The sequence below is a fragment of the Urocitellus parryii genome, chromosome 1 (genome assembly GCF_045843805.1).
Source record: "Urocitellus parryii isolate mUroPar1 chromosome 1, mUroPar1.hap1, whole genome shotgun sequence".
Classification (NCBI taxonomy): Eukaryota; Metazoa; Chordata; class Mammalia; order Rodentia; family Sciuridae; genus Urocitellus; species Urocitellus parryii.
Window position 1 is genome coordinate 133,070,542 of NC_135531.1, and position 125,293 is coordinate 133,195,834.

The 125,293-nt window shown below is 42.3% G+C and overlaps 5 protein-coding genes, 5 non-coding genes and 5 pseudogenes across 10 annotated transcripts; 11 read left to right on the forward strand and 4 right to left on the reverse strand.

Moving 5' to 3' along the window:
* Window positions 1-8,033: 8,033 nt before the first annotated feature.
* On the reverse strand, window positions 8,034-9,057 carry LOC113176227 (arrestin domain-containing protein 4 pseudogene; annotated as a pseudogene).
* Window positions 9,058-13,513: 4,456 nt separating this feature from the next.
* On the forward strand, window positions 13,514-19,695 carry LOC113176237 (interferon-gamma-inducible GTPase 10-like). The gene is made up of 2 exons (XM_026380683.1): window positions 13,514-13,639; window positions 18,157-19,695. The coding sequence occupies exon 2, from the start codon at window positions 18,178-18,180 to the stop codon at window positions 19,477-19,479; it is 1,302 nt and encodes a 433-aa protein (XP_026236468.1). The 5' UTR covers window positions 13,514-13,639; window positions 18,157-18,177; the 3' UTR covers window positions 19,480-19,695.
* Window positions 19,696-23,605: 3,910 nt separating this feature from the next.
* Window positions 23,606-23,677, reverse strand: Trnaa-cgc (transfer RNA alanine (anticodon CGC)). The gene has a single exon. It is a non-coding gene; the product is annotated as a tRNA-Ala (tRNA).
* An 882-nt stretch (window positions 23,678-24,559) lies between these two features.
* On the forward strand, window positions 24,560-25,533 carry LOC113176228 (jmjC domain-containing protein 8-like; annotated as a pseudogene).
* Window positions 25,534-29,260, reverse strand: LOC113176229 (E3 ubiquitin-protein ligase CHIP-like). Its single transcript, XM_077799028.1, has 5 exons — window positions 29,223-29,260; window positions 26,356-26,443; window positions 26,180-26,236; window positions 25,978-26,094; window positions 25,534-25,898 (listed from the first exon to the last, which is right to left on the reverse strand). The coding sequence occupies exons 1-5, from the start codon at window positions 29,258-29,260 to the stop codon at window positions 25,773-25,775; spliced, it is 426 nt and encodes a 141-aa protein (XP_077655154.1). The 3' UTR covers window positions 25,534-25,772.
* Window positions 29,261-29,282: 22 nt separating this feature from the next.
* On the forward strand, window positions 29,283-52,792 carry LOC144254977 (T-cell-specific guanine nucleotide triphosphate-binding protein 2-like; annotated as a pseudogene).
* A 58-nt stretch (window positions 52,793-52,850) lies between these two features.
* LOC113176230 (H-2 class I histocompatibility antigen, Q10 alpha chain-like) lies at window positions 52,851-73,895 on the forward strand. Its single transcript, XM_026380663.2, has 7 exons — window positions 52,851-53,087; window positions 56,364-56,471; window positions 68,992-69,252; window positions 69,430-69,705; window positions 71,518-71,790; window positions 71,895-72,011; window positions 72,475-73,895. The coding sequence occupies exons 1-7, from the start codon at window positions 52,937-52,939 to the stop codon at window positions 72,537-72,539; spliced, it is 1,251 nt and encodes a 416-aa protein (XP_026236448.2). The 5' UTR covers window positions 52,851-52,936; the 3' UTR covers window positions 72,540-73,895.
* An 11,526-nt stretch (window positions 73,896-85,421) lies between these two features.
* LOC144255005 (E3 ubiquitin-protein ligase TRIM52-like) lies at window positions 85,422-85,901 on the forward strand (annotated as a pseudogene).
* Window positions 85,902-87,102: 1,201 nt separating this feature from the next.
* Window positions 87,103-88,465, forward strand: LOC144255023 (guanine nucleotide-binding protein G(I)/G(S)/G(O) subunit gamma-10 pseudogene; annotated as a pseudogene).
* A 13,390-nt stretch (window positions 88,466-101,855) lies between these two features.
* On the forward strand, window positions 101,856-106,844 carry Rack1 (receptor for activated C kinase 1). Its single transcript, XM_026380675.2, has 8 exons — window positions 101,856-102,066; window positions 103,085-103,256; window positions 103,788-103,935; window positions 104,157-104,252; window positions 104,873-104,983; window positions 105,539-105,679; window positions 106,032-106,142; window positions 106,671-106,844. Exons 1-8 carry the CDS (start codon window positions 101,958-101,960, stop codon window positions 106,734-106,736), a joined length of 954 nt encoding a protein of 317 aa, XP_026236460.1. The 5' UTR covers window positions 101,856-101,957; the 3' UTR covers window positions 106,737-106,844.
* LOC113176241 (small nucleolar RNA SNORD95) lies at window positions 102,349-102,417 on the forward strand. Its single transcript, XR_003300048.1, has one exon. It is a non-coding gene; the product is annotated as a small nucleolar RNA SNORD95 (small nucleolar RNA).
* LOC113176240 (small nucleolar RNA SNORD96 family) lies at window positions 103,545-103,623 on the forward strand. Its single transcript, XR_003300047.1, has one exon. It is a non-coding gene; the product is annotated as a small nucleolar RNA SNORD96 family (small nucleolar RNA).
* Window positions 106,845-107,911: 1,067 nt separating the features above from the next.
* On the reverse strand, window positions 107,912-119,906 carry LOC113176232 (E3 ubiquitin-protein ligase TRIM41). Its single transcript, XM_077801506.1, is given in 9 exon segments — window positions 107,912-108,366; window positions 108,749-108,762; window positions 108,764-108,810; window positions 109,396-109,571; window positions 110,031-110,158; window positions 110,357-110,379; window positions 110,900-111,130; window positions 113,250-113,345; window positions 118,806-119,906. Coding segments are annotated over 9 exon segments (1,602 nt in total). The 5' UTR covers window positions 119,613-119,906; the 3' UTR covers window positions 107,912-108,286.
* A 1,818-nt stretch (window positions 119,907-121,724) lies between these two features.
* Window positions 121,725-121,797, forward strand: Trnav-cac (transfer RNA valine (anticodon CAC)). The gene has a single exon. It is a non-coding gene; the product is annotated as a tRNA-Val (tRNA).
* Window positions 121,798-122,382: 585 nt separating this feature from the next.
* Window positions 122,383-122,455, forward strand: Trnak-cuu (transfer RNA lysine (anticodon CUU)). The gene has a single exon. It is a non-coding gene; the product is annotated as a tRNA-Lys (tRNA).
* Window positions 122,456-125,293: the final 2,838 nt, after the last annotated feature.

Consider the following 125,293-nt stretch of genomic DNA (forward strand, 5'->3'; position numbering starts at 1 on the left):
GGCAGAGATGGACCAGCAGCAGGACAATGATACAGCTTGGTAAATGAAATGCAGCCCACATTGAAGACTCTTATGTCCATCCCTCAACCAGCTGTTCTTGTGTATGGATCAAGAGCATAATCTTTATGGGACAGCCTTATTGGCCCCTGACTAGATCTCACAGAACCCAGACTTCCCTTTTCCCACCCTACCTAAACCAGGTCTACTGCAGTTTTCTTCTTTCATTTGAGTGTTCACTGCACTGAGAAAAAAATAGGGAAAGAGGACAAAAAGACAGTGTGGCCTCAGGAGAAAGGAGAGGAAATTAGCCAAACATTAAACCTCTCCCAATAAATCCTTTCCCAAAAAACAATGGGCCCTAAAGGAAGGAGGCAAATACTGAAATGCTGGACCCTGGACTTTTACCCTTTCCCATTGCTGATCAGGCCTGGAAGGAGAAAAGCAGAGAGTAAAGCTTTGGGAAAAGATGAATCCCAGAGAAGAAAGGCAATGAACGGGATCTGAGCTCCTATCTCTCCCGGAACAATCAGAGTTTCAAACTTTTTACAATTGCCTTCCTGAGTTAAAATTTTAACCTGCACAACTAGTTCCCTGACTGTCCCAACGGTATGTCCAAAGCCTCCGATGATTAATTCACCTTCATTGTAAAGTATAAAAAAAAAATCCAGGGCCATTTCCATACCCAGAAAATGAGCCCTCCCGTGCCCGATTCATTGACTTCACTGCAAAATAAAAGAAAGCTTGCTGATCCGTTTGAGGTCTGCTCCTGTCTCGGTTATTTGTATTTTCATTATGGTGCCTAAACTCTGTTGGTTACTTTTGCTTACACATTCTTTCTCAACAGACTTCCCTAGAACTCGCGAGCAGGTGAGGGAGCGTGGTCCCCCACGACCTCCTATTCCCAGAGTTCCCCGAAGCCCAGGGGAGGCTGAGGACTGGCTGAGGACGCTGAGGTGACTTCACTCAGCTTCTGAGTCAGGGTAGGGGTCAAGATGGCGAGCAAGCCCCCACGGCTCAGAGCTGCACTCCCAACCCCGCCTTCGCCTCTAGATCCGTCAGGCAGTCCTGAAGCAGAACGTACCTACCAGTTCGTCTTCCTCCAGAGTCTCCACCTCTCCCTCACCTGCTCCGGGGCCACCTCTAATCCGCTGCTGCCCATTGTGACTTGTAGCCATCACCGAGCACTGTGTTCTCGTCACCAAAAAGTTGCCCCGCAGGAAGGACACCATCCCTCCCCCTAGACACAGAGACACCGCTCAGCAGAGGGGCTGACTCCCCCCCACCACACACGGGATTTAAAAAAAAAAAAAAAAAAAAAGCGCGAGGGTGGGCAGAACGAGGAGTCAAAATTTAGAAACCAATTTATTTTAGTTAATGCCTCTCTGTAGCTGGGCGGGCTGAGAACGCATGCGCGATCTCGGTCTCCAAGAAGACCGCCAGCCCTGGTGGTGGGGGCTGGAGCCAGGAAGTGCGCGCCAGTGGTCGCTGAGCCTTGTTTAAGAGCTGTAGAGCCCGCCGATTGCGTGAGGCAACCTCTCCAGACACTGCTCCTGTCCTCTGCTACTTTCCTTCTGATCGCGGGATTTTGTCTACGCACATTTACTGTCGGCTCTATGGGACAGCAACCTCAGGGGAGTCCTAGCACAAATCTTTCATAGAGAAAAGTAAACGTGATAGGCAAGCATGAAAAGAAGTCCAAAGGGACTTGGCTTTGTTTCCCCACCTGGATGTGACAGATATAAACGTGGACTTGCCTCCTGCTCAATCTCAGACTACATCTGTTGAAAAGCCCAAACTCTCTGCAACTCTTCTGATTGGTGAGGGTTTTTCCCACTCCAATTTCACCTCACCTTGTGTCAGGACAGCCTCACCAAGGGAAAGGCTGATTCCCAGGCTGGATGGGCTGCAGCAGTGATGATGCCACACTACGGAAATCCACGGGCAAAGGCCTAAAAGCACTTTCAGTGATAATAGAAAACCCAGGGAGCTTGGTCAAATCACTGCCTTGCTCAGCCTGAAATTCCTCTTTTAGCTTTAAGATGTCAGCCTGCAGGAGCCTGCAGTCTGTGGAGTTGGGTGTGCTTCCTGCCTTTCCTTCCATTTCAGACTAGGGGGACTGTGAGGCATCACCAATGGATCAGCCCATTTTGAGTACAGATGTTTAGGCCTTGAAGACAAAGTGTACAATCTTGAAAATAGAGAAAAGATATTAAAAGACCACAAACAAAATATTTAAGAAATCTGGGATAACATTAAAAGGCCAAATTAAAGATTCATTGGAATAGATGAAGGCTCTGAAATAGAAACAAAAGGGAAACACAATCTTTATTTTATTTTTTATTTACTTTATATTCTGATTTGTTATATATGACAACAGAATGTATTGCAATTTATATTACATATATGGAACACAATTTTCATATCTCTGGTTGTATAAAAGTGTATTCACACCATTCATGTCTTCATACATGTACTTTAGATAAAGATGTTCATCACATTCCACCATCATTTCTAACCCCATACTCCCTCCCCTCCCACCCCTTTGCCCTATCTAGAGTTCGTCTATTCCTCCCATGCTCCCCCTATCTACCCCACTATGAAACAGCTTGATGCTGGTATACACAATCTTTTCAATGAAATAATATCAGGAAATTTTCCACACCTTAAGAATGAAATGGAAATTCAATATAAGAGACATAGGGGTACTCCAAATATACAAAAATCACAGAAGATCTACTCCAAGATACTATTATGAAAATGCCTAACATAAAATAAGTATAGAATTTGAAAAGATGCTAGAGAAGAATGGCCACAGTTAGAGGGAAACTAATCCAGATCTCAGCTGATTTCTCAAGTCAGCCCCTCAAAGCAAGGATACTCAGCAAAATTAAGCTTCAGAATTGAAGATGAAATAAAAGCCTTCTATGAAAAACAAAAACTAAAATAAATCATAAGTAGAAAGCCATACTACACAAAACATACTTAGTAAAATATTTCATAAAGAAGAAATAAAAAAATAAAAACCAGCAGATGAGGCCAGACACAATGGGGAATGCTTGTAATCCCAGTGGCTCAGGAGGCTGAGGCAGGAGGATATTGATTTCAAAGCCAGCCTCAGCAAAAGCAAGGCACTAAGCAACTCAGTGAGACCCTGTCTCTTAATAAAATACAAAATAGGACTGGGGATGTGACTAAATGGTTGAGTACCCCTGAGTTCAATCCCCAATTCTAAAAAGAAAAAAGGAAAAAAAAAACAGAAGATGGAAGAACTAGACTAGAATAATAGTTAATCAAAGAAAAATCAAACCCAATTTGAACACATTTCCTAAAAATGACAGGAAATAAAAATTACCTCTCAATGATAATATTAAATGTAAATGGTCTAAACTCTTCAATCAAAGGCATAGGTTGGCAGATTGGATTAAAAAACAAGACCCAACAATATGCTTTTTTCAAGAGACTGACCTCATAGACAAAGACATTCACAGACTGAAGGTCAAAGGATGGGAAAATATATATATGGGTCTTGTAAAAGAGCAAGGATTTCTTTTATTCATTAATATCAAGAATATACAAAGAACTCAAAAAAACTTAACACCAAATAAATTAATGACCCCATCAATAACTGGGCAAATAAACTAAATAGTCACCTCTCAAAATAAGAAATACAAATGGTCAACAAATATATGAAAAAAAGTTCAACATCTCTAGTAACTAGAGAAATGCAAATTAAAAGTATATTGAGATTTCATCCCACTCTAGTCATAAAGGCAACAATCAAGAATACAACTGTTTTTTCAAGATAACAGTATAGAGAAGGTTGCTTTCCTGACTGCTCCATGGTGTGAAGTCAAGAAGGTAGATAGGCAGTGGCTCAATAAGGTGGGTAAAAACAAAAGGGACTTGACTGGAAAATAATACTGGACATTCAAAGCAAACCAGGGATTCAGAATTTCAGATACAATAAAATAAAAAAGATCCCCAGTGCCACCATGACGTCTGCCACCAACGGTGGCATCTACTGGAGTGGTTTATCCCTGAGCAAAGTGGAGGGATAAGGGAATTAAAGGAACCCAGATTTTTAGGATACCTGAAGCATGACTGGGTACAGAGAGATCAGAGACTAAAGACACTGCCCAACTCACCCTGAAATTCATGTGGCAGGATATCCTTGTATGGGAAAAAAAAAAAAAAAAAGCTGCATCTCTCCCAGCTGCTTGTGGAGGACAAAGGAAGGAACAATTTTTGCACCTGTATCAAGGAGGCAAGAAGGCTGGGGGAGCCAACTCCTGGCAAACCCGAGTTTGGCCTAAATTATAGGCCTGACAAATGCACTTGCACAACATACAATGTGCCTAAGTGACCAAAAGAAAATCAAACATGGAAAGGGGTTTACACGGGGGAATACAGATTATGGAAACCCACCTGGCTCCTCCTCTTTCCCTCCAATCCATCCATTGAGGACCAGCTGGGAGAGAGGTACCTGGTCAGGAATTCAAAAGACATGAGAGGAAGTGATTGAGTTTGGAAACTGAACCTGAGAGGAAACACCTTGTCAACAAGTGATGGAGGGGATTAAGAATTGGCTGCTCTACCACATGAGTGGAACCCAAAGGTGACCCCTGGGGGACAGACAGTGCAGACTGGCAACTGCTGGGCCCTGGAGGTGCACTGATTTAAAATCTTCAGACTAATCACCATTCAATGAAGAACCTGGAGCCTAGCTAAACCTAACACCACCTTATGATATGTCAAGAGCTTTCTAATGTTGTGAACAACCAATAAAAAAACAAAAAAAAAAAAAAAGAAACTAAAGTGAAAAGACAATTGCAAAAAATAAAAAATAAAAAAATAAACACCATCTTAGGAAATCTGCCTACAGGATTTTCTCTCACATGCCAGCAATCCTACCCAGAGTGAGGAACAGGCATCACACTTTAGCCCACTCCACCTAAAACTGCTGAGAAGGAAAGCTAAGAATATTTTGAACACAAATGGGGGAATTTTTATTTTTAATCAATATTTCTTTTAATTTTTTTTCTTTTTTCTATTTAATTGTGAACTTAATGGTTCATGGACACTTAATACACATTCATATTTGTTTTTTTCTAATTTCAAGCAATCTTGAAGGTGGTTATTTTTCATAGATCAGTATTTTGAGGATGTTTGATTAGTATATTTTGATTTTGTTTTATATTCTTTTATTTTTACTTTTTAAAAATTTTATTTTATATATTTTTTCTCACTTTTCTGTTTCCCTTGATTCTCTTTCTCTTTTCTTCTCCTAAAAGCTAATGTTTATTGTTCTCTTTCACTCCTTAATTTTTTTCTTTTATTTTCTCTCCTCCTCCTTCATAATTTCACATCCTACATCACGTCTGTTCTCTTCCTGTATACCATTCGAAATTGTAAACCCTTTTGTAAACTTACTGTTTTTACTATGAGCAATAACTGATTACACCATTTCTGTCTATAGTGACAGTTAATACTGTTAATATTGTAGTTGCCGTAGCAAAACCATTTGGTTTAATTCTGTAGATTATTTGCACTGGTTGCTGTTATTATTTGCCTCTCCTTAAACTGTGAGGTCCTGGAAATTTTCAGGGCTACTTTAAGTCCTCAGGGTAGAAACTACTGCCTCAAATTCATATTGTTAGATGGATAGACATAGAAACAACATGAAAAAGCAAGAAAACAATTTGCCCCAAACAAACCAAAATACTTCAATAACAGAATCCATCAACATCACAGTGGAAGAAATGTCAGAGAAGGAATTTAGAATGTTCATAGTTAAACTTACCTGTGAGGTAAAGAATGATATAAATAATGACATCAGAGAAAAAATATATGAAGTGAAAAATCACTTCAATAAAGAGATAGAGATTCTGAAAAAAAAATTCAAGCAGAAATCCTCAAAATGAATGAATAAATAAATCAAATTGAAAACTCAATGGAAAGCATCACCAGCAGACTAGATCACTTGGAAGACAGAGCTTGAGACTGTTAGACCAGGACGCAAGAAAAGACCACTGACTCCAATTAAAATCAAATTAAAGCAAGCTTATTATTTCGACCGGCCGGGCTGCCTTTCCCTCCCAAAACGGCGGGAACAAGACAGCCCCGAGGCTTCTTTGTGGCCCAGTTTTATAGCCCAAAAAGTTACAAAAAGGGGGGGTTACAGATAACAACACTCTGAGGAGCATAACACAAGTTTACATTTTTGCTGGCCCCGGCATCAGAATTTATGGAGATCTTAGAGACTCAGAGAGGGTCATTGTCCGGCCAGGGAAGGCCAGAATTTATGAGGCGTCACTAAGGTTTAGGAAAGGGTTGTTATCTGGTCAGGGAAAACTGGACCTGGGTGAGTTCAGGGCACGGGCAGGCATTCCAAGTAGGTTCAGAATTTGCAGTAATTCGGGGGCTGGGGATGTGGCTCAAGCGGTAGCGCGCTCGCCTGGCATGCGTGCGGCCCGGGTTCGATCCTCAGCACCACATACCAACAAAGATGTTGTGTCCGCCGAGAACTAAAAAATAAATATTAAAAATTCTCTCTCTCTCTCTCTCTCCTCTCTCACTCTCTCTTTAAAAAAAAAAAAAAAAAAAGAATTTGCAGTAATTCATAGTAAAGCCGAAATTATCTTTTCATGGTTTTATGGGGAGATGCCCAATTTTAAGAAAGGTTGGGTCTATCAGAGACAATGAAGACAAAATATGTAATCTTGAAAATAAATTTGGCCATGGAGAAAAGATGTTATAAGACCATGAACAGAAATTTCAAAAAATATGGGATAACATGAAAAGACTTGGTATTTAATATTCAATTATTGGTATTCTATAAAATAATGATATCAAAAAATTTCCAAACCTAAAGAATGAAATGGAAAATCAAGTAGATGAGGCTTACAATATCCAAAATTACAATAAACTCATGCCAAGACACATTTGTATGAAAATACCTAACATATAGTATAAGGATAGAATATTAAAGGGAGCCAGAGAAAAATAAAAGGTCACCTTTAGAGGGAAGCCAATCCAGATCTAAGCTGATTTCTCAATTCAGAGCCTCAAAGCTAAGAGGTCCTGGAATAATATATAACAGGCTCTGAAAGAAAATAGATGCCAACCAAGATTTCTATACCCAGCAAAATTAAGCTTCAGAGTTAATGATGAAATTAAAACCTTCCATGATAAACAAAAGTTAAAAGAATTCACAAGTAGAAAACCTAAGCTACAAAACACTCAATTTTTTTCATGAAGAAGAAATGAAAAATAAAATTGAAAATCAGCCAAGGAAGAAACTACACTGGAATAATAGCCAATCAAAGGAGAAACTAATTCAAATTAAAAACCAGAAATAAATAAAAATGACAAGGAATAAAAATCATTTATGATTAATAACTATTTTAGTCAGCTTTTTGCTGCTGTGACTAAAGGACCCCACCAGTACAATTGTAAAGGATGAAAGGTTTATTTGAGGGGTTCATAGTATCAAAGGTCTTAGTCCATAAAAGGCCAGCTCCATTCCTCAGCACTCAGGGTTCAAGGTAAGGCTGAACATCATGGTGGGAAAGTGTGGCAGAGGGAAGCAGCTCACATCAGTGAGAAATATGGAAAGAAATCAGGAAGATGCTAAAACCTGAGGGCCTCACTTTGTATTTAGAGTAGGTCATTTTCCCATTCACACATACACTTCTACGCTGCTTGGCTCTCCGCAACTCTTCCCAGTGAATCCATGGTTGCCTTAAGTTCAGGACACCTTTCTTACATTCTACATTGACAAGCCTTCTTAAAGGCATGCTCACACAGAGTTCCCACCAATTCCAGACTCCCTCTGCTCAGGTCAGCACAAGTACTCCTTCACTTACTCTGCCATCACCAGGACTTCCATTACATTCTCCAACTTTTTTCATCTTCACCCCATTTTTCAAAGGAGACATATGACCATCATATAAACTCGCGCAATCATCCTATTGCCCCACTGGAATATTCTCATATTCTTATGTCTTAAGTTAGTCTTCTTTTCCTCACCCTCATTAAGGCAGGGGAAAGAAGCAATATTCTAATTTGATGATGAACACAGTAATTTCTGAAGTATAGAGAATGAAGGAAATAGGCTCAGTGTCTTCTACATCAGGAGGCCATGGACCAACCTTTGAATAAAGTGACTGAAGCTAGAATTCTTATATGCAGGCAAACATAGGATAGCATGCTTCTCCCTCACAGTCAGGTGGCTGGAGGGTAAGGAGGAACCTATCTAAAGAATACTTCCTTTTATACCACATTTACATAATTTGGTGGTGCTGCAGGCTGTTCTGGCAGGATCAGTGTCAACCAGCTCATATTCATGATAAACTGGCTGCCAACGCTGGAGTTTATACTGCTAAAACCATTATAGGGAATGTGCCAATAACTGATTGATGCTCAAGCATCAATTTTTTAGCACCAGGAATGTGAATGTATACAGCTAAGGATAATGCAGAAATCCAGGATGGATGGAGTAACAGGTGGGATTTTGAGAATTTTCTCATTCAAAGTGTCAGTACTCCCAGATGCTATGTGGTTTCCTCACGCACTGGCAATCAAGTGACAGATAGTCTTTGTTTTCCTACTAGCCAAATACATTTGGGTTTGGAAAAACAGGTGCTTTGGCAATCAGAGGAGAAGAACAATTCTCTATTTCTTCATAGATTGGAATAGCTTCTCCATTACAGTATCCCTTTTTTTCAATTTCAGCATCAGCAAGACTGAACGAAAAGTGAAAAAAAAAAAAAAAAAAAAACAAACCAACAGCCAACCATTTTCTCAACCCAGGAGTCAATAATGCTGGTGCGTTGACATCCACATGACTAACAACCTTGAGTTCTCGTTTTACACCTGACCTGGTTTCTTGGGTCATTCCAAAACTGCCTTCACACAGTACTGAATGCTTCCCTTTTTCCCAGTAAATGAGGTTACCAAAGATTCAGATGGAAGTTGAAAGCAAAACGGAAATTCATGTTTTCAAGGCTGCAATAAAATAATGGTTTTACTAGCAGGAGGTTCGCACAGGCAATCCATACCGCAGCTGTAGTCGCACAGCCAACCGAGATGTGGGCGCTTACACTGGGGCCCCTGACCGCGGTGGCACGACCTTGGGCAGCCTCCAGCGCAAGTGCCTGGCCGTGGTCTCGGTGCTGGAGTAGCAGCCCTTGAGCTATCTTCTAACACTAGACCAGGCTTTTCACCGGCCTTAGAAACCCAAGGCCACCATAGTCCCCACCTCTCCTCCCCTCCGGCCAGCGACAGCTGAAGTCCAGAGAGGCTGCTGTGAAGGGCGCCTGCCACACGCCAAGGGCCCCTGGAGGCCGCTGTGCGGTGCCCCACGAAGCACCAATCCACCTGGGGACCTGCCTCTTTAACAAACTTAACTTGGACTTTTTTTTTTTCCTTTGTTGCGGGGAGTACAGGAGATTGAACCCAGGAGTGCTTAAACACTGAGATACATCCCCAACCCTCTTTATATTTTATTTTGAGACAGGGTCTCTCTAAATTGCTGGGGCTAGCCTCAAACTTAGGATCCTGCTGATTCAGCCTCCCCAAGAGCCTGGAATTACAGACATATTCCACCACACCGTTGTCACTGAAATCTATACAGTAACTTCGCTTTGGGGAAAGATCTCATATCACCTCCTGGCAAACCTCCATGACACTAGCTAGGAACCATCTTGAAAAGGGTTCTATTGTCTGAATTTAAACTGCTCTTGGGGTCAGAAACCTCTACATATTTGGGACCCCAAACAGATACCACAGCACTGACTTGGAATTGAGTAGTAGCTGCCTCACAAATTCATCCATATCCAGCAGAGTGATTCCAACCCAAGCTCACCGGATACTTTGCACTGTAGGAGACAGATGTTATGACACAGAAAGGAATGGAAGGCACTGTCCTTGATAAACAGGAGATGAGGGAAATTGTCCTCTGAGATAGGGGCATGGTCAGCCACCTGTGGATTCCTGCCAGTGCCAGGACTGAAGGTAGGTGACCATACAGTTACCATCATATCTCCCCACTCTGCCATGCTCAGGTGCAAGTTACCAATAGGTCTGGGAGGCAATACTGTGGTTTCTGTTGCTGTCCTGTGTACAGGAGCCTTGAGAAACTCTGGTGCTCCTGATATCATTCTGCCCTGGCAGTGTACAGCTGGAGGAGTTAAGAATAATTTTGTCTGACTGTAGCCATGTTCTCACTCCTACAGCTGAAGGCGCCAAGGAGACAGATATCACCCCACTTATGTATGTTTGACCAAAGGGGACTATGTCTGAGGTTCAGCTCACAGGCAGGCATTGCTAACCAAGTAGCAAAAAGGAGTTCCATGATTCCCCACCTCTGCACTTTCTCTAACCACACACTGATGTCAGTACTGGGTATAGGGACCACAGACTTGGTGCTGAAATTCTCATCATCACCTCTCCCCATGCAGCTTCTGGGCCAACAACAGTTATTTATGCCCTTCTATATTGCTGGCACCACCCATGTCAGAGTCCCACATTAGTAGCATCAATAGGGCCTGAGGAATACCCCACCACCAAGTAGAGGATACCATACCTACTTCAGGAGAAGCCACAGAGTGAGCACCCAGAATTTAAAAGAATGATTATAATAGCTCAGTGAGATCCAAGGGGATACAAGGAAATAGTTAAATGAAATTAGATAGACTAGAGGATACGAAGGAGAAATTTAGCAAAGATATAAAAATCTTGAAAAAGAGAAATCTTGGAAATGAAGAGCTCAATAAGTCAAATAAGAACTGCAGTTGAAAGCCTCCATAAAATAATAGATAAAGCAGAAAAATCTCTGAATTTAAGACAATTTTTAGTGAATTACAACATTTTGAAAACTGTTCCAGTGAAACAAAAAAGAAAAAGAAAAGAAAAAAAAAGAATGAAGAAAGCATTCAAGATATCTTGATCACCATTAAAAAATGAACAAATCTATATTTCTTAGAATATCTGAAGATGAGAAGAAAAGAGTTAAGGTCATAGAAAATCTATTTAATGATAAAATAGTAGAAAACTTTCCTAATTCTGGAAAATATACAGACATCCATGTAAAGGAGGCTTATCTGACCTCAAATAGACATGACAAGAAAATATATTTATAATTTTATATTATATAGCCAAACTGCCAAAACACAAAACAAAGAAAGAATTTTAAAATCTGTGAGAAAAAAAAGCACCATGCACATTTAAGGGTCCCCAATTTGGATCCTTTCAAAATTATGAGACTTGTTTTGTACACCAGCATATTATCTATTGGGATAAAAGTTTCTCCTGTAATTAAAAATAAATTGTACTCTGTAGTTTCTTAATATTTTTATATATGCCAATTTGGTCAAATTAGTTTATCTGCCTTCAAGTCTTTTACAACCTTACTGAATTTTTGTGTACTTATATAACCAATTAATGACAGAGGAATGCATTTGAGGATTTGTGTAATTTTTCCTTATACTTATGACACTTTTGCTTCAAGTATTTTGAAATTCTATTATTGTTGCATGTCTATGCTCAACTGATATTTTAATTATGACCAAATGAAAGGATAACAGTTTCTCAACTGCTCCTTTTATTATAATCAAATGTCCCTCTTTGTTGTTGGTGGTGCTAATGCTGCTGCTGCTGCTGCTACTGCTGCTGCTGCCACCACTGCTGATACTGCTGCTAAGATAGAACAGCAGGCCTGTACATGCTAAGTGCATACTCTGTCACTGAACTACATCCCTAACCTTTATTTTTTTTTTAAGAGAGAGAGAGAGAGAGAGAGAGAGAGAGAGAGAGAGAGAGAGAATTTTTTCGGCGGACACATCCCCAGCCCCATCCCTAACCTTTAAATGCCCCTCTTTATTCCAAGTAATATTCTATTCTGAAACATATTTTTCAAGACTATGATTAAGCATTGGCTCATATGTATTTTCCATCATTTTATTTTTAAACTTATCCATATTTGTACAAGATGCATGGAAATAAGCAGCGTACTACGTTCTTGAATTCCCAAGCATTTTGACAATTTCTTTCTACTTTTAATTGGCATAGTCACTTTATTGACATTTAATGCAAGTACTTATATCTGGAATTTGTATTTACCTTCTCCTTGTTTGTTTTTCCATTTGCTTTTTATTCCTTTATCCTTGTCTCCTGTCATTTTAAAAATTAAATAAGTATAATTTTACTCCATTTTTGCTTTCTATTGGTTTATTAACTCATATTCTAGCTTTTAATTTCTACTTTTTTTGGGGGGGATAACCAGGGATTGAACTCTGAGCCACATCCCTAGCCCTATTTTGTATTTTATTAAACAGGATCTCACTGAGTTGCTTAGCATCTTGCTTTTGCTGAGGCTGGCTTTGAACTTGCAATCCTCCTGACTCCACATCTCAAGCCACTGGGTGTGCTACAGGTGTGTGCTACCACCGCTGGCTCTAATTTCTATTTTAAAGTTTGAAATATGCACATATCACTTAAATTATCATAGTCTGTATTCAAACAATATAAAACTTTTTTGTATGTCCCTACATGTTTCAAGATGAAGACTGGTCACTAGAAAAATCAACCAAATCATTAGAGGGTTATATTTAGGGAGTGACAATCGCCAGGGAGGTAAAGGAATCAGCTTTGTGATTGTGATCAATCAAATTGTCAATGATTTAATCAATCAACCAATGCAGCCTCTGGAGCTTTCCAGGCAATGTGTTCACAAGGTGCTGTGCTCTGATTCCCTGGGGAAAGGATGGAAGCTCTGTGCTTCCTTCCATACTTTGCCCTATGTGTGCCCTTTATAATATAACTGGAACTGTAAGTATAACACTTTTCTGATTTCTGAGTTATTCTAGTGAATTATTGAACCTGAGCTCCTTGGTTAGTTTTTTCTTTCTATGTAGAATCCCAAGGAACCCACAATAAATTAACAAAGATCCTCTGGTCACTGAAAATTCCTAGGGATTTTAAAACTCTGCACTAGGGACCAAGGACATAGGGCAGACCTATTATTTACTACATAGAGGCTGGTTGTGGAGTTCATAGGCAGGACATAAGTAACATTTGCCCAGGACTCTGGCTTATGTTTTGTAAGTCCAGATTTGGATGATCTCTGAAGCCAGGGGTTGGTTGGAGTGATCCCTCCTCAGTCACTGTGAAGACCCAGTGCCTGGGTTATCCTGTGCCTTTCCCTCAGCTATCATTCCAAAAGCATGCAAAATCCCTGGCCACCCATCTTTCACTTTCAATGCCCAGCAAAGGGTCTACTGCTGGGAAAAGAAGATTACAGAAATTTGGTTTCACTTTTCTGTTCCTGGAAATTCTGCTCTCCCATTGTGGACTTCTTCCTTCTGTGCTATTGGCCCAATTCCTGGGAAGGCAGGACAAACCCCAAAGATAATTTAAGCCTCACAGCTCCTTCCACACAGTCCAGGGTTAAGTCCAGCCCATTTTTATCTGTGGTAGCCACAGAAGCACACAGGACCAGGACTGCCAGGGGATAACAGGTCTACACAGAAGTTATTTTCTGGGTTGGGCTGCAGGGACGCCCTTCTTCAAACCCAGCTTTTTCTGATCTTTCGGTAGAGCACAAGGAGCTCAACTGTGACACCTTTTCTCCAAGAAACTGGTGAGTAGAAAATATTTTGGAATTAATACAGCTTAAAAATAGAATTGTAAATCTGTGTTTCTGAGAGTGGGACCTCCTTGTTGCTCGATATGAGTGCCATGGACTTAAAGGCTAAAAGGCAGATGGTTGATGAACAGCTATAAGCCATTCAGAGAATTTAAATATGTGAGACATTTTCAGAGGCCAGTCACAAGCAAGCTTCATTCCTCTGCACTGTAGAAGGACCATGTAAAGTCAGGATGCCAATAGATATTGATTTTCACTGAGAACATCTGAAATCTGACATTCTTCATCTAATATCAAAATACTTCTCACTCTGAAGAATGGGCATATCATGTAAACATAAAAACACAGAAGCTCTTAGGTCTTCATTTCATCCCTGACTGTACCTCTCCTTACCAAATTGTGGTCTTGATCTTTGCCTCTATGCAAGAGCTCTGCACTTGGAAGGAGGAGTTTCACTTTGAATCCCAGTTCTGAGCTTTGCTAATGGCAGGCAGGACTCTACTGGTCTCTCAACCTCTGTTTCTTTTTTCCATAACTTGAAGATGAAAATTATTATAATGTCCTTATAGGGCTGTTAGGGTGAAGTGAGGAATGTATGTAGATGCACATGTTAGGTTTATTTAATGTATATTTCCATATTCCCTCTTATTTATTCCCTGCTCACACTCAGTAAACACACTGAATAGCTGGAAGACAAGGTCATAGCAATTCTATATAGTGCTCTGCCCCAGCTACTACCACCCAACTACTGCAGCAGAAAACAAACAAGAGCACATGGCTTTTGTGTGTTGAAAGTTTCTCAGGACACAGAAGTTTGATGTCTACATCTGCATACCCTTCAGCCTCTGTCACTGGGGTCCCAGTCTCTATCTGCTCAATTACTCAGGACCTATCTCCATGAATATTTATGACATCCTGTATTATTTGCTCTGGCATCCTCTATAAATGCACTAGTCCAAATCAACATCTGTTGAGAACTCATGTTTCACTCTGTTGGATCCTCTTCAAGTCTCTGGCTGTGTTTTCCACTTCAAAACTCACTTTACTCATTCTGTATTTTGCCAGACCTTATATATCCCAGAGGGGGGTGCAGGATGGGCTGCTTTCTACACAGCAATGGGTTGGCCCTCATACACTACTAGATCCTCAAGATTTACCCTCTCATGTATGTGAAAAAAAATTATGCCAAGCAGTCAAAGTACTAACACCATGCCCAAAAGTGGCTGATACCTTTCCACTCACCCAGTGACAAGTCAGACATCTCCATTCTTCCATGAAGAATGCTTGCCATCTCTAATTATATGTACACCAATCCAGATTTTGTATATCTGCTCAGAAAAGTTTCTTCCAGGATTATTATTGCCATTTTCTCTCCTCCTGGACTGTATTAAATGACTTCCAGCAAGCTCCTAAAGGATGTGCCTAAACCCTCACTTGCAACCAGATGGCATCTATTTGACCTGCCTTCCTCTCAGACATCCCACCCTGAGTTGAGATGCCTTGGTTTGTAGTCTAAAAATTCTGCCCTTTCTCTCTATTGCATTCAATATATTGGTCTTGCACATTATTCATCATATTAAGCTCTGGATGTGTGATTTCATCTGGTGCCTTGTCTCAAGGTATACATGTTCTTTAATCAAAAATATCTAGGACTCCAGAACCAGGTTAATTCCATTGATATTAGGAAGGGTGACAGAGGCACCTCCATGGCATGGCTGACTTTGTACAAGACCCACTTCAGCCCCTCCTATAGTCTTTGATCACACCATCTCTTCTACTGATGACACTTTCTACACTAGTCAGTCCCCAGGTATCTGATCTTCCTCCCTCATCGTGGGCCTGTTTTACACAACAGCTAGAGGTAGGTGAGGGGGTAGAGTCTTAGAAAATCATAAGTGTATAGTCTAGCATGTTTGCATATTTTCTTCTTAATTTTTAACTTCCTTTTTAGACAAGTTTTAGTTTACAGAAAAATTAAAATACAAACAGTTCCCAAATACTCACTGATCCTTCATATGCATAGCATGCTCCATTATAACCCCCCCACACACACTCACATACACACCAAGTTGATATGTTTGTTACAACTGACACATTTGTTCATTGACACATTATAATCACCCTGTGTTAGTCAACTTTCTATCACTGTGGTAAAATATCTGAGAAAATCAACTTAAAATACAAAAAATATTTTGGCTCATGGTTTCAGAGGTTTCATCTCATGGAAATTTAGATCTTTAATTTCTGGACCTCTGGGGAGGAATAATGTTATGGAAGGGGAGTCTTGGAAGAGCAAAGCTGCTCACTTAATGGCTTCCAGGAAGCAGAGAGAGAGAGAGAGGAAGGGGCCAGGTACAAAATACACCCTTCAAGTTCATGTCCCCCAATGACCTACTTTTTCCAGCTAGGCCCACCTCTTAAATTTTCTACCATCACCCAATAGCACATTAGCTATGAATCCATAAATGAACTAATCCATGATGAGGTCAGAGCCCTCATCATTCCATCACCTCTCAAAAGCTCCACCTCTGAACATTGCTGCATTGAGGACAAAACCATCAACAAATATGCCTTTAGGGGACATTCCAGATCCAAACCACAATGCAACTAAGGTTGCTTTTGGTTCCTACTGTTCTACATGCCAAAGATTTGGACAGATGTATAATGGCATGTATTCACTTTTATAGTATCATTCCAAATATTTTTAGTGCCCTAAAAATCCTTTGTGCCTTTTCATACCCACTGAAGCTCCTGGCAACCACTGCTCTTTTGACTTTTTCCAAATTTGACCTTTCATCTATAGATTGAAATCATACAATATGTAGCCTTTTTTAGAGTGTCTTCTTTTGCTTAGTATTACACATTTAAGATTTAAGCTTCTCAACATCTTTTAATTGCTTAATAGCTCATTTCTTTTTAGTACTGAATAGTATTCCATTTTTTAAAATATTCCATAGTTTACTAATCCACTCACCTACTGAAACTCATCCTGGTTGTTTCCAAGTTTTGACAGTCATGAATAAAGCTTCTAGAAACACCCATGTACAGGCTTTTGTTTGAACAAATATTTTCAGTTCCTTTGGGTAAATATCAAGGAACATGTATGTTGAGTATACCAAGCCGTCTTCCAAAACAGATGTACATTTTGCATTCCTACCTGTAGTAAAGGAGAGTTCTAGATGGTCCACACTTTTGCCATCATTTAATAGTGTCAGTGTTTCAGATTTGGTCATTCTAGTATGTAGTGGTACAAAATTGATGTTTTAATTTGTTTTTCTCTGATAATGTATGATGTGGAGCCTATTTTTTATTTGATTTTTTTGTTATCCATAGACTTTCTTTGATGAGGTTTTTGTTAAGGTCTTTGACTCATTGTTTAATGGTGTTATCTGTTTTCTTATTGTTAATTTTAAGGGTTCTTCGTGTAGTTTAGAAAATAGTCCTCTACCAGGTGTGTTTTTTGTAAGTACTGTTCTCCCAGTGTGGGGAGAAAATTTCATTCTCCTAATATCACCTTTCATAGAGAAGTTATAACTTTAATGAAGCCCAGATTATCAATTATTTCTAATATGGATTATTTTGTTGTGTTGATTCTAAAAAGTCATTGCCATACCAAGGTGATCTAGGTTTTCTCCTATGCCATCTTTCAAGGTTTTTATGGTTTTGCATGCTATATTTTGAGTAAATTTTTGTGGAGGGCATAAATTCTGTGTCTAAATTCACTGTCATGCTTGTCCACTTTTTCCAACTGTTTTATTGAAAATATTATCTTTGTTCCATTGAATTGCCTTTATTCCTTTGTAAAATATCGATTGATATATATCAACACTCTAAACTGTTATTGAGATATGTGTGTGTGTGTGTGTATATATATAAATATATACACACATAAATATATACATATATACATAAATAAAGAGAGAGATGTTTATGGACTCTTTATTCTGTTCCATTGGTTTACATTATAAGTCTTGAAGTCAGTTATAGCCAACCTATAGGGGGAAGCACAGATTGGTAGTTTCATCTTTACCTTGTTTCACTGCTCATATGTGCAAATATTATTTTTATTAAAAAAATAACTAAAAGAAGATCAATAAAGAATAGCCTGGGGCTGGGCTATGGCTCAGCATTAGCACACTTTTGCCTGACATGTGTGAGGCACTGGGTTCAATTCTCAGCACTGCATATAAATAAATAAAGGTCTATCAATAACTAAAAAACATTAAAAATGAATAGCCTTGGCAGGAAAGTTTCTATAGAAAAAAAAGACCTTGAAAATAATGAAGAATCTCTTCATCAAAATGAGCAGGACAAGATAAGGAAAGAGGCTTGCTAAGAGCAAACTTAACATGTAGGCCAGAAATCCTGGCAACATACATGAATAGAAAGAGATCGTTTCCCCAGTCATAATGTGAGACTAGGGCTGAAGTTCTGTTTTACCTTAACAGCAAAATCAAGATCTTCCCTACTGTGCTAACTCTTTGAACTTCTCACTTCTGTCCTCCCACTAGTGCCCTCTACTTCTCACAGCCATGGGTCAGGCATCCTCCTCCACAACCCCTAATAAAGAGGCTCAAGATTTTACCTTCAGCTGTGACAAGTTTTTTAAGACTTTCAAGATGGAAAGCAAAATCCTCTCTCCAGAAACCATTGCTTCAATTCAATCACACCTGGATGAGGGGAATATTCAGAAAACTGTTTCTGCAATTAACGATGCATTGAAAAACATCCAGAATGCCCCACTGAACATTGCAGTGACAGGGGAGAGTGGAGCAGGGAAGTCCACTTTCATCAATGCCTTGCGGGGGGTGGGGCATGAAGAAAAAGATGCAGCTGCCACTGGGGTGGTGGAGACAACCATGGAGAGAACTCGATATCAACACCCAAAGCTTCCTAACGTGATAATATGGGACCTTCCTGGGATTGGGACCACTAACTTCCAACCCCGAAAGTACCTGAAGAAAATGATGTTTGGTGAGTATGATTTTTTCATTATCATCTCTTCTACACGCTTCAAAGAAAATGATGCACACCTGGCCAAAGCCATTGCAAAAATGAACAAGCAGTTTTACTTCGTTCGAACAAAAATCGATAGTGATGTATACAATCAGAAAACATGCACACCTAAATCCTTCAATAGGGACGAGCTCCTGCAAAAGATTCGAGATGACTGTCTCAAACACCTGAAAGATAACAATATAAATGGTGCTCAAGTCTTCTTAGTCTCTAGCATTCACGTGTCTGACTATGACTTCCCTAACCTGGAGACCACTCTTCTGAAGGAGCTGCCCGCTCACAAGCGCTACATCTTCATGCAATGCCTGCCAAGTGTTACTGAGGCTGCCATTGATCGGAAGAGAGATTCCCTGAAGCAGATGGTCTGGCTGGAGGCCCTAAAGGCTGGAGCATCAGCTACCATTCCTATGATGGGATTAATCAATGATAATGATATAGAGAAGTTAAAGGAGACCTTAACCTTTTACAGATCTTACTTTGGGCTGGATGATGCATCACTGGAAAATATGGCTAAGGATTTCCAAGTATCCATGCAGGAACTCAAGGCAAACATTAAATCTCCCCATTTGCTCTCAGTTGACAGGGATGAATCCTTAGGGGAAAAAATACTGACATATATTGAGAAAGTTTGCTCAGTCACTGGAGGATTCCTTGCCACTGGTCTTTACTTTAGAAAGGTCTTCTATTTACAAACTTATTTCCTTGACACTGTGGTCAGTGATGCTAAAGTTCTCCTTAAAAGGGAAGCTCTTTTCACAGACTCAGAGATCTCTGAGCAGAGCTTTAAAAATGGGGTAAGTGAAGCAGAGAGCCCCTGACTTTACCTCAGTGTTTTCATGGCACTGCAGACTGAAGAGATCGGCTTAAGGATCTCTTGAAGCATCATGGCCAGGCTGCAATATTCTTGGATATGATCCTTCTTGGCAAAATAAAGTACAGGAATCTGGAATTGTATGCTAAGAAAAGAGAATATCTCTGTTTGCTGGTTATTTGTACCCAGGAAAGGCTCATTGAAGATATTGGGCACAGTGAAGTTTCTGGACACATAGCATATCTTCAAAAAAAATTTTTGAATAAATTTTTTACATAGCATGTTTTTTTAGAGTTCCCAATACTTTGCTAAAAAGGTATCATTCTGATCATTTATCAGCCAATTAATGTTGACTCATATCTTTCTTGTTTCTTTTAGGGTTATCATTTTATTTGGTGAATACATAAAAAGAGAAAATTGGGGGCTAGGGTTGTGGCTCAGTGTCAGAGCCCTTGCCTGGCACATGTGAGGCACCAGGTTCAATCCTCAGCACCACATAAAAATAAATAAATAAAGGCATTATGTCCATCCACAATTTAAAAAAAAATTTTTTTAAAAAGAGTGAGTTGGATATTGTGTAATGGGAATGACCGAGAAACATTAGCTATACAAAACTTTCATCTAAAGTACTTTATTACAGGGGTAAGTGCACAAGATAGGAACTTGGTCCAAGGGTGTGCATGCTGGAGGCCTAACTACTCCTTGGTTGTTAACAAAGATCATTGTGTGCCTGAAGTTGAAATGGAATAAGAGAAAAGAGGATAGTAATAAAAAATAAGTAGAAATAAAAAGAAATACAAAACTCCTTAAACAGGGCTGGGTTTGTGGCTCAGCAGTAGAGCACTTGCCTAGCACGGCAAGGTCCTGGGTTTGATCCTCAGCAACACATAAAAATAAATAAATAAAATAATGACATTATGTCCAACTACAACTAAAAAATAAATGTTTTCTTTAAATTCCCTAAACATATGAAAAGATGTTCCATCTCTCATCTGATAAGAGAAATGTAAATTAGAAACAGAATCTACACCTAGATATAATTTCTCACATATTAGATTTGGAAAACTTACAAAGTTTAATTTTGAGTGAAAATTTAATTTCGTTTTACTCTTCTGGTATCAATAAAAAAAGATACAAAAAATCACATGGTCTATAATTAGGCTGGGGAATTACACATATATTACATATGTTTATATATATTTAACATATATATTTACACATTGACTCAGTGGTCCTACTTTGAACAATCTGTCATAAAAGTTAGATAAAGTAGAAAAGGGTATTTGCTTGAAGTTATTAAATATGGCACTATTTGAAATAAGAAATACCGTAAATTATTCAAATATTCTAGTAGGGAATTGTACATCCATAAAATAGAAACCTTGACAACCATACCAGGGAGTGAGGAATATCTTCTATATTGCTAAGATGTCATCTTCAGGACAGACTGTTAAGTACAAAAATCAAGATATAGAAATATGTATATGGAATATCACTGCCAATCCAAGAAAGTTCAAAATATGAATATGCCTTCAACATACCTTAAAGAATAACAAATCCTCAGAAATCAAATTTAATAACCTTTAAGGGAAAGGATCATACTGGGTAGAGGGACAGTAGTAAAAGCTACATTTCACTTTAGCTTACTGTATCTTGGAACCATGCTAAAGTTTTATATACCTAAACAGCTGAATAATTAACCTTTAAAAACAATATTTATGAAATAGAAAATAATATGAAACAAATTAAGGTGGTTGGCATAACCAAATATAAGTTATTTTAAGATTATAAAATATTTTCATATGAGGGCTGGGGATATTGCTCAGTTGGTAGAGTGCTTCCCTTGCACATACAAGGGCCTGGGTTCAATCCCCAGCACCAAAAATTATACATATTAATATGAGAGTAAATTTCTAGTAGAATATATTCCAAGAAGAGAGACAATGATAAAATAAAACTTACACTTTTATCAGTAGCAATATTTATAATAATAACAATGATATTGCTTTACTGTGAATGTATTATACACATTAGGATAAAGCAAAAAAAAAAGCAATTAGTTTAATGTCATTAAGTAACAAGACATTCAGAACAACAGACAAGAGATCCAAATGTAAGTTTAAATGCTGGTGCACATCTGTAATCGCAGACTCCAGAGGCTAAGAAAAGAGAATTACAAGTTCAAGACCAACCTCAACCTCAGCACCTTACTGAGGCCCCAAGCAACTTAGCAAGACCCTGTCTCAAAATTTTAAAGAAAAAAAATTAAAAGATCTGGGGATGTGGCTCAGTGATTAAGTGTCCCTGGGTTTAATTACCAGTACCAAAAAAAAAAAAAAAAAGATTTAAATGTAAAACAAAAAAAAATTAAAGTAAAAATAGGAAGTATGAATACATGAGATTTTATCTTTCTGTGTATAGTGAAAAAACCTAACAGCAGGTTAATGACTAATCCAGGAACAATGAACACTCCTGTCACCACCCAATCTGTGATCTTAGAATACCACTGCATATATGACTCTGGGGCAGTAAATTGAACTTCTTAGTCTGATGCAATAAATATAAAATCTGCAATGTAAGATTAGAAAATAAGGAAATTGTTGAAGAATGTTACAGATATGACCGAACAACTCAGAAAACAACTTGAGATGGTACCACTAGACTAAAATGGGACAATTTGAGAATCTACATGTATAAGAACTGTAGGAAATTGAAATATGTCCAATCTGTTTTCATTAGCAAGGCCATAGTTAAACTTTGGTCAACTTTGAAGTATCCTAAGAAACCAACGCTTAATTTTGAATACTGACATATAAGGGATTAAATCACATATAATAAGAATAAGTAAAACATAATATACATAGTAAATCATAAATAGTATGCAATTGTATGTATAGTCTATGTATGAATTTATATATTTTCATTTTCAGAACACTCTACCCCAAAAGGACTGGTATTAAGGGAGGTACCACTAAACCAGTGAAGTTGGCAGGAGAGAGCATGACCAGTATTTGAGAACTGGTTATTGTGAGGAATCTTGAGTGTTGTTATCAGAAACCCTGAAAAGCAAGCAAAGGGCTAGAATTTGGAAATATACCACTTGCTGAGAGAGTTCCAACATCATAATCAGGAAATAACCCATCTCTGAATGAAAAAAAAAAAAAGCAGAATTCTAGGAGAAAGAGCAAAAACTGTGAAGGAATCCCAAGATATCAGAACACAGTTCCCTTCTCTGTGTGAGTGTTTCAGTCTGGGTCAGAACTATACTTTGGAATGGTTAAAAAACAAAAGCCAAAACTTGGATGATATATTTGTTGATATGAACCAAACAGCACTGTGTAGGCTTTAAAATGAGATTGTTGAACTACACAAATGTAATCGTAAAAGTTATGAGATAGGCTAAAGACAACATCAGGGATAGAGAATAGAGACCTAGAAGGACATATTAAAAGAAAATTAAATTAATTGTTTTTTATTTAAATTAAATAAAAATTTAAATTAATTGCTTTATATTTCCTCCTACTTTGTAGAACATTGAGGCTATCATTTCAATAAACTGCTAATTTTTTTAATGTTTTTGTAATAGAAAAAATAAGGTCATTAAGATTTTAATGATGAAAGAAAATTGTGTTTAGTAGTCATGATTAGTTCACTATTCCTGACTTGGTAACAGCTAAAAGAAAGGGAAAAAAATGTTAAGAAGCTAGCTGAGGACAGTGGTGCATGCCTATAATCCCAGTGGCTCAGGTCTCTGAGGCAAGAGGCTCACAGAGTTCAAAGCTAGCTTCAGCAACCTGGAGGCACTAAGGAACTGAGTGAGACTCTGTCTCTAAAGAAAATACAAGAAGGCACTGGGGATGTGGCTCAGTGGTTGAGTGCCCTTGAGTTCAATCCCCAGTACCGAAAGAAAAAAGAAAACAAAAGTTAAGAAGCTTTCTGATTACACTTCTTTCCTGATTGTGTGGGATCTTTTTGACAAAGTCCAAGCAGCAAGAAGTGACCACTCTCAGATTTGTAAAACATGTTAAATGAGCTCTGCATCATTTTGGCTCTAGTTTAGAACCTCTTAGAAGGAGAAAGGAACACTATAAGAAAAATAGAGGCATTATTTGATAATTCTTTTTTTGTTTTCTTGGTGATGCTGGGGATTGAACCCAGGGCCTTTGCGTGCAAGGCAAACACTCTACAAACTGAGCTATATCCCCAGACCTTTGATAATTCTTTTTATGAAATGAAGAAAATCAGAGTCCTTGGTTCATATAAAATTTCGACCTCTTGGATGCAGAAGTAAACAACGTAAAGTAAGCCCAGGATAGGAAGGCATTCCAACTTGGATCTTGCAAAGTTTGTTGATGAGGAGGTGATCACAGGTTTTGATACGCTTCCCAACAGAGGTTATGGCATTGTGACTAGAATTCACACTCCTAAATAGTTAGGACTATGCTTTTGGTCCAGAAGTGTCTTCTTTTACCCATTTTAGGGGATGGGGATAGGCCCCTTTTCCTAATCAGTTGGGGTCAGAAATGTGAGTGGCATGAAGGATATACAACCCTGTTGACACATTCAGTATGTAAATGATTATTTATATAAATTGAACATGACTGTTTCCAGGATGTAAAAGCAACTGAGTGGCTCAAACTAACCTTTTAAATAAGAAAATGAACTGGAATAGAGATTATGTCAAATATATTGATGACAAATACAGTTTTAGAAAACTTTGCTTTGTATGCATATAAGTATATGTTGTGTGTGCATACCTAAGTTCCTAGACATGTTCCCTAACCCAAAATCATTAAAAGAATTCACGACAATGCTTTATTTTTAAGGTTTAATCCCAAGGCAGTGAGAGTGAATGGAAGGATGAGAAGCAATGCAAATTGATAGTTTATACCGCTTGTCACTGCATCAAAATGAGTCACAGAGAGACAAGCCCCAAGACTCAGCAAGTGGACCTTCTCAGTCATGTGGTGTATCTCTGCCGAGGTTCAGTGGACAGTCTCATGCCTTGCAGATTTCTATTGAGTGAAAAAAGAAAGGGAACACCTACTGTCTGCTATTAAAGTGTTAAAGAGGGCTTCGCGAGGCTCATGGCGCGGGGACCGCGGGCGCTCCTGCTCGCGCTGGCTGCGCTGGCGGCGCTGCCTCGACCTGGCTCCGGCTCCTGGGAGGCGGGCGGCGGGGGATGGTGAGCGGCGCGGGCGGGAGGGCGCCCTGGGCGTCGGGGCAAGGGCGGCGCTGACCGGGCTGTGCCCGCAGGCGGCTGGGCGGGCCGGCGGCGGCGGCTGTGGCGGAAGAGGAGGGCTGCACCGTGGAGCGTAGGGCGGACCTCACCTACGCCGAGTTCATGCAGCAGTACGCCTTCCTCAGGCCGGTCCTCCTGCAGGGGCTCACAGACAACTCGGTGAGTGCTGGCGCCCGCCGCGGGCCGCCGGCTCTGCCCGCCCTGCCGCTAAGCCTTCTGCTGGTCCCCGCAGAGGTTCCGGGCCCTGTGTTCCCGAGAAAGGCTGCTGGCTTCTTTTGGGGACAATGTAGTGAGGCTGAGCACTGGCAACACCTACTCCTACAGGAAAGTGGATCTGCCCTTCCAGGAATACGTTGAGCAGCTGCTACACCCTCAGGATCCTGCCTCCCTGGGGAATGACACCTTGTACTTCTTTGGGGACAACAACTTCACTGAGTGGGCATCGCTCTTTCGGCACAATTCACCACCCCCGTTTCGTCTGCTGGAAACCACCCCTGCCTATATATAGCTTTGGAATCGCGGGAGCTGGCTCTGGGGTGCCCTTCCACTGGCATGGGCCGGGGTCCTCTACCCACCTGAGAAGGCACCAGAGTTCCATCCCAATAAAACTACACTGGCCTGGCTGCAGGACACATACCTAGCCCTGACATCATCAGAGCGGCCCCTGGAGTGTACCATCCGAGCTGGTGAGGTGCTGTACTTCCCTGACCGCTGGTGGCATGCCACTCTCAACCTGGACACCAGTGTCTTCATCTCAACCTTCCTTGGTTAACCAGAGCAGGCAGCTGGTGAGCTTGTCATACACCAGCACGTGCCCCTGTAGTGCTCACAGATTTTATTACAGAGCCAGTGGCAGCATCAGGGGCCTCAGCCCAGCCCACCCTCACCTGCTTTTCCTGCCCAGAAAGGGACAGGGGAGGCTCATGGCCCAGCAAGGGCTATGCTGAAAGACGAAGCAGTCCAGAGCCCACCAGCAGAACTGATGGGGATGGGCCCAGAGACACAAACTATGTACAGGTTCTGGGGCTTCTGCCTCAGGACCCTCTGGGGCGAGGTCCTCAGTAGTCCTCCACCCAGCCGTTCTCAGAGATGAATGCATCGATGACTTCCTTCATGGCCAGGTTGGGGATGAGCTGTTCCTGGGTCAGGGGGCTCCGAGTCACAGGGTCAAAATGGCTCACACTCTGCAGTTACAACAGGGTCAGGGTGCTCAGTGTGCTGGAGCTGCGCCTCTAGCCCTTGTCCCCAGGCCCATGTCCTTACCTGCAGATGCTCCTCAATGTCTTTGCAGTCATAAGTGATGCCACTTGGCGTGATGCAGGGTTCCCGCATCAGCTCAAAGCTGATCTTTCCACACAGGTAGTCAGGGATGTCTCCTTTCTGTAACAAAAGAGCAGTATCAGAGATAGGAAGAGACACTGTTCTAGTACCTTCGATTCTCAGGCTTCAGGGAATAGATGCTCACCTTTCTCTTCTCGTCTACCTGAGAGAAGAGCTCATCCATGTCCGCCATGTTTTTGTCCTGTGAAGAGTGGAGCATGTGTGGGCCATGCGCAGGCACACAACCCAACATCAGTCGAGGGTACCCTCTGTCTCACACACACACCCCAACACACACACATGGGCCAGGGGCACCCTCACGTGCTTGGCCTCGATGCAGGCTTGCTGGGCACGGACGTGGCCATCATCCTCATCACCTTCATGGTTCCGATGACACTCCTCCAGCTCCCTAAGGGTTGACCAGGAGCTGGTCAAAACGGACCTGGGCAGATGTCAGAGCTCACCCAGCCTTGAGCATCTTCCCCCAGCTTCCTCTGTGTCACCTTAGCTTTCAATAAACACCTGTGCTGGTGACTCAGTTTAACCCCCCCCCCCAAAAAAAGTGTTAAAGAGGTATTTAAGCTCTGCTATTATTTTATTTAAGAGTAAATATATTGCAGAAAGAAACAAGTCAATTTTAGAAGAATCTATCTACATCTGACAAAAATGTAAGTTTGCAAGTAGCTAATATGTCAACTGTATTTCATGGTGGAAATAGGTATTCACTGTTTGCCCTGTATGAAACCCAACCTGCCATCATGCACCAGGGCAGTGTGGATGATAAAGACAGAATTACTGACCTATGAGATCACTGTCTAAAGTTGTTGTTCATCTTCAGCTATGAAGAACATTAGCCGATGATTTCTTTTTATTTTTTATGTTTTTAGCAAACAAACTGGTGGAACCCTCTTTATTAGATAAGAGAGCCTGGCGCACACAGGGGACAGATAAGCTTAGTCACTGTGCCCAAGGACAGGGACTTCTAAGGGCAGGAATACTGTCCTGCTGAGACAGGCCTCACCCACTGCAGCCTGGTTATCCCCTATACCACATTTTCATGGGATTGGGGACATGTGAATCCAAATGTTTGTCTGTTTTCCCTTTCCTCGTGTTTCCATTTACTCTCTGCTGGTTTCCTTATGTTGTCACTTGAGTAAATTAATCAATATAATGATACTACAGACAACTGCTCTATCAAAAGTTTTGCAAAATTCACCTACTAGAGAAAATAGGAAGTGAGAAAAAGCCATCAATACAATGAGATAAAACACCACAGTGGATTTGGAGACACCTTGCGGGGAGACAGCCCCTACTGGTCCCTTTTCCCATTGGAAAGAGAACACCTTCTAGGGTGGCTGGGAAGAGGGTAGGGAAGGTTTGAGGGAGCTCTCAACATCAGAAGGGCAGGAGATAAAGAAATAAAACAAAGGCATAAGCCTGGAAAAAATAGAGACACAGAGGTGACAGGAGAGACAGAGTTACAAGGATAAAGGACAGCAAGACCACAAGGTATTACCAGATTTGTCTCCAAAGGCTGAGTCTCTTTTTTTCTTCTTCTCAGAATTGTGGAAACAATAATAAGATGGAGCACTGGTTGAGCAGTAAAAATTTTTATTCTTGGCCAAGAACTAGAAAAGTGGGAAATAAACTTGTAAATCAACTTCCTGCCCCTTGGGCATCAGTAGGGTAAAAGAAAAGAGGGGAAAGAATAGACTAGTAAGGGGGAGAATATTTATATCTTTTCTGGGTATGTGCTGAGATTTTCCAGGAATTTGGGCACCACCATTTTTGCTCCTTTTAATAGTACTCTCAAGTCATTGTCTTGGAGTTTTAGTCAGCTTTTTTGTTGCTGTGACTAAAAGACTTGACGAGAACAATTTTAGAGGAGGAAAAGGTTACTGGAGGACTCACAGTTTCAGAGGTCTCAGTCTAATAGACAGCAGGCTCCTTTCAGGGCTCCAGGTAAGGCTGAACATCATGGTGGAAGAGTGGGGTGGAGGAAAGCAGTCCACATGATAATCATGAAGCAGAGAGAGAGAACCAGTCACCAGATACGAAATATATACCCCAAAGGCATGCTTCCTCCAGCCACACCGCACCTGCCTACAGTTACCACTCAGTTAATCCCATCAGGGGATTCATTCATGATTGAGTTAGGGCTCTCATAATCCAATAATTTCTCTTCAAAATCTTCTTGCATTGTCTCACAATGAGACATGTGTCTCACACATGAGCTTTTTTTTTTTGAGAGAGAGAGAGAGAGAGAATTTTTAATATTTATTTTTTAGTTATCGGCGGATACAACATCTTTGTTTGTACGTGGTGCTGAGGATGGAACCCGGGCCACACGCATGCCAGGCGAGCGTGCTACTGCTTGAGCCACATCCCCAGCCCACACACATGAGCTTTTGAGGACATCTCCTATCCAAATCATAATATAGGGCAATTGTAAATGGTCATGGCACTACGGGTGGCATTTAGCATGCAGATGGAGTTATGCTGAAGTTAGAGGTTGTCTGGCAGCCATTTTAGATCCAACCAGTTTCAGCTAGACCACCTGTAGAAGAACTTCTGGGTTATAGGCATCCAGTCATCAAAGATGAACAAGATCAAGGCAGGGTAGAAATTCAGCTAGGTCACCTAGAGAATTTCTATTGAATCTCATCCAAGCACTAGCTCTTAACATTTGATAAACGGTAAAATTGTATCCGATTTTTAAGTCTCTGCTGCACATATTTCCATCTAAGGGCAACTTTTGGTCATTTTGATTTGTATAAAGGTCACAAAGGCCCTCTTTCATCCAGGCCCAACCTAGATCAGGGTAACTTGTGGTTTGGGGGGTTTCTTTGTCTGTTTTTGTTTTATCAGTAGAGGAGTTTTTGGACACAATCCTTTAACCTTGAGAGGCAAGAACAACTCTGGAAATAAGAAATTTATTAGTCAGTGTTACAATATATTGTTATCCTTTTAACTACAGTTAGATCAGAATGTCTTTGTGTGGACTGCTTTAAAGAGAGACATGCTGAAAGCATGTAGTCTCAGTCTATAGAATTAATCCTTTAAACTCCATGTTTCCACCATTCATATCTGTCTGCTGTCTAACATTCCCCTTCCCACAAAGAACTAGAGAACCTGAAGCATCTTAGAGAAGTGGACACCATTGAGGCCTTTCTTCAGCTGCTTCCTACTGGTGAGGACCATAGGCCTTGGAACAGGAGTCTCCCATCCTTGTTATCTGTCAGAGGGACATGAACAATCAAGGTAAGTTGCATCAGGGCTAAGAGATTGATGGTAAAACTCAGGAGTGTTTGAAAATGAATGGATTTAAAGTGGCAATTGAATCCTGACAGCCTGGACTGATTGAGAGAAACAGTGAACAAAGAGTTAAGTTCATAACTTCACAGTAATATATGAGAGCAGAGTATGATTTTTTCCAAATAATTATTTCCAGAAATACTAACAACTTTTTTTAACCAAGATCCAAGAGGTTAGCAGATCTGTTAGATCTGGCTAAATTGACTCAGTACAAACTTTTGATTTTGGCAGAGTCTTTTGTGATAGTTATTATCAGGCATGTAAGCCTAAGAATCCTTTCCTTTATAACCTCCTGGCTTTATTTAGTTTAGGATAGGGCTGACATGAGTGACTCTATCTTTTATTTTTTAATTGCTTCTTTTTAGTTATACATAACTAGTAGAATCCACTTTGACATAATTATACAAGCATGGACTATATCTTATTCTAATTCAGATCATAGTACCTCTCCTTTCCTTTTCCTTTCCCCTTCCCCTGCTCCCTTCTCTCTATTAACCTTTCTGCCATTTACCCATAGTTATTATTTTTTAAATTAATTTCTTGTTCGTGTACATAATGTTGAGATTCACTGTGGTGTACATATACACAGAAAATTTATGTCAGATTCATTCCACTGTTTTTTCTTTCCCTGTCCCCCTTCCTTCTGTTCATTCTCCTTTGTCTAATCCATTGAACTTCTACCCCACTCCCCACCTTATTGTAGGTTAGCTTCCACATATCAGAGAAAACATTCGACCTTTGGTTTGGGGGGATTGGCTTATTTCACTTAGCATGATAGTCTTCAGACCCATTCATTTACCAGCAAATGTCATAAAGTCATTCTTCTTTATGGCTGAGTGATATTCCACTGTGTATAAATACCCACACTCTCTTTATCCATTCATCTGTTGAAGGGCACCTAGGTTGGCTCCATAGCTTAGCTGTTATGAGTTGAGCTGCTATAAATATTGATGTAAATATTGTGTAAATATAAATATTGTGACTATGTCACTGTGGTATGCTAATTTTAAATCCTTTGGATGTATCAAATAGTGGGATAACTGGGTCAAATTGTGGTTCCATTTCTAATTTTTTGAGAAATATACATACTGCTTTCTAGAGTAGTTGCACCAATTTGCAGTCCCAAAATCTTATATCTATAATATATATATATATATATATATATATATATATATATATATTTTTACTAATGTGTAACCTATAACTTACACTCTTATTGATTGTATTTATCAGTTCACACCACAATACCACCTCCTTCACAGTGAGCTTCACAAGCCAGAGCAGAAGTTTCTGTGCCACAGATGACCCACAGAGAGCCTGCACCCACAGGCCCCACAGTTTCAGATAGCCACCAAGTGCTTATATTGCGCTACTCTGTAGAAGTCACAGCAGGGTGGAGTGGGTACCCAAGATTCACAATCACCATAGACAGTAGGAGCTCAGGTGTAGACAGGCTAACTAATGCTCTACCCCAGTCACAAGGATGGTACCCTAGTACCTGGCTGCTGTAGAGCAGCCAGGGTGGAGGTTTCTGCCCCACAAACCACCCACAGGGAGGCCACAAACACAGGTCCCACACTTGCAGACAACCACCAAGTTCTGTGCCACTTTTAAAAAAAGGTTTGTGGAGGGGAATGGGCACATAGCCTTCCACAGCACTTGTAAAAACCCTGAACCCTGCATCCTGTGCCTCCATACCCAGCAGAAGCAGCCAGCAGATGCAGCACAGACCCCTCAAAGCATGCAGATTTGGACAGTTGGGCTGATGAACAAGAACTGGCTGGTGAGAAATTCATAGCAACCAGGGAGGTAGTTCCTGTGCCCCAGCACCCCTAGGAGGATCCACAGCTGGGATTCCCAGAGTTTCCAGTTACTCAATCCTCATTCAGATGCATGGAACCACATAAGGCAATTCCTGAGGATAACCTCAAGCTTCCAGCAGAGAACTTTGCACATACACAATGGCAGTAAACCCCACAAAAGGGCTTAGAGAGAGTACCTCACAGACACCAGTCACCAACTAGTGTGCCCAGATACAAGCCCACAGACTTAATCTAACCCACTAATGGGGATTAACTGGGTGGTAACTGTAGGCAAGCATGGTGTAGCTGGAGATGGGTCAATGGGGGCATGCTTTTCGGGTTTATATTTTGTCTATGGTGAGGGGAGCTAAGTCTCTCTCTCTTTGCTTTCTGATTATCATGTCCTGAACTGCTTTCCACCATCATGTTCTGCCTCACCTCTGGCCCAGAGCACTGGAGTTGGCCACCTATGAACTGACACCTCTGACTCCATGAGCACCAAATAAACATTTCCTCCTCTAAAATTGTTCTTGTCAGAACTTTTGGTCACAGCATTAAAAAAAAAAAAACTGACTAAAACACAGATATACATTGTAGTTGAGGGGAACTGACTAAGAGGTTTATTAGACACCTTATCACTGAAATCCCAAATGATGTCCCTGTTCCTTGAGTGATCCAGCAGGGAACTAACAGATTCCAACAATTCCACGCTGTCCCACAAATTGCCTATGGCTCCTTCAGTTCCTGGAAAACAGTACTTATGCAGAAAATCAACACTCTGGCTTAGAACATGGATGGCATATCCTTCCCTTTTTCTCCAAGCTTGGTCCCCTACAGAAGACCCACAATGCCAGGAATGTGTAGGTGAAAAAGAAGCACATTTCCTTCACACTAGGGTGAATGGGTTTAGAACAGCTAATTATTGGGGTACTGTGTGGTGCTGAGGAAGGTCAGAGAGGGATCCTGCTGTGAACAGCTCCGAGTAGAATAAGCCAGGGCCCAAAAACTCCTGCCCTGGTGTTAAGGGTCCTCCTTTAATGTCATTACATGAGCAGGACTATTGATCAAGCTCCTGGTATATTACCCCTCAACAAGGGTCTCAGCCCTCAAGCAAAGGCAATTCTCTCTAGAACTGTCCAAAACTGAAATTCAGGCCAAGGAGCTCCAAAAGGACAGAGTGATGGAGTCCTCCCAGGAAAAGTCAAGAGGAAAGGAGAGAAGATGACCTGGAAAGGACAACTCTCTTCCAGGATTTCCTTCTCAGCCCAGGTCTTTGGCATGGCTCCATCAATCTGCTCTACTATTTCTAGGTCTGAGTCCTGCAGTTCTGCCTCATCCCCAAGAGAGTTTCCACTCCTAGAAATGATTCCACTTCTCTAAGAGTGTCCCTGCTGGCTCCAGTTTCACATTTTTTCTAGAAGGGGCAAGGGTGGCACTGTAGTACTGACCTGAGCCTGATGCAGAGGTATATATGGTCATTGCTCTGGGCATAAGCTGCCCCAGGAACAAGACAGCTTAGCAACAGGTCAGGGCACCATGGGTACTGCTTTGTTGCTTAAACTCCCAGGAGCCTGTGTCCACAGATGATGCCCTCAGCCTTGTGTGATACTCACATTTAACTACTCAAGCCCGACGGATGGCTGCAAACAATCACCACAAATGGTTCTACCCAGCTCTGGGACTCCCCATCTCTACCAAACATAGCTGAGATGCAGAAGCTCCACACAAAATACAGCTCCTTTGCCCCACACTCAGTGCTGTCCTCTACCCTGAGTCAATGCACTAGTTTCCTCCAGGACATCTGGGCTCTAATTGCTATCTCCTTCTGATCTCAGATTCCTTTGAGTTCAGAAGAGGCTCACAGATCCTGGCTCACCATTTTTGTCTCCACAGAATCAATTGCCACTGTCCTGGGTGATGTACTCATTTGGAGAAGCAGGCCTGATATCCCTGGGCATGAGGGAAAGTGACCAGTTCACCCCAAGACTGAAACAATGCTCTGATTACCAGGGCAAGGCAGAGTGGCTGGATAAGGTATGAAATTCTGAGCATAGCCTGAGGACCACAGGTGGTCTTGTTATCTGCTGAGTGTCCCTAGTCTCCATGTTCCATCACAGGGCTCACCCCAGTCTCTGAGCTGCCCTGTATTCCTGCAGAGTACCTGCAAGAACCCTTCTCATGGATGTATCTCTTCACCCTCTTCTCCAACACTGCAGCCTGGTAAGACCTCCATGACAGAGCTGCACTGTCAAGGATCCTGCTAGCCACTCTTGGGAGTCCCCAGCCCTGTTCTTAGTATGGGGCAGGCTGCCAATTACTCTCTCCAGCACTTTAGTGGTTTTTCCCACATCTGTGATCCACACTATGCTGCAGGTTCAGAAATTTTCCATCACAGCCAGGGACAGTAATGGCACAATCTATAACTCTAACCTCTCCAGATGAGATAGGAGGATTGAAAGTTCAAGGCCAACCTAATGAGATCATGTCTCAAAGTAAAATTAATTAATTAAAAGGGCTTAGAATATAGCTCAGTGTTAAAGCACTCCCGCATTCAATCCCCAGTACTGAGGGAAAAGAAAGAAAGAGAGAAAGGAAGGAAGGAAGCAAGGGAGGGAGGGAGGGAGGGAGGGAGGGAGGGAAAAGAAAAGAAATCCCCATCACACTAACAGGAGTCCCCTTCATGCTTTGACTGTAACACTTGCTGATCTGCTGCTGCAGCTTGTTTTATTTCCTTTCTCTTCTCCCCCTCCCTAATCACTGGGTAAGCAAGATTAACCTTCTTCCTCACCTAGGCTAAATTATTTGTCCATCAGCTCACAGACTAAAGGAATGAAGAGATCTAGACTTTGTTGCTGGAACCTGCAGATCTAAGAAATGACTATTTCTACTTTCTCTCAAGGCTACAAATGAATTATGACCCCTGACAGGGCACAGCTGGAGTGTAGTTTTTGTATCTCCTTTTTAAAAGCCCATTTCCCTGGTGCTTAGAATCACAACCTCTGAAACAGGAATTTGCTCTATATTCTCCTTTGCTAGCAAAACAATAAAACTTTATTTTCTTTTTTCTCAAAACCTTGTTCTTGTTATTGGACCATTAGGGAAAAGAACTGAGTTTTCAGTACCAATACCATGTCATGATTCACCACTATACTCAGTTCTTGGATCTGTGCTGGGCTGACTGACTTACCATACATGAGGAGGTAGAAGGTTAAGTTTCTGCAGTGGTCATGACTGGCTGTATGGTCCTAGGCAGTCCTTTAATTTCTGGATGCATCTCATATCCTCCTTATAACAAGGCAGGTTTTATAGAACAACCAGATTTCTTAGTGAAACCAGAACATGGTATATTTCCTCAGCCATTTCTTCCCTCCTACAGCCATAAAATGTCGCTTCATCTTTGAGCAATTTCAGAGATCCTACTGACCTCCAGGAAGAAAAGCTTTCCAAGGCATTTGTGGTCAGGAGAAAGGTCCCAAAGAAGAGGACATTTTCTGGGCCTTTGGCCAGAGAATGACAATGCTAACATCAAGTTATGAAATTCTTCCGCCAATGAGAGACTATGAAACTGGCTTTTCCACCCTTGATTCCTCCTGGGGTCAGAAAACAACAGCCAAGAGCCCTTTTCAATGGGATATGCTTTTACCTTAGGCCAACAGTGAATGTTTCACCTGGGTCTTCCTGAGTAAGATGAAAGGAAGAGAAAGAGGATTAGGTTGCCCAACAATTGCAGGCACAAAGGAAGAAGGGAGTAGGCATCCCACAAATCTATATTGTTTCTGTCCCCAAGATCTCAACTGAGATGTCTGAGTGGACCCCACCTGGTCCCTCTACATAAGAGACAGTTACCATACTAGGTACCATTAGAATAGCAAATGTCTCACCTGAGTGTATCATTTTCTAATCTTGATAGTTCCCCTCACTCACACCACCATTCTCACAGGGGGAACAATTGGAGGAGGGAAAGGGAAAAGGACAATGCTCTCCTGTCCCTGCTGAGAAAGAATTTCAAAAAAGAAATATCATGGAGGGATATATTTCTATTTTATAAGACTCTGGGGTTCATTGACTGACTACGGCAGTGCATGCTTGTAAACCCAGTAAATCAGGACTCTGAGACAAGAGAATTGCAAATTGAGTGCAGCCTCAGCAATTTAATGAGAACTTGTTTCTAACTTTAAAATAAAAAGACTGGGGACACAGCTCAGTGATAAAGTGCCTCTGGATTCCATCCCCAGTACTGAAAAAAAAAAAAAAAAAAGAATCTGGGGTTTGTTTATTAGACCAACTGGCTATCAGAAGATATTTGCTGAGCCATTGTTTTCCTCCTACAATTAGAAAATGAATGTCTGCTTCCTTTCTGAATAATTTCAGAGTTTGTATTGACCTTCAGACATACCTACCTCATGCTCTAAGGAGTTAGTAATTCAGAAACATTCCATCAGTCATCACCTAACAGTTCTGAGTACTACATGAAGAGCTAAGTAAACATTTTTAGGATAAAAAAAATAATAATATATGTTTCATTTTCAAAAAGTACTTGTGTAGTTGAATCTACTTGCAAGAGAATTTTCTAGACAAACTCTGCCTGAAATCAGCTGGCCACACTGCAGTCTGAGGGCTCAGAACAACCAGTTTTTATGCCTTTCGCCTTCTCCTTACTTCTGTTCTAGGCCGGGCCGACCTCAATCCCTACACCTGGTTAAATGATAATTCAGACGGAGGCCTGGCAATGGGACTCCTATCAGACCCTGCAAGCCTGCCAGGTCTCCAGCATTTAAGAGATGATCCAGCTCACATCACTTGGGTTTAGAAGCTCCTGCAGATGGTGGGAAAAGTGGGAGGAGTACATCCACTTGAAAGAGAATTCATTTGGGCTGCCTTCTTGGACTTTAGAGACTTCTCTGAGCCCATTTGCAAAACCCTTCAGAAGATCCAAGAAAGAGATTGGCCTCAAGAAGAAAACTCAAACATAAAAAAATTACAAACTTTTTCTCAAAGTGCAATTGGCAATTTTGTATCCCTCTTTTGGACTCTATTCAGATTCTACCCTAGATTCCTCCCTCTGGGTTGGAGAAGTAAGTGCTCTTGAGAGAACTGGCAAAAGTTTCACCTCCAGAAGCAGCAGATGTGCTGTTTTCCAGGGAACAATTCTACTTTGGTCAGTGCCTGTGACTGACCATTCCAGGTCTGTTCTCACCCACCTATCCTCTGGAGGCTCATTTTGATCATAGGCAGACGTAGGAGCAGTAGATATGACTGTGGCACTGAAAGGGTATATTTTGGGTATTAGACTCGAGTCTCCTAAGTGTAGTGGTCAATCTGTGCCAGAGAGAGAGGAGCCTGGGGCTAGTCCTGTGCAAATGGGCAGTGGGGTCATTTTCAATGGACCTAGGCAATATCTTTCTCCTCTATGATTTACATGAGTTCCACATTGTATTTCTGAGCATTGAGTTTGGATTTGATATTGAAAACATATAGTCAGTTGGTGTCAGGGCAAGGCAGAAGAACTAAAGTCATGAAGTTTCCTAGTGTTCTTCATAATCCTCCTTTAACCCAGGTTTTTACCTCTCTTATTCTCTTCTCCAGTGGATAAATTAGAGTCCCCAGTTCATTGTAAATTCTCAGCTATGATATCAATTCCTCATGCTGTGTGACACTTTAGTTCAACTTTAGCATGTAAAGTTTTAACAAACAAACCACCCCATCAACATCCAGGTATTTCAGGCATTTGGCACCACTGCATGTAGATACTGCTCACTTTGTGTGTTTGTGCACATGCACATGAATCTCATTAATTCAGTTCTTTATTCCCTCTTAGATAGGTGCTTTACTCAAATATTCAGACACAATTTCTTTCCATTTCCATTGAAAATAGAAAGTAGAAGTTATCTTTATAAATAATGCTTTTCATTTCTCTAACATTTAACTATATCTGCCACTGTGTACATATTTCACGTGTAAAATTCCTGTCTTCCCCAACTAGACTATAGGCACCAAAATGGTCCTTTTTTATTTCATTTCACCTGAGTCATTAGCACATTGTGGACCCCACACAAACACTGTGGATAAGGGTGGGTGAGAAAGTGAGTGATGGTCAGTACCCAGCCACATCTGTCCACTCATGCGGATAAGCAAGGAATAGTAGCTTATGCTTTCATTGTTTAATCCTAATCCACCTCCTCAAATTCCAAGATCCAGAGAGGGACTCACATCCCTGTAGTACAGAAGTAATAAATAGCTTTTAGCCTTCTATGGTATTCTATTATCTCTGTTATCGGTGTCCTTATTTTCCTGTGTGTAGTTATACTTCTCATAGTTGCTTCAGGTAGCCTGAACAGTTGATCAACATTTCAAGCATTCAGGGGCTCCTGAGTTCAGAACAACTGCACTTGCAATTGTCTGGAAAGCCTGTTTCACCTGCACAACACACACAGCTAAGGCCATGCTGCCCAGAGAAAGGCTATGAGGCCTCCCTTCCCTTTTGCCCAAAGTGAAAATGAGCTGGCTCCACTCTGCTTTTTGAAGTTTGGGTAGGGGATCAAGTTTCAAGTACAACAGAGATTGCAGGGAAAGGCTCAGGTAAATCTAAATAATCCTTAGCAGTTCCTCTACCTGGTGCTAATAGTATTTTCACTCATCTATAGAAGAAATTACTTTGCTTAGCTCTTAAATACTTTAAGACTTCCCTCTATAGCTATACCTCTCACTCACTGCCCTTCTTAGAGCAGGAGAAGGGGCCAATATTAAATGTGATGTGCAGAGTAGTATGAGATGTTCTTGCAAGCCTAGGTGTTGTCCTTGAGCATGTGGCCTTCTAATTCTTGGGATTGGAAGATATCAAGAGGGAACCCAGCATAAGGGGGTGGGGGGATTTGTTATGACTGTTCTGGAGTCTCAGCAAATCTCCATTTTTGGATGCTCTTTAGTTCTCCAAAGGGGAAACCATAATTATAAAGGTGTGTCAGGTTCAACCCTCACCAGTTAGGCATGAATAAGTAAGTCCTTTAAGATATTTAGTAGGTCCAACAGACATGTATCACCTGCAGTTCTGGGCTCCAAGAGTAGGAGGAGACTCGCTGGATATATCTATTATATGCATCCATATTCTTTCTACACAAATAGTTTTGGTCACAAATTTGCAGTCACATTACATTACTACCCTTTGATTGAGATATATACAATATCTACTAGGAAGGACAGGACCCAGGTGAAGAGTGAGATTAGCCACATACATGTCTGAGGTTATCGGGTATTTGAAAGGATTTTCCTGAGGGTCTCACACATCAGGTGAAAAGGATTATTATGGGAAGTGCATCTTTGTTTTCACATGATAAACTCTACCGTTGAATTTGCTACTGTGCATGACCATTATTTTAGTAAAAATGAATCTATGAAAGACTATTTAAATGAGGTTACACATGAGGCAATCACTGAAGTGGAGTGATTGAGCATTAAATTTGGTCTTGAAGAGGTTGGTAAAGATAAAAGAAGAGCCTGAGCCAAGGTGAATTTTATATGTAGTCTAGAAGTCCTGGCAATGCCCACATCTACAAAGGCAAGAGATACCTGCCTGGCTATAACCTGGGACAGAGTTTGAAGTTCTGTTTTACCTTAACCTCCTCAAATCCCAGCCTGGGGTACTAACTTTTTGTCCTTTCTTCTTCTGACTTCTAGTGCCCTCTACTGCTCACAGCTATTGAATCAGTCTTCCTCCTCTACAACCCCTAACTAATACAAAGCCTTTTGATTTGACCTCCAGTTTTGACAAGTTTTTTAAAATACCCAAGATAGAAAGCAGTACCCTCATCATTTTGATTCTATTGCATCTGGAGGAGGGGGAAATTCAGGACAGTTTCTGCAGTCAGTGATGCATTGAGAGACATTCAGAATGCCCCACTGAATGACAGGAGAGAGTGAGGCAGAGAAGAACAGTTTTATCAATGCCCTGAGGGTTATGGTAAAAGAAAAAGAAGATGTAATTGCCACTGAGACAGTGGATATAACCATGGGAGAATTCCATATGAACACCCAAAGTTTCCTAATGTGATAATATGGGACCTGGCTGGGACTGGAACACTAACTTCCAAGCCAAAAAATTTACATTTGCTGAATATGACTTTTTCCTTATCATCTCTACTATACGCTTTAGAGAAAATGATGCACAACTGGCTAAAATCATTGCAAAAATGAAGATTTTCTACTTTGTTTGAACAAAAATTCACAGGGACATATACAATGAGAAGGTCATATACAATGTCCTTCCATCAGAACAAGTTCCTACAAGAGATCTGAGATGACTGATACAGCTGCAAAAGGATAATGTGAATGATGCTCGAGTCTTCTTAATCTCCAGCATTCATGTGTCTGACTATGACTTCCCCAAGCTGGAGATCTCCCTTTTTTATAGACCATTTCACTTCTTGAAATGCCTGCATAGTGTTACTGAGGCCACCATTGACCTGAAAAGGGAGTCCCTGAAACAGAATTTGTGACTGGAAGCTTCAAACACTGGAGCATCAGCCACCACCTCTTTTGTGGGAATCATCAGTAATAATGATGGAGAAGCTGGAGGAGACCCTAATTCTCTACAGGTCTTACTTTGGGCTGAATGATGCATCACTGGAAAAACACAGCCAAGGGTGTGCTTGTGTCAGGACAAGAATTTAAATCAAACACTGTGTTGAGGGGAGAGTCTTTAGAGGAAAAATGTTTAAGTGTATTGAAAAAGTTTACTGTCATGTATATCTAAAAATAACAAATTTAAAAAGTGAAAAATCTGTATGCAAATCAATTGGGACTGAATGGATTAGCTTCTCTTTCAGGTCATTCATTTTCCTGAAATATGACTGCCGCTTACTGATAAGAAAGCTAGCATAGCAATTCAGAGTCCTCATTGTACATGGCTCAATAATCTAGCAAACCCTGTACATGATGTTTAGTACCAAGTGCATGAGTTCTGAGATATAAACACATGAACTTGGATCTCAACTCTGCTAACTAGCTAAGTGATGTTACCTAAAATAATTCTCTAATTCTTTTTATCTCTGTATTAATGGGACTATCAGATTCTAATTGAGTTATTTGGAAAATAATCAAGATGATAAATGGCATGCCGTAACCAAAAAAAAAAAAAAAATCTATCATCGAGAAAGTTTTGCTCAATCACTAGATGACTCATTGCCATTAGACTTGACTTTAGAAAGACCTTCTGTTTGAAAAATTGTTTCCTTGGTACCATGGCAAGAGATGCCAAATTTCTTCTTTAAAAAAGAAGAGATTTCCACCAGGCATAGTGATACATGCCTATAATCTCAGGAACTTGGGAGTCTGAAGCAGAATGATTACACCTTCAAGGTCAGCACTAGCAATTGGCAAGACCCACAACAACTTAATGAGATCCTGTCTCAAAAACAAACAAACAAACAAAAAAGCAAAAAAGGACTTGGGAATGTAGCTCTTTGGTAAAGCACCTCTGGGTTCAATCCCCAGTGTCAAAAAGAAGAGCTTTTCACAGAAGAGGTGGGCTCCATGCAGGTTTAACACCACTGGTTATTGAAGGAAAGTGGGAACAGTGAGGCACCTGATGGTCCCTCATCATGTGCCCATCTCATGGTACTTTTCTCTTCTTCCTGACCTTATCATACTATTTGACAAGACTTTAAAACTTAGAAATGAGTAAGACATCAAGTCAGAAGTGAAAAAGAATATGTAGACCTGAGAGAAAGCTTTAATTTCATTGATTGTAACACAGATGAGTGTTCTGGGCAAAAGTATAGTCTGTGAATTTTCCAGATTGAAACTTGGAAGTTATGTGTGTACCTTTAACCACTGATTCAGGTGACTGATTTACATGGGTCTGCCTTGTGATGGAAAGTTGCAATGACTTGCAGATTTCTAAAAAGAGACACCCCCTCCAAGTCCATTGGTTCACCCTTTGGGTCCTGCACACACTGTTTGTGCCAGAGACTCTCCCCAAACCCCTCTACTTCTTTATCCCCATCTCTCAAGCCTGAGCCCGAGGACTGATCACCAGGGCAGCCTTCCTTGGCATCAACCACCAGTCCTGAAAGAAGAGGCAAATGACCACTATGAGGCTCCCTGTCATTGCACCTATAGCTTCCTCTATAGACCATTTAGACCATTAGACCATTTCTTTCTATCACCACTTATCTGCAATTCTTCATTAATATCTGTCTTCCTCACTAGGCTTCTTTACTCACTCAAATCTTGCTTTCTTAACTACTCTCTCCCCTTCACTAACTTGGCACCTCAAACACAGTAGTTCAAGAAATATTCACTCGAAGACAGCTAAAATTTTGACAATGTGATTTTCATTTTCATCATCTCCATATATTTGCTCCATGACTGTGAGTGGTCTGTGCTTCCTCAGGGATGCTAAGTTCTCTCATCTATAAAATGGGTACATATGTGGCCTCCAGGGTTAAGGAGCACAGTTAACATAATGGCCCAGGTGACTCTGAGCCGTACACTCTCAAGGGAGCCATAATATCCCTGTAGACAGGGCTACACTTCCTGAGGAGTGGTCGAAAGGATTTCAGAGCAAGGTATCTATTTGAAATCTCCCAGACTCCAAATTAGAGCAAAGTCATATTCTCTATATGAAGATAGAATTATTCCAACCACAGTCCACTTAGTTGCATGTAACAATCACCCAAAGGCTTCTCTCAAACCTTCCTATCTGCTGTCTTTCTTAAGTATCAATCTGCTCAATAGAAGTAAGTATAGTGTAATCTCACTGCAATATATATATATATATATATATATATATATATATATATATATATATTTCCTTAAAAGTTTACTCATTCAGGGGCTGGGATTGTGGCTCAGTGGTAGAGCACTCGCCTAGCATGGGTGAGGCCCTGGGTTCGATCCTCAGCACCACATAAAAGTAAATTAATTAATTAAAGGTATTGTATACAATTACAACTAAAAAATAAATATTAAAAAAAAAAGTTTACTCATCCAGCTAGATGCAGTGGTACATGCTTGTAATACCAACAGTCTGAGAAATAGGACATTCACAAGTTCAAAGCCAGCCTCACCAACTTAGCAAGACCCTGTCTCAAAAAAAATATATAAAAAGGGGCTAGAGATGTGGCTCTGTGGTTAAGTGTCCTAAATTCAATCCCCGGTACCAAAAAAAGAAAAAAAGTTTAACCATTCATATTCAAACTGATACTCATCAGGGGATTATTTTTAATTCTAAGTTTTTACTCAGATACTGAGATTTTACCTTCTAGTAGGACAGATAGTTTAAAAAATAGCTAAACAACACATACATTATTTTTTAAGGAAACTGTTATGATTATTTTTTTTTTCCAACCTTGTATTTTACTTAGTTCCTGGAACCAATCTCAAACACTAATTTGTTGAATTATCACTCTAGCTTTGTATTCTTTCCAGGAAGAAAAAAATGTTCAATGTAGGCTCCAAATGGTTTTGATGTAAGTTTAGGAGAAAAAATACATAAGGTACTTCACTAATGGCCAGTGCATTGTGTGGATATAAGGCCTTAGGAATAGTGATACCCCAAATCTGTCCTGTTTTCCTCCTGCCTATACTCCGTGGAAAAGAGCAATTTTACAATATAGAAAGAACCAGAGCACAGAAAACAGCTCTTCCTCATCACTCCATCCAGATTGATGTACAACAGGCATCTTAGAATAGGGGAAGAGATATCAGTTACCCTTGGCAACAGTGATGGAGTACACACAATAAGGAAGGAAGATCAAGAAATGGAAATTCACATGGAGTATCCATGCCCATACTGCCTTTCAAAGCAAATGGAAGACCATTCTCTGGTCCTGAAGATATCTAAGCTTTCTCTCCCTGTCATTTAGGGATGTGTATTCAAACATAAATCAGCCTTTTATAGGCAACACTGCAAAACAAGAAAAAATTTCACTTGCCAAATGCAACTATCCCATTGCTAATGTCACTGGGGCCTATTCCACTCTTTCACTTTGCTCTTAAGTTCTCTACCATTCCACCAAATCTCATGTCCAATGCAGGGTCCATAACCAAGACAATGAGCAGCAGTAGGCAGTACAGACTGCAGGACAGGTAGGATACTGGAGGGCATCTACTCAGAGAATACAACTATAAGCAATTATTCCCTGACCATGACCATCACCTCCCAGCTCCACAGCACTCTGCCCAAAGTCACTCAACATGAGCAGTTCTAGAGTGTGATGCTGGGCAGAAAATTTTACTTCCTCAGGCACTTTCCCTAGTTGGGGAAACAACTGGGTTTATTACTTCTACAATAAGGTACTGATAAGCATAGCTTTGTCATGCTAAGATCTACCCTACCCTGCATCCCTCTGTCTCCAGGAATCCCTGTCAGTGATACAACCCTCCCCAGGACATGTAGTTCACAGGGAGGCCTACATTTATACTTGCCTAGAGCCCACCCTCTGGAGGGCTGTGTGGTTTCCAACTGCCCTACTGTCCTCAGAGTCTCCAGCTTTCCACCTTCACAGGTGTTGGGTTAAACATTAATCAGTGCCTAGGAAAGCTTGTAGTGAGATAAAGTCTCTAAAAGAAAGTGGTGATGAGGGAAATGGAGAGCATGAACTGGCCACTTCCCTTATCTACAATATTTAGGAGAGACTCAAAGCAGAGTGACCCCAGTTGTAAAGGAATGTATTTATAAAATATCTGGAGAAATCCACCTGTGTACTTTGCATGCAACCTCTCCCATATATTCCCCCTCTTGGTAGACATGAGGTAGTCCTCCATCGTATCCTGGTTCACCACCATGGAGGAGTGAATAAGTAATAAAATGCCCAAAACCTGTCCACTGAGTCCTCCAAGTTCTTTCTTTGGGTTTGGAAAACAGCATACCAGGGCATTTGCAGCACCGGGATTGAACAACAGGTATGTTATGAATGTTCCTACTGTGCCATCTGAAGAGCTAGTCACATTTTTAATTTATAGAACTCTTACTCCATAGGGGACAAACCTGAATAGTTTTCCAATTCTATTCTTTTTTCCATAAAAGAATATGTGTCTGGGCTGGGGATGTGGCTCAAGCGGTAGCGCGCTCGCCTGGCATGCGTGCGGCCCGGGTTCGATCCTCAGCACCACATACAAAGATGTTGTGTCCGCCAAAAACTAAAAAAATAAATATTAAAAAATTCTCTCTCTCTCTCTCTCTATCTCTCTAAAAAAAAAAAAAAGAATATGTGTCATCCCTAGATATATATGAATACGTGTTTAGAACTTGGACACAGTCAATTTTCCACCCAGATTTTCTTCTACTTTCTTCTACAACTATGGGCATCCGGTTACCCTACACAATCCAGGAGAGTCCTTCACATTGTATTCTTGGTTTGTTTCATTTCCTGGAGTTTGGAACTTAATGAACATGATACACCTACCTCTACACACCTGGTCCCAGAGAATGTTCTTTGCCAACAGCATCACCAAGTAAATGAAGGAAACTTCACTCCTTCCACTCAAGAGTCTGGCCGTGGTCAGGTAACTGCTGCCTCCTGTCCTGTTTGCTGTTTGTGCCAGTTTTCTAATGCAGAAAATTCCTGAAGGCCAGTGTGCCTCCTGCTCTAGTACTAACATTAGAAATGCCCTTCCCTCTGTTCCCCAGTAGAATAGGCTCCAAGCCTGGTTTCAGCACAGGGGTGAGGATTAAGGATAGCCTACTGTTCTGGATGGTGATCCAGCATCTTGTCTATTAATACCACAGTGAAACCTAAAAGAAGAATTGGGTCTACATGGGGTGTGCCAGGCTCTTTGGGAAGAATTCTCATTATCACTCCCTTTCTTCATTGATTTCCTATGCACAATGTGTGAAAGTAGCAAAATAGTTCTTCTAGTTACAACTGTCCTCTTGAATCCTTGCACTTGTAATTATTATTGTACTCTACTTTCCAAGATGTTTGCTCTATCAGTAATGCCCTCTTGTCCTCTGCCTTTCCCTTGCCCAAACCCTATCTGTTAAAATACATGTGCACATGCACACACTCACTCTACTTTCCAAGATGTTTGCTCTATCAGTAATGAATGACTTTTGAACTAGACAACAGTGAATCTAACCTATGTCTAGGCATGAAACAATTCACCATTTAGAAATCATTTGACTATGCATTTGCCACATTCCTTCCACAGAGGCTTTCATGACATGCATTTGGCCCATCTACTGCCCCATGATACCTATAGTCCAGAAAGGAGAATAGACATAACTAGCTTATAACTCAAGCATGGAGGTGCTGCTTTTCCCGTTTTTGCCTCATTTATGTCATTCCCTTAGTGGCATAATGGAGCTATTGGTACAGATAGGATCTATCCCAGAAGGTAAAGGAAGACTCAGTGGAAGGATGGTCTTTTGTGAAGAAAAGTAGTACCTGCCCCACTCCTTCCTGGGCTCTGGGTTCCTCTGTTTAGCAGCTAGTTTACCCTTTTCAAAATCCCACCACCCTGTGGATGTCTGTTTCTAGATCCCCAAAACATTTCTGTCAAAAAGACTCTTCCCAGTGATGATGGCTGTCTCTATAATGCTATTCCCAGAGGTCTCTTAAACCTTCCCCTCTTCTTCCAGGTGTAACTCATCTAGGGTAGCTTCCAAGGATGCCGGAGTATTTCACCACTCCCTGAGGTCTATAGATATCACTGCCCATACTGGGGTTTGGGGTCAAGGAGTGCAGAAGCCAAAATTAGGACAAGACCAGAGAGTGGCCTCAGAAATGTGGAGGCATCTCTAGGGAATGAAATCTGACCAGGCCTCTGCCCTCTTGTCCTCTGCCTTTCCCTTGCCCAAACCCTATCTGTTAAAATACATGTGCACATGCACACACTCACTCCCACACACAAACACACACACACACACACACACACAAACACACACACACACAAACACAAAAACACACACACAGCCTCTTTTCCTATTTATTTACTTTTTGTTGTGCTACAGATCCCAGGGCTTATTGGGTAATCACTCTACTGCACAGCCACATCTCCAGCCCTCTCCATTCCTTTTTATCTGATTTCAGATACATCAAGATGTTAAGGAACATGGAGTCCCATGTGATTGCCCAGGAGTCAGCTCTGCTGCTGTCTCCCCTTGTGTAGCCTTTGCATACCCTGCTCTTTCAGCCCCCAGCCTCCCCTCTCCCTTTCTTGCCCTAGCCAGGCCCTTCACCCGTGACATAAGACCACTTACTTTTCACTACCTTATACAGCAAAGGGTTTTGATATCCCTATTTTAGAGATGATTGTTCAAGTCACGGTTTTCAAAGGTGGACTAAGGACAAGCTTCTAGGTCTTCTGAACTAAGGTGGCATTGGAGTATAGTAGCAAGATCATCGTGGTTTTCCTTCAGATTTGCATGAACCAGATTCTAACCCAGTTCTATGATTTAACAGCTTGATGAACATGGCAGGTACTTAACCGCTCTACCTCTGTATCTACATCTTTTCAGTATGGATCATACAAAGCCCTGAGACCTTGGGACAAATTGGGTCATGAGTGACCTAGAAGTGGAAGCCTCTGTCCTTGACATGTAGTCAGCCTGGCATCCAAAGGTACATTACTTTTTGCACCCAGAAACATATGGTCACCCCATCTTTCCATGAGGGGCAGAAAGTGGAGCTTTTGCTGAGATTAAAGGATATATCCCACTGCAAGCAGAAATGGAACTGGGTGCTAGGCTGGATATTTGTTCAAGATTACCTGCATATCATGATGGTCTATTCAATGAGGGGCAGGAGGAGCAACACAAGAGACATGTGGTGTCCATGGAAGAGGCTCCAGGGCCTCCCACCGTACCCATGAGGTGACAGGGAGTGAGGCATCTCCTGCTTGACTAGCCAATGCTAGTGTCCTAGGGAGGGATGAGCCATTGAGATGGGAGGGGGTCAGATCAGCCCTGAAGAGGGCAATTCACATAAAAGCACTGTGTAGAGAGGGAAATCATCAGACAAACTTGGAGAGTTCCCAAAATCAAGCTAGAAAAAGTTAACTACATCAAATGTCACTGAAATGCACAAATACAATTGCTAAAAAAGTCCTCAGAGTTTGATCAGAACACTAGTTGTTCAAGGCAGCCTGTGTGACCCCCTGGCTCTGTACTCTCTCCCAAACTCCACTCTTCCTCCTACACCATGCATGCCTGATGAGGCTGAAGAGCTTCCAAGGTGCACATGCTACAGTTCATAGCCATATGTGTGGCACAAGCTGATGGTATCATCTGAAGTTTTCTCAGTTTACCTTTGATGGGGTGGACTATATCACTTACGGTTTCAAGGCTGACACCTCGATGGCCACCCATCATGGTTTCCTCATTGCCAAAGGGAACAGGGAAGCTGACTTGGTCATTGAAAAGTAAAGAAAGTTGGGTCTAGAGTAGAAGTGTATCTACTTCCTAAAGACTCCTAGAATATAGGAACAAGCATATGAGTCAGACATGTACCCTTTCCCTCCAGCCCTCAGCTGTGCCCAGGTTTACACCAGGGAGCAAGATAGGTTTGGAACCATCAAAGTGAGATTGGGGCTGTGGTTAACCAACATCCTGTACAGCTGTCACTGAATTATGCCATCTCATCCTGAAATGAACTTACTATATTAAAATGTCATTCAATAAACATCAGGAACCTCCTTATCCTGGCTTCTACAGACAGACTAAAAGATGCCTCATTGCTCATCCTGGGTACTTCTTGTGGGCAGAGGCTGCCTTCCTACAAGAAGGATTGAAAATTAGTTTAGGGATGGGGGTGTTGGGGTAGGGGTAGAGCACTTCCCTAGCATGTGTGAGGACCTGAGTTCAATCTTCAGCACACGCATAGAAAAAAAGAAGAAGAAGAAAGAAAGAAAGAAAACCCAGAAGGAAAGCACCCATTAATACACGAGGGGACTATACTAATTAAGTAGGAACTGTGGGGGGTTATGGAACAGAGGAGGATGGGCAGGGTGGGATTTGAGCAAGAGCACATGTAACTTGAGATTTGCTTCCCTATCCAGCAACATCCACCTGCACCTCCATCCTTTCACTTGGAAAATATTGATAAACTGCATGAACCTCTAACACTTGTACAGAAACTGAATGAAGTCATGAGTATTTGGTAAGGTGTGAAAAACTGTTCATAGGTAAAATGACTTTCTTTTTATTATGATCAATGCATGTAACAGGGAGCAGGGCTCTCTTGAGTGCTCTGCAAAAGGAAGGAGGGGAATTGGCAAGGGGCATCTCCTGCCCTCCTGTGTGTCTATGCACATGTGCATGCAAACATGTGCATATTTATATGAGCATATGTGCATGAGTGTGAGTGAGAGAATCGGGGGCCGTGGGAGTCTGTCTTTTGTTTGTGTCTTCTAAATTGAGGATATGGTCAGGACAGGCTATTCATGACCAGAACTTGGTGGATTGGTGAGCAGGTTGAGCAGCACTACCAGAAAATGCCCTGTAAATGCAAATGAATCTCCATCATCTCACTTACAGACTGGATATTTCCAGATAAACACTTTCTTGGCTGTTCTCTTTGTACAGGCAAAAATATGGTGTACTTTTCAACCTCCGTCTCCCTTCATGATGTTGGAGGCAGTTGGCAGACAGCAGCCTTAACTTGAGTGTTGAACTCAGATTTCTAAATAACTGCTCCAAACATTTATTGAGCACCTGCTGTGTACCCTGCATTATGCCAGACTCTCACATTATATGTGTCATACTAGCTAATCATCCCTCCTTTCTTTCCTTTTTTAATGTTTTCTTTACCAAAGTCCTGGTAGGTTATAATTTATAGCTGTGAATAGTAAATTTCTAGAAATTCAAAGATCAGATGTGTAGAGGAATTGTTTTTATCAGCAACTGAATAGTTCTTTGTGAATAACCAAACACCTTCATCCAGCCCTTGGAGCATCCACCTAAAATCTGAGAGAAAATTGGGGTGCTCCCATCTCACAGAGAAGGTTGGGGCTCCAGCTGGCTGGTGGAAGTGCTGATGGAGTTCTCAGGTGCTCTGCATTCACAGCCCTCATAGCAGAAACCTCCAGGTATGAAAGTAATTATTCCCTGCTAAAAGTTTGCCTCCAGAAACCAGGAAGATCACAGGGACAGGGAAAGAGCCTTCTCATACTGGAAGGGGATCACGGGCCCAGTCAAAGCTAGAAAAGAGGTGAGTGAGAAATCCTGCCCACCCACTTTTGTACCCCATGAATATAGAGAAAGTGTGGGAGAAGACCCTCTTCAAGAAAATCCAGCACCCCTCACCCTGCACTCTCCTCCATGTGGGTAAACCAACCTGTGAGCAACCCACAGGGAGACCACACTGAAGTTCTGGGCTTATGGATTTCTACTAGGGACTTCTCTGTGATCTGGCTTTGCTACAAACAGCCCTTGGCAAAGGATGTGAACATGTAGGAGACAGCACCTTGCAGAAATGGGATGTTGGAGGTGTCCCTGGAGGAGCTGAGATACACCTGCCAAGTAGAATAACAAAACTGAATGAGACCTTCACAATGGCCTCAGGCAAGAAGCTTATAAGGACTGATAAGCTTTGTCACATATAGGGGTTCCTTGAGACGCAGAGTGTGGATAGGGGAGCCCCTTCCTGGGCTAATTAGAAAAGTCTCCACAATATTGGGGCCCCCCTATTATTCCACAAGCTTAGCCATGTACCCAGCTGTGTGCCTGATTCTACCCCAGTAGGTACCTCTAGGGCTTCTGAGGCTAAGGAGTTGGTCCTGGGGATGGGAAAACTGGCTTGTTCCTCCTACCTGGAAGAAACCACCTCAGAATAACATTGTTCAACTACTGATTGGCTTTAGAGCCCATGTCCTTCTCATCCTCCTCATCCTCTTGTTGACTGGGGAGTTTTGAAATATATAAGAAGACAGGTTTCACACAAGAGGGAAAAGAAGTGTCCTGTTTGCAGGGAATGACCTCCTAGAGAAGATGGTCTGTGACAACAGCCAGCAGGACCTTTCTGACCAGTGAGCATTCTCCCAAGAGAAACTGGAAACAGCTCCTCCTCTCTCTTTTCCTCATCTCACCTTCTACCCCCCAATCCTCTCCCTAGCATTAAGGAAAGCAGGCATGGGCTTCACCACAGGAGTAGCTTATAAGGACTGTTGAGCTTTGTCACATATAGAGGTTCCTTGAGACGCAGAGTCACCCTTTAGAGTCAAATGATGATTTTTCTGGACTGGAGACATTTGGGACGGCCTGCTCACAGGTTCTGAGTCCTCTTGTCCTGTCCATTTCCTCCATCCTCTCTGCTGGGTAGGAGAAACATGCCCAGCTCCAGACACAGGTGTTTAGAGACCACACTATAGGCAGAGGCAGGGACAGTGGATGACTCCTCTCGGCCCACACGGTGAAGAAGGAACAGGTGTACTGACTTGTCCTTTAGTGTGGAGCCAGCCCTTCCTGAAAGGCCTGCCAGCTCTGAAAGGCTATCTATCCCACAGAGTTGCTAGGTCCCAGCTATGCCCCTTGTTATACAGGAGACAGGTTTGTGCCATAAAACATATTTCTCAAGCATGATGTTGCCATGACCATGTTTTTGTTAGCTTTTGTTTTAGTGAGACTCTGTCTCAAAATTTAAAAATAAAAAGGTCTGGGGGCATGGCTCAGTGGTACAGAACTTGCCTAGGATGCTCAATGTCCTGGGTTCAATTCCCAGTTTCAACCCTCTACACACACACACACACACACACACACACACACGAACCAAAATATATATATATATATATATATATATATATATATATATATATATATATATAATTCTCAACATCCTATATTAGTCAGCTTCAGCTTTGCTCAAAGAGACTGTCTTCAAAACACAATGAGATCCCCTCAATGAGAGTCTATATTTCTGCTGTGTTCTCTCTGCATATACTACAGAAGTCTATGGAAGTCCTGGCCAGCAGGAAGCTTTGCCCAGTGTTCAAGTAGAAGTAATTAATGTTGCTGGTACTAACATTACTGATTTTAGAATTGTTGACTTTTTTTTTTTTTTGGTAATGGGGATTGAACCCAGGAGTACTCAAAAACTGAGCCACATCCCCAGGCTTTTATATTTTATTTTGAGAAGGGTCTTGCTAAGGCCTCATTAAGTTGCTGAGGCTGGCTTTAAACACACAGTCCTCCTACCTCAGCATCCCAAATCACTGGGATTACAGGAATATGCCTCCTGGCCCAGCAGTTGACTGTCTTATTAACCGACTTGTTTTTACTGTTTTAGCTATGAGGCAATTAATTCTATTTTGATGAGGAACCTCCCCATCCTGCTAACAGCAGACTAAAGATTCTGCCCAAGTTCCTGGGGTCCTCAGCCGGGATAGGTAAGATGTCCACAACTTGGGATCTGAGAGTCTTAGAGGCACCTACAGGTGGATTCAGCCTTCAGTTTCCCATGGAAAACACTTGAAGGAGAACTACCCTGGATATTTGGATAGAAGCACAGTGGTGAAAGTACAGCCAGAATGAGGGAGAGTTGACCAAGTCCCTGAAACAGAAGCCCTAGAGAAGTGTTTCTTAGCTAAGACTGTGAAACCAGACAAAACACAGAGGGCCTAGTGGCAGCTTCAGAGGGAACATCTATCCATAGAGATGCAAGAGTGCACAAGCAAGATTCCTGGGTGGGTGCCCAGACCTTTCATAAAGTCCTTTATAAGAAGTGCTGGGTGCGACTGACCTCACAGATCTTTTCCTTCCTCTCTCACAAAGCCAATCTACCATTACTATGGCTTAAATGTATTCTGGACTTGATCATCACAGTGGGTCTCCTTTCTGGTGAAGTCTCACCGAACACCTTGTACATGATGGCCTCCCAGAAAGAGCAGAGCCTGGCCTTTTGGTCTTCTGGGCCCCACTCACAAAGTGAGGAACCTGCCCCCCCCCATCGGGACCACTAAAGTTGTCCCCAACAATTTTCAAAAATCCACTCAGCTGAAAACTCTTTCCTGAATTCGGGGGCCCCTGGTCAAAATTCAGGAGGGTCTGTGAATCTGGATGAGGAAAATAAACTTTATTTTCACTAACCTGTAGCTGAAAGTGTTTCCTTCTGCTAAGCAGAATTAGCAGAACCAGTGTCTTGGGCCCCAAAGGAAACCACAAATGTTTTTGAGTCACATGACAAGCGCAGACACTAATCCGCTAATCACTATTTTTGGGGGGTCCGGGGTAACCAGGGATGGAACTCAGGGGCACTCAACCACTGAACCACACCCCAGCCCTATTTTGTATCTTATTTAGAGACAGGGTCTCACTGATTTGCTAAGCACCTTGATTTTGCTGAGGCTGGCTCTGAACTCCCAATCCTCCTGTCTCGGCCTCCCTGAGTGGCTGGGATTACAGGTGTGAGCCACCACGCTCAGCCGCCTCACTACTTTTAAATGGCATTAGCTGGATCTCATTTCAAAAGGTAGTGAAGCACGTAACCTTTATTTCTCAATTATCAATACTATTGGTTTCTTGTTTTACTTGGGATTCTATTCCCAAGGACCAACGGAGAGAAACGCAGAATGGAAGAACCTCGGGATTGTCCGCTGGGACAAGCCCGGCGGGCATCCTCCCCTATTCGACCGTTGCTGGCCAGCTCCTGGCAGTCAACAAGCTGCGGGATTGGCTGCTGAAACGCAAGGGGGCGCTGCGGCGCTGAAACTCAAGCCCCGAGTTGCCAGATGTAGGGTTCAGCCCTCTAAGTGCTGAGCTTCCACACTTCCGCTTATTTCGCCTGGGGCAGGTTCCGCGTTGGGACGTCAGCTGTATTTCGCCTCCAGGCTTGGTGCCCCAAGGTCTTAGGATGCATTCTGCCAGGACCCCCCTTCCAGCGGAGTGCGCGAAGCTGGAGGCCAAAGGCCAGCGAAGTCTCAGGAGCGCACAAGTCGGGCTGGCGCCGTCGCTGCTGCTGCTGCTGCTGCTGCTGTCTGAGCTGGTGCCAGAGCGCGCAGCAGGTGAGAGATCAAGATCGAGACAGTTGAGGGAGAGGAGGGGGGCTCAGGGCCGACCCCATGTTTTCCACCAGGGTTTGGAGTAATGAAGACTTGGAGAACCCATCCCCAATCCGAGAGGAGGCAAGCAGCCCTGGGCTGGACCCGGCTCCTGTTTGACGCCTCCCACTCTGGCTTCGCTAGCCCGGAACAGCCCTGCGGGTAGGGCCGCGGGAGGCCGAGGAGGAGCGTAAAACAGGTGCTGACGGTGACCCCACAGAAGTGTGACCTAGCCCGGGGCATAACTTCCTTAGGCCCCTCCCAGACAACGCAGCAAGGGCTTCCACGGGCCGGGTGCTCCTGGAAGACCCTGGGGAAGCTTTGTTGGGAGGAAGGGAGCTTGGATGTGAGGGCAGCCCGCACCTTCCCTGCCACCCGCCTGAAGCAAGGGGCGGTCCAGAGTGGAGGGGCTTCCAGGGCCCCTGTCCGGAAATAGCCCTCCTTTGCTTTCCCTGGCGGGGCTGGAGAATGAGAAAGAACATCAGGGGTTTTTCTGACCTGGTTTGGAATTTCCATTGTTTCCTAGTTTCAGTTTTGTGCGCAGAGCTGGCCGACCCAGCGCGCAGGCATGACCACTTCCTGAGTTCCCTACCGCACCACAAGGCATACCCACCTCAACTGCACAGATACCACAGGCCCAAGAGAAGTCCTAGCTGGTGTCCTTTATGCCAGGATCTGTCCTAAGTACTTTACCTACAAGAAGCCATTTCTCTCTTAGAACATACAGTCATCCCTCGATATTTTGAGGAGAACGTGTCAGGACGCCCAATACCAAAATCCATGGATGCTCAGGTCCCTTAAATAAAATAAGATAGTATTTGCGTACAACCTGACTTATACTTTAAATTATCTCCTGATTACCAATAACACCTAACATAATGATATCATGTTACGTAGTTATGCTTTATTGTTTAGAAATTGAAAATTTATGTATATACATATTTAGTATAGATGCGATTTTTTTTTTTCCCAAATAGTTTCCATCTGTGGTTCCTTGGTCAAATCCCAGGAAGCAGAACCCTTGGATTAGGAGGGCTGACTTGTCTCAGTTTGCAGATGACTAAAGAGAGGCCCAGTGCAGACGCTAGATGGCAGCACTAGTATATGGAGTCGGAGTTTCTACCCGTTCCTAAAAGGTGGAACTTTTCTCAGGGAACGTTTTTGCGTTCAATATGTAACGTGAAATACACAGGATTTCGAAGGAATCCAATTACGTTGCAATAAAGCTATTTAGTATTTTAGTTAATAAGATAATTTTTAATTAAAAAGGTAAAAGTGTGATAAGTAATGCATATTCCTCAAAGTAAACACATTAAATAATGCATTAAATTAGCAATTTCCACCATTTGGAAGCAGTGAGAGGGTGAAGCATATTTCTAGATGTATACAGTAACTGTTATTGATTCAAAAGCACTCTGGTTTCTACCCAAGACCAGTGCACAGGTTCTACTCATCCTACTGTGCTTTGTCTCCATTCACCATGAGAGGAAAGACTAAATTTTGACTAGAGATTAGTGAAAACAAAAGGTTATCTTTTCCCATCCAAGCTGAGGCTCTAGAACTTGAGATTTCAAGTTAACAAAGCCCCAGAGATCCAGGATCCCTCTCTCTATGGTCCCTACCTGGGATGCACACTCAGGTGATGCCAGTCTGATTGGTCAGGACTAAGCTGTCCCAAATCAAGAAGAAGAAAAAGAGCAAAGATCTAAAACCAGCTTTGTGTCGAAGTGTGGAAGGGAGATGGGAAGGAAGTGGCCAGGGTTCCCATTAGGGACTCAGATGCCAGATCAGAAAGACCAGGCTTTTTTCTTCAGGAGGTAGGGAGTGAGGAAGTGACATGGGGGAGATCCGCAGAGTGGACAGTCTCATTAAGGGAGCAGATATCATGAGTACAGCATCAGGGAAGTTCTGAGCCTCACTCTGTAACAAGTATTTGGCTATTATTCCCATGGTGAGATGGGGACACTAAGGCTCAGAGATTAACTGGCTACCGAAGGCTGAACAATCACATAACTAATTAGGATATGGACTCTAGCAGACTGACTCAGGGTCCCTAGCTTCATTCTTTAATTAGGAAATATCAGAGTTACTTCATTGGATTGCACTGCAAATGCCATGAATCAATAAGGTAGTTCCCCTTTATCTGTGGTTTGCTTTTCATGGCTTTAGTTATCCATGGTCAACTATAGTTCAAAAGTATCACATAGAAGATTACAGAAATACACCGTAAGTTTTTAATTGTTAAATGTTCTGAGTGAGAGTGAAATCTTAGGTTTTTTTCTGCCCAGGACAGTAATCATCTCTTTGTCCAATATACCTATGATATATATGCCACCCACCCATTACAGTTATCAGATTGACTGTCATGGTGTTATCAAAAGCTCTGTCCTTGTTCTCAATGTCAATCCAATCATGAAGACAAGGTTTTGAAAAAAAAAGAAAAAGAAGTTATAGTTCTTTCCTAGCAAAGGAGAAAAACAGGGACTCCTGTCCCAGAGGCTATTAATCTGACCATCAAAGAGAGGAATAGAGGGCTTTTAAATAGGCAATTCAAAAGCTACATTCCAGATGTGCCTTATCAGGGTGGTAATCACTTGATGCCATCCCTTAAATCTAATTATTTCATTCCTGTGGTATGTGTTTGCTCAAGGATAGATAACTTAGCCTAGGATGGGAAGAAGGGTAATTTTGTTTTCCCTAAGGCTAGGGAGTGGGAAAGGGAGAAGAGAAAGTTTTCAAATAAGTGGCAGTGGCAGAGTAGCAAGGGTTATGTTCAAAGTATGAAGTAGACGCCTGCTACAATGGCATCAGTATAATATTTAATTGTCCTATTTACTTTTAGTTATTGTTAGTCTCTTACTGTGCCTAATTTATAAATTCAAGCTTATAGGTAGATATATATGAGGAAACATATAGTATATATAGGGTTCAGTACTATCTACAGTTTCATGCATCCACTGGGGGCCTTGGAATGTATCCCTCAAAGATAAGGTGGGAATGGGGACTACTGTGCTTATAAAACACAAGAACAAGGTCTTGCACAGAAGCCCAGAACTCAGGCCTGTTAGCTTTGCAACTACATTAAGATGAAGTTTCCAGTCTTTCCTGTGGCAAGGCCCCAATTTCCCGCCTTCCTTGGGACATGTCTCTTGCTATCATCTCATACCATCTCTCCCAGAAATTAAGAATATTTATGTAGGATATTTATGCTTTGACATTTCCCCTACTCCCCACTTGCAGAGAGTCCATGGGGGCTGCCAGTGATAGCGGATGGCCCAGCTTCCTTAGCAAAGGTGGTGATGGCAGAACTGTCCAGCTTGAAGTTTGAAGAAAAAACATGGCCTGGAGGTAAGCACCCCCTGCCTGCCCACTGAAGAAAGGGTAGGATTGCGGAAGCCAGGATCCTCCGGATTGCAGGAAAGTACATTGGTGGGGGAGGCTGCATTTGTGAGGGAGGTTCTATCAGATAGGGGACACAGAGACTAGAGCTTCTGAAAGGTACCATGGGCTGGATCCTAGCCTCCAGTGGGTTGGCTCCTTGCTCAAGCAGCTTTCCTCCCTCAGGCACTCCACTTCCCATACCTGCCTCTCCCTAAAAAGACTAGGATTAGTGATGTCTGCAGAGCCCCTCCTCCATACCCTTATTCATTTCTTATAATCATTACCTCAGTGTTTATAGAGCTGTAGAGCAGATTGTTTAATTCCTCCCACTTAAGGATGAAAAAACAAGGCCTAAACCTTTAAATACTTGAGGCCTCACAGCTAGAGAGTGGCAGTGCCAAATGAATCATGGAGAAGTGGGATAGATGTAAAGTCTCCAGAGAGCAGTGGAGAAGGGGTTGGACACCTCCATTCCCAACACATTGAGGGAAAAGGGAGACTGTGCTTAATGGGCATGGAACTTCCACTTGTTTGCCACAAGGCCCAGTGACCAGGAATGGGCACTGGAGAACTGTTGACCCAGAAGAAACTGAGGCATCAATGGGCAGATGAACTAAACAGACATTTCTCAAAAGAAAAATTATAGATGGCTAACAAATACATATAAAAACAAGGTCAACATCCCTAGCAATCAGAAAAATGCAAATCAAAACTACACTGAGATTTGATCTCACCTTGGTCAAAATGGCAATTTATCAAGAATAGAAATAATAATAAATGCTGGAGAGGATGTGGAGAGAAAAAGAACTCTTATGTTACCACTGTTGACCGGTCCTTGCTTCCCCAATGTTGAAGAATAACACCAGAGAAGCACGACGAGGCAAGGTCAGAGTAGAAATTAGAAGTTTATTAAAGGACAGCAGAAAAGACTTCTCCCCTCCCGGAGGAAGAAGGGGACCCAAGAGGTGGAATCCTCTTGTTTCCCCTTTTTATAGTTCTTTCAGTGATGGAATGTAGGTTGGAAGGCCCGAGGGGTGGGATACAGGTGGGCCTAAGAAGTAATCTGGGCAGGAAGGATTTCATTAACACTTCTTTGGGGTGGACTATCTTCAAATCTGCCTGGGCTGTTTATTAACATTTCTTTGGGATGGACTTTGGGCCTAGGGCTTTTCTTGGGACTTGATTAACATTTTAAGAGTTGCTCAACTCTTCCGGAAATTTATTCTCAACATGGCCTCCATATTAGACTGCCTAATTTTAAATCTGGCTTCACTTACATGATATTGATGGGATTATACATTAGTACAGCCATTATGGAAATAAGTATGGAGTTTCCTCAAAAGACTAGAATTTGGAGCCACTATATGACCTTGCTATATCATCGCCCTGTATTTTATCCAGAAGACATAAAGTCAGCATAATATACCACTAAATTCATGCCTATGTTTATAGCAACATAGTTGACAATAGCCAAACTATGGAACCAGCCTAGGTGTCCATCAACAAATGAAGTAAATATACACAATGGAGTTCTACTCAGCAATAAAAAAGAACAAAATTGTGTCATTTTTAGGAAAATAGATGGAACTAGAGAGCATCACCATGTTAAGTGAAATAAGCCAGACTCAGAAAGTCAGGTGTTATTTTTTCTCATAAATGGAAGCTAGAGAGAAAAAAGAAGTCTCATGAAAATAGAAGAGAGCTCAATAGGATAAAGGAAGGATCAACAGGAGGGGAGTATAAGAGAAGGTCCTAGGGAATGAAATTGAAATTGAACCAATCATATGCACATATGAATATATAACAATGAATTCTCTATTATGCATAGTTATTATGCATCAATAATTTTTAAAATTACATTGCAAGACTTCCCTTATTTACTTATTTTTAAATTTTTTGTGGAGATCCCAGAGCCCTGTACTTGTTAGGCAAGTGCTCAGCCACTGAATTACAATAGGGTTATATCTCAGTAAAACCATTGTAAATTGAGAATACATTGTCAAAAATGCATTTAATGCCTTCAACTACTGAACATCATAGCTTGGCAACTCAATGCATTGTAGTGTCAGTGATTTCCCCTTCTGATCACATGACTGAACACAAATCGATAGCCGAGGAAAATATCAAATTTCAAAACTCCATATGTGATTTCTACTGAAATTGCATCCCTTTTACACCATTTTAAAGCCATTAAATAGGTTGGGGACTGACTAGATTTGTGTACCTGCTATAATGGAACTACCATGTGTTGTTTCCTTTTTCACCAGGCCTGACCTTGGAATTATTTGCTCTTTCCTGCCTTTCCCACACCTGGGGGAAAGCACATTAGCTTCCTTATCTCCTCTTTGCTTCAGGGTGGGAGCATCATGGTTGCGGGCTCCCCTACTCTGTATTTCTTAGGCTCTGTCTCTATGTTGGCTTGGAGGTCCTGGACTCACCACAGCTTCCAGAGCAGGTACTCTCCCAGACCATGTGTCCTCTCTCCCTGACTTCAGGGCAGCATCAAAGCTCTTGAGTTTGAACTGACCCTGAAATCCACTAGATACTGTTGCTTTAATATAATATTATGTGTATTCATTTCCTATTGCTGCCAAACCAATGATCACAACTTGGTGGCTTAGAACAACATACATTTATTCTCTTATAGTTCAGGGGTTCAGAAGTCCAAAATGGGTTTCCCCCTGGCAAGATCAAGGTGTTAGCAGAGCTGCACACCCTCTGGAGGCTGTAAGGGAGAATCCAATTCCTTGACTTCCATCTTCTAAAGTTTCATTCCTTGTTCTGTTATTGGAATTAAGGGTCCTTGCTGCTTACAGCTCCACTGAAAACTTGGGGAGACAGAAATTACAGGAAGAGAATAGGTTTATTCAAGGGCGACTTTGAAGAAGATAGAGACATTTTTATCTCAAATCTTCATCTCCAGGTGGAAGAAAAGAGGGTATTTTGAGTCAGTGGGCAGGAAATTCACAATGCTAGGTGGGAGTCTTCCTCTTCAAAGTGTACCTTTGTACCTCTGTGGCTCTGTTAACTTTCTCCCTCCTCAGAACATTAAAAGGAAATTCAACCTCCTGGGGCCACATTCTGCATTCTGTTTTCTTACAGAGTTCTTAAGTCAATTCTTGAGTTAAGGAACTGAGGAGAGAAGAGGGCGGTACCAGAAGCTTCTCTTCAGAATTCAGAATACCATGTGAAAGAGATGGGTTATTAAAAGATCTAGGGAAAAGGGTTGTTTTTTTTTTGGGGGGGGGGAGGGGTAGCAATTGTTAAACATCTTACAAAGGGAATTGCTCTGTTTCAGTCTCAGCATTCCTCTCCTTTAGTGCCAGCAATCTCCTATCACAAAAGCCTTAAATTAATCACACCTGTAAAATCCCTGTTACCATATAAGGTAATAATCATAGTCTCCAGGGATAACTTGGAGGGGAGTCTTTATTCAATCTACCACACTATAGAACAGGAAACACAGAATGCATGAACATCTCACTGCTTGAGAGGTCCAGCAGCAAAGCAAGGACATTTGCTCTTCCACCTACCCAGGGGAGGCAGAGCTGCTGTAGATAGGAAACAAGGAATGGAAGATCAAACTTACAGTATGATGACTACAGTTAGTAATACTGTATTGCAAACTTGAAGTTTGCTAAGAGAGTAGATCTTAAAGTAAAAACTAAAGGTAACTATGAGAAATATGAGTATGTTAATTAGCTTGATTATGATAATCAGTTCCATGATGTGTGTGTACGTACACACACACACACACACACACACACACACACATATATATATATATATATATATATATATACATATATATATATATATATATATATCAAAACATCACACTGTAATACTTATACAGTTTTTTTTTCAATAAATCTTGGGGGGGCAGTGGACAAAGCAAAAATAAAAACAATTTAACATGTGTGCATAGGATTAGGTCATCAAGGAAGAAAAAATAAAACAGGGGCTGTGAGTAACTCAGTGATAGAGCACTTGCCTAGCATGTGTGAAACCTGGGTTTAATTCCCAGCACTGCAAAAAAAAAAAAAAAAGTGAAGAAATGGGTCATGGTGACCAAAAGCCCCAGCCTTGGTTCCTACCAAGGCCTATATGCCTGTTCACCAGGTGCATGATACACTAAGTTTGTTGGGGGTTTTTTTGGGGGGGAGGCGGGGGAGGCAGTTCTAGAGGATTGAACTCAGGGACACGCAACCATTGAGCCATATCCCCAGCCCAATTTTTTGTATTTTATTTATAGACAGGGTCTCACTGAGTTGCTTATTGCCTTGCAGTTGCTGAGGCTGGCTTTGAACTCCAAATGCTCCAGCCTCAGCCTCCTGAGCCACTGGGATTATAGGTGTGCACCACCATGCCCGGCTGACACACTGATCTAACTCTGTATTTTTTATTAAAACAGCACCATGAGATAGACCCCAGTCATTTTGTTACTAGAATCAAAAGTTTTGCTGCATGCTGCTCAAAGAAAGTTAGAGAAACAGAAGTTGATACAGGAAAACATGTTTATTCAAAGCCAGACTTGAGGAAGATAGAGATCTTTTCTGTCTCAAATCTCCAAGGAAAGGTGGGGAGGTCAGTGAGGGAACAGCATTTATTTATTTTTTGATTAATTTTATTAATTCTACTCCATTTGTGAAAATGAATTGAAGAACTTTCTGCTCTCATGTATAACTGATCAGTGGAGTAGAATTTTTCACTTCTCTGGTTGTATGTGAAAGAGAGTCACACCATTTGTGCAATCATGGTACTTAGGGTAATAATGTTCATCTCATTCCACCATCTTTCCTACCCCCATGCCTCCTCCCCACTCCCTCATCCAAATTTCCTCCACTCATCCATGCACCCCCACCCATTATGAATTAGCATCTACTTATCAGAGAAAACATTTGGTCCCTGGTTTTTTGAGATTGGCATATTTCACTTAGCGTAACATTCTCCAACTCCATCCATTTACCTGCAAATGCCATAATTTTATTCTCTTTTAATGCTGAGTATTATGCCATTGTGTACATATACCACAGTTTTTTTTATCCATTCATCTATTAAAAGGCATCTAGGTTGGTTCCACAGTTTAGTTATTGGAAATTCTGCTGCTATAATCGTTGATATGGCTGTGTCACTATAGTATATTTATTTTTAAGTCCTTTGGGAATAGAACGAGGAATGGGATAGCTGGGTCAAATGGTGGTTCCATTCCAAGTTTTCTAAGGAATCTCCATTCTGCTTTCCAGATTGGTTGCACCAATGTAGTCTGACAAGCAATGTGTGAATGTGCCTTTTCCCCCACATCCTCATCAACACTTACTCTTGATAACTGCCATTCTGACTATAGTGAGATGAAATCTTCGAGTAGTTTTGATTTGCATTTCTCTAATTACTAGAGACGTTGAACATTTTTTCATATATTTGTTGATCGATTCTATATCTTCCTCTGAGAAGTGTCTGTTCAGATCCTTAGACCATTTATTGATTAGATTTTTGTTATTTTGTTGTTAATTTTTTCTGAGTTCTTTACATATCCTGGATATTAGTGCCCTAACTGATGTGTGTGGTAAAAATTTGCTCCCAAAATGTAGGCTCTCTCTTCACCTCATTGTTTCTTTTGCTAAGAAGAAGTTTTTTAGTTTGAATCCACCCCATTATTAAAACTGAATCAGGAGGACATACACAATTTAAACAGATCGATTTCAAGCAAGGAAATAGAAGATGCCACCAAAAGCCTACCAATCAAGCAATGTCTGGGACCAGATAGATTCTCAGCCAAGTTCTATAAGACCTACAAATAAGAATTAACACCAATACTCCTCAAATTATTCCATGAAATAGAAAAGGAGAGGACCCTTCCAAACTCATTCTATGAGGCTAGTATCATTGTGATACCAAAACTAGACAGAGACACATCAAGGAAATAAAATTTCAGACCACTATCCCTGATGAACATAGATGCAAAAAGTCTCAATAAAATTTTGGCAAATCGCATACAAAAAAAAATATTAAAAAATAGTGCACCGTGATCAAGCAGAGTTCATTCCAGGGATGCAAGTTTGGTTCAACGTATGGAAATCAATAAAGGTAATTCATCACATCAGTAGATTTAAAGATACAATCATATGATATAATTGATGCACAGAAAGCATTTGACAAAATACAGCACCCTTTCATGTTCAAAACACTAAAAAAACTAGGGATAGTAGGAACATACCTCAACATTTTAAAAGCTATCTATGCTAAGCCCCAGGCCAACATCATTCTAAATGAATAAAAATTGGAACAAGACAGGGCTGCCCTCTTTCACCACTTCTATTCAACATAGTCCATGAAACTGTAGCCAGAGCAATTAGAAAGATAAAAGAAATTAAAGGGATACTAATAGGAAAAGAAGAATTCAAGGGCTGGGGATGTGGCTCAAGTGGTAGCATGCTCGCCTGGCATGCGTGCGGCCCGGGTTCGATCCTTAGCACCACATACAAACAAAGATGTTGTGTCTGCCGATAACTGAAAAATAAATATTAAAAAAATTCTCTCTCTCTCTCTCTCTCTCAAAAAAAAAAAACCTTTTAAAAAAAAGAAAAGAAAAGAAGAACTCAAACAATCATTATTTGCCAACAACATGATTCTATACTTAAGGATCCAAAAAATTCCACCAGATAACTTCTAGAATTAATAAATGAATTCAGCAAAGTAGCAAGTTATAAAATCAATACCCATAAATCAAATGCATTTCTATACATCAGTGATGAATCCTCTGAAAGAGAAATTAGGAAAACTACCCATTCACAATAGCCTCAAAAAAAAATAATAACTGGGAATCAATTTAACAAAAGAGGTGAAAACTACAGAACACTAAAGAAAGAAATTGAAGAAGACCTTAGAAGATGGAAAGATCTTCCATGCTCTTGAATAGTCAGAATTAATATTGTCAAAATGGCCATACTACCCAAAGCACTATACAGAGTCAATGAGATTCCAATTAAAATCCCAATGTCATTTATTTTTAAAAAATATTTTTTAATTGTTGATATATCTTTATTTTTTATTTATTTATATGTGGTGCTGAGGATCAAACCCAGTGCCTCACACATGCGAGGCAAGTGCTCTGCCACTGAGCCATGATCCCAGCCCCCCAATGTCATTTCTTATAGAAATAAAAATAAAACAATCATGAAATTCATTTGGAAAAATAAAGAAACCCAGAATAGCCAAAGCAATCCTTAGCAAGAAGAGTAAAACAGGAGGCATCACAATACCAGAACTTAAACTATAGTACAAAGCTATAGTAACAAATGGCCTGGTATTGGCACCAAAATAGACGTGTAGACCAATGGTACAGAATAGAAGACATAGAGACAAACCCACATAAATACAGTTATCTCATATTAAACAAAGGAGCCAAAAAACATACATTGGAGAAAAGATAACCTCCTCAACAAATGCTGCTGGGAAAAATGGAAATCCATATGCAGCAAAATGAAATTAAACCCCATCTCTCACCTTGCACAAAACTCAACTCAAAGTGGATCAAGGACCTAGGAATTAGACTAGAGACCCTGGGGCTGGGGATGTGGCTCAAGCGGTAGCGCACTTGCTTGGCATACCTGCGGCCCAGGTTCGATCCTCAGCACCACATACAAACAAAGATGTTGTTTCTGCCGAAAACTAAAGAATAAATATTTTAAAAAAAAAAATATCTCTCTCTCTCTCTCTCTCTCTCTCTCTCTCTCTCTCCCTTTAAAAAAAAAAAAAAAATAGACTAGAGACCCTATGCCTAATAGAAGAAAAAGTAGGCCCAAATCTTCATTGTGTCAGATTAGGCCCTGACTTCCTTAACAAGACTCCTAAAGTGTAAGAAATAAAATCAAGAATCAATAAATGGGAACAGCATTTATGAGGGAAGAAAAGGAGATACAATGGGACAAAAGGCAAGAAATCCCTGTGCTGGGTAGAGGTTGCCTACTTCTAAGAGTGTCATGTCTTTTAGCCTCTGTTCCCTCTTCATCACACCAAAGGGAACCTCTTGGAACCAGCATCTGGATTTCCTTTTCCAAAGAGGAGAAGGTATTACAGAGGGCTCTATTTGTGTGTGTGTGTGTGTGTGTGTGTGTGTGTGTGTGTGTGTGTGTTGCTGGGGATTGAACCCAGGGCCTTGTGCATGAAAGGCAAGCACTCTACCAACTGAGCTATATCCCCAGCCTATGGGCTCTATATAGAATTTAGAATAATATGTAAAAAAGAAAGGTTATTAAAGATTTGAGAAAAGAGGGCTGCGGCTGTGGCTCAGCGGTAGCGCACTTACTTGGCATGTGTGAGGTACTGGGTTTGATTCTCAGCACCACATATGAAAAAAATAAAGGTCTATAACAACTAAAAATATATTTTAAAAAAAGATCTGGAAGAGATCAGGGGAAGGGGGAGGTTGGGAGGGAAGGAGGAAGAAATAGCCTTTTAAATCATATTCCTGAGGGAATTTGAGAAAATAATTCTGTTAAAAAAAATGAACTGCTCTGTTATAATTTCACATTCAGGCTGACCCAAGCTGATGTCAGCCATTTATTCAACTACCCCTCCACCATGACCCCTCTCTGACCCCCATAAAGTTTCTCCAGCTCTGAGGAGGTAGTTCTTCTTTTCTCTGCTTACAAAAAGGCAGCAAGATCTAGGGAGAGAATCCAGGCACCACCCCACCTCTTTCTAGTACTGTCTTTTTGTAAGCAGTGGCAGCAAGACCACTTGAATTCTAGCAATTTGGGTTAGAAAAGAGAGACAAGAAGGGTTAAAACAAAGGTAACTTCATCTTGGCTGGAACATACCTGATTTGTCTTAAGATAATATCAAAGAGTTATATGCACCCCTGTTTTACACAGCTGGGGCGTTCTGGGAAACTGAGGCAGTGTGAAGACCCCCCTCCCAAACCCAGATTCTTGCAATCAAGTCAGAAAAGTTTTCAGACATGTTGTTCAGAGTAACAAGAATGAGTTTATTGAAGGGATAGGAAAGGGAAAGAGGACACTCTCAAGGGAGAAAATGGGTCCTCTCAGAGAGGAGAGAGACAACTTGTCTCTCCTGCATTCCAATTTTATTTGGGGGGTCCCAGGGAAGTTTCCAGAGTCCTGCGCAAGTCCGCCTCTTGACTTTTGATTCACAAAGCAGGGTGACAACAGACTTTCAAGTACTTATTGCCATGACAATGCTAGGTTCTCTTGGTCCATGCTGAGCAGTTCTAATTAGATTTTTTCTTAATCATTTTTTACAGGTTTTGTGATTAGGAGGAATTATCCTTATCTTCCAGAATCTGGTCTGTGAAAAGGGTCACAAATCTTTCTCCCTTCAAAGTACCTTTTTGAGTTCCTCTTATCAATGTTATTTCCTGCCTGCATTTTCTTGTAGATAACAGGAAGTTTTGTGACATACCCTATCCATGTAGGCTGGCAGGGCAGCAGATAAATTGCTTTTTTGGCAAAGAAAGCATGTGGGGTGAAGAAAGTATGTGAAGGTCAGCACAGTGGTTCCATTTTATAGAATTATTTTATTTTTATTTTTTTTTTAGAGAGAATTTTTAATATTTATTTTTTAGTTCTCGGCGGACACAACATCTTTGTTGGTATGTGGTGCTGAGGATCGAACCCGGGCCGCACGCATGCCAGGCGAGCGCGCTACCGCTTGAGCCACATCCCCAGCCCAACCATTTTATAGAATTATTATCTTAATCTCACTTTCCCACCATCCTCATCTGTTTGTCCCCTAACACTGGAGCCAGAGTCTGGTTGTAAACCCCTACATAGGACACTTAATGGTTCTATCTATCTTCCTTCAGGAAAACCAATAGAGTTACTGAAAAGCAATCATGGATTATGAATCAAAGTGGCTGTAGTCATGAGAAACTGAATCATAACAACTCAGCCTCAGTTACCTCATCTGTAAGATGAAGCCAATCACACCATCCTCTTAAATTCATTGTGAAGATTGTGATAGTGAATAAAAAGCAGAGCAGTGGGGGTTCTATCATTCTATCAAGGGCACGAGCTATCATTCAAAAATTAGCACTTGTGATTTTTGTCACTTCCATTTATGCCTTCTTCCCCCCCCCCCACTTCAACAAATGCAGAAAATAAGTGCTCACTATGAGCCAAGCATGACTTAAGGGGAAACAGTAGATGTATTAACCACTGTTTACCCCAGGGGTACAAATGCCCCAAACATACTGATTACCAATCCCAAAGAAGGAACTTGGAGGACTCAACAGAGAGGTTTTGGACATTAGATCATTCAAGGTCTCCTTGGTGGCTGTAGGCTAGAGGGCCTACACACCTCCATGGGGTGCCACCCCACACCTCAAGCAAGAGTATATGGGATAGGTTGCATGCTTACTGAACAGATGGATTTCTTTAGATGTTTCTTTTCTTTCTTTTTTTTTTTTTTTTTGAGAGGGGGGATAGTGGGGAATAAACTCAGGGCCACTTGACCACTGAGTCACATCCCCAGCTCTATTTTGTGTATTATTTAGAGACAGGGTCTCACTGAGTTGCTTAGTACCTCTTCATTGCTGAAGCTCTTCAGATGTTTTACGAGTACACTGAGTACACTGTTTTACTTTACAACCAAAGTCACTCTGGCTTTGTTCCTCACCTAAAGATTGGAGACCAGGGAAATAGGCAGCTCCCCGGTTCATTTCCTTCATTATCACATTTGTTCATGTTTATTTTGCTGCCCAGAGGAGGAGCCTTCTCAGGTAAGGACTAGTGTTTACTCAAACACCCACTCTCATAGAGGCCACAATCTTTGCAGAGAGCACAGGACACTGTTAAGGCCTGTCTGAAGGTTGTCAGACTGGAATCAGTAGGGAGGGCTTCCTGAAGGAAAAGGACACTTGAGCTGTAAAGAGAAGGATGAAAAGAAATTGACTTAGGCAAGAGAGGGAGGAAAGTTCTTGAGATAGAAGGAATAGTATGTTCAAAGGGCTTGGATGGAGTTTGGTATGGCCAGAACATCACAAAGAGGTAGTAAACAGCTTACCTCTACAGTGGAGATGTGTCTGACTTCTTCCACATGTGACTGTTTAAACATGGGCACTGACTGTGTGCCCAGTGCTGTTCTTGACAAAAAGTAAGAGATTATAATGTCCTTGAGTAGCTGAGATTGCTGGGGAGAGCCTGGCTATTAACAAGATAAACAAAGTGCATTTTGTAGATAGGATTGTAGTTCTCTGAAGAAAAAATAATGCAGAGATGGGAGGATAAGTATTCAATATTCAATGGAGTAGGCAAGAAAGCCCTCACTGAGAAGGTGACATGCAAGTAAAAATCCTGCTTAATTAGGTAAGGGAATGAGCCATGGATATTTCTGAGAAAAAATGTGAATTTTCTTTTTTTACTTTTTTGGGTGAACCCTCATGCCTGCTATGCATATGCTCTACCCTTGAGCTATACCTTCAGCCCAGTGCAGTGACTTTTTAAAAAGATACAGTATTATTTTAATAGCTGGAGTCAAGACTGGCTGCTAAATAGATTTCATCTCTAGAAACACTGAATGGTTGAATTGAGGCTTCTGGAGACATGGTACAGAGTAACCTTGAGGCAGCAGTTGAATTTCAGAACAGATGGACTAGCAATGTCTGCTGTGGGAGAAGAAGAAAGCAGGGAGTGGAGATCAAGATGCCACCAACTTGAGCTGGGGATGTAGCTCACTGGTGGAGCCCCTGCCTAGTATGAGAGATGTCCTGGGTTTAATCCCCAGCACTGTTTTAAAAAATAATAAACCACCAACTTGGCAAGATTGTTCAAGAAAAGAATGATGGATGGACTTGATCAAATTTCTCTGGAGAATGTTTAAATAAATTAAGGTTCCAAACAACCAAGATTTTAAAAACCATGTTCTTTTAAATTGTGAGATGATCATTACTTACAGAGATGACTGTAAGATCTGATAACTAGACCATGAATGAGATGCTGAGAACTTTCTAGGAGTAAAGTCCATGAGCTTTAATGAATGAACTTTAGTTTAAGTGTTTAATTGATCGACTGCTTAAGCTATTTGGATGCCTTTTATTGTGATAAAATACATAACAAAAATTTTAGGTATATAGTTAACGTGGCATTAAATACATTCACATTATTGGATAACCATCGTCACCATCCATTTCTAGAATATTTTCATCTTCTTAATCTGAAACTCTATACCCACTAAATATAACTCCCCATTCCATTCCCCCATCCTTTCTTTTTTTAACTGAAATTTCCAGTTTTGCATTTTTGGGGTGTGAGTATGTATGTATGTGCTTTGCTGAGAATTTAACTGCAGGCCTCATGCTGGCTAAACAAGCACTCTACTACTAAGCTGCCCTTAAAATTCCCAGTTTTTAATCTTGCTGACAGAATACTTTTTGGGTAGGTTTCTACCCTTCACTCCATCCTGTTACAAACCTCATACAGGTCCCAGCTGTGTGTGTGAACTTGAGACCATTTTTGTGTTTCTACAGGGACCCATTCACTTCACTACCACTACCTAACCCTGTCAGAGCCAGGCCCAGGCCTCCCCAAGTTTCTGGCTGTGGGCTATGTGGACGACCAGCCCTTCATCCGGTATGACAGTCGCAGAGGGAAGGCTGAGCCTCAGGCCCCGTGGATGGCACTAGTGGATCCCCAGTACTGGGAGACAGAAACCCAGAAACAGAGGGCCTGGGAGAAGGTGCAGCAGGTGGAGATGTGGACAGTGATGGGCTACCACAATCAGAGTGGCGGTATGTGGATAACCCTAGCTGCTCATGGGAATTCTCTGGGTAGCTTTTTTTTTTTTTTTTTAAATGCCAATGCCCACCCCACCATTTGGAGAGCCCATAGGTGGCAGGCTTCTCCCTGGCTCTCTACTCTGGCCTTGTGGACTTCAATAACCAGGGCCTTTTGGCCTGTATATACAGGTACACACAGTGCTCAGCGCATGTTTGGCTGTGAGATCCGGGAAGATGGCAGGTCCAGCAGCTTCTGGCAATTTGGCTTCGATGGACAGGACCACCTGTCTCTGGACCTAGAGACACTGAGCTGGGTGTCAGCAGAGCCAGTGGCTGTGCGGACCAAGCGCTGGTGGGAGATGGAGCGCTGCTATGCAGAGTATGACAAGGCCTACCTGGAAAACCTCTGCCTCATCTCCCTGCACAGGTATCTGGAACTGGGAAGCCAGAGCCTCACGCGGATAGGTAAGGCCCAGTCAGCAGCAGCCATGCAAAGAGTGAGCCATATACTCCCATTTACAAGAGCTGTCCCATTTGACAGAGAAGCCTGAGAGAGAAGAAGGGATAAGCTGTGTCCTCTTGGAAGAGCTCACCAAGAGGACGACAGCTTATCCCTCCCTCCAAAGGGAGGGCCAATTAGCCAACAGTTTCCTCACACAAAACTGAACCTTGATCCCTTGCTCCAGGTGTGATAGAGTAAGGAATTCTGGGCTCTCTGCTGACCCACAGCATTGTTTTGAGCAATGAACACCCTGTCTGTAGGCATACCCTAATCCAATTCAGTTCTGATACTGTCTACTTTGAAATAGTTCCAGATCACAGGTTGAGGGCTCAGTCCCCAGGTCTACTTTCCCCACCCCTATTTTAGATGCCAGTCACAAATCCTATGTTGTTTTACTGTGCTTCTGGCTGACCAACCAGCTATAAATTGAGTTTCTCACAACCCACTCCTTGGGTTTCGTTAATTTGCTTTGGTGGTTCACAGAACTCAGGGAAACATTTATGTTTATGGGTTTATTATAAAGGATGTTACAAAGGGTACAGATAAAGATATGTTTAGAATGTGGAAAGAGAGAAAAGGTGTGGAGCTTCCATGCTGTCTCTGGGCCTGCCACTCTCCAGGAATCTCTATGTGTTCAGCAATGTGGAATCCCTCCAAACCCTGTCCTTTAGGTTTGTTTGGAGACTCCATTACATAGGCACTAATGATAATAGACTGGGTGGGGAAACCCCCTATGGCCTGCCTGCTGCAGCATTTTTCTGGCCTCTCTGTATAGCATTCTTCCCTCCAGGATATGGGGAAGGCCCCTTCTGGAATGAGGATGGTCTTATCTATTGGACAAAGATAGGTCAGAGAATTTCTTTATGGTCAGCTTCAATACAGATGGAGAAATATTAGAGCTTCTATAACTAGCCATGGGGAAAAGAAATTCTAGCACACAATCCAGGATGGGACCATGCTAGGATATTGGACCTTGGGCTTCTACCCATGAGACATCTCATTACAATCGTGGCTAGAAGAGCTGGCCCTGGAGGCTGAGCACATGGAGAAACGCCCCAGTGGAGATGTCTTGGGAAGGGAGTTATGAGCCAGGACATGCTATATTTCAGAATAGCATAGTAATAATGATGCCCACTTTCCAAAACTCCATATTATGGTATGTTACACAATGATTGATAAATTCTCACTTAGCACAAGACATGGTCTACATCCTTTACCAAGATCATCTTATTTTGAACAACCCTGAAAAAAAAAAGAATGATTAATCCCCCATTAAGCTTTGAGAAAATGAAGACTTAAAGGGCCTCCCTCAGGTCACCAAGCTGGAAAGAAGTCATGCGGGGCTTCAAACTCCTCCCCATCCTAGTTTTAAGGTGAGGAAAGTATTATCATCCTTGCCTTCCTTTAACAACCACTTGTTAGGTACCTACTATGTGCTAGAAGTCAAAGAGTAGGTATATAAAGTCTCTGGGGAAAAAAAATCCTAGGATCTGTGAGTGGAAAAGTGGTGGGTATGGCCACATAGGACCCTACTCAGAGGTTGGGAATAGGAAATCACATCCCCTTTGGAAATTTTCAGGGCACTGCCCCTTTAGGATGATTAATAATGGGTCAGCTATGCCTACAAAGTTCCAACATGAGTGCCTCCCCTAGAGAGATCCTGTCCCTACCTTCTTCCTGTCCTCCACACTTGGAAGATCTCCATGGAGATAAAGCATGAGGAATGAATGAGCCGAGTAGGTGCTCACCAGCATTGTTCTCTCCTTTTCCTGCAGAGCCTCCCATGGTGCAGGTGACAAAGCACACCACCCAGGATGGGACCATGCTGAGATGCTGGGCCTTGGGCTTCTACCCACCAGACATCTCACTGAGCTGGTGGCTGGGTAGGAAGGAGCTGGTCCTGGAGACTGAGCATGTGGAGACACGCCCCAGTGGGGATGGCACTTATCAGACATGGACATCAGTTCGGGTGCCAGCTGGGAAGGAGGCCTGGTATACCTGCCACGTGCAGCACCCTGGCCTGAAGCACACACTCACTGTGGCATGGGGTGAGGAGCTAACCTTGAGGAGGAGTCAAGATGGGGAAGAGGGGGGTGCCAGGACACCTGTAGACAACCCCATGGTCTTGGACTCTTTTCTCTGCCTTCCTTAGACTCATCCTCTATTGGCAATGTCAATGGCAATGGCATACTACCTGGTGGGATCACGGTCCTGGTCTTTGTTGGGCTAGTAGCTGTAATTGTGATACTGAAAAAGAAGTGTCTTCAAGGTAAGTGAGGAAGAAACAAAGGTATGAGAGTCTTCCTGGCTGATGCAGCCCTATAAGGAAAAATGAGACCATTTAGTCTGATCTTGGAAAGGGCCCAGAAAGAGAGGCAGAGGGCAAAGGTGGGAATTCAGGACTACTTTGCTTCCCTTCTCCCACCCCTGCCCACCACCCACCTCATCTGTTTTGTGTTCTTTTTTCCCCACACCAGAGAGAAGTTTTACAGGAAAGCTCCAATTTATTTGTAGGCTGGGTGGGTTATATGTGGAAAGGAAGCCCCAATATATGGCTAAGATGCCTTAGAATCAAAGATGGTAGAGGCATTGGGACAGGCACTTCCTGTCTCTATCCCTGGCCTCAGCCCCTGATCCCTCCCACTATCTTAGACCATCCCTGGCAGGAGCCAGCAATTCCAAGCATTGGTAGGAAGAAAACAATCTGTCATTTCCCTCCTTCCTCCCTGCAGGTGGAGAAGATAATCTTGACTCCCAAAGCCCAGGAAGGACAGAAGCTGCTCAGACTTTCTGCTGATTAAAATTCCCCATTACAAAATCAAGGAAGTATTTTGTAGGGGCATTTTGGGTCTCCTAGAGAAACCCTAAACTAACTGGCTGATAGCTGTGATCTGACCACAAAGAGTCCATCCTATCTTCTTATTTCTACCAGCCTCCTTATACATGATATGTGCAACTGATATGGTTTTTCCATTCCTGAAGTCCTTCTAAAAAAATCCAATCATTTCAGGGCTCAGGATGTAGTTTAATTGTAGAACACACCTGTCATTCCAGCTACTGGTAATGCCAACTACTCAGGAGGCTGAGATAGGAAGATCATAATTTCAAGGTCAGACTGTACACCTTAGTGAGATCCTGTCTCAAAATAATTTTTAAGAAGGGCTGAGGATATAGCTCAGTGGTAGAGCACTTGCCTCGTGTGCACAAGGCCCTGGGTTCAATCTCAAGTTCCAAGAAAACAAAAACAGTTACCGTCTCATAGGCTATGTGATATGCAAGGGGCTGGTGGGTTGGAATGGAGAGGAAGCCAGGGACCCGGGCAAGTAAGTGTTCCACTGTTGTGGGGTTGTTGGATTTCAGTGGATAATGGACTCATGGAGGAGCCTCCTCTGCCTCTTCATCATGTTCGTCCTCTAGCTAGGAGCCTACCAGATCCACAGGACCCATGACAGAGCCTTCTTACAGGAACTTCTGAAACTTCTGTGTTCTACTTCTCTGGGAAACCAAAGCCTGAGAATGTGAAAGACTTTGATACTACAAAAAATTTTCCAGCCTGTGCTGTGGCCTGCAGGGCCTCAACAGTGAGCTAGTAATTTAGATCTTATTGAAGGATGGCACTTAAATGTCTGTCTCAGTGACACCAAGGTTTTCTATGTGTATTATCAAGCAAGGTTCTAAGCACTTTACTTTCATTAAGCTGTTTAATCCTCCTAACATGCATATGTGGAAGAATAATCCTGTGCTGTGGGTGAAAAACCTGAGGTCCAGAGAGGGTAAACCATAGGCAGAGCTGTAATGAGACCAGGCAGTCTGACTGCCATCTGTGTGATTCACCACTGCACCAAGTCTCAACGACAACTATGGTGTTCTGTAAATGTGCAGTTAAGTACAGATCTCCAATCCTTTACCTGCAATTATAAAATGCAAAAACATCCAAAAGCCAAGGGTTTTTTCCTAATTTGGGCATCAAACCTGACCCGAACTGAAGTGAGATCATTTATACCCTTAATTTCTTCTAGTGTGCCTTTTTGCAATTCTCTACAGAAATGCTAGTACATTCAACATCTGCCAGATAGAATCCTTTCTAATATGCAAGGAATTGTAAATACATCTGACCCAAAGGTTTCAGGTAAGGGATTATGGACCTGTATTAATAAAGTTTTACAGTAATAAACATGTTTTATTTTCACTGATAAAAACAGAGTTCTCTGGCTGGATGGTTGGAGTGGAGTCTAGCTGAAAGGCGATTCTGGGCATGAGTGCCTAGGTACACCCAACCCTTCTTCCCTGAGTAGAAGGGGTGGCGGAAGCAGGTTGGAGGAAGCTGCTGGCTGTCCAGTCTTATTTCACATTGATACAGCTGTTTCACCTTTCTGTGCCTCTCTCCCAAGACTTCAGACTCCTCTGGATCCCCAGATCTACAGCTGATTTAATCTACCCAAAAACCCTACCCCCTCAAAGTTAGATCCTTATGGGTAAGGATAGGACTTAGGCTGGCGTCTTACATGGTTTCTTTCAGTACAGGGGGTTTATAGAAGGTCAGGGAGCTTTTAGACTGAGGTGGGCCTGTCCCCCTAGGATTGGTTTACATAAGTGAGAGCCCTGGGAATAAGGACATGGAAGTTCCTATCTAGATCTGTACTTTTCCATGTCCAGGACCCTAAATGCTTCTAGTGCTGAGGGCTTATAGGACCTTCTCTTCCAATGAGGAAAAAGGGCAGAGAGGCCATGGGCTGTACAGTCCCATCATAGCCTCCAGAGGACAGCAGCAGACCTCAGGCTGTGTACCACTATAAGGATAAGGTCACTTCAGTCTTCCTAATGGCCTTATTGGCTACTTATTTTAAAAACTGCCTGAACACATCTACAACTATCCTGGATATCTATCAGCAACCCTTGCTTTGGTACCTCACTGCCTTTTTATGCTGGCTTTCCCCACTTGGGTGGTCAGTGCAGGCCCCTCAGCTCACATGGCCTTCTCACCTAAGCATGACACCTGCATGGAAGCCACAGGACCTTAAGGGCAGGGGGATGGTGGACAGAAGAGCTCTGACTAGAAGGAGAGTAGATAGCTACTGTAGTGGCCTCCTGGCCTAAAGGACTTTCTTCCACTTAATCGTCAGTCTTATCCTCCCACTTCTGGAGCATCCCTCATCCTAACTTCTTGTTCTCAAGAGTCCCCCAAGGCACCCCAGACAACATCTGCCAGATAGAATCCACCATTCCTGCGCTAAGGGAACTGCTGTCCTGAGCTTCAGGCAGTGTCTACTACCTAACTGGTTTATGAGACCCTTGGCAACTGGACATGACTTTGACTATTTTTTTAATTGTATTTTACTTAGAGGTTAGTTCAGTGTTTTACCCATGGACCTATAAATACATTTTGGAATTTGAGGGATCCTAAAGTATCTCTATAAGCTTCTGATAACTTTGCACATTGATGCCCCACAACTTCTACCCAATTATCATGCTGTCTCCCTCCCATAGGTTTTGCAGCTTTTCTCTGTGTTTTAGTCAGCTTTCCTTCACTGGGAAAATACTTGAGAAAGACAACTTAAAAGGAGGATTTGTTTGGGGCTTGTGGTTCCAGAAGTTTCAGCCATAGTCACTTGGCCCCATTGTTTTGAGACCTATGGCATAGCAGAATATCACAGCCAGGAGGCAAAAAAGAGGAAAGGACTGGGGTCCTAATGCCCCCCAGGTGCACACACCCAGTCACCTAACTTCTTTCCACTAGGCCTCACATCCTAAAGTTCCACCACTTTCCAGCAACACCATAGACTGGCTACTACACTTTCAAAACGTAGGTTTTTGAGGGACAGCCTCAAAAACCATAACATTATGTAAACATGTCCCTGAAGGGATGTTCTAAGACCCTAGCTTGAACATCAGCTTGCTGGGGGAACACCTGCTGCTGACCTGGTCACAGAACGTTCAAGGTACTCTGTGACTTTTGGTCAGGGCTTGGAAAAAAAGTGGAGAAAACTAGAGGACACTGCAGGACCCAAAAAATATATATAATTTTAGGAATGGGAGGTGAAGGGCAAGTGAGGAGGGCTCTGAGCACCTTTAGAAGCAGAGAAAAGGCCTGCAAATCTGGCAAGGTCATGATGAAAGCTTTGCAGTTTCTTCCCCCAGGTGACAGACCCCTAAGAAAAATGGCCTTCCCACCCAGCAGGACACATTGATTTAAGTGTCCTGAGGGTACCACCACTGCTGGCACTGCTTCCCTCCCTGTGCCCAGACTGGACTGGCCTTGGGATCTCACTGTAGGAAGACAGGGGTTCTCCCCAACTAGTGGAGTGCCAAGTTCTTGGACAGCCCTGAGATCTACCCACTATTGGTACAAATCTCTCCTGCTAACCACTCGGGAGTTTAGTTTCAAAACAGCAACCGTTTGGGCCATCAGTATTCAGAGAAGTTTCTGGCTGCTCTGGTAGCTGGATGCTTTGTGATTATGTGAATGAATAATTGAATTTATTTTTTTAATTTTTTATTCTTTTTAGTTATATATGACAGTAGACTGTATAACTTCCCATTTCTATGGCTGTACATGATGTGGAGTTACACTGGTTGTGTATTCATATATGAACATAGGAAAATGTCTGATTTATTCTATTGTCAATGACTTTATTCATTACTGTCTTAATGAATTTATTCATGAACAATAGTGAATTCTAGACATTCAATGGATAATATCAAAATCCATATACACCAAATGGAAGCCTTTCTTATATCCCTACTGTTCCCTGACTTGGAACAAACACCTGTCTACCCTGTGGCCTTCTGGAATTCTCCAAGTGAGTTTCTTGCTCTTCCAAGATTCTCATGTGGTCTTTCTGGATATCCCTACTGTGAGATTCTCCATTGTCCACAACCACGTCTTCCATGGGGCCATCATGAACCTATCACCCAAGTCAGACAATGAAAGCAGGGCCTGGGCCAAGCAGAGAGACAAGCACAAAGGCCAGCAGAATTCCTAAGCTTGTATTTTTTTTCTCCTCTTAACTTCTTAGAAAAGCTCCAAGACCATGGTGAAAATGGAAGAGTAACTGAGGATGCAGGCTGTCTCACCTGTGTCTTTTTATTCTCTTTGCTACTGTACCAGCCCAACACCAAATACAGTTGGCCCTCAATAATCACAAGTTCCACATCCATGGATTCAACCCACCACAGATCTAATATTCAGGAGGGAAATGCATTGGTGCTGAATATGTTCAGATTTTTTCTGGTCTTTAATCCCTAAACAATATAGTACAACAATTATTTGCCTAACATTTATAATGGATTAGGTATTAACAGCAATGTAGAGTTGATTTAAATTATCTGGAAGTATATACTTAAGTTATATGCAAATGCTATGCCATTTCATATAGAGGACTTGAGCATCTAACAATTTTGTTATAAGTGAGTGGTCCTGGAACCAATTCCCCATGGATACAGAGGGATGACTGTAGTAAGATCCAGAACAGAGCTCCAGAGCCTCACCTCAAGGTAAACAGCTGGGGAGAAGGAAGTCAGCTTTCCAGATGCCCACACTTAAGGTTGAACTCCCTAGCCAGGTCTCTTTCGACCCTCTTCCTCCACAATAATGGAACTACATATTACAGCCTGTGCATTTCCCACAGTTTGTCCCTAGTAATGTGCATAATTATCAACTGGAGATTGATCTTCTCTCTCTCTCTCTCTCTCTCTCTCTCTCTCACACACACACACACACACAAGACGGTGATTCTGAAACCGAACCAACCACTGACCAAGTCTGAGCATCAGGCACAAACACTTTCCAGCCTTCCTTTCTCTCCATGCCTCCAACTCCAGGTGCCCCAGGATCTAGTGGGGTAACCATACTACCAGAGTATCTTAAGTCTTCTCTTTGAAGGACGGATGCACACACACACACAGAGTGACACTTATGTGAGAAGTGTGCTATCCCCACATATCTTGTCAACTTCTGTTTTCTAGCTGTTCTATCCATAGCCTGCCAAATAAGAAGTCCTCAAACCTAACACTTAAGGGAGTTTTAAGGGTCTTACCGAAGGGAAGCACATTAGAAAAACAACTAAGATGAGGAATGGACCTTTCTTCTAGGCAGTTCCCTAAACGCACAACTAAAGATATAAACAAAACAGATAGCCAGTACCATTCTTTGGAAGAGAAACTAAACATCATCTTCATATCCTCCTCCTCATCCCAGCAACTAAGATAAAAGTCCTCCTATTTTTATTTTCTTCCAGCCCTCCTTCCTCTCAGTGCCTCCAACTCCATGCTGGGGGATTGAACCTAGGGCCTTATACATTCTAGGCAAGCACTTAACCACTGAGCTATATCCCAGCCCCTAGCCTTCCTCATTGTGAGCTGTCTTGCATTGAGCAAACGTGACAAGAAAAGCTAATGCTTATATAGTACTAGCATGTGAAAACTGTAAAAAGTTCTTTTCATATTAACTCATCTCACATTCACAACAACTTGGTAAATATATTCTTATTCCTATTTTAGGATGAGGCAACTACAAGAGAGAGTTGCCATAGGGCTGGGTGTGTAGCTCAATGGTAGAGTGCTGTCCTAGCATAAACAAAACCCTGGATTTGATTCCCAGCACTGCCGAGAGAGAGAGAGAGAGAGAGAGAGAGAGAGAGAGAGAGAGAGAGAGAGAGAGAGACATAGAAAGAGACATAGAAAGAGACATAAGCACATGCCCAAAATCCCACAACTAGGGAACATCAAGGCAGACAGCTAAGGTTGCTCCCCAGTGTCTCAGAACCTTGGTAGAAAACATTAGGTGCTCAAAACATGATAGCCAAGATATATAAATAATATAGATGAGAGGAAGAAACAGAAATAAATGGGTGAGTTGATGTCTACATATTTAAATACATAAAGGTCCCAAAGCATCTATGTAACCTCTCAGGGTTCAGATCCCAGTTCTGTCACCTATCTGATCGTGTGACTAACCATTTTGTTTCTCAGTTTCTTTATCTGTAAGATGGAGTAATAATATTATAAAGTTATGTGAGGATTATATGCCTTAATACCCATATGCAAAAGTGCCTAAAAGTTTTTTACACATAGCAAGGGCTATATGAATATGTAATTTAAAAATACATTTTATCATTGGAAATAAAGTTATATAGAGAGGTTTTTCTACTAGGAATAAAATGTGGTGGGTGACCTGGGCACTGTGGCATATGCATGTAATCCCAGTGGCTTAGGAGGCTAAGGTAGGAGGATCGTGAGTTCAAAGCCAGCCTCAGCAACTTAGTGAGCCCCTTAGCAAATCGGCAAGACTGTCTCTAATAAAATTTTAAAAAGAAAAAAAAAAAAGGTCTGGGGATGTGGCTCAGTGGTTAAGCACTTCTGGGTTCAATCCCCAGAATCAAAAAAGAAAAAAAATGTGGTGGGTGAACTACCACCTTCAGCCAAGATGAACCAACAGATAAGATTTACCTTCCCACTTGAAAAGAACAAAAAACTTTTGGTTTTAAAGATACTTGGCATCAAGCAAGGAAAACTGATCTGAGACAGGAAACAAGGCAAGCCCTATAATTGCCTCAACTTAGTGCCTCAAATAAGTGCAGGAAGGGGAAACCCAGGCAGAATCAGGTAGGCCCCTGAGTTTAGATGTAGCTCAGATTTTAAGCTGGAGTTCATAGGACAGGGTAACAGGAAAAAGCTGTAGGATTCAGGGAATCTGCAGAGGGCACTGAACTTTAGTCCTGAATGCATCTCACTGCTGTTTCTTTCCCAGTGCCTCTTGGATAGTGGGCACATGTGGCCCTAAGTGTGCCAGATGTACTTTAAGGGCCTGCTCCAAGAGCACCCTCAGCAGAGCTCCCAGCTGGGTTCAGGAGAAGGCTAACAGTCCTCCTGTGAATAGGACAGCTGCCTGATTGAAGAGATGGCAAGGTTGTAAGAGAATTGAAAAATAAGCCCCCCTTCGACCCTGGAAAATATCATCTCCCAAATTTGTGAGGGAATCTAAATGAAATCCCTCTTAAGCTGCCACTCAGTTCTGGGCAGCGGGTGGGGGTCTTAATTCTTTTTCTATAACAAAATAGTTGGTATAAGGTAATTTATAAAGAAAATATTTTGATTGGTTCATGGCTCTGGAGGCTGGAAAGTTCACAAGCACATGCCAGCATCTGCTCAGCATCTGGTGAGGAGGGCCTTCTTGCTGTATCATAAATGGTGGAAGCCATCACACAAACAAGGAGCAAGAAAGCCAAAGAAAGCTCACTTTTTTTCCTATTGGTGCATTATAATTATAGAAAATAGTGGGATTCATTATGCCATATTCATATATACACATAATATAATTTGCTCAGTCTCCTTCACCAGTACTTTCCTTTCCCTCCCCTTTTCCCTTGCCCTGATCTACTTGCTCTGCTGCTCCCAAGATAACCCATTAACCATTAATCAATGAATGGGGTTCATCTAAAGCCCTCATAGCCCAATCACCTCCCAAAATCTTCCCACAAATCAACATTGCTATATTGAGGACCATGTTTCCAATAAATGCACTTTTGGGGGGACACATTTGAACCATAGGAGGTAGTAATTTCCAAGTGAAAGCAAGATGAAAAATGTATGCACTAAACTTTACAGATGTTCATTTGCCTAGGTATTCTTGAGAATGAATGTTTAAGTTCCATTTAGGCCCCTCTATCTTCTATTCTTATGCTTTCTCTATCCATCTTCTTCAAGTCCACCTTCTTGCTCTTTCCTTCAGTTATCCTTCTTCCTTCCTGAGCTCAGCACCTGTCTCTTCCCTCAGTCTTCTCCCTAACTCCTTCTCCCGCTTCACTAACCTCACCCTTTTTGTGAAAAGCAGAAGTTGAATTAAGGTATAGGTGTAGAATTCTAGTTTGTTTTTTTTTAATCCTGGCGACTGAACCCAGGTTACTTTACCACTGAGATACATTCCCAAAATCTTTTATTTTGAAACAGGGTCTTGCTAAGTTGTTTAGGGATTGCTAAATTGCCGAGGCTGGCCTCAAACTTGCAATCCTCCTACCTCAGGCTCCCAAGTTGCTGAGATTATAGGCATGCTCCACTACACCTTGCTCAGTTTCAATTCTTGTTGTTCAGGTATCCCCCCACTTCACCTCATGGCTACTTGGGCTCAATCCTGATCTCCAGGAAGGCTCCCAGATTACATAATAGAAATTAAAAATAAAACAACATGAATAGGTGTTCCATTTTAGGCAGGTCAAGCCTGAGTTTTAATTCCTTTCTCTTCAGATATAAGGCCCTCAGAACCACTAAAATGACATGTGGTGAGTTATATATTACCACAATTTCCTTATCACTCCACTCTATTCTAAGTGGGAGTCTCTGAAGCCAATTTGTTACAGAAAAAGAAGACAGCTGGGTCATGAGAATATAGAGATAAGTCCAGAGGGCACTGTTCTACTTTATAGATGTCAATTAATCCTACTGCACAACAACCCATGAGGTGTGTGCTACAATCATCTTTTATTTGACACATAGGAAAACTACAGCACAGAGATGTTAAGAAATTAAGCCAAAGTCACTCATAGAGCAAGTGATAGAGTTAAGATCTGAACACAGCCTGGTACCAGCCTCAGGAAGAGTCTCCTTTAGGAGTCTATGTCTGGGCAGAGCTGAAGAATAATTAGCAATATCCAGGTGAAGTAGTGAGACAAGAGTCTTCTAGGTGGGAGAATGTTATAGTTTGGATCTTAAATGCCCCCCACTGAAGTCCTCTGAATTGAAGGCTTATTCTCCAACCCATGATACCATAGGGAGGTGGTAAAACGTTTAGGAGGTGGGGCCTAGTGACAGGAATTTAGGCTCTTGGGAGCATGCCCATGAAGGGATATTGGGACCCCCCTTTCTTGCTTCTTTTTTGCCTCCCAGTCACCATAAGATGAGCAGCTTTGCTTTACTGACTACTCCCTGCCATGACGTTCTGCTTCAACAAAGTAGTGACACCAGAGTGGGCACCGTCAGTGATAAAGGAGAGGGACAAGTTCCCTGGTAGTCGATGATAGACATGGAGGTTTGCTACTCTGATCTTCCTTCAAAAATTTGCCATTCACATTCAGGGGACTGAGGTGAGCCATTGGGATCAGCTCAGGGACTGCAGGATTTCGAGTAGAGCCGATATTCTCCCTACATAACTCTCAGCCAAAGACTAAGATTTTTATACTTTGAGTCCTTTTGTTCCAACAAAATCTCAGACAGAGCCTATTTTATAATGCAGATAAAGCTGTTCTGATTGAAGTAATTGTGGAAGACCCAGGATTCAACTTCCTATGTTCACAGCACTCCAAGGTTATTCAAGGCAAAGCTGGGGAAATGATTGCGAGCCACTGAAGGAATTTTTTTAAAGACTCTGAAGTAGTCAGACTTTAAGGTGAATGGTTCTGCTGCCTACAGAATGGACTTACATGAGAAGACGTGACTTTAGGAAATTTTTTGTGCAGTCTGAAACTCATGAAGTCAAACCTAGAATGACAAGAAGAAAACTGTAGCTCAATTTTATTTAGAGATGGGGTCTCACTGAGTTGCTTAGCGCCTTGCTTTTGCTGAGGCTGGCTTTGAACTCACAGCCTCCAAAGCCACTGGGATTACAATGATACCACCACACCCAGCTGCTTGGCTCAGGCCCAGAGATAGAGAGGAAGGGTTTCAGGGTGTGCTGAACAGTTCATTTGGGCAGGTAGCATTCCTTAACCCAAACAGTGATCAATTAGTGAGGGAAGCAATTAATCTAACTGGTCTAAATAGCATTTTACTGAAATCAAATGGAAAATTTCAGAAGACTTAGATGCCTAAGGGGGGGGGTGAGTTTTCAGGAATTTTATTTCTGTTTGTGTGTTTACTGAATTAATATATAAAATACATTTCTTACTGAGATAAGAAGTAAAGGGAAGTGAAAAAACAAAGGGAAAAATCTTGTAAAACTTTGGGTGAAGGATGATCCTTAAAGTGACAAACCATGTTTCAACTCATTTTTGTGTTTCTATTCTGTGGAGAGATAGAAGTGGATGAATAAGTGGATGGACAGGTTCTGCTGATATGCTCGAGTTCGAGACCCCCAAAAGACCACCAGAGACCAAGATCTGTGTAAGCAGCAAAGAGGTGTTTATTGTGAGCTAACTCAGTCCTCTGTACACACACCAACTGGTGACGTGGAGAGGCCCGGAGCCCAGGGTTTGCAGCAGTTTTATACACTCTTTGGGGAAGGCAGGGACTTCACATACATCACCGAATCTCTTAGCAAATCATCACACACCGCAGGAAAATCATAAAACAATTCTAAAACATGATTAGCACATTCACTGGCAGGAACAAGTTGGGTAGGGGTGATTGGTTAGTACAAGAGGGAGATTCGTTTGAACTGATTGGTTTATCCCACGGGGGAGTACGTGCTGAACTACATAGTTTCCCAACATGTTATCAACCACCGTAAACTACTGGGAGGGTCATCTGGCATCCCAGGTATTTTCCCTGTCTCATGCTGATTGGTGGTTGCTAGAGTGCTACTATGGGTCCTCACCTAGCCTGACTGAGTCAGGGACACCTGGCGCCACAGATCTCTCCTATTATTTGCAGACAAACAACTCAGCAGGATGGGTATGTGCCTAGGAGTGCTCTGTTGGTTTTTCCAAGGACAAGGGCCACCCCTCTTCCTTGGACAGGCTTTGCTCTGAGTTAGAGGCTGGTTTCTCAAAAATGGAGTCACATCAGTTTCTCGATGTCAATGAGTAGGCCATGGATGACTATTTAGGTTCCCTCCCAAAGCCTTCCCACAGACTGTTTTTAAGCGTGCAGCCAAGTTCACAAACACTCTGATTCAGCATACATACTCAAGGATAAACACTTGTTTATGAGCATGCGCCCACTGATGCAACCTGCTGGCAATGTGCCTTCTCTGCTCTGCAATATAAAAAGGCCTATGAGGGCTAAATGGAACTCGTTGGGGGTGGGGGGTGAAATCTGGAACTGGAGGCTGCTTATTAAAGGCTGCTGCCCTCTCTAAATAAAGCATGTCTACTATCCCAGCTGCATTTTGCATCTTCTTCCACCTGCCCAAATCCTGAATCTACTCCCCAGGATCTGAGCCTCGCAGGACAAATGTGTATGATGTGTGAACAGATTACAAATGAATGGGATGGGACTGTAGCTCAATGGAAGAGTGTGTCTCTTGAATGCACCAGGCTCTGGGTTCAATCCCCAGTACTGGAAGAAAAAAAAGCATGGGTGGTTGGGTAGATAGGTTCTGAATGAAGAAATAGATGAAAAATGAATGGAAGAATTATGAATGCAAGGAGGTGAAAAGGTTTACAGAAGTCGGTGTAGGGTATGCTGAATTTGCTGTTTCCAAGCTGTGTATAGGCAGTGGAAATGGACACAGATGTCAAGGTCGCAAGAAAGGTCAATGTTAGAAGATCAAGGCTCCTCCGAAGCAAGAAAAGAGGAGACGGAGAAAAGTTGGAGGCGCAAGATCCTTCAGCATCACGGCCTACTCTGCCCATTTCGAGCCCCACCGCCTCATTTCTGCAGGCCCAGCCGGTTTCCTGCAGACCCCGCCCGCGAGCTTGGCAGCCTTTCACCCAAGTCCTCCCACAAAGTCCTCAGGCCTTCTTCCTAAAAGAGTCAAGTAACGTAAAAAGCCCCCCACTAGAGCTTGACCGCAGCGCACGCCACCCTTTGGGGTCGGTTTCCGTACACCACCTCTGGCGCGGCCTCTTGCTCTCGATGTCTAGCAGGCTACAATGTACTTTACGTGGTCGGTGACTTAAGTGGATTCTGCGCCTCCGCCCGTTCCCACCAACCAGTCTTTCCAATCAGTTGTGGCTTGATGGACTGCAGGAATTCCAGCCAAGGTCGTCTCCTGGAATGCCACGGAGCTGCGGTCCTCCGACCATCTACCCCATCGTGGCCCTATTAAGTGAGGCGGGATTGGCTTACGTCATTTCCGGTTGTCTGGGTCGGAGTGAGGAGCTGTGGTGGTGCAAATCCCGAGAGCCAGGAGACCGGATTTGAGACTTTACACTGAGATTCGAATGGAGCTGCGGGTTCCAGGCTTGTTTCGTCCCTGCTAATCTCAGCATGGTCGTGGACCTGTGGTTCTGATTGTGGACCTGAACTGCGCAGAGCCTGAGAAAGGAGATCAGGGTTAAGGAGGAAAACTAGGGTTGAGTCACAGCGTCAGGTCACAAAGTAAATCAGAGGCAGGTTTACAGGCAAGTCCCTGCTCCTCAGCTTTCAGTTGTTGCAGGGCTCAGCTCTATAAAATGGCTGGTTATGCCAATACTCCCAACACTATGCAGACACTTAAGGAAAAAGCGGAATGTGGCATCTGCCTAGAACACTTCAATAATCCTATGTCCATCAGCTATGGGCACAACTTTCCGCCGACCGTGTGTGACCCAGCCGTGGGGCTTGAAAGATGAGGCAGATTAAGGCGAGAAGAGGGGCTCGGGATGTGGCTCAACTGGTAGCGCGCTCGCCTGGAGTACGTGCGGCCCGGGTTCGATCCCCAGCACCACATCCCAACAAGGATGTTGTGTCCGCCGAGAACTAAAAAATAAATATTAAAAAAAAAAAAAAACCGAGGAGAAGGCAGTGGCGGGTGTTCGGTCGATGGGTCAACTCCATTCGGGAGGTCTTATAGCAGGGGAATGCTTTTTGTTCCAAAACCGAGAGGATGATTGAACTCATTGTTGGTGACGATGGTACCAGGAATAGGGACAATGAGGACTATGTGTAAGACCAGGAGGAAGAAGAGGAAGTTTGGAACTATTACCTTAGGATTGGGACATGACCTGAGAATTGATGTCTATCCAGAAGAGATAACTAGAAGAATATGATGAAGACCACGAAGAGCTGTATCCTGTCACCCACTCGCTTTCCCTACTCCCTCCACCGCAGTTAACCTGTCCCGAAGCCAAAAGAGCTTTACAGTCGCAGCTTTCTTCCTACCTTACAGCTGGCCAACATAGTCCATATAATTTGCCAAATGTGCCCCACTCTTTATGAACAAAGTAGGGGGAATGAGCTCCAAACACCAAGAAGCCTGAAACTCTTCTATGAATTGGACAAAGAATCGATTTATGTGGTGTGCTGAGAATCAAGGAGCCACAAACAGCACAGCCTGGTGCCACTGGATGGAGTGGCTCAGGAGTAAAAGGTGAGAATAAGAAGACAATGGGGGAGGGGGTGGCAAGGAAAGAAGGGAACTTGTTAATAGTGGCATCCCTTCCCCACACTGCCAGGTACTTGAAAGTTGAACTTTTCTATATTTGGAGGGGAAGGGAGCACAATGAAGAGAAATGGGCATTGTGTGGAGAAAGGAGATAAAATCATGAAGGCTGGAGCTGGCTTCCTCAGAAGAAACTGAGCAAACATATGGCAGTCATCAGAAACCACTAATGTTGATACTTTCAGTTTACCTAAGAGTAAGGGGTATGGGTAACAGATATTTAGTGCTTGATTTCCCTGTAATGTAAGTCTTGAACAAGTATAATTTGAATAACTTGACTAAGTCTCAAAGACCCTCACAGACAGGAATAAAAGACCACAGTACATAGTAGATGTTTGGAACCTCAGAGCACAAACAATGTCAAAACAAATGTTTAGTACTGATAGACAAAAATGCCAGGTGGGAATCTTGAACTAATAGGAGCAACTGGCCATGCCTCACTCCCAAAATCCGGAGTTGCTTCGCCACCTTCTGTATAGTCCTTTTTCTTCTGGAGAAAGGCAGAAGACATAAACATCTTTGATAGATCACAGTGAATCTCATGTCCTGACCACTTTTCCTTTCCTGGCATTTTATCACAGTGGAAGGAGGAAGGCTTAGATAACATCTCTGCCACTTACTGTCTAATCTTGGGCAGGTCTCAACCTCTTTGAGCTTCTCTTTCCCCCTAGATTACAGAACATGTATCTGAAAGTATTTTATAAATCAAATCACTAAACAGATATTCGCTTTTTTATTTAGCTTCTAATTTGCCTTCCTTTCCCTGGGTGCTGATATGGTTAATGTCTTGTCTGCTAGTCCTGATCTCCCTAAGCATTAGAGAATTGTCTTAATAGTCAGCAGGAGTACTATTTCCTTACCAAGTCTTGGTGAATTTGACCCCTACTGGTAGTATCCAAGGAAGAAGAGGTAGTCTGTAGGCCAATAAAGTTCTTAACTAGCTATTTAGTAGCAATTGCTTACAGCTTAGTAGTGTTTTACAGTTTATAAAATGTATTTATTTCCTTATGTTTTCCTACAACAGTGGTTTTCAAACAGTGGTTTTTTGACCAGTTAGGGGGTTTTATAATGAATGTGTCATGCCCAGCATTACTTTAAAATGAAATAAGAGAAAATAATGAAGCACATGGAGAATAGTAAAGGTAAGCACTCCTTTATGGAACTTTTATGTGTGTGTGTGTGTGTTTATGCTTCATTTTAGAAAAATGGACTTATTCTAGGTTGCATTGAAAACAAACACAGAACACTGCCCTATAAGCATCATATATTAAATATTATGATCATCCTTATTTTACAAATTTAGCTACAAAATTCACTGCTACCTTTATCAAATCCTAGCACCATCACTTCCTCAGGGTAATAATTAAGTTTGCTCATGGAAGAAACTATGTCCTGTGCTTCTGGGTTTTACTACACTGAAGCTAAGAAGGAAAACTTCCATTCTTCTTCTAGAATTTTCTGGAGAAGATTTTGAAATTAATTTTAATGGAAAGCTAACTTAAGAAAAAATAAATTATTCCTTTACTGGGGAGACCAAATGATTCTTCAAACCAGAGAAGTTCCTTATATAGCATATCAGTAAATATAAACAAACATCAAAACTAAAAGAAACAAATTAAGATAACCCCTTTCTTAAATAATAGGATATTGAAAAATAAATACTAGAGGTATAGCTCAGTGGTAGAGTGCTTGCCCAGCATGCACAAGACTCTGAATTCCATACCCAGAAAAAAAAAAAAAACAACTGTACAGTAAAAGTACACTTTTATTTCAAACATACCAGAATTTAAATGATGGTGGTGCCAAATACAGGAATCATACTTACCAGGTAAAAGTTTCTATTGTATGTAAGTTATATATATATAAACTGATAGTAATTGACATGTTCTCTTTCATTAAACAGTTCATAGTTTGTCACTTCCTTTCATTGGTGATCACACAAATTATAATAGCATGATTTAGAATTTGACTTAACTCATAATAGTTAACATTATAAAGAACTATTTTGGGGCGGCTCAGCCCAGCCTGGCTCAGCCGCCCTTGGAGCCAGCGCCGCCGCCGCCGCCGCCGCCGCCATCTCTTCCGGGGCCAGCGTGAGCGCCCTGCAGCGCCTGGTGGAACAGCTCAAGCTGGAAGCCAGCGTGGAGAGGATCAAGGTCTCTCAGGCTGCGGCAGAGCTTCAGCAGTACTGCATGCAAAATGCCTGTAAGGATGCTCTGCTGGTTGGAGTTCCAGCCGGAAGCAACCCCTTCAGAGAGCCCAGATCTTGCATTTTACTCTGAAGACTTGGAAGAAGTTTGTTGAGAAATGCCTTCGAGCACAAAGTAATGAATGACTGACTCCAAGTCTCAAGAAAACACTTTTCTTTAGCCAAATGACTGAGATATTTCAGACCTTTCCAGTGTCCTGATCTTACAGCCAAAATTCTACAGAAATTAATGATTTTCTACTCAAATAAGGAAACTGAGTGAAGAAATAGAATTGTTTTAAGTAATAATGGCTTGGTTCTTCTCAAGAAGTGCTTTATATTAAGATAAAAACCTTACCACCAAATATACCAAAATACACCTCTTTAATAAATGAGTTACTGGTGTTGCTATACCTAGAATATCATGTATGTTTTATTAACTGGATGTTTTCATTTTAGGAAGGAAAACACTTTTGTTTATTAAAAAAATGGAGTATTTGTAATTTATTGTTCCTAAGATTTTTATACTATAATAACATTTTTCTATCATAAATTTACAATTACTAAATGAAGACAAGAAAGTATAAAATTGTGGGGGAAGAATAGACTTTACTAATAGAATGATGCCTTGATTTTTTCTAAATAAGAAGATTGTTTTATTTAACACAAGAGGTGTTGTTTAGAAAGATTCATGTTATGATATATATTAGGTTGTCCCATTTTATGTATGAAGCAGATTTGATCTCAAATTTTTAAGTTCCTTTACTTTATGGTTGTGGTTGCACTTTTAAAAAGATACTACATTATTTCATGCCTTTAAAAAAATGTTTAAAGAAGGACCTACATACAGAACATTGCAAATGATTGAAAGCAAAGTAATGTGAAAATATTATGACCTAAAAGAATTCTTCATGTCACAAGGGTTTGACTTTGATGATGTGCCTTTGATTTAATTTGGGATACTTTTAGAAGGATACTTAGTGTTTGTAATAATCTTTGAAGATCTTGGAAATAAATTCTGTTTAACTCATCATTTTCTATGACAAAAAAAAAAGAACTATTTTTGTATGATGGTCTACTTAGTGTGTATACATTGTAACTACCAGCCAGGTGTGGTTACACAGAATTCTCTCTTGCTAGTTACTAATTCAGCACAGATTTTTTTGTCTACTTTGGAAATAATCAAGCTTTTCAGTTTTAGGGGCATTGTGGAGAGAAGTTATTATTAATAGACTTAAGAATGTCAAGTGATTTTCAGGAATAGGAGAAAAAGGCACTTCTCCCACACAATTGATATTAGCACTGCAGGGTATGGAGACAATAAAAGTTTATGAAATATTTATTGTTGTAATGTTTAAAAGAAAATGATTAATTTTCCATAATGTAGGAAATAAGTTTGGAAAGAATTCCTCGGCTGCTAAGTCTATGAAGGAGACAGAGTAAGAAAGTACTGAGTAAAGCCTATATGTAATCAATAAGGAATATTGGTCGGAGAGCCATATATGTTCACTGTGGGCATGGTATCATTTATACAGCTATTTCTCTTGCATATGCAGTACAAATGTTTTGTTTTGAGGTCCATGTTCTTTTTTTTTTTTTTTTTAGTACTGGGGATTGAACCCAGGGGCGTTTAACCACTGAGCCACATCCCCAGCCCTTTTTTGTATTTTATTTAGAGACAGGTTCTCACTGAGTTGCTAAGTGTCTCACTAAGTTGCTGAGGCTGGCTTTGAACTCTTAATCCTCCTGCCTCAGCCTCCTAACCCACTGGGATTACAGGCATGCATCATCACGCCCTGCTGAGGTCCATGTTCTTTTAAAAATTTACTTTGTATAAGAAGAAGCTTTTTAGCTGTAAAAAGCTTACTTATTTACATCTTCCTTTTAGACTGTCCTGTAATGTAAAGCTCATCTTGACTCTGCAAGCTAGAATCAGGAGTATGAAAGGAAAATCATTTAAATTGAGTGGTGTACAGTTCTGTAATCCCAGCTATTGGGGAAGCTGAAGCAGGAGAATCAAAAGTTCCAGGCCAACCTAGCCAACTTAGTTCTACCCTGTCTCAAAAATAAATAAATAAATAAATAAATAAATAAATAAATAAATAAATAAATAAATAAATAGAAAGTAAGATCATTTACATTTGACCATGGGCATGATTAGCTTTGGTCAATGAACAAAGATTTTCATTTCCTGAGGTGGAACTGGATGCCTTTATTGCTCTGCCACCCTGCCGCTGCCAATAAAATCATTCCTCACTCTGCAAGAGGGACCAGATGATTCCATCACAGTACTCCTTGTTTTCTGTTTTCTCCTTTGAGGTAGCTAAAAAGGGCAGCCTCCCTAAAATCTTTTTGAGGCTTTTAATCAAGCATATATTCACGTTACAATGCAGAAGACAGGGTTAACTTCTTAATTTGATTTATCTGACACCATGCCAGACACTTTAAACAGGGGACTGTTCTGCAAAGTGTGATTTTCAGCAACTGTAGGACTGAATAGTACCGGAATATTAACAGGAATCTTCAAAGACCATGAAAGTAGCTAGTTGCAGTGGCGCATACCTATAATCCCAGCAGCTCTGGAGTCTGAGGCAGGAGGATTGCCAAGTTCAAAGCCTTGGCAATTTAGGAAGGGAGGGGAGGGGAGGGGAGGGGAGGAGATGTAGCTCAGTGGTTAAGCACCAGGTTCAATCTCTGGTACCAAAAAAAAAGAAAAGCCCATGAATGAAAGCATAATATTAAATAGCTCTTTTAATTACAAAGAAGAAAATGAAGAAACTTATGATGCTTCACATTCCAAGTTCTACCACAACTTTGAAAGGAAATTAAGGAATCCCAGAATGTCTTCATCTACTTCAGTATTAGCTCTGAATTAATTACTAAGTTTATCAAACTTCAGGTCATCCCTTGTTGCTTTTAGTTGAAATTATCTACTAATGACAAAACCTATTTTGCTGACATTACAAATAAGATTCTCAGGGCTGGGGATATAGCTCAGTTGGCAGAGTGTTTGCCTCACATGCACAAGGCCCTGGGTTCAATCCCCAACATCAAAAATAATAATATTCTCAAAACTATGGATGTGCTATTTTCACAAGCCTTATACTTGACCACTAAAGTACATTATTTTTGAAACTGTATCAAATGAACTGATTTGGGGAAAAATTTATAGGAGTCTATGCTTATGGTCTACAGCAAGGCCATGTTTTAGATCTGGAATATTGTCAAAAACTGAAGAAACCTGGTGTTCAAGAAGTACTTCAGCAGTTATCACCATGTCTATCAATTATCTACTAGAAATCTTTCAACTTTGCTATCACCATGAACCATTGTAGAGGATAGTACATTCCATCCCGGTTTGCTTTAGAAGGTCTGAATATAATTCAGAGTTTTCTGTTATATACTGAAGTTCCTTGATCAAAGAGAACTATATTCATCCAAGCTTATGGACAGAAGAGCCCCAACCTGAAATAATAGTGAAAAAGAATGTGTACTTTTAAGATTTTAAACATTAAAACTTTTAGCAGTTCTAACAAACTGGAGTGTAAAATACATTGAACCTGAAATATCAATGGGCAAACACCAACATTATTTATTATAAAATATTTCAAGCAAAAATATAGCACATACATGTATATATGAGCAAATGCTAAAAGTGTCTAATTTTCTTGGCCAAGGACCAAATTTGAGAACTAAATTCATGAATATTATTTCAAGGAAAAAAGTGAAATATTCAGAATTACTCTGGGTGATGTGTTCCTGAATTATAACCTACCTATGGTAGTTTGGAAGAGAATTGTGTTTCATTCCAGTGTTCAGTTCTCATTGGAAAAGTTTTAAGCGTTTGTAGAATTCAAAGAAGCTTTGACTAGAAATTTCCAGATGAATACTCTAGAGAAACTTGGTATAAAAGGTCTAAACAGATGAGATGTCTTTATTCCATTCCATTCATTATTCCACTTTGTCATTACATCTTAAAAGATTTTTTATTATTTTATTAATATAGATAATGTTAAAAGTAATTTGTATTTTGTTGCATCTTCGATATGACCCAGGAAAGAAAAGTTTAGGATTAACAGTGACATGGTTATCATATCGCCTGAATAAATTTTTTTCCTTCTAAAATTGGCATTGCTTTTTGATTTAGTCATGCTTAATTTAAAATTTTTATGAAAATTAGGGTTATAGTACAAAAACACTGAAAAAAAAACCAGCATAACCATATGCACTTCTGTTTAATGAATGTTTTCCCTGTCAACTGATGTATTACAAATCAGACTTTTTAAAAATTTATTTTGATACCAGGATTGGACCCAGGGACACTTAACCACTGAGCTACATCCTCAGTCCTTTTTATTTTGATTTTGAAATGGTCTCACTAAGTTGCTGAGGCTGGCCTTGAACTTGTGATCCTCCTGCCTTCTAAGGCATGCATCACCAAACTCAGTCAGACAACTTGGTTCTCTCTACTCCTGTGACTATTCCAGACCGCATCTTCAGACAGATTTACTGCACATCTGAAATCTTCAACTGCAACTGCACTGTGACCTTAGCTCTTAAGTACACTTAATCATCAATTACTCCTGCTCTCTAGCTTTATGGAGCCCACTATTCCATGAACTCCATATTTGTTTTGTTTTGTTTTGTTACTGGGGATTGAACCCAGGGGCACTTAACCAGTGAACCACATCCCAACCCCAAAACCCCGCATTTTTATTTTATTTTTTTTATACCAGGGATTGAACCCGGGTGTATTTAACCACTGAGCCATATCCCTGGCCCTTTTTACTCTTTGAGACAGGGTTTCACTAAGTTGCTTAGAGCCATGCTAAACTTCTGAGGCTGGCTTTGAACTTGCAATCTTCCTGCCCTGGCTTCCTGAGCCGCTGGATTACAGGCAACACCCCACCCAGCTATGAGGATTTTTCTATATCAGCATTATTGATGTACTGAGTAACATCATTATTGGCGTAGGGGAGTATAAAATACTTAACAGTATCCCTGGACTCTGTCCAGTAGATGCAAGTAAGCACCCTACCACCATTGTGAAAACCATAAAAGTCTCCAAACACTGCAAACTGTCCCCCTGTGGGGTCACTGAAAAATTATCCCCAGTGGAGAACTTCTAATCTAGATTTAAAATGTGATCATACCCAGTGCATGGCCAGGTGTTCAAATGTGTTCAGTAGAATGACAATCTGACCTAGCTGATACCTTATTAACAATAGATTTAGCATCAGTGGATTAATAAGTGTAATGCACTCTTCTTCCAGTTCTTGGAATGGATGTGGCAAAGTCAGCAAACTTTTTTTAAATGGTAGAGCTGTTCATGTCACTTCCATTTGAGAAACAAAAACTGACAGATAAAGCAGTATACAAAAATTAAGATCTAGAAACTAAGAGTAATAAAAGGTAATTGCTTCAGATACTCCTCAATTTCAGTAGGACTATAGGGCATTCTTTAGTTCTTTTTTGTTGTTTAAATATTATGCAGAACCAATAAGACCATAGCCTCCCTGCTTTTGTCATAGTGGGACTGAAACATACATCAGCCCTAAAGCTCTTCCTTAAAACCTAAGGCTCTGGAAGGGCAGCAGAATAGAATAGACAATATGATTGATGTATGTACATTCCATGTATGTATTATATGTCAAAATACATTCTGCTGTCATGTATGACTAAAAAAAAATAAAAATAAATCGTATGGTTAAAAAAAAAAAAAAACCTAAGGCTCCTCTGTTATACCTCCTGAAATCCCTATAGTTTGGGTGTATTTATTTTTTTTGTTTTGTTTTTGTCACTGGTGGGGAACAAACCTAGGACCTTGTTCATGATAGGCAAGCACTTTGCCATTGAGGTCTATCCCCAGCCTTGCCCCACTTCTTTTTTGACTAGATCTCAGTTGGCCCAAACTGGCCTTAAACTCCTAGGCTTAAATGACACTCCTGCTTCAGCTTCCTGGGAAACTGGGATTGTAGGCATGCATAATTATGCCTGGTTTAAGCATTGACTCTAAGATGTTTCCCACCCCCAAGCATTGATCCCTTCCTTAAAATTTTTCCCATAACAGTGAAATTATTATTTATTGGCTGGTAAAATGAGGTTACAAGAAGGAGAAACAAGGACACTAGCCTTCTACATTAAATCTAATAGGACTTTCTGTAATAGTAAACCAGGTTAGTGGTACACACTGGTAATCCCAGTGAACTGGGAGGCTGAAGCAGGAGGATCACAAATTCAAGGCTAGCCTGGGCAATTTAGCAAGACCTCTCTCAAAAAATAAAATTTAAGAAAAAGACAGTGGTAGGGTAGAGCAGGGTGGCTCAGTGGTAAAGTGTACCTGGGTCCAATCTCCAATACCAAAAAAAAAAAAAAACTTTTTTTTTTTTTTGTAACAAAAGATTTTTATTTTTCTTTCTTTTTTTTTTTACACATATAATATTTTATTTTATTTTTTTTTATTGGTTGTTCACAACATTACAAAGCTCATGACATATCATATTTCATACATTAGATTGAAGTGGGTTATGAACTCCCAATTTTACCCCAAATGCAGATTGCAGAATCACGTCGGTTACACATCCACAATTTTACATAATGCCCAATTAGTAATTGTTGTATTCTGCTACTTTTCCTATCCTCTACTATCCCCCCTCCCCTCCAAAAAAAAAAAAAAAAAACCTTTCTCCAGTGATCCAAGTGTTCTATGCTGTACAGTATAATAGGTACCACTAGCTACTGGCTATATATGATTATTGAGCTAGTGAAAATCAGGAATTGTACTTTTTTTTTTTTTTTGGTACGGGGATTGAATTCAGGGTACTTGGGCAGGGTCTCAATGTTGCTTAGCGTCTCACCACTGCTGAGGCTGGCTTTGAACTCAGGATTCTCCTGTCTAAACCTCCCAAGTCTCTGGGATTATAGGCATGTACCATGGTGTCCTGCTAGGAATTGGATTTTTAATTGTATTTAATTTTGAGTAGCCACATGATGCTAGTAGCTATCAAATCATACTAAATAGTACAATTCTATGCCAACAAGGTAGGTTGGACTCTGGTTCTTCTTAGGACCCTCAGTAATTGAGCTCCTGGGTATGGAGAAATTAGCTCACCTCTACATTGAGAAGTGCAGGAGATGTAACAAGGTTTGTTATTGGTGGATATGCAAAGAAGGAATAAAATGGGCCTTAAAACCTGTGTTCCCATTCCAAAGAAGGTAAAAAAAATGGATGTCTTAGGGATTTGAATTAGAAATAGTCCTAAAAAACAAGGAGGCTCACCCCTAGAATGCTATCTCCCCTGCTGAGTTTCATACTTAGGCCTTCCCATCCTTTCCTTCATCTTAGAGGACTGGGATCCAAATGGGGGATTCAAGTAGCATAGAAAAAGATTCCTAGAGATCACATGCCCCTATTTTTTTCTGCCATTTTCTTCCTCTCTCCCTCCCCTACATTGAAGGATAAATTTCTCAGCAGATCCTGGCTGTTTAACCTAAGTGTGAGCAAAGAAGACTGGGTATAAGGACTTTTCAGCCCTATACTCTTATAGTAGGCTAGACAGCCTCAAGGTTCCATTTTGGCATACACTCTGCACCCTCGTTCAATAAGAAATTCTAAGTCTGGGGAAGAAAGCTGAGGAAAAGAATCCTGGGTCATCTTTTGTTTCTCTACCACCTAATGCTGCTTTTTAAAATCCTTTTGCAAAAAAACCCCACAAATTTGCCTTTTCCCCACATTTCTCATAGTCTTGTTTAGACTATACCCACCTGACTGGACTAGCCCCATTTTTCCAGCTTCAGATTATACATCTGCTATGGTACCTCAGCTAAACCCATAGTTTATCTCCTAAGGAAGATCCAATAGAATGCCTTAGGATCTGCTTTTTCAGAGGCTGTTAGACCTCATATTTCTAAAATATGTAATACTGAGAAAAACCAAAGTTGTGTTTTTCCTGTACTTACAACAACCAACACTGAATATATCTATGATCTCTGGTCACAAAACTGGGGATTTCTCCCACCAGCAACCACTTAATTCAGCAGCAGATTCTTCAGTAGACACCAGCTAGTTAGTGTCTCCAATTCAATTCTGATACTAACTACCTGGAGATAATGCCAGATCCCACAGGTTGAAGCTAAGTCCCAAAAGACCTTCCCAACTTCAGACACCAATCACCAAGTACCAAGTAAGTCATCACCTATACTTCTGACAGGCTACAAATGAGGGTCCCATAAGCCCTTCCTTATGTTCAATTAATTTGCTAAAGTTGCTCATAGAACTCAAGGAAATATATTTATGGGTTTATTATAAAGGATATTACATGGGATGTAAATGAACAGTCAAATAGAGGAGATGCATAGAGTAAGGTATGTGTGAAGGGGTAAGGACCTGTCATGTCCTCTCCTCATTTAGGCTTTTCTACCCTTTTCTTCATTTTATTTTTTTAAATATTTTTATTTTGTTTATTCATTTTTATGTGGTACTGAGGAGCAAACCCAGTGCCTCACATGTATGAGGCAAGCGCTCTGCCACTAAGCCACAACCCCAGTCCCTTTCCTTCATTTGAGAGAAATGGAATTCAAACTTCATCAGGGCCACCTTCTAGAATCTCTATGTGTTTGGATATCCAAAATTCAGTCAGCCCTTTCGGGTCTTAATGAAAGTTTCATTACACAGATATGATAGATTAAATCATTGGCCACAGGTTTATCAACTCAACCTTCAGCCCCTCTTCCCTGTGGGATGGGAGGGGAACACCAGACAACTGAAAATTCCAACCAATCACAAGGTTGTTTTCTCTGGCAACTAGTCACCATCCTAAAGCTATCTGGGGGCACCCCAGTCATCAGTCATCTCTAGCATACAAAAGACACTCATCACCCTGGAGATTCCAAGGATTTTAGGACCTCTATGTCAGGAAATATGGACAACACCACATTTCACAATACATATTTCACAATATCACAGATATTACCAAGAGACAGACAATAGCATCTGATCTCTTCACAAGATCTGTTCTAGGAACTGATCTGGTGCCACATCTCACCTCTCATTAGGAGGTATGGAATAGCACCTATATAATTGTACTCCCATGTTTTCTTGTCTTCAGCCTTTCTGTGTTTAATTCTTTGGGACTCAAACATTAGTTTTTATAGAAAGAGATCAATTCTAGATACTGCAGTAAAGTTGGTATAATAGGGATGAGAGAGATGGATTCAAAGAGATGTTCAACCCCTTAATTATAATGCTTTTAGTAAGTATTCAGTCTCTACCTTAGTGTAGGTGAGTAGACTCCTGCAGCCTTCCCAAAGATCCTCTTGTCCTCAGCTCTTGGCTGGACTTGCTTCTTGCCTTGATTACTACAGTAGGTTTTGTTTTTGTTGTTGTTGTTTTAGTACTGGGGAATGAACCTGGGGCTCTTTAACACTGAGCTACATGCCAACACTATTTTTTATTTTGAGACAGGGTCTTGCTTGTTGAGGCTGGCAATCCTGCCTTAGCTCCTGAGTTGTTGGGATTATAGGCATGCACCACCATGCTCAGCTCTCCTGCAGTAGCTTCATAACTCTGTTTATTTCTAGTCTTATTCCTCCAATCTAGCCTTCACTTTAACAACATGGTAAAATCAAGTCTAGGCCAGGGAAGGACAAGACCAGAACACTAAAGAGATTGCCCAAAGCTTCAGGACAAAATCCAAAGTCCTTAGGAACAAATGCCTTCCTGATCTCTACCTAATCTCTCAAAGTCAAAAATCTGAACCCTTGGTGATTCGTCTGCTTGGAATGCTCTGCCTTTAACTACTTGCCCTTTACTTTGTAAGGGCTGGCTATCAAGATTAAAATCTTCCAGAACCCAAACCCCAAATAGGGTGCTGAAAATGCAACACAGGAGCAGAAACAAACCAGTCCTGATCTCATTGTACTCAGAGCCCAGAGGAACTCAACTGTGCAGAGCAGAGGCCAGTGACACTATAATCACAGTTATAAAAGCATGTAACTAGGAAACCTGATCTAGACCTGAGGTTCACAGAGGGTTTCCCAGAAGAGGCAACCTGAACTGAAACTCCAAGAAAGCTTAGATTTAACTAAGAGGAGGAGGGTGGGATATGGTAGGCCTTCCAGAATAATGTATATAAAAAGTATGAGAGAGAACTGATAAAATGGAGGAATAGGGCAGGTCCAGCATGGCCACAAAACAGTACAAGTTGCCAGAATCAGTCATACTGATTCTGCAGTATGACAGCAAAGATTTTGGTCATTATCTTAAAATACATGGGAAAGCCACCTGCCCTGGTCTTTAGGTAACTCCAATGGAAATGAAAGGATGGGAGCTAGGTGGTGAGCAAGTAGCAGCTTAGCAGCTGCTCTACCTATCCTATCTCCAACACCCAAAGCTACAAGTGAAGTGGTGTGCAGGGTTAGGAAGACTCACCCCTCAGCTCACAATTGTCCTCCCTCAAAGGGAGGTGAAGGAGCTGGAGGAAAACTCTGAAAGGAAAGCCTGAATCCTTTAGATTGTCTGGAAAGTCCGTATCTTTCCATTTCTCCCTCTCCTCTAGCTAACATTGCCAACTCAATTCAGGTGGGCTACAGGACAAAACCTGTATTCCACACTTGGCCTCACAGGAGGGGATGCAGCAACAAATGTGACTTACAAAGGGATGGGTACCAGAACAGAAGGCATCTGAGGTCTCAGATGAACAGAGAGGAAAGAGATCCAGACCTGGAGGGACCTGGGAGGACAAGGCCAAGATAGATAGGATTCCATGGGCCAGATGTGAGCCAAAGGAAAGCCAGCCACCTTGGGGACTTCCAGCTCCAGAAAGGGGACCTGAAGTCCTTGAGCTTACATGTTGAACTTGGAGAAAGAAGTTCATTTTGAACCCAGACTCTGAGTGGTACCTCAGTAACAACAATTCCAAGGGGCTCCCCAAATTTCAAGAAAAAGCAAGCAGAACTATTAATTGTATTATCCAGGTCCTTGGCCCCAACAAAGAATTAAGCAAGACACAGAAGTAACAGGCAAAGTGCAGATATATTGAAGGTAAACATGGAAATAGCATTCTGCAAGTTACAACTGAGAGGGCAGAGTAAGAGAGAGGCTCAAGGCCCCTGTGTCTGGGAATTAGTGTTTTATATGCTGAGCTCTGGGGCACTTTCTTCCTTATGATCTGATTGAAAACCTTACCCCATTTGTTCCCATTGGTTACCATATGCTACCTGATTAGAATAGTATTCAATTTTCCCCCATTGGTTACTTCAAAAAAACTTAATTAGAACACTGTCCGTATTACCTCCACTGACTATTTTAGAATATCCAACCTGGACAGAATTTATCATGGGCCTTGAGTCCTCAGTGGTGGGAGCTGTCAAGGTAATGGGACTTATGGTAGGTAAACAGGGACTTGATGACTCATTTCCCTGTCTTGTCCTCTAGTGGCTATTTCTTATACCCTGCCTCTGCCATTTTGGCATCCCTGAACTCCTACCCAACAAAATGAGGGTTCTCAAAATTAAAAAAAAAAAAAAAAAAACTGGAATAATATAACTGCTCAAGGGGTGGAGGAACACAGTTCTTGAGGGCTGCTCATAAGCAGACAGGAAATCTCTTGGGAATAGCTCAGTCTACACAGGTTGGTGAGTGTGGTCCTTGACTTTTCTTTTTAGATTGAGTGCCCAGGGAGCCAGGGAAGTGTTAGTGTGATCTGGGTCCTGGGCAGCAAACTGGTTATGGGGTGGATGGAGACAAGGGCCTTCCACAACCACCAGAGAAAAAACACAGGGATTGAGGTAGCATTAAGTATGGAAAAGGGAAAAGACAGCTATTTGGGAATGTCAAGGAGGCAGGTGATGTCCAAGTCTGGGCCCAAAGAGCACAGTCATCAAAACTGTGCAGGAGCACTGCCAAGACTGCGCAATAGGAGAGCCCAAAAGAGACTGACAATAAAACAGGAAAGTTTGCAGCCAACAAGAAGAACAAGCAATCTTCCTGGAGGGATCCTGGCATACTCTGCAAGCCTGGGCAGCCAGGCTTGAAGCTTTGCCAGGGTCGTTGGCCTAACTTTTGCTTTCCTGCCCCTAGGCACTCCAGTATGTGTTTTCTATGTGGAGTGTCCCCTACCTCCATCTCATGCTCAGTCCTCTGATACACCAGTGCAGAATATTTGCACTGGAACATTATTCCCCCCATATACACACAGGGCTGTCTCACATCTGCATGTCTTAAATGCCAATCTTCCCCCTATAATCCTACCCTTGTTCCCTCCTCAGGAAACTGTGCAAAAGCAAAGAAAACCCATCCCCCCCACCCCACCACTTTTGTTCATAACTCTATCCACAAGCCTTAAAACAGCCCAGTACCCAAAAGGTGCTCCCTAAATTCTGAAACACTGCCAGGCATTTTTGGGGATGTAGGTACTAATATTATTTCCAATTTCATTTCACAGATGAGAAACCACTTTCCATCTTACAAAGAGAAAAGTAAATACTTATGTATAAATTCCACCCCTTTATTTTACATAGATATCAGTGGTTGCAAACTTAACGATATATGCCACTCTTTAAAAAAATATTTGGAGCCAGGCACTGTGGTGTGTTCCTGCAATCCCACCTGCTCCGGATGCTGAGGCAGAAGGATTGCGAATTCAAAGCCAGTCTCAGAAACTAAGCGAGGCCCTAAGCAACTGAACAAGACCCAATCTCAAAAAATAAAAAAGGGCTGGGGATGTGGCTCAGAGGTTAAGTGCCCAGGGTTCAATTCCCAGGACACTCCCCCGCGAGCACCCGCCCTCGCCCCCCCCCAAAAAATTGGGCGCAGCTGTCTGTTAAAGATACAGATGCGTGACAATGGGAGACTACATTTTTAAGAAAGCTTGCTTGAGTGTAAGGCCAACTGGCAGCTAGATACGTATTCCACCGCTTCCCTTCCAAGCACGGATGGACTCCCAACCCGCAGGCTTCTCTGTGGAGTGGCCAGACCCACAAAGGGCTTCGGATTAGTCCGGAAGTTAAACCCACCACTTGCTCTCCAGGCCTTTAGAATCTACAAGATCTCTCCGCATTCCGACCTAGGCCGGAACAGGGTGGCGGTCTAGTACCACATAGGCCAATTTTTAGTTCATACAGGGCTTTCTGCTCCGTAATCCTCTCCGGCCTTAATCCTGCATAGAATAGACGTGGAACGCCCCAGCTAACACCCTCAGCATAAAGCTCAGGGCATAAAGCTCTTGGGATAAGAGCCGCCACTCCCCCGCGCATGGAAATCTATTAAGCATGGTTTAAAACAAAAGTTTAAGTACCGTATTTTTCACTCTCCCTGTTTACAACGGCAAACTCAAACTCCCTCAGCTTTTCCTTCAACGGAACCAAGCGGAAGGGGCGGAGCTCGAGCTACGCCACGTAGGAGCTGAGAAGTAGCTAGGATAGCCTTATGGGAATAGCCGTACACTTCCCCTTTTTTGCTTGTATATAGCGTTCTAATCATAGTTTTAGAAGCTTTTTTAATAGATAATGATGTTGTCTGTTTCAGAACTATTGGTAGAGCGCTATTGCGTGGCGAAGACACCACGATGAGTGATTGAACCTCGTTCTTCCTACTACTGGACGCCGCCATCTTGAGTAGAACTGAACCATAGGGGCCGCCATTTTGCTGGACCGGGCGGGTATTTCCGCTTCCGGCGGGGGAAAGCGCTCTCTTTTCCTTTGCAGGGCTGCGGCGGGGTGGCCGCGGTGCTTGTCTCTCTGAGCTATCCGGTGCCATCCTCGTCGCTGCGGCGACATCTCCACCCGCCGCTGCCATGACTGAACAGATGACCCTTCGTGGTACCCTCAAGGGCCACAACGGATGGGTAACCCAGATCGCTACTACTCCGCAGTTCCCGGACATGATACTATCCGCCTCTCGAGGTACATGCTAAGGTGTTGGGCGAGACTGGGTGATGGGGGTAGGGGTGTTGCGCTTGTCGTGGGACTGGGCGGGTGGCGAGCGAATTTGCAGGCCGAGCAAGCTCTGTCACCGACTGTGAGTTGGTGAGTACAAACCCGATCCTAGGCCTCAACCGAGACGAACAATTTTACAGATCAGCACGAGTCATAGTCCGTCATTGCCAGGAATGACTGAAGACTTTTTAAATCTTTGGCCCACTTCTCAGTTGTGGTCAAATATTCCCAGGGACCACCTGGCTGGGCGGAGCGGTGATGACACCAACATGCCATCTGAATGCCATGTGCTGAAAAACAGAGGCTGTTTCTGAGCTGCCGCCCGGCCCTGAGTTCAATGGGAATTGGGTAGACTCCAGAGGGGCCTTGTGACCCTCATCTCCCAGCCTGCACTTTCGGCCCTCTCTCACTCTTGTACCTAATAGAGCTTAGAAAGGTCTTGGGCTTTACCTTAGCTGCCACAGAATGAAAAATCGCCCAAGGGCTAGGTTCATGTCTGACACTTATTAATTTTCAGACTTGTTGAATGAGCCGCATTTCCATAAAAGCATCCAGTCCTGTAGCATATGAAGAGACTTATCAGCTTTGATTTCTGTATTTCTGTCAGCCCTCATAAGTAATCACAGGAAGTCCCCAGTTACTCATCCCACACCCAAGCTGCTGTCTTTCCACATTCAGAGAAGATGCAAAATAAATGTTTTATTATATGAATCTCAGGAAAAAGTATCCATAGTCTCTGACACATGAGTTAGGGTCTTGTGGCATGTCTAGCTTTAAAACTGCCTGTCTCTCTATCTGCAATAGTGGGTCATTCAGTGCAGGATAGTAACTGCTCTCATAGCCTACAGTTCCCCTGGCCACATAAATGTTCTCAACGTTATTCTCTTTAACCCACCCACAACCCTGAGACGCCTTGTTATACATTAGCAAGTGGGCTGAGTAGGGTCCTCATGGATTTTTCTTCTCCTGTTTTACCTCCTTTTAGATAAGACCATCATTATGTGGAAGCTGACCAGAGATGAGACCAACTATGGTATCCCACAGCGTGCTCTGCGGGGTCACTCCCACTTTGTTAGTGATGTGGTCATCTCCTCAGATGGCCAGTTTGCCCTCTCAGGCTCCTGGGATGGAACCCTGCGCCTCTGGGATCTGACAACGCAAGTAGCTACTCTGGGGCCTTGGGGGAAATATGGGCAGAAATGAATAGATGCCATCAGAGTATGGTTTCCTAAGGGAAAATGGTCCATCTGGGAAGGATGAGGCTAAAATACCTACAGAAGATAGTTGCAGTTGTTTGGCCTCCTTCCTTGATTTAATTGGGTTAGCTACTTGAAGTTGCTGAGAACTGATCTAATTGAAAAGTTTTGCTGGGTACATTAGTTTGGAGTTGGCAACCATTTAAATATGTTTGAAAGGTGGTTAGGCACTTGACAGGTATAATGGAGGATCCTGGTGATGACAGATGACATTGTCACCCAATCCCCACAAGGAAATGAGGACATGTCCTGCAATTCTGAGTGGATTCTCTAGCATATATGCAGCCAAGAACTTGCTGTAATCCAAGCCACATCTAGGTTATGTGAATAACATAACCACTGGGTCAGGAATAAGGCAAGTAAAAAGATTTGGCTATGGAAGGAAAAAGTTTGCAAAGTCTGTCTAGAGAGTGACCAAGTTCTTCCTCCCAGGGGCACCACCACAAGACGATTTGTAGGCCATACTAAGGATGTGCTGAGTGTGGCCTTTTCTTCTGACAACCGGCAGATTGTCTCTGGATCCCGAGACAAAACCATAAAGTTATGGAATACTCTGGGTGTTTGCAAATACACTGTCCAGGTAAAGTGAGGGCAACATCAGAGAGCACGTGTTCAAGACTCCTACCCTTACTCTTAACCTTTCTTTCTGTGGTGATTTTAACTCCTGTCTGGAGTCTGTAAAGGTTCAGTTTCTGGGGATGTGAATGCAATGCTGCAAACATTGATCCTACTGATGAGGGGTGGTATATAACATTTCTTGGGACAGGACTGTTTTCTCTTATTTCTTTCCTTCCTCTGTAGGATGAGAGTCACTCGGAGTGGGTGTCTTGTGTCCGCTTCTCACCCAACAGCAGCAACCCTATTATTGTCTCCTGTGGCTGGGATAAGCTGGTCAAGGTGAGCTCCCAAACAGGGTACAGGACCTTTACAGGCCAAAATGTATGCTTTGCCTCCCACATAGTCATAGGCTTTAACTTTGAACATTTTTATAGATTATCTCAGTTGACTTTTTGCTCTTCTTGATATTTTTTCAGTACAGAACATTAATTTTTGACATTCAATCTGAAGTAGCTAATTATCTCACAGCATTTGCCACCTGTTTTGGTCCCAGTTGATCTTAATTCACTTTGTCCCATAGTCCTAATAGATGGGGTTGTGTGGCTCAGTGGTAGAGTGCTTGCCTGGCACGTGTGAGGCACTGGGTTCAGTCCTCAGCATCACATTAAAAAATAATTATTAATAAATAATACTCATACGTAAGTAATGTATAAACTCAGATTATGGTTTCCAAACTATTTTAATGCACTTGTGTCACTTTGTGAAATATTTGCAGAATTGAAAATTTGGAACTTAATGAGTTAAGTGACTGAGACAAGTTTGTGTTGGTTTACATTTTCATTTTTATTACTGGTAGAATGATAAATGGCTGTTATGCCAAGGAATGCTTTTAAATAATGTCTCCTTACTCTGCCCAATCTTGAACTAGATTGTTCATCTATGAGCCCTTGTCTTTGTAGGTGTGGAATTTGGCTAATTGCAAGCTGAAGACGAACCACATTGGCCACACCGGCTATCTGAATACTGTGACTGTCTCTCCAGATGGATCCCTCTGTGCTTCTGGAGGCAAGGTATTTTGGGACTAGGCATCTTCTACTCGTTGAGGAAAGGTGTCTCAGAAAGAACACTTTGTCTTTGACATAAATTGACAGCTAAAAGCTTAGCTAGGTTTTTCAATATATGTTCCTGAGGATAATATTTTCCAGAACTATACTGTTTGTCTCCTCAAAGCAGTACATGAGATTAAGTTGTCAGAGGCTCTTGATACAGTTGGTGAGGTGTCATTCAATAAAGGAAAGATTTAAAGAAATAATGAGATTTTGCCAGGCACAGTGGTATACACCTTGTAATCCCAGCACTTCAGGAGGCTGAGGCAGGAGGATCTCAACTTCAAAGCCATCCTCAGCAACTTAGTGAGATCCTGTCTCAAAAGGACTGGGGATGTGGTTCAGTGGTTAAGCATACTCCTGGGTTAAGTCCCTGGTGACAATAATAGTAATAATGGTATTTGAGCTTTCAGGAAGTCAGGGTCCTAGGGGAATTGAGTCTGACAAAATCTTGAGATGAAAGGGGCTGACATCTGGAAGAGGTCACATTGCCCTAACTCATCTTTCCTGTCTGCCCAGGATGGCCAAGCCATGCTGTGGGATCTCAACGAAGGCAAGCACCTTTATACACTAGATGGTGGGGACATCATCAATGCCCTGTGCTTCAGTCCCAACCGTTACTGGCTCTGTGCTGCTACAGGCCCCAGCATTAAGATCTGGGTGAGTATGGGCTATATTACATACTGAGTTCTTGGATGCACTGTCTCCACCTCCTTGCTTCCTCCCAGCAATGCTGTGATTTACTGTGTGCCATTTTCAGATCAGAATTTTCTGACAGCAGGAAGACATTTGTTGCCTACCAAAAGGGATGACCATGTGTACCAGCTTTCTCAGCTTCAGCATAATTGCTGTTGTAGTCAAGATATTGGGGGAGGGCTGTTCTGAGCATTTTATCATGTTATCCCTTGTATTTACTCACTAGATAGTATTAACAAAACAAAATCTCATGGATTTAAAAAAAAATGCAGTGGTGTAAGTGTTCTCTATACTCTGGTTTTGACGTGTTCCCCAGGACTTGGAGGGCAAGATCATTGTAGATGAACTGAAGCAAGAAGTTATCAGTACCAGCAGCAAGGCAGAGCCACCCCAGTGCACCTCTCTGGCCTGGTCCGCTGATGGCCAGGTAAGTGGGTCTGTCCTGGCTTTTGAAGAGGGAGCACATTCTGAGACTGTTTTTATTTCTGGGGGCGCTATTCCATGGAACATTCTATCCAAAAAAGGGTAACAGATGGGTGTGATCCAACCCCATCTGGGGACAGTCACTCCTGGAACAGTACCTTGGACATAAAGTCCAAATTGCATTGCAGTGGGTGCACTACCAGTTCAGTGCCTCGTTACTCAGGACTTAAAAGGTGTACATTAGCTTCTGTCCAGAGAGGCTTCTGACAGAAGTTGAACTTCAGCTTCTCCTGCTTCAGCCTCCCCAGTTACTAGGATTATACACCTGACTGTTTTTTTGCTCTAGGTGTTATCAGCACCTGTACTATGGTAATTGAAAGAGGGATTTAATGTGGTACTGAGGATCAAACCCAGGGCCTTGCACATGCTAGACAAGCACTCTACCACACCACAGCCTTTCTTAAAGGAAAGGCTATCTTTGGGACTGTAGTTTATGGCTAGACCTTGACCTGTCTATTTTTTCCCCTTATAGACCCTGTTTGCTGGCTACACAGACAACCTTGTACGAGTATGGCAGGTGACCATTGGCACTCGCTAGAAATTTTATGAGCTTCACAAATAAAAAGAAAAAAAAACTGGCTTTCTACAACTGACTTCAGTTCTTTTAGGAAGTATTTTTCTCTAATAAAGTGAAAAGAGCTACTTACAGGTTAAAATAGATTTAGAGGTATGTCAGCTTTTAGTTCCCTCGAGTATTGGGTTGGCATTAGATGTAACATATGGGATAGTACATAGGGTAGCTTCCCAAATATTCCCCCAATAAGGCTTCACCTTAGGCCTAGAGAAACTTTGTGAGTTGAAAGGAACAGATTACTTCAAAACAGTTGCAGTTGATTTAGGAATACCAAGTTTCCTTATGCTTTCTCTCATTTCCTCCAAAGATATATTCAAGAAACTTTGAAATCTCAGATTATTGTATCTCCATTAATTTGGGTCCTTGGTTAAATTGGAGGAATGGGTTGTGCTGGGGATTGAACTCAGAGGCACTCAACCACTGAGCCACATTCCCCAACTCTATTTTTGTATTTATTTTATTTAGAGACATACACATTTTCTTAGTGCCTCACTGTTGCTTAGGCTGGCTTTGAACCCACGATCCTCCTATTACAGCCTCCCCAGCCACTGGGATTATAGGCATATGCCACTGTGCCTACAATTTTTTTTTTAAACTAGGCAGCATCAGAAAGTCTTTAAACCCAGAGACATTATACCACTGAGCTGCATCCCCAGTTTTTTAAGACAGGATCTTGAAATTGCGTACACTGGCCTTGAATAAGTAGTGGGGTAATATATGTATATAATATTTTTTAGTTGTGGGTAGATACAATACCTGTATATTTATATGGTGCTGAGGATCAAACCCCGTGCCTCGTGCCTGCTAGGCAAGTGCTCTACCACTGAGCCACAACCCCAGTCTTGGATTAGGGTACCTCTAACCTCAAACTTAACTTAGTTTCCACAAAAATAGTCACTTGAATTTTGTGGAGATTCCCAGGGGAAGCTTTATTCTTCTATGGACCCTCAGTATGGTAGTACAAGGCAACAAATGATCTTAGATTTTGAATGCTGTGCCATTAAATGGGGGTGTTAGAATGGGAAATTTTTATCCCAATCTTTGCTGGAACAGGAAAGAAGCACTTAGCCAGTTTTACAACTTCTAAGAAATTACTTCTGATTTGCACCCTCATATCTACTCAAGAGATGGACTCCACAAAAGAAGCAAATAAACATTTTTATTTCTGCAACACAATCCACCTTCCCATTCCCCCCCAAGAACATGAATTGTCCTCAGCCATCAAAGCAGAGGACAAAAGCTGACAAGTGACAGAAGGCAAGGGGTTACTAGAAAAATAGATTATACCCAAGGCTCTCCTTCCCAGGGATCCAAACCCCTGTCCCTGTCCCCAGGCTCCCCATCAGACTTTGCCAAGTGGAAGGAAATAAAAAGTCATGGGGAAAGGCTGGAAACTGAGGAAAGCAACTCAGTTGGACAAAGGGTTAAAGAAGCCTGGCAGTGAAAAGACACAGGGGTGGGGTGGGGCGAGCTTTGCTCCTAGATTCAGTGTTGGAAAAAGGGGAGAAAATAATTTATTGGGTGATGTAATGGTATGTAGTTTCAATCATGTTGACCATCCCAGATCTCTCACTGAAGCTAAATTCTGGCCGGTCTATGGAGGTAGAAATTGGGGATGGAAGGAAAGTTTTAGAATTCCTCCTATTTCCCCAGGAGAGTAGACATTTCTTTACCCAGCTCTACCCTTTTGCCCAGCCTGCCTTCCCAAAACAACTTCCAAATCCTTAGCTAAAAATTGCACCATAAGATGGAATTGGAATGGGGATGTTATGAGTCTTGCCCAAACCCTCCAGCCTCAGAACTGACAAGGTTTAAGAGTAGGGGTGGGGAAAAAGGTTAAGGGATGAAATTACAATCTCTTCTCATCCCCTACTCAAAAGTTAGACCCCAGGGCTGGGCTGAACTGGGCTAGGCAGACAGGAAGGGAAGACCAGGCAGGCAGGCAGCTGTTCTCATTATCAGGGACCCATGCAGACCTGTTGGACAGACAGTAGGTGAGAGTAGGCCGAGCTGGAGGCCAGGAAGGTTCTTTAGGCTCCTAGAGGGAGAAGCAGGGGCCTGGGGTCAAGGGGGAGCAGGAAGCAACGCAGTAACAAACATGGGAGGAGCCTTTCAGCCCCCAAACTTACGGGCCATCATCCACCACCACCCGCCCCCCTAGTGCGGACCAGAGGGGCCCCTGCGGGTGGTAGGCTGATCAAGGGCAAAGCTTGATGCGGGTACCCTTGGATAGCACCCGAAAGAAAGGGAAGACACGCTCGCCCAGGAAGGCAGCTGAGAATGTATGCACGTGGGCTAGAGTCTCCGCATTGTAGAAGCCCAAGCGCCCAGCCTCATAGTCCAGGTATACGCCAAAGCGCCGTGGTTTCTCACTTGGACTCAGCAGTGTCTGCTCTGTTGAGCTCTGTGCCTGGTACCGTTTGCCATTGGTACCCACACACCACACTTCCCGCTGAAGCAGGGGCTGCTGGGGCAGATGGAGTCGGCGGCGGCGATGGTGATGGCGTGAGGAGCTGGCATCCCCGCTGCCCACCGAGGACCCCCCGGAGCCCACCTTTTCTTTATGATGGGTTGATTCACGGGCAGCGCCCACCGCCCAGCCCCGCCGCCCGCCCACCTCTACCTCCCAGTAGTGCCGGCCAGAGCGGAAGCCCTGGGCCCCCAGTACGCAGCAGTCAGCCGAGAAGCGCTTGGGATGGTCAGCAACCTCTTGCCGCCGTTCTGCCAGGCGGACCCCCCGGCGGTCAGGGGACAGCATCAGGGCTGGGTGAGCCGTGTCAGGATCCAGCGTCAGGTCCACTTGGGAGGGAGGACAAATACGCCAGGGCTGGAACACTATTCCCCATCAGAAGCCAACTCCAAAGGTTCAGTCTTTCCTGCTGTACCTTCCTTGTCCCCAACTCCCATCGACCCCATCTAGCTCTCCTCAGCTCCTCCCCATACCAGTTTACAGGACAGGCTCAGGTTCCTATGAGTTCCACCCCTTTCTCCAATCTTATTCCCAGGACACCTGATAGCCATTCCCCAGTCCCCTGACTGTTCTTGCCACCTCATCCATCCTGTCCCTACCCCCACCCCCACAACCTACCTGAGCTATGACAGAAGCTATTTACTAGGCTTTTATTTTCAGTGTGGTCTACCTATAACCTGAGCCACCTTAGCCCCCTGCACTACCCCCATGGCCCAACTTCCCTCAGAACCCAATCTCAGGTCTTTGAAGGGAAAGGCAAAGGAAGGTCATACAGGTGACCTCCCTACCTCTCGCAGCCTGACAGAACATCCGGCTCATTTTCCTCACGATGGCATCTGTCAGGAAGTCATGGCTATGGGGTTGGCACGGGTCAGGGGACCAGATCTCTGGGGGCTGCAGCTGTACCTCTTCACACCTGGAGGAAGGGGACCGGGCAGGGGGTGGGACCATGATATTCCCGGAGGGAAGAGTAGAAGCTGAGGGGAAGGAGAGGAGGGTCCAGGAGGCAGAAACTCAGGTCCTGGGGAAGGAAGGAGAGGAGAGGGATACCCAAGAGAGGCAGGGATGGGGAACCAGATATCACTGGGTCACAAAGGGTAAAATGGGAACACACCTATTGAAAGTCTCCTTGATGTCCTGGGAATAACAGAAACAAAAAGAGGGAGAGGGAGAAAGAGACAAAGAGAATGTCAGCTGCACAGAGACCATTGCTTTCTCCCAATCTCCAGCCAGAGAAAGGTCTGCACTTGAATAGGAAGGGAGAAGCAGGACCTCAAGGCCCTTAATAAACATGCATGTGTCATCATACATCCCTATGTCTGACTATATCTAACATCTCATCCAGCTGAAAGCCCAGTAACAGAATTTCATAATATGATTTGGTCACCTTTTTAAAAAATTCATTCCTCAACTCTCACTCATCCTCCTTCTAGATCTAATTCTTCCTTCTTTTCATTGGGTAGAACTGTTACACACACCACATTCAACATTGTCTCCAGCCTCAAAAACCATTTTTGGTGTTCAGGTTAAAAACTGTTGTGAGTTCTTCCGGAGAGAAGAGGTAGCTCTGGGCAGACGTAATGGTGAACACAGCCTAACAGGGCAAATAGGGAGCTGGGGAGGTGACAAGCAGGGCAGAAAGGAGCACAGTGCTCACCTGTAGTAGTCGCAGGCCCCCCTGCTGACTCCGCTCCTGGGCCTCAGCCAGCAGGCGGCTCAGCTGGGCAGCCTGTTCTGCAAGGCGGCTGGCCACTGTTCCTGCACGTTCCAACTGAGCTTCATGCATCTCTCGGAGGCGCCGCTCCAGCCCTGCCTGCTCTTCAGCCAGAAACCGTGTGAGCCGCCCAAACTCTGAAGCCACAGCAGCCAGCTCTGCCTTCATCTGGCTCTGGAATGATGGAAAGGGGATGGGTGATATCACTGAATGTATAGGAAGGTAAATCTCCTGTTTTCCAACTGCTGTCTCTCAATCCAAGGCAAAGAAGCCCTACATTCCTCAAATCCAAGAAGAATCACAGTTCCTTCTCCTTCCTACAGATACTTCCCTGGCAACTGGTCCCAATGGTACTGCCTGGAAGGCTTCTCTCTACCTTGTCTACCTAACTTGACTTGCCCTTCAGTCTTAAGCTTACATATTCTGAGAAGCTTTTTCCTCCCTTCCAAATCTAATCAGCACCATCTCCATAAATATCACTGTTATCTTTCCATGGCATATACAGTATTGGAAATGCTGTTTAAGATAAAGTCAAGTATCCTTTAAAATTATTTTCCCCAGAGGCACCGTAAGCTCCCACCAGCAGGGATTATGTCCAATTCCTGTCTGTCTGCTATAGTGTCATGAGACTGTATGAACTAAAGAGTAGGTACCTGGTAAGAATTTTTTTGACATCAGTAAGTAAGATAATTCAGGAATCAAGACATCAACTTAGGGTCCTCACTATGTTGCTATTCAGTGACCTTAGAAAAGTTACCTAAGTGCTCTAGATCAATAATCAGCAAGCTTCTTCAGTAAAGATTGGTTAGTATTTTGCACTTCATGGGCCAAGAAGCAAAATCAATGATATTAGAAGGTACAGTTGTCCCAAGGCATTCAAGTGGAATTGGTTCTAGGATTCCCCAAGTTTCAGGGGCCCTTACATAAAATAGTATTTGGATATAACCTACACATACACTCTCATATCCTTTAAACATCTCTAGATTATTTATATTACCTAATATAAATGCTATGCAAATAATTGTTCTACTATATTGTTTAGGGAAAAATGACAAAGGAAAAATATCATGCATGTTCAGTACAGATGTAATTTTTTCCCAAATGTTTTTTCCTTTTTCCACATATTTTCAATTCAACGTTGGATATGGAATGCACAGATACAAAGGGCCAACTGTACTTAATATCCTACAACAACAACAACAACAACAAAAAACCTTGCTTAGTCCTACCCCATTTGCCTGTACTGGGACCATCCTGGGTGATAGGCATACTTTTCACCCATGACTATCAGTGGGAGCATTCTCTGGGTAAAAATAACTGGCTAGAGTAGGGAGGGGATACCAGCAAGCCAACTGGGTGAGGGAAGCAGCCATCAGTTTTACCTTCTGCTCCAAAGATACTCAGGTCCTGGCCCCCCAATCCCAGAGATCCCCAAAGTTATCAATATGGACAGAGGCAAGGTGGATCTTTAACTCCCAGACTCAGATTCTGTATTTGCCAGCAGCAGAATCTCTAAAGTATAGGCAGCGATGAGTACGGTTCTGGGAAGTGACAAGGCCCACACTCTGGTTGGGGAAGTTACATACTGGGAGGGAGGGGAAGAGGGACAGAAGATGTCCTAGCTTGGTTTTTGAATCTCACAGTGCTAGACCATTCCAACAGGACTTGCTGCCCTCATAAAAACAGGCAGAGGGTCAGGAAGTAGCAAGTAAGTGGAAAATATCAAAAAAGACTCTTTGGGGAAGGGTGAGCAATGATGAAAAAGGGCAAGAAACACTGGACAAGGAGATATATCAGTTCTGCAATGCTAATATTCAGTAATTCCTCCCTTCCCTTATATACCTTGGCCTTCTTCCGAGACAAGCCTCCCAGGACCACATCCCTCTCACCATCAGGGATGCTCTGTCTACTATATACATCTATGCTAGGACTGAGACTTCTCTCATAGCTGCTGTGCGGGCTTTTTCCCCTTTTGCCCTCTATGCCATCCAGTGCTGAGTTAGGTTTCTTGGTAGAAAGCTTTGCTCTGTAGCCTTGAGCCAGGTGCCCAGCCTTACCAAGCCAGGCATTAGTTTTCACTCCATTTTAGAATCAAGAAAGAAACGTGTCCCCTCACAGCACCTCGTGCCCCTAACCCCCAATCACCTTACATCCCTGGGAAAATATTTACACCTCTCCCATATTTGGCTGTCCTATGTTCAGGGGATCTCGTTATCACCTGTGAGCATAAGCAGGCTTATTTTCCTTGCCCTGACCATAGAACCAGTCAGCCTACTCAAGGACATATACACACCTTTAGCTCTGTCACCCGCCTCTCCTCCTTGGCCTTCATCTTCTGCACAGCCTCCAGGTGCTTCCTAAGGGGTTCGACATGCCCCTGCAGTTTGGTCTGAGGGAATGGGAAAGAGAAGGTTAAAGGTGGGGGTTGTACTTCAGAGCCTGATATCCCCACCTCAGGTGTCAAGTAAATCCTTCCTCCTGTCTTCCCTCACATGATGATAAAGGCTCCAATCCTCCCCTGAATTCATGTACATTTTCTAAAGATGAGGTTCTATGATTACAGAGGTCCAAAACCAATAGTTGGGGTGGACAAGCCTTGAGCCTCTACCACATGGAAGTCTTTGCATGAGTATTCCTGACTTTGGTCCTTTCCACCTTATAAATGTTCTTCATCTTTGAATACTTTTCTGATGATTTTATACCCATGTTAAGAATCTTTTGGTGATCTCCCACCATTTCCAGTGATCTGACCCTACATTTCTATCCTCACTTCATCCTTTCTATAGTCTTTCATTTAGTCACATAAAACTACTGAGCTACATCCCCAGCCCTTTTTATTTTGAGACAGGGTCTCCTAAGTTGCTCAGAGCCTTGATAAGTTGCTGAGGCTGGCTTTGAACTCACAAGCCTCCTACTTCAGCCTCCCAACCCCAGGCTGAGTATAATTTCTTGCTGTTCCCCCTGCCTGGGATTATCCTTCCCCACCTAGCCTAAGGCATTCTTACTTTAAAACCCAGCTCCCTAACCTGATTCTTCCTGCCCCCAACCTCCTCTGTGATCCCAAAGGACCTGGAGTAAAACCTTTATATTACTTCCCACAAGTGTGCCTCTCCACTAGATATTGCATGGTCCCCTCCCCACTTAATTTCTGTGCTTATGTTTTCTCTAACAGTCAATTACTTGCTAAATGGAAAGCAAAAATCCCTTCTTCCCTAAAGTTATTAACTTTCACAGCAATTAGGCACATTAACTTTTGTGGTCTAACAGTTTATAAGTGAGTATTTTCCTTCTCCTGCCCCCATCTCTTCCATATTGGGGATTGAACCCAGGGGTACTCTATCACTGAGCTAAAGAGGTCCCCTCCCACCTCTTTTCTTGAGACAGGTTCTCACAGCCTGGTCTCCTGCTTCAGCCTCCTCAGTAGCTGGGATTACAGGTGTGCACCACCATGCCTGGCTCTGAGTCTATCTTTAAAGGGCTGTTAGAGACACCAGAATGGGTGAGTAAGTCCAATCTATTAGCTCTTTACTTCTTTTTTTTTCTTAATGTCTTCTATTTCTGCCTTGCTCCCTCCTTTTCCTTAGGGGAAAATACTGGATAGAAAACCTTAAGCCTAGACACTAACCAGGACCTGAATGCACTTGGGTGATCTGAGGCAAGCCACAATTCCAGTTTCCTCAGCTTAAAAACGGGGATAGAATCTACCCCATGAATAGTGATGCTGAGAGCCATAGCCAAGTAGGAATGACGCATGGCATTGGGTTGAAAGGTGATCCTGCTGGGATTAGGGTGGATCCTGCTGGAATAGGGCGGCTCCAGGTTTAGGGCGGATCCTGCTGGGATTAAGGCATATCCTGCTCCTTGAGTTCCCGTTGAGTTCTCCCGGGGTTCTGAGAGAATTGGTACGCAAAGCCCAGTGGAGGGAGTGTATTTTCCCAGAACATACATGTAGAGTGCCGTGAGACTTCAGGAATACAGAGTTGCTGTTGGAATCTACAAGGCTTGTGTGGCGGCTTGGTTATTTTGTGCCCAGACAGACTGCGGCAAGTATACTTAGCACAGTATCTGGCATGTGGCAAAGACCTGCAAATGCTATCTAGTATTTGCTATCTAAGTTGTCAGCTGCCAGTAATATCCTAGTAATGACCCTTGCACTAAAAGGGTTATTGACCCAGATTACAAAAGGCAGTTGTTGCACAAGTGAAGAAAAAAATTACAGTAACAATAAAATGGCAGTCGTTCTATAACATGAAAATAGTAAACACCACACAAAATTTTGCATTTTGATATTACCACTACCAACACACACATCCATAATGGGGATTAAACCCAGGAACATTCTACATACTGAGCTATATCCCCCACCATTTTCCTATTTTGATACAGTGTTTAAGTTACCAAAGCTGGCCTCTAATTTTTGATCCTTCTGCCTCAGCCTCCCAGTAGCTGAAATTACAGACATGACCACATCCAGCTTAATATTATTTTATATTTCTCCACTGTACAATCAGTATTTCTACTCCATTAATTTGGAATTCATATGCACCATTATGCCTGGCTCTGAGTCTATCTTTAAAGGGCTGTTAGAGATACCACAATGGGTAAGTCCAACCTATTTACTCCTTTCTTTTTTTTTTTTAACGTCTTCTATTTTTGCCTTGCTCCCTCCAATATTTTTCAATATTTTTCCTAAATCACTGACAAAAAAAATTCTTAAGCACAAACCCAAATAGAGTACTATTTAAGAGAAAATTTCAAGGACATTTCAGCTTTTAGGGGCTTTACTTATGCATCATTTGTTACTACTATCCGTTCAATAAATATTTCTACAAAACAACAGTGTGCCGAGTTAATGCACATGTACATATAAGAATAAACTACCCATCTACAAAAAAAAGTCTCTAAATCAGAAAAGGAATCACTTGAATTAGATTTACATAATAAAGCATGTATCTACATTTGCTGATTAGTTAATGTCATATTAAATGTGTTTATCTGGCTTCCAAAACTGTTGGGCCTGGTAAACCGATCAAGGAAAAGGGTTATAATTTCTTTTAACTCCTCATCCACTTCAGAACCTAGTAAAATAATTTTTGGCAGTAGCAGACATTCAACAGATGTGGTTAATATAAATTAACAAAGTGACCACACATTGTATTATGGGTTCACCTAATTAGGAGCTGAGAGGATATAAAAGAGAAGGACAGGCCTGAGTATGGTGGTACATGACTATAATCCCAGCTACTTGAAAGGCTGAGGTTAAACATAAAAAGGGCTAGCTGGGACTATAGCTCAGTGGTAGAGCACTTGCCTCGAATGTGTGAGGCACTGGTGTTCGATCCTCAGCACCACATAAAAAATAAATTGATACACGCTGGTAATCCCAGTGGAATGGGAGGCTGAGACAAGAGGATCCAAAGTTCAAAGCCAGGGCTAGGGATGTGGCTCAAGTGGTAGCGCACTCGCCTCGCATGCATGCGGCCCAGGTTCGATCCTCAGCACCACATACAAACAAAGATGTTGTGTCCACTGATAACTAAAAAATAAAAGTTCAAAGCCAGCCTCAGCAATAGTGAGGCGCTAAGCAACTCAGTGAGATCGTGTCTCTAAGTAAAATATAAAATAGGACCGGGGATGTGGCTCAGAGGTTAAGTGCCCATGAGTTCAATCCCTAGTACCAAAAAAGGAAAAAAAAAAAAAAAAAGACTGGGCTTAAGGGGCAGCAATTCCCTGCTAGGCTGAGCTTTCTAAAGCTATTCTCCTTATTAATTCAAGAGTCTCCGTCTTGTTTTTTGATACTGCGGATTTAACCCAGGGATGATTTACCACTGAGCTATAACCCTAACTCTTTTTATTTTTTATTCTAAGACAGGGTTCCAAGTTGCTTAAGACCTCAATAAGTTGCTAAGGTTGGCCTCAAACTTGCAATCCTTCTGCCTCAGTCTCCTGGGATTACAAGTGTGTACCACTGTACCCTACCTGATTCAGAATCTCTAGTGGTAGAAGCTACTTTATTTATTTATTATTATTATTATTATTATTATTACATTACTAGAAATTAAATCAAGTTGTCCTCTATCACAGAGCTACATACTTAGTTTTTATTTTTTTAATTTTTAGACAGTATCTCACTAAATTACCAAAAGTAGCCTCCACCCTGCAATCCTTGTGCCTGGGATTATGATCATGGACCACCATGCCTTGCCCACTGTACTTTTGAAAACTTCCTCCAGTAACTCTAATAATCAGGCAGGTTTGACAATCATTGTGTGCAAGGAGATGAGGTCCTCCTTTAATGGCAGCATGCTGTGTTATTTATGGTTCCTGGAGATGAGGCAATGTAGGTTTGTCTTTTTTTTTTTTTTCCAGGTTTATCTTAGCTGTACCACTCCGAGTTACTACTCTAAAAGTGAGGATAATAACCCCTAAATAAAGTTACTAAAGAAATCAGGAGAAGGGGTAAAACACAGTCATAAAACAAAAAAATTTCTGTGCAGACTACACAGAAGCTACCCTGCCTTCCTTTTGATCTCACTGCTTCAAATCCACCCAGACCATTACAAAGTAATGCTATTTGGCCTGGCACAGTGTTGCATGCCTATAATCCAACAACTTGGAAGGCTGAGACAGGAGGATCATAAGTTTGAAGTCAGCCTCAGCAACTTGCTAGAGTCCTAAGCAAGTTAGCAAGAATCCTGTTTCAAAAAATAAAAAGGGCTAGGGATATAGCTCAATGGTAAAGCAGCCCTTGGTTCAACCTCAGAGCCAAAAAAAAAGAAAAGAAAAAAGTAATGTTATTTGTGCTGGCTATCTCTCAGAAAAATCTTTTATTTAACCTAAAAGTTAAATTGGAGGTAGGGAACAAGACCTTAATCAAACTAAAATCAGACTACAAGAAGAAAGTTCACATGACAGAAAAGTCAAACTAAAAACAAACATACAAATGGTGGTGACACTGTTACAGGTATACCCCAGGGAGAGGGACAGCCATAACCAAGTCCACACTTTACTAAAGCTTCGTGGCCCATGGTACAGTATTTACACCTTTCTGACTGTTCCCCATATTGTAAAATGAAACTGGAAAATATATCAACTTATAGAATGGTTTTAAATGATAACCCATGAAAAGTGCCCAATTTACATAATAAGTGCCCAGTAAATATTAACTATCAATTCTGGAGAAATTAAAGTTCAAAGATACTAAGATACTTGAGCAAGATTTGATAGTAAGGCAGAGCTAGGTCTTCTGCCTTAAAAGCCACTCTCTTTTCCAGTCAGTACAACAGACCTGTACAGAGTAGACCAAAGACCTTGAGGTGGGAACCAAGCCATACCACAGGGTGGTATGGAACCCATTAGGAGGCAAGTGCAGTACATTTGGATATGATACTAGCATTTCTATATTCCTGTTTCATTCAAAGTCCTTTCTTGTTCTTTGAAATCCCCATTTCTTTCTACCCCAAGGGACTTAGTCAAGAACGGACTTAAGATTCACCCAAAATAAAATGAGAGTGCTAGTACAGCCTTGGAGACCTGTCACTTGCACCCCTACACTTAGCAACAATGGAAGTGTGAAAAGCAGTGCCCTGCTTCCCAGAAGACAAAGCCCACTGATCTGACATCACTCACTTTGCCCTATTTACTTCCCAGGTCTGCTTCATTGTATCTGCTTTGTCTGTGTACAGGAATCTTCTCATTCAAACCCACCCTGGTGCCAATGCTTGGAGAAGGAAAATCAGTTCGCCAGAACATGAGGTACTCTGAGAAGTACAGATGTTTCCTTTTCCCAGTTCCCCTTAATAGTTCTCTAACCCCACTAAACTCCATCTGCACTTTTTACTTGTCTCACCTTGTATTCCTGTACCACCTCCTCCAATGGCACCACACTGTGCTGTTTGTGGCTCCTGGATTCTCGGCACACCACACAGATAGCTTCTTCATCCACCTCACAGAACAGCTTCAGAGCTTCTTGGTGTTTGGGACAGATGCCCTGCTCATTCACACGGCTCCCTCGACCAGGGGTTGGGTGCATCTGCCGAATCACCTGAACCATGTTGGCCAGCTGCAGGTTGGGGCGGAAGCTCCGCCGAGGAAAGCTCTTTCGGCACTGGGGACAGGTGAAGCACCTCCGAGGGGCTGGAGGTGGGGGCAGTGGGGTGACGGGGTCTAGCTCCTCTTCCTCGTCCTCCTCCAGCACTTCCTCCTCCTCATCCTCGTCCTCCCCCCTCAGGTCCTCCATGTCCCCCAAATAGTAGTGCAGGTCTTCCTCCTCGTCCTCCTCCTCCCACACGTAGTCCATGTTGTCCCAGTTGGACCCACCCATGCCACTGGTCCAGAACACACCCTCCTCTTCCTCCTCGACCTCCTCCTCCATTTCGCCCTCATAATCTTCTTCCCGCATGGGGGTGTCCCACCCGCCGCCGGCCCCCACAGCCTCCACTTCCTCCTCCTCTCCGTCCTCCTCCTCCTCCTCCCGGTCCAACTCATCCCTGTCCTCCTCATCCTCCCCACCCCACAACTGGGTTACACACACTCGGCAGAAGTTGTGCCCGCAGCCGATGGACACCGGGTCCGTGAAGTAATCGAGGCAGATGGCGCACACCGCCTCCTCCTGAAGGGTCTGCACAGGGTTGGGTGTCATGGCAACGGCAGCCATCTTAGTGTCCAGTCAGCCAGTGTAGATGTGCGGTGGGGGGGTCGGGGGGGGCGGGGGGGTCTTCCCTCTCAGACGCCCTGGCGACCCGGCCCCACCCCCAGTCCTGCCCCTTCACACCTTGCCTCAAGCGCTGCCAGAGAAATGTCCTCCCTACAACCCACCCCTCCAAAGAGTTCCCTACTCCCAGACGACAACCGTGTCTCTACGAGTGGAGGGGACAGAGCTGAGAACCACCGACAAGTCCCTCAGGTGGCCCTGAGTGCAAATCTGCCCCAACGCTCCCCCGGCCTCCTCATAAACCCCCGCCCCTCCTCACTTCCTGGCCCCGCCCCCTCACTTCCGGCCTCCCTACTGACACTTCCGGCGTCTGCGCACAACCCAAGCTCTCGAGTTCCCTCCCCGACCGTGCTACGCCCCCTTCCCCTCCCCCACCCGGGGACCCAAGGCAACAGGAAACGGCGAGGAGACGCTCTAGCAGACACTAGGGAACAGGGCGGGAAGCTAGGACGGTGGAGGCCCTCGTCTCTGTGATGCAGGGAAGCGGGGAACGCGGACAGAACAGAAGGACTGCCCACCTCCATCCCCCGCCACTGGAGAGAAACTACGGGGGACAGTGGGAGCGTTTGGCGGCTGTCTGCTCTCGGTGCTGTAACCGCATAGGCCAGGCGCCATCCTACCGACCGAGCAAGGACGACTGCAGCAAGGACTCCCACAGCCGATGGCGGAAAGAGAGGGGCCGACTCCGGTGAACGCCCCGAAGTACTTCCGGCCCTTCTAGGCAGAAGACTTTGTTGTTTGACACTCTAGAGGGTCCTTCCTAGTCGGATCGGGAGGTGGAGCCTGAAGAAGTACTGTGGGAGTGGAGCCAGACACACCACCTTTCCCTTACTAATGTTGGCATTTCCACGCCCATTTTAAAAACTGACCACCGGTCACAGTCACAATGTTTGGGTGAACTTCCCTACTAAGGAAGAGTGACAAATCATTACATCCGTACAGTAGAACGCTCTTTAGCCGTGAAAAAAAAAATCCTCTTCAGAATATATTATTAAATTTACAAAAACCAAGTTACAAAGTGCAGAGTATACTACCATCTGTTAAAAACAAACAAACAAAAAAAGGGTAGAGGGCGAATGTAAAATAAATTAATAGCTTTATATTCCTGCGCTTAATCAATAGTTCCTACCTCCGAGTTTTATGAGAATTAGTAAACCTCATGTATAAATTAGAACATTGCTTAGCACATGATAAGAACGATGTAAGAGTTCGCTGCCCTTTATTATCATTCTTCTATGGAATACTACTAGTAGAGTTTCTCTAGAAGAAGTAGTATTCCACAGAAAGAATGAAAGCAGGGAAAAAAAAAAAAAACACTCTCCCGTACATGTAGTTCTGTGTCCTTTGAACTTTGAATCAAACCCATTTATTAAAGATATTTTTCCAAGTGTCATTGATTCATTCAACAAATACTTTTTTGAACTGTGCACCGTTTGTGCACCGCTTGTGCACCGCTCCTGCTCCGCACCAGAACTACTTAGAGGTTTTCATTCGTGGAATCCCAATCTAGGAACAAGGGCTAGACTTGGACTTATAGGACTGGTTTTACTTGAAAAAAATCTTGTCCAGGGTATATTGGTAAAGGTGATGCCTGGTTCCCAGAACATCTATGCCGAATAGATTCTTTGTACGATAGAAATAATATTTGATGCTTCATTTAAATATTTTTTAAATGGCGGAAGAAACTATTGGACCATGATTCATGTACAGAATACCCAGCAGGTGTTGGACACAGAGATACCAGGGTGGGGTATGTAAAACTTACTCTGTGAAAAACTTCAGGTGATCACCATGGTTCCTTAGGAGGTGGGCCGGGGCCTCTGAGGACGTCTGTGTGAATGCGCCGAAACCACAAACCTTCGTGGTGAAACATTATATGCCAGGAATTGCAGGAGCTGCTATGACAGAGACGTCGGGTACAGGAACTGGACAGAACTTGGCCAGCTGCTACAGGGGCAGAAGCCCCTTGTTCCCATAGAGTTCCAGGTTCGTGCGGCTTGTAGTCCTGCAAATCTACAGCTTCAGGAATATAATAATCAAGGCTGGCTGCAGGAAGTTTCCGTAGTGTAGCGGTTATCACGTTCGCCTCACACGCGAAAGGTCCCCGGTTCGAAACCGGGCGGAAACAAACTTTTAAGTCTGGCTTTTGCCACTTCGGCGGTGTTTATATCTTGTCCAGAGACAAAGCTGTCATGTGGAGAGACCGACATGTCTTTCTTTAACGGTCCTTGTATATGAAGGAGACGGGCAATGAGACCGGACTGAAGCAAAACTAAACTTATAGCTTCAAACAAATCCATGTCTCACACCTCACCTGCTTGATTTTTTTTTGTTTGTTTGTTTGTTTTAAATTTTTTGTTTGTACCAGAGTTTGAACCCAAGGACACTTAACCACTGAGCCACATCCCCATCCCTTTTTATTTTTACTTATGAGACACAAAGTTGCTTACTCTCACTAAATTGCTGAGGCTGGCCTTAAACTTGAGACCCTCCTGCCTTAGCCTCCCGAGTTGCTGGGATCGTCTTTCTCTTCTCCTCAGATAGCCGGTCCTGCAAACTTTCTAGAGGAATCCGTAGCTTTAGACTCCCCAGTATCCAATCTGTTGCACAATAGATTCTATGTAATCTTGTGCAGTTACTTCTCAAAACCTACATGTGCCTCTGCCAGTAGATCTCAGTCTCCTGGAACACAACACCAAAGCCCATTCACTGTGCCCGGCTAGCTCAGTCGGTAGAGCATGAGACTCTTAATCTCAGGGTCGTGGGTTCGAGCCCCACGTTGGGCGTGGAGTAATTTTGAAGGACGGTGAGAGAGGCTCCCTTGTTTCTAAGGCAACTTAGTGATACTTTCCTGAGCGATTGAGCCAGATGCCCCTTACTCTCCAGTAGCTGAAAGGAAGGCCCAAATTCTAGTAGAGTCCCCACCATAGCACTCTCTTCCCTAAGGGAATGTAATGAAGTTCTACACGCTGTGGGCTTTCCTCAGGAAAGGCTCTTTGAGTGATGAAATCCTCATCAAATTAACATCTTTTTGGATCAAGTCCATCCTTTGGAGATATTGTTCCATGCTTTCCTGCATCCACTTTATTTCCTTTATTTGTATTTTGAAACATTGTGGAGAGTAGGCTGTATTCTGCACTGAGCAGTTTTCAGGCTGTGCTTGAACCATTATTACTCCGTTTTGTAGTTTCTCATAAGCTCCATTTTGAGTTAAACTGCTGCAGTGGAATGACTGCACACCTTATTTGTACAAGTTAACACCACCTGGCACAACCATAAGGCATAAACTGATAAACTAATTGTGCTAATAGAATAACTACCTGTGAAATTAATCAGATGTACCTGGATACATAAGCATATCAAACTCATATGAGAAAAACCAGGCCCATAAGTTTATTGAACACTAAAGGAAGCCACCCCTTCAACTGAGACCCATAAAAGGAGGAGACCCGAGAAAAGAGAACACAGTAGAAGCCTGAATCCATTACCTGATCATTTGTCATGAGCCTTGTCCAAGAAAATAGCCTTATTCAGGAAACTCCATATCTCTGACCTTGGGCTGTAGCTGAGTGTAGTTCCTACCTGTGAGGCAAGTCCCACTCCAAGCTGACATCTCAAGCTGACACTGTGCCATCAATTGGGAACTTGGCCTAGAAAAAGTTCTTGTTCTTATAACTCTGCACCATTAACAAGTTCTTTGGGTGGTTTGTATTCTTATCTGACTACTTACAGTATATTCATATCTGCTCTCTGCCTTTGCTGTCTGTTCAGCCTTCTGAACCCCTGCGTATGTCTTAACCCTTTCTGTAAAACACATACATACACAAACATACATATGTATTTGTGTGAAGTGTGACACATGACTTGAGTTCAACAGATAATAGAAATCAAGATTGCCCAGTTATGATTACCAGGTAACCTACAAGTATTCAGTGAACTGCCATTGATGAAAGTGGTATAGCCAGTGAATTTATTGCTATTCAATTAATTCTGATGTTGTGGAAAGACACAAATGTGTTTGGTCTATGTTAATAATACAGCATTCTCACGACACATACTAACACGAATATCCTCCATTTATAAGTCACAATTTTTTCCTTAACTTTGGTTGAAATTAATTTGTTTACATTGACTGCTTTTTCATCCTGCAAAGAGAGTCTGGTTTCTATTTTACCCCTGTCTAAGTCTCCCACACTAATACTCCAGTCCACAAGAGAAGTCTAGTAAAGTTAGTTTATTAAACTTGCTAAGGAAAGAATAGCATCACCTTCAGTCTCAGAAGTCTTAGGAAGAGTTTGATATTGTTATGCTATGGGGGTAGTCTGGCAGGAATGGGTCAGGATTCATTAAATAGGCAGAGTTGCTAGTACAGTCCTACTGCCACAGAACAGTGAGAAGCTGAAGCTTCAAACCTCGGTTCTTGTGTTCTGATTAAAGAAATTTTACAGTCACACACACACACACACACACAAATACAAGAGAATTTTATTAGGAGTGAAAGCAAAGTAAGGCTCAAGCAAAGAATAACTTCAAGAGTGTGGTCCTCTTCAAGCAAAGGATGACCAAGGAAACAATGCTGCTTCCAAATTGATATTTACCAGAAGAACTGGATTCAGTCTTTGCCAATCAGATGTTTATTTCCTTTATCACAACTGTCGGGGGAGTTTTTGACCCATGTTGATCCTCTCTGGAATTTTCAGGGTGGTCAATATACTGGAGGGGGTGGGATTCATCTATAAGTCAATCCTGTGTTAATGTAGGTATTTGGGTCAGTGACTGGACAAATTTTCCTTAGTGCACCTGCAATACTAAAGAAACTTTCATTCTGAAATACATTGAGAAACCTGTGACCAAAAATCCTGACTTTATAATGACCTCGGTGGACCTGCCAGGAGTTAACCCCATTGATCTTTCTTGACTTATTTTTTAATCAGCTCCCTTTGCTTCCACCTGTTTATTCTCAGGGTTAGTATACCTATTGTTGTTCTACAAGTTATTTCATTGTTCATTAAGGTCAATTTCAAAGAAACCTCATGGCCCTGGTATGTTATTGGTTCACATTTCACTGCTCTTTACTAATTACTATCTAACAGGAGCACATATATGTCTATATATGTAGTTAATAATGAGTTAAAAGACAAAAAAGTACAATGGAGTATCTATACTGTTGTCAACCTCTTTCAGGCTGCCTCTGGGCCAGTGGCATGTATATACATGTACGTCCTAGTGTTAGATAGTAATGTAGTCTCAGTTTGGAATATCCAGGTACACACAAGCTGGTGGTGTTAGAGAAGAGTTTGAACTGTGTATGGGTGTAATAAACAATTGAAATGTTATTTTCCAGAATTACTTAAGATCTTCTCTATGTCCTTCAGTATAGTTATGTTGTTTATTTGTAATACAATAAGGTGTATTTGTTATTATTTGTATTCCACATTATTTCCCCCCTACATCCTGGTTGGTTTTATTTATTTCTGTTTTGGGGCATTTTCTAAAGGACAGTGTATTACAGAAAAGTCTACTTAAAAGAAGTATAAAAGAAGTATAACTTCATTCACATCCACATATCCATTCCCATCCACCAATCTCATTTGTTTGAAGTATATTCTTCTAATATTTCTCTT

Excerpts from the sequence above, each read along its gene's own strand:
- LOC113176237 (XM_026380683.1), top strand. The coding sequence starts at position 18,178 with ATGGGTCAGGCATCCTCCTCCACAACCCCTAATAAAGAGGCTCAAGAT.
- LOC113176229 (XM_077799028.1), bottom strand. The coding sequence starts at position 29,260 with ATGGGAGACTCCTGTTCCAAGGCCTATGGTCCTCACCA. Across the intron at positions 26,444-29,222 it reads AAGGCCTATGGTCCTCACCA|GGAGCTGGAGGAGTGTCATC; the intron begins GTAGGAAGCAGC and ends GTCAACCCTTAG. Across the intron at positions 25,899-25,977 it reads ACATTGAGGAGCATCTGCAG|AGTGTGAGCCATTTTGACCC; the intron begins GTAAGGACATGG and ends TTGTAACTGCAG.
- LOC113176230 (XM_026380663.2), top strand. The coding sequence starts at position 52,937 with ATGCATTCTGCCAGGACCCCCCTTCCAGCGGAGTGCGCGAAGCTGGAG. Across the intron at positions 56,472-68,991 it reads AGAAAAAACATGGCCTGGAG|GGACCCATTCACTTCACTAC; the intron begins GTAAGCACCCCC and ends GTGTTTCTACAG. Across the intron at positions 72,012-72,474 it reads GAAAAAGAAGTGTCTTCAAG|GTGGAGAAGATAATCTTGAC; the intron begins GTAAGTGAGGAA and ends TCCTCCCTGCAG.
- Rack1 (XM_026380675.2), top strand. The coding sequence starts at position 101,958 with ATGACTGAACAGATGACCCTTCGTGGTACCCTCAAGGGCCACAACGGA. Across the intron at positions 104,253-104,872 it reads GCTGGGATAAGCTGGTCAAG|GTGTGGAATTTGGCTAATTG; the intron begins GTGAGCTCCCAA and ends TTGTCTTTGTAG. Across the intron at positions 104,984-105,538 it reads TCTGTGCTTCTGGAGGCAAG|GATGGCCAAGCCATGCTGTG; the intron begins GTATTTTGGGAC and ends CTGTCTGCCCAG.